The sequence below is a fragment of the Pseudochaenichthys georgianus genome, chromosome 17 (assembly GCF_902827115.2).
Source record: "Pseudochaenichthys georgianus chromosome 17, fPseGeo1.2, whole genome shotgun sequence".
Taxonomy (NCBI): Eukaryota; Metazoa; Chordata; class Actinopteri; order Perciformes; family Channichthyidae; genus Pseudochaenichthys; species Pseudochaenichthys georgianus.
Genome location: NC_047519.1, coordinates 29,132,200 through 29,276,378, shown reverse-complemented (window position 1 = coordinate 29,276,378; position 144,179 = coordinate 29,132,200). Strand labels below are relative to the sequence as shown.

Genomic DNA, 144,179 nt, shown 5'->3' with positions numbered 1-144,179 from the left:
CAATTTTTTAAGACTCTTGATCAGGTTATTTCTGGCTTTTTATGGAATGGAAAGGCACCCAGAATAAGTAAATCTATTCTTCAAAGATGTACAGTAGACTTAACGCTGGACTGTCTCTCCCGAACTTCCAATTATATTATTGGGCTTCACACACAAGATTTCATTTTGGTCAAAATCAGTGCATCCTCCATGGTCTAGATTTGAGGCACAGTCTTGTGGCTCATCCTCCGCTATGGCACTACTTACCTCTTCCATTCCCACCAACCTCTCTGGACATACAAATAATCCTGTTGTGAGTTCTACTCTTAAAATCTGGTACCAATTTAGGAGGCATTTTAAGTTTACTTCTGCATCCACTTTAGCTCCTTTATTGGGAAACCATTTATTCTGACCTGCCTTATCTGACCCCACTTTCTCTGTATGGCATGAGAAGGGCCTGAGGACTTTTAGAGAGCTTTATAAGGATAATACCTTTCGTAGTTTTACTGATATATCAAGGGAATTTGAACTCCCAACATCTCACCTTTTTCGTTATTTCCAAATTAGACACTGTACCAAATCCCTGTTTCCATCCTTTCCATCTCTACCCCCTAATCAAATATGGGATGAGTTTCTTTGTTCCGATCCCCTTCAAAAGTCACTTATTTCAAAAATATATAACAAACTCCTGACCGATGACAGCTCACACACCACTAAAATCAAGGCTGTCTGGGAGGCTGAGCTAGGTGTGAACTTGGGTGATCACTGGTGGGACACTGCTCTTAACAGGATTCATACAAGTTCATCATGTGCTTGTCGCACTCTCATACAGTTCAAGGTGCTGTACAGGGTTCATTTCTCAAAGGCACGATTGTCACAAATATATCCCACTGTTATTGACATCTGTGACAAATGTGAAGCCTCTCCCTGCAACCTATCCCATATGTTCTTCTCCTGCCCATTAGTGTTTTCCTTTTGGCAGAAGTTTTTTGAGGATATCTCAAAAATACTCTCACTCACTGTGAAAGTCTGTCCCCATATTGCCATATTTGGGTGCCCAGGAGATTACAACAGATACAACTCGGGGCAATTAGATATGTTGGCATTTACTTCGTTATTGGCAAGACGACTTCTTCTTCTTCACTGGAAATCCCAAAAAGCTCCTTCCAATGCTACGTGGCGCAGCGATGTCATGTCTTTTCTAAAATTGGAGAAAATTAAGTATTCATTAAGAGGCAGAACCTCTATGTTTTACACTAAGTGGCAACCCTTCTTAACCTTCTTCCAATCTCTCGCATTTTTGGTTACTGATTGATGGACACCCCCCCCCCCCCCCCTTCCTCTTTATTACGTATTTATGTTAATTTTTGTCTTTGTATGGTTTTAGTATTATTATTTCGATTTTATTATTATTATTGCTATTATTATCTTGTTTAGTTCAGTCGGTACACTACTCCCTTATATCTGGTCTGTTTGAGTTATGAATGTGGCATAAATACTGTATGCCTTCAAGAGAAAATTAACCATGTATGGCTTGTCAATTGATGCACAATAGTAGAGACTAAATGGTTACTAGTAACTTTGAACTGTGGTCCCTGTCAATGTACCAAATGTCTTTTTTACGTGTATTCAATAAAAATATATATAAAAAGAATATATATATTCATAGACCTTGATAAACCATTAATGTCTCTAAATTTAAAGTTTATTAACGTGTGCATGACAATAGAAACCCATATTTAACAAATGTACTTTAAAAAATAACTGGATTTTCTTAGTTTTTTGTAGAGAAACAAAAGGTTAAGCATGCATGGTGGAGACATGTTGGTAAGTGATCCTGAACTCACCTGACAGCAGGTTGTAGAGGTTTCAGTAGTTCAGTCCACCATCGAAAAGACTGGTGAATCAAATAGAAGTGGACTGTGCCTGGAAAGGAAGCAAATAAATAAGATTAATACATTTACACTAAGGTTACATGCTGAAAATAATGACTTGATTTTCTAAACATAGCTATATCACTAAGTTATAAGCTTGTGAGCAGATATCTCTTCAAACAATTTCTTATCTTAACCTTTTTCTTTCTCAGTAGATCAGAAGTTCATATCTATGAATGCATTAATAAAAGAAAGCTGGTGCTGCTATTAAAGTCGAAGCACACATTTGAAAAATAAATAAACACAACACCATCAAGCCTGTAGTAATGTGACATATCTGTCAGTAATTGCTGTAAATATATGGTTATTTGCAATAGGTATGCAATGCCCCCTCAATACCTATGTCTTGAGGGGGCAAGTAAAATAGCTACTTTGTTGATAAAATAATTACAGACTAACCAAAGGAATAACATACTTTTGCACATGTTTATCACTGTTTATTCTTATGATGTCTGGCTATATTAAGCTATAATGTTATATTTCAACAACTGAAAAGCCACTAACCACTTATAAACCACTAACCACTTGTAGTTATACACAATTGGACTCATTTTTCTAAATTGAGCATCATTGATACTTACGAACACACGGCAGCCGGTGGTCAGTATGGTGGGGTTCAATGCGAAGGTGATGTTCTCACCCTCGGGGCTGTGGAGTGAAGTATGATTGGCTCTAATGGAGAGAGGGTTGGTGGACAGAAGCTGGAACAGATAACAAAATGTCATTACACACACATTAGAGATTCACATTAACAGGGGAGCAGTTCCTACCCTGTACTGAGGGCTGAAAGCTTGAATCTGTGCAACTACTTTGGTGTTGATTTCATTACAAGGTACTGCAAAGAGCCTGGAAAAGAGAAATGAAACAAAGTTAATTTGAAATCATGTTTTTGACATCCAGACTAAAGCGATCTTGGCTTAACTCGCATTAGAATAAAAAGCAACAATCCTAACTCACCACAGTGTTTTGCAGAAAGCATGGTAAGGAACAGGGATAGGGACGGCAGTGAGAGAGACAGAGTCCTGCAAAGCAGAGTCCTGCAAAGAGAGCAGAGGCCAGCAGCAGAGTCTTCATGTTGATACCATAGACTATATGGTTGATACGGAGCAGGTTTCTTTCTCCTGGACAGCAGTGATTTGTCTGAGAGAGCTGGATGCTGACTGGTCCACTAGCCAGCTAATTTATACTAAAAATCAGGCTTGTCATGAGATAAGGAAAACTGTGCACTGATAATGTCTATAATTCCTGTAATAAAATGCCTCTGATTTTAAATTACACACACACTCAAACACGTAACTTTTTTTATCACCCATAGTGCCTCTGAAATTACATATTAATAAGAACGCAGGATTCCAGTGGAGTGTGGGAAACAGACAAACAACTATGTAAAAGTGAGCTTACTTTCAGAAAAAGCACGAGGTCAGCTCAATTAAGATACAAAAAAAAACATGTTTTTTTACTTATCAGCTATGTAGACATGTAAACAATGTTTATTTTTGTGCAGGTGGTTACATGTCTCATTCACTCATACATTCAACTCGTAGATCTATTCCTGGTAAAACTAACAATTTAAGTTCATCTCATCTTTTACATTTTGCAACCTGTTAAGCCGCGAGACCCCGGTACCGGGGTACTGCCGCAACATCTTGCAGGAAACAGTGTCTGAGGTCATGTTCATTTAATAAACTATGAATGTTTTATATCCATGTAATGGGAAGAAACTCATCTAACTGATCTTTTTTTTTTTTTTTAAACCCCACAATGCTAACGCTGAGCCTCTGAATTAGCAACGAGCGATGCTAACAGATACCGAAATTCACTCACAAAACCTTATTATTTATATTTGCACATCCAACAAGACCGTTTCACATCGTGAGGAGACACAGAATTGAGGGGTACCCTTCATTATCACTCAATTATACGAACTCGCGGAGATAATAACAAGAACAGACATCAAAATATATGGCGCTAGGTAGCTAAAAACGCTAACATGGCTCACCTGTGTCGTAGTCTGGTCAAAAGTGGTCTTCAATGGCATTAAAACGATACAAACGCTGCTGAAATTAATCCATAGGTTAATCCAATGTCCCTTTGACATGATTTCTGATAATCCATGAGCAATAAACCTGCTTTTCGGTTTCCAGATGTCAGAGCTAGAGCTATAGCTCTATAGCTAGCATCACCAGGGTTGCCAACTTTGGGTACCTGGCTGGAGTGAGATTTTGATATCATGGGTTTAACTTTTTACATTTTACATTACACATATGCGCACAAAATGACTGCTATTGTGTCAGCAGCGGGACCTTAGCATATATACAGGATATATATATACAATATATACAAATACACAATACTGGACACAGACTATAAAGGACACACATGTGTCATTCACTATTGAAAGTCAAACACATGTTTGTTTCCACTGTTTTATTGTGTGCCTGTCGCAATAAGCAATTCATTGACTTATCGTACGATAAATAAAAATGAACTCGATAACTTTCGATTTACATGAGGATGTGACTAGCAGTTTGAAAGGATGTACTTGAATTATAATTATATATTATCATTATGTCAGTGCTCTAAAATGATCTAACGGTGCCGACAATAATTTCCGGGAAAATGTATCCGACAAAATTAATTATCGTGAGAGGCCTATACATGCAACACCAACCTGATCTCACCAGGTTGGTGTAGGTCTTTGTTTCTCCGAATCGAAGGGGAAAATTACAAAAGTATTGTACACAACTTAAACCAATCAATGTTGTGTAATCAACAAGGATAATCTGGTGTTTTTTAGTTGATGAGTCGTGCAGATATCACTGTGACATCAATCGACAGTAAGGATAATACTTACTTCCGGGGTACAATTCTCCGTTATCCAATGGGAATGGATGCTCACATTGCTCTCCGTAATACAATAAAGGGGACATGATCAAATTGGAATATAATGTTCTTTTAAAAAACGTTAACTAAAGGGAACAATCTATTGGACACAGCTGAAGCTCTGGCCTTCCTTAAAAACTAATTTAATAAAAATCCCAGTTGTATTACACACAATGCACTGTTTTTTGAGAACAAAAAATCGTAAATAATGCAACATAATACATTCTGACGAAAAATAAAAATTATTATGAATACAAATAAAATAAAAGAAGCCTCCCGCGAGTTACTACAAGCTATAAAGTATATTTTAAAAACGTTTTATAGAATAAAAGCTCCCTGAAGGACGTTGTAGAAATGCGTGTGTGCACCACGACAAAGGAGCCTCATTCACTTTACATTGGGCTTGTTTGCGTGGTGCCGACACGCAAATGTAACAAAGTTCGTGAGTCCACCACGCATTGTGGTGTTAAGGAGTCGTGGTGGAGTCACGCATTCTGGTGAGATCAGGTTGTGCAACACACACACACACACACACACACACACACACACACACACACACACACACACACACACACAAACAAATCTACAGATTTACTCCAAACTGCCAAATATATTAATTAACACGCTCTCACTCTCATATACTCTTTGACTCTATTTTTGGCCTAGTAGAACAATAAGCAGCAGGCTTTTACTTTTTTATAATTTCTACTGGATCTGGATTGTTGGGTAATCTATGGTAGGGCTAACCCATACAGTGGTGGGGCTCAAATCAGTATTTGCAATGTAATTACATACACGCTCCCCTTGACAGTGAAACGCCATGCGTGAGGTTTAGATTATTTCCCTGTCTCAATCCAAATTGAACTGTATGAAATAAAATGGCACATCTGTCTTGTAGTAAATAAAAAGGGCGACCTGGAGCCAATCCTGCAACTTCCCCACAGTGTTGGCATGCTGAAAACCCAACCCCTGCTGGGGGGTCTGGGGGGATTCTCCCCCAGGAGATTTTTTGAAATACTAACATAAAATACACATTCTGGTACTCTCTTGAGAAGAAAAATAAATACATCTATTACTACACGACATATTTAAAAAAATGAATGCCATTTTAATGTTGTGTTACTTTGTTCTGAAAGCTGAACCTGCTGCTCCTCACTGAAGAGAGAAGAGAGGAGGCTGTGTGAATTACTTTACATTGTGGATAAGGGTGGGTAGCCCTCATTGTTCTGTGTGTCAAAATGAAAGACAGCCCACACACCTATCACTCATCAAACCGTGGGGTCTTATTTCATATTCATAATTCTATCAACACGTAATGTTGTATCGATGTATAGAGATGTACTACAGCAAAAGTATTCTCCGTCGGGACTTCCTGCAACAACACCACGCCGTTATCTTGATTCTGATTGGCCAGAAGACATTATCAAAGATGTTCTATTGAGAAGACGATCACTACGTGACAAAAGTTTTCAAAACCGTTTCTAGTCTTCTGTATTCTTGTTTTTGGCGTGAGAGCGTGAGATTGAGAGTTAAAGCGTGCCAGATGCGTGAGAGTTGGCAACCCTGGCTTCACTCTCATGCAAAACTGCGTCCGCGAAGCCCCCACCTTTTTGTTTTACCATGGGTGTGAGTGGGGAGATTCCCCTTCGATTATATTGGCTCTAACGGTCAGAAAGAGATGTCAATCACCAAAATCGACCAATGGGTTCCAGAGAAACGGTAAAACCCCCAAATCACCTCAGAGGTGGAGTTTCTTTTGCTAAACCTCTCTAAAAAGGTCAAATGTCACTTGTTTTACATCAATCTTGATACAGGGTACTTATTATATGTTATACTTTGGATTCCTAAAACTTTTAGTCTACCTTACCATCATCCAAGGGTCGTTTTTTTCACTATAAGTCAAAAAGAATTTTTGGACGGTCACTATAATTTACAGTTTTTTACTATATTCAATCTGAATTTTCTTTATAATAAAAAACTTCTATATTGATTCTGACTCTTCTACATCCAACTCACAGGTTTTTATATCATTACTTTGAGAAAAAAGATTAAAGATATTAATTTAACCCTTTTAGAAGGGAAGATATGGTCATTTGTTCTGGGAATGTCATTTTCGAGCTTGAGACCTGAAAAACAGGCTTAGCCGCAGACATTTCAACTGAAACACCTCTGTCCAAAAACTGGGCCTTTTGTGGTGGACAATCCGGATTATGCTGTTCACAATTTTCAATTTTCATCTGTTTGTTAGAAAATAGATCCAAAATAAATGGTAAATAGACTGTACTTATATAACGCTTTATCCAGTATTTACGACCCCTGAAAGCTACATGTCATTCACCCATTCACACAGAGCAGTGCAGCTTACTCTAGGAACTAACATTCATACACCGTTGGCCATGCCATCGGGAGAAATTTAGGGTTGAGTATCTTGCCCAAGGATACATCGACATGTTGGCTGCATGGGATCGAACCCACAACCCTCTGGTTGAAAGACGACCGCACTTCCTCGCAGCCACAGTCGCCACAATCTGGTCTAAAGAGTAAAGCAAGATACTGTGTTCACGGAAAGAAATATGGCTTTGACATTTTTGAGTGTCAATGCTTTTTTCCTTTGAGCACAACTTGTTTGGCTTGATATCACTAGAGGTAAAGGTGACATTTAAAAAAATGTGATTTCCTGTCTCCTGTTTTATAAATGACTATCAGACATGCTATAATATTAAGTAATAATAATTTATGTATTTATAATTTATAATTACTTCATGCACATCATGTTATTCATGTGGTCGCTGTGACCAAAACGTATATCTAACAAAAGTCTTCTGATCTGTGAATCACTATGATGACATTGTGTGCATACTGCATCCATTTTATAGAACAATCTTGTGATCTAAAGGGTGAAATAAGTGATATAGTTAATCCAATTTAAAATATTAAAATAGTTACAGGGATGGTGCACAATGTTCTGCAATTAACAACATCTTGATAAATAGAAGGGTCTAACATTTTCACATCTGCTACACCAACAACAGTTAAAAAAAATGTTAAAGAGTAGCTGCATTTAATTTAGTCCTATACTTAATTTGAACAATGCTAACATGCACACACTATCAGTATTAGTATACTGTATTTTAGAGGAAGTTCTCTTGCTCACTACCTCAGCTTTACTGCTGCAGCTGCTGCCGTTAGTTTTCCTAATGTGTCTGTTTGTCGTTGACCGTGTTCACGAGGTAGTGTTCTGTTTATTCCTGAAATCCTTGAAATAAAGGTATTTTTCTGTTTATTCTTCATTTGGGTCCTGCCTGCTTCACTCACCCTGACAGAATGAACCGACCAGTAATGGATTCGGCAGTTTCTTTTTTGTTGGCTCAACAGGCGGATAACCTCAACTACGCCCTAGAGTACATTTTTTATACTTGGTTGGCAGCCTCATCCAGACGGGATACAGAGGCTGCTTTGAAGGAGGCACACCAGGAGGTTGCTCGCAAGCCCTGGCTCAGGAGCTCGTTGCCTGAGTGGCTTAAAATGTTTACAAGCAGCCCTGAAAGCTTGTCTCGAGCCTCTGACCCTTTCTTGGGGTCTGGCCTGGTGTTTGGAGGTCCACGGAGCCTCCAAAGGACCTCTAAAAAACGCAAGGTCATGAAGCCAGTTCGTACTCCAGTACCGGCCCACACAGCCATGGATCCATGCTCCAGTACCATCCCACACAGCCATAGTTCCGTGTTCCGGGTTCCGTGTTCCGATTCCTTGCCTAGCAGCCATGGTCCCGGCTCCAGAACCGGCCCCTGTAGCCATGGTCCCGACTCCAGTTTCGGCTCCAGTACTGGCTCTCCGGCCGATGCCAGCTCCCTGTGTCCTGGCGGCGTACCGGTCGACGCCAGCTCCCTGTGTCCTGTCGACGTACCGGCCGACTCCAGCACCTCGTCCCCTGTCAGCGTTCCGGCCGACTCCAGCCCCCCGTGTTCTGTCGGCGTACCGACCCTCTCGAATCTCCTCTCGAGTCCCCTCTCGAGTTCCTTCTCAGGTCCCCTCTCAAGTCTCTTCTTGAGTCACCTCTCAAGTCTCCTCTCGAGTCCCCTCTCAAGTTTCCTCTCGAGTCCCCTCTCGAGTCACCTCTCAAGTCCCCTCTCGAGTTCCTTCTCAAGTTCCCTCTCGAGTTCCTTCTCTGGTCCCCTCTCGAGTTCCCTCTCAAGTCACCTCTCAAGTCTCCCCTCGAGTTCCCTCTCGAGTCTCCTCTCGAGTTCCCTCTCAAGTCCCCTTTCAAGTCACCTCTCGAGTCCCCTCTCAAGTCCCTACCCAATGTTCTGGTCCGTTGGAGGTTCCGCTGGGGGTCCTGCCAACTCCGTGTCCTGTCCCGTTGGAGGCCCCGCCGATTACTCTTCTGCCGGGGGTCCTGCCAACCCTATGTCCTGTGCCGTTGGAGGCTCAGCCGACTACTCTTCTGCCGGGGGTCCTGCCAACCCTATGTCCTGTGCCGTTGGAGGCCCCGCCAACTACTCTTCTGCCGGGGGTCCTGCCAACCCTATGTCAAGTGCCGATGGAGGCCCCGCCGACTACTCTTCTGCCGGGGGTCCTGCCAACCCTATGTCCTGTGCCGTTGGAGGTCCCGCCGACACCTGCTCCACCGGGTTTCTTGACAACCCCATGTCCTGTCCTGTTGGGGGTCCCGCCGACACCTGCTCTGCCGGGTTTCCTGCCAACACCATGTCCTGTCCTGTTTCAGGTCCCATCGACACCAGCCCTTGCTCCATCGTGGGTCCCACTGACACCAGCCCATGTTCCGTCCAGGGTCCCATCTACGCCTGACCCGCCAGGGGTTCCAGCAGCTCCCGCCCGTCCTTGTGCCCGGCATGCCCGGTCCCCTGAGTTCGCCCGCTGTGGCCTTTGCCCCTTTATCAACTCTGCCTTGCCCCCACCCCCTCCACCTACCCTTTTCGAAGTTTGGAATTTGTTTGTGTGTTTAGGGACATCTAGAATCCGTCCCTTGAGGGGGGGTTCTGTCACGATTCTTATGTCATGTCACGGTTTTAGTTTTGTGTCTGGTAATGGGTTTTGTTTTGCTGTTCTTTTCTCCCTGTGTTTTCCTCCCTGTCGTTAGTTTCCCTGGTGTGTCTGTTTGTCGTTGACTGTGTTCACGAGGTAGAGTTCTGTTTATTCCTGAAATCCTTGAAATAAAGGTATTTTTCTGTTTATTCTGCATTTGGGTCCTGCCTGCTTCACTCACTCTTTTCAATTTACACACGGCATCTATTGCACGTCTGTCCGTCCTGGGAGAGGGATCCCTCCTCTGTTGCTCTCCCTGAGGTTTCTCCCATTTTCCCCCTTAAACTGTGGGTTTTCTTCGGAAGTTTTTCCTTGTACGATGTGAGGGTCTAAGGACAGAGGGTATCGTATTGTCATACTGATATTCTGTACAAACTGTGAAGACCACTGAGACAAATGTAACATTTGTGATATTGGGCTATATAAATAAACATTGATTGATTGATTGATTGACTCACCTTAACAGATTACCACCTACATTATAAGGGATAATCAGGGGAAAATAACTGTTAAGCTAATTAAATTGAATAAAAGTAGAAGTTATTTTATTGATGTACCATAACTACTAACAGCAGTGTTTCAGAGAGAATTATGTCATGTTGCCTTATGGGTGTTCAAAACTATTTTCTGTCTGTTTTTACTCGAAAAAGGAGGTGGAATGACTCATGCACCAGGCCACAGGGAGCTCTGCAAAGAGGCGATGTGCCCCTCGAAGCAATCACAAACATGCAACAAATGAAGGACGGCTCCTGCAACAACATCAGGAATTCATCTACGGTTTCCCTCGGATAAAAGCTTCAGCATCATGGATGTGATGTCAAAAAATGAATGTCAGGAGTTGAAAAGAGATTAAGAACATCTTCCAATCACCTTTGTTTTGAAAATTTGGCTGATACCTTGGAACAAATATGTAAATACATTGGTCAATTAATCAAATTATCTGCATTGGTAAATACATTTAGAGGTATTTTTTACTTTGTTTCCTATTTTACCTTTGTAATTTGGTTAAACCAACCCTTTAATAGATGTTTTCTGCTTTTATCTAACAAACACATGCACATTTTTGTGAGAGCATGATACAAGGAGACACTCTTTATGCACTTGTTTTATTTACAACACACAGCATTTTCTTTATCCATGTAATGAATGACTTTAAAAACAAAATCCTCCCAAGCAGACAATATACACTCTTTATGTACATATTATGCAATGTTTACTTCTCATACACTATGCGGTATACAGTATATACTTCATGTATACAAGATTGTGACGGCAATGATTGCAAAATGTCCCCTGTCTCGTCCGTACCCTTGTCTCTCTGATGTATCGACTGCCGTCTAATCAGTCTCATCTACTTCCTTTAACAACACTTTAAATTAGTTGAATGCTATGCAGTGTGTCAAGGCAGACAACAACAATGGGAGGCGTCTGAAGATAAACAGGGACAGGTCAGAGCATTGACACTTCCACCTTGCACTTAATTCACATCTAAAATGTCAAGTTATTCAAGTGATTCAGGTGTTAAAGAGCATTTCGTATATGTAACCTTTTCAAGTTTGTGATTTACCTTTCAAAGATTGGAAAAACCTACGCTGCAGATCATTTGTTGCTTAGGCAGTAACAGAAGGTGGACAATTACATGGGAGTGGTAGAAAAAAAACGTGTCATTTCAAACCCACTTTATTGACAGCTTCTTGTCCTCAGTACAATGCAAGATCTGTGGTGCTGAGCACAGAGGAATAAATACGGCAATAAATACAGTACCGACTCGCATCGGTGGCCGTCTTTAATTCACTCTCGCTGGAGCCATCACGGCCTCACCACAAACACACAAAACTGATAAGACATCACACACAACACTGAGCCGAGGGTTTTTCTTCCGCCTTAAATTACCGTGGGTCGTAGATCAACATGGTGTGATTCGTGCTGCAATTCAGCACTGCTTTAGGAAAGATGTTCCTGCCTGCGTACATTTCCTTTCATCAGTTTGACAATCGACTGAAGATTGGAACAGGGAGGACCGGTTGGAAGCTAGTAATTTCACATTTTGTTTTTTATAAAAGATGACAGTTTGGATGTGTCAACGCATCCAACAGAAACCTGCAGTGCTGCTCAGTCACAATGGAAGAGACTGAACAGAAGAAGAGTGTCTGAATGATCCATGAAAGAATGACATCTTAGTTTTACAACGGCATGCATTGCCCATAGGTTTTAAAGTTTTTATCCCTTACCAACAATGACAAGATAAAACCACATCTAATAAAGGTTCAACCCATCAATCAAGATCCAACCCCTTAACCCTTCTTTAGATAATTCATTGATTATAGACATGTTAAAATCTCTTAATTTCTTCTGAGATATGGCATTAAAATAGCTTTGCCTTGATATTAAAGATTATGTCAGATATCCTGTACAGTTGATGTTCATGACCATTTCAAGTAAAAGAGTAACAAAGCACGAATATTTATAGGAAAACAAAATCACATCATGAATGCTCACTGACATCCGGCAAACTCTGAGAAACGCTACACCACACAACCACATTGTTACATGTATGGCAACAATCAAAGGCAATTGCAGGACAATGTATTTCATTAGGATCCAGGCTGTGTATTGCATTCATCATACAATACATGGGGACGGGGGGAAATCCTTTGCTCCAACTCACGTCAAAGAGGGTCTGCTTTTTAATGTTCTATTATTGGTTCTCATAATCAGCTGATTAAACAGTTTGAAACATATGTCATTTAAAGGCATATTCATAGATCACGATATATATGTAACATATTTGTCATCAGACTTAGTTTTGCTAGTTCTGTTTTTGTTAATTCCAATGTTAGAGTAGTTCTATAAGCATTTATTAGTAATTTGTTAATAGTTATAATAGTAAATGTGTTTACAGTGCATTGAACAACCTGATTCTATTATTGAACTCGACAATGCAGACAATAATTTGCCTAAGTGTCTTTATTTATGCAGATTATATCCTGTTATTGTTTTAGATGTGTGTTTACTTCTTAATGCTTTGTTTACTTTGCATTTTCACAGAAACTATTCGCAATAACTTAGTGAGAAGATGGAGCAATCTGGGCAAAAGCACTGACCATAGATGCAGTGATTAATGAAACGTACTGTGTGTATACGTTCTCTTTCCTCCACTAACTCTCTGCGTGCTCTGTGAAATATAATGTAAACCTTGTACAAAAGTTGAAAGAAAAAGCTCTTTAAAATGCATGGCCTGACACCGTATGGAGTATTAGTGTCCAAACTTGCCAGGAAAAAGGGAAGCAGGATGGTAACTCTACAGTACATTTATAGTGTGGGTAATTACTGTCTGTTTCACACTCACACAACTAGCCTTCGCTTTCTCTCTCATACCCTCAGGTGGGGCAGTAAATGAAAGCTGATGGCCTGCTAGCCATCAGGTATTTAGCACTGCTTAGCACATTTTCAAGAGTAATGAACCCGGTGTGGATCGAAACTGTCCTATACTACTAGTTTTGCAGTTGCATTATGGGCAGCAATGAATGCCTTTATACACTGTTTGTGTTCCTATTGTGTCACTTATTATTCAGCTTCCACACCAGAGAAACAGAGAGAAAGGGAAGGGAGTTTAAGCATTCTGTGATTAAGGCAGTCTCATAAATATTGCAGAGAGGTTTTTGGCCCCCGTTTGGAGATACACTGCCACAACAGTCTTGAGTTCCAAGCTCTTACTAACTGCTGCTTCCCATCGACACAGATTACAGAGCAGACGAGTGGATGTGAATGCCGATGGCTAAAAGAAAATCTGAGTATGATGCAACAATGTTCGATCCATGGAGGAAAAAACATCCCATCAAAAACAACATCGAGCAGTAATCCTCTTTGGAAGAAAAGGTCATATTTGGTTTGTGTATCAGTCCTCCACACAATGAATAATCTTTTATGGGGACGGTAAATGAAAAAAAAGAAAAGCACAGCTCAGAGCGCTTTAATTAAGATTTGAAAGTAAAGTAGAAGCCTATTTCTAATTTGTCCACTGAAGTTAGTGCTAGGGGCTTTTTAAGCGGCGTGCAGAGACGAGGATAGACAAAGGTCCCACTTACAGTAGCTTAACTCTGTCTCACTTAATTTAGTTCATTCCAAGATACAGAAAAAAATTCAAAGCAGATACATACATATTAGTTGGAAACAGGAGATCAGGCTCCTTTAATGTCTTCAGTTGAGTTCTGCTGATCGCTTCACTTCCTTGCAGCTTGTTATGAGTTCAAGCTGCTTTCAAATCTGCCAACATGGCAATCCTTAAGAACTGTACCCTTTACAGTGCTTCCAATTACTGTACTTAGGGCTTCAAGTAGCTAGACCTCGAGCTTCACACCCCCTCTCTATACAGAGTGATAACAGCCCCTCAGACCCACTCCTGCATGGAGCGCTTGCAGTACAGTATGTGGCGCTGTGTGCTCTTCCTCCTGAACTGGAAAACGGTGTAGAGGAGGACCATCATGCACAGCGCCAGGACACAGGGGATGGCGATGGCCACGGCTTTCTCCGTGCCCCCAGCGCTGTCCAATTTGATGACAACGTCCACGTCACCGTTGTCGTAGTGGCGCTCCTCGGCCACCGGGGGGTTCCAGTCCCAGTCGGGGTCTGCAGGTAGCCCGTCGCAGCCCATAAAGTCCCTCAGGATGGACCTCGGGTAGCCGGGCTCCACGCGAAGCAGCTGGTTGTTGAACTTCCAGTAGTCCTTGCCCTTGTAAAAGTAGGTAAAACCTGCAGGGAGGTATTGTGGGACAAAACAAATACACTTTTATACATATACTGTGCAGTTGCATGTACCACTTTGTCATGCAATAGAGAAGCCAAATCAGTGACTATGTGTTATTGTTTAGCTGAATTTCTATATAGATAGCAACAATGAACAACATGGAGTCAAATGCACAGTACTCATACCTGGCCAATTAAGCTGATTCTTATTCTGATGTCTCTCAACAGAATCTGTATGTGAAAGAAAGAGATTAATTACTCGCTGCGTGCTTTAGGTTGCTTAAAAATAAGGCTAATCATTTTGGGTTTCTACAGAGTTGTATTGAAAGTAATGAAAAGTACAGTAACATTGTATTTGTAACAAACAAGATTGGAGAAACAATTGAGAAGAGTCAAAGTTCCTAAAGGAGAAATACTTGGATATGCTGATCTGAATTGCCTGAACTTTTTATTTATGTTCTTTCATTACTATTAACCGTATAGTCTATGAGATAACAAAACAATATAAAAATGACTATCATCCATTACGAAAGCAAGCAGCAAATCATCGTGTAGAACCTCATTAAGTAAACCATTGATAAATTGATATTCAAAATGCATTTTCTATGGATCCACTATTTGTTGCGACTGGTGTTGTGCAGTTGCAGTGTCTGCATTGTGTTCCTTTTTGTTTATCACTCCCTTATGAAAAGTTTATAAGTGCAGATTCTCCCAATTCTGATAAGTGTTTTAAAGCAGAGATTTTACACCGGTTTAAATATATTCACGGAAAATGTATCCAGAAAAAAGACGATGTTCAGTCAACTTCCTTCTGTCATGTTGTTGCATTCAGGACTAAAACGATAAAAGCAAATACCAGACAAACTGGATCTCTGTACAAGAGTTAAGTGCTGCTCTTCATGTTTTATAAATGTCACTCTGTCTTAGAAACAACAGTGCTGCACTGCCAGTGTGTAAATACTCTCAATCCAATCTGACTAGTACACGCCACGGTCATTAAAGCTGACATACCATTGGCCCTATCCACAAAGGCCCCCTGTGGAGAGTCGGGAATGCCCTTCCAGATGGTGATGGGTTTGGGATAACCTGGATCCATGGTCCTCATGTCCTCATTGTACCTCCAGTACCTACAAAAGGACAGACAGAAATAGCGTCAGTGAGTGACATGGGCCTGTTAAACACCTGACCCCCTGATCTGGGTCGTTCGGAGAAAATTACACATTCTTGTAACTATGCACAAATCCACACAGTGAAACACAAATCAGCTCAGTGATGAGAGTTTAATTAATCCGACCGCTGGACACAGTTGCTAAATTCATCAACGCTAAGCAGACACGGCTATTTGTAAATCTCTGGAGTATACAAAGTACTTATTATTATAATATACTAACTTCCTCAGTCTATTCCTGTCCACTATCAAATCATGCCAAGACCCTTGCACAGGAACTCAAACAAGGGCTGAGTTGCCAAAACAGACATGTCAAGCAAATGAGAAAGGCTTTTGGTCTCCCAAATGTAGGCTTTTCAGGTGTCTACGCAGTGAAGCAAAAACACTCACATTTCATAGAAGAAATATACATAACAAAAGAGTAGAAGAAGCTGATTGGATGCAAAAATAATCTATTTGTTAAATAAGAGTAGATGGCTTTGTTACTCCAACGATTTAATTATGCTATTACACAAAATCAAAACTAAATATCAATTATTGATGCTTGTTATGATGTTCTGTGATTATACCGGTGCTTTTAACAGTACATACCCTTTGAGGACGGATTTTTAGCAAGTTGGTTATAAAATCCAGATGAGGGCAGTTATTTTTCATATTGCTCAGATAGAAAAGCCTTCTAAGTTAAGAAGATGTTATTCTCGAACTATATACAGCTTTAAAAAATGGCACTGAACATCTGCACACTGTGTTCACAGCCATATTGTATCTGTAGCTTGCAGCGAGATTTAAAAAAGAACCTAATCTGAACATTTAAAAGATCTGCAACTGGCTTGATTCACATGACCAGAGAAAGTGGTCAATCCATCATCCACACTGTGTTTATCTGCCTGGCAAATGTGTTTCAGGGGTTGTTTTGATTGATCTGCTTCTCATACACTGATGCTCACACACATAAATCTTGCTACGCAGTGACATTTCTTTGAATTAGAACAAACAGCACCCTGTCGCAGAGGGAGGGAGAGAGAGGCACTCGTGTTTGAGACGATGGACAAAACCTCCTGTTTGTCATGATGTGCAGCAGCAGGTTGAGGGATGACAGTATCATGACAAAGCATTTTGACAGCTTTCACCATACACCCACTGACCTCCTAGGATATGATTTATCATGACAGCTGAACAAACATGTGAGTCACACTGCCATCTCTCAAAAGTTAACATCATTGCCACGCACACGGGTTTCGGGGAAAACTCTCAGTAAAAACACTCAAGTATTGAAATCCCCATCACATGTGTTGCTCTTACATTGGGTCTTATTGGGTTGAATGCCAATTAGCAGCATTTTTTTAGCTGTTAAATAGGCAATCAGCATTTTCAGAGCAAAATGTGACAGCTTGCATTGCTTCAAAGATGACAGCTACGGTATCTATGCCAACGTGCACTGAATTAAAAACCTGATAAATAATTAAATATTCCATGGGAAACTGTCCCCAAAATCTTTAAATGTACCAAACACTGACAAAATGGGTTTATAAGGAGCCAAAAAGGGCTGACAAATAAAACACATCTGTAATATCTACTCCTTAAAGGTGGGGTAGGTACGTTTGAGAAACCGGCTCGAGATACACTTTTCGTTATATTCCATGGAGTGCTCTTAACATCCCGATAGCAATGAATATCTTAAGTGCTTTGACAACAAATCCATAACAAAATGTCATCTGTGGAAGCCGTAATACTGTAAAAAGCACGACCAATCGCCGCGATTGATTGCCGCCCTGTCTGTCAGCCTTCCATCTCGTGCACGCAGAAATGTATCTCGTGCCCTCATTGGGCGTGCCGTCATTGGGCGTGCCGTCATTGGGCGTGCCGTCATTGGGCGTGCATTGCAGCAGTACTTCAATGACTCGCCAGCAACAGGCGGCCACTTTCACCAGTCGGCTGACGCCATGTGCGCGTTCATGTGTGTTGGAGGAGGTGCTCTGTAAGGAAGTCTGAAGGAAGGGGCGGATTCTTTTCGGCTGTGTACTTTCAAATTTTAGTGCACTCGAGCCGGTTTCTGAAACTTACCTAGGTAATTTTTGAGAAACCAGCTCGAGTGCGCTACAATTTGAAAATACACAGCCGGAAAAAATCTGCCACTTCCTTACAGAGCCCCTCCTCCAACACACACGAACGCGCACATGACCAATGAGGGCACGAGATAAGTTTGTGCACAGATGGAAGGCTCCAGTTATTTTAGCCGGGCCGGCTAAAATGATTGGTCGTGCTTTTTACAGTACTACGGCTTCCACAGATGACATTTTTGTATGGATTTTTTGTCAAAGCACTTCAGATATTCATTGCTATCGGGATGTTAAGAGCATTCCATGGAATATAACAAAAAGTGTATCTCGAGCCGGTTTCTCAAACTTACCTACCCCACCTTTAACTTACTGGTTGTATACAATTTGGTCACACAGAATCAGTTTATCGGCTTAATCAAAAGATTTTAATTAAGATTTCCGCCTTGATTGATCCTCACAGCACTTTGTCTGCTCTCAGAGACTTCAGAGAGCCAAACATCTTAACTTCACATCAGTGCTGATAACCGTTCGTCACAGACCTGTCTCCTTTGAAGAAGTAGGTCTTGGCGACGTCCTCCCACCAGACGGCTGTCTCGATGCTCTGAGTGGGCATGCCGCTCCCGAACAGCGAGATGTCCTGAGGGTACGAAGGCTGGAGAGTCGTGTCCTTGAAGACCCAGAAACGGTTTCCTAAAATAAACACAACGTATTATGATGCTCTGGGACGAAGACATTATGATGAAGATGACATGACACGCAAAACACTCTCAGCTCAGTCAAGTGTGTGTTCCTGTTCACAAGATTTTAAATGTCAGATGTAACACCTCGTTGACAAAATATCTGCTCAACACAACATTTATGCGGTTTTATCCATAATACAATAAACAGGACGATGATACTATGAACGCCACGCCGCAGAGACTTGTTGTTTTGAGTTTTATTGAAGCTATTGTTGCTTTTAATTGATACAATAATAAATGCATCAGGCAGGGTGAGGAGAGCTGCTGGGGCGGTGAGCTTGCAGTAAGTAGCTCGACACTCACATACACACACATGCAGTTAAGTCCCCTTGAGAGAATTAATAAAGCATGAGGCACTCTGATCCCACTGGGTGACAGATGTCATGTTAATCTGCTGATGGTCCGATGGAATGGACCGGCAAACATTGTGTTTACCGTACAGAATGCAAAGCAACGTCAAAGTCACCCGCTCAGACGCGTTATGATAAAAGATGACTGGATGTTTGAAGAGCAAAAATATCCACATGGACTTGTAGAGGGGGAAACAACAGTGTTCTTGTTTGTCAAAATAACATGTTTTAAAATATCATGGATATTTATTTGTAACTAAGGATAAAGGGTTCTTTGTGTAATGTGTTTTTATTTATTTTGTCAGAACCCTTTTCCTATTTGTGAGGATTACCTTGATTATTTTTACTTTTGTATTTATTTATTTTATGAATGTAAATTAAATCTGGGAAGAAAACGAATAAAGGTGCCAATTTTATTGTACACAGACAAAAAATATGCAAACAAAATCAGTGCTTTCAACAAGTCATTGTGTGTCTGATATATAAGTCGATAGGGACTTGGCTTGGCAACTGTAAGGTCACCAGTTCAAGTCCCGGCAAGACCAAGTGCTACCGAGGTGTCCCTGAGCAAGGCACCGTTCCCCACACTGCTCCCCGGGCGCCGTTCAAAATGGTAGCACACTGCTCCTAACACTAAGATGGGTCAAATGCAGAGAAACAATTTCCCCACGAGGGATTAATAAAAGTCCATCTTAATCTTAATCTTAATATATGTCTTCCACGTATAAAAGCGGTTTGAAAAATGTTAAATAATCCTGTTTTGTTACCATCCATGTTTGCTTGCTTGCTTTGTAGCAAGCAGTTAGCATCTTCCTTGCCTTTCTTGTATTGGCACATTAGCACTAGTTGAACCTTGTGACAGAAACGCGCATCACGTCCCTCTTGTGCTCTCACGTGTTCATGTGCATCTTGGTGCGTTTGCACAATACTAAAAATAGGGTTCCACTTGTAAAAACTTTGCTCCATAGCACTACTTATTCCCAAAAAACTGTATTACCTTTGAAGAAGACGAATTTCCCTTCGCTATTTTCATACACGGCATCAATTTTGGGAGGCAAGCCTTTCCAGAAGTAGTTGATCTGCATGGGGTAACCAGGGACCACCGAGTTGTCCCGTACCCTCCAAAACCACTGGTCCTGTAGAAACACATAAGGTAGAATCATCATCATCATCTTCATTGTTGTAGCCATGTTTACTCAGGCTGATGATCTCCTCTACCTTGAACACAAAGAGCTCCTGCCGCAGGATGGCCAGGGTGTTGAAGCCTCCGTCACAGATGTTGGGTTTGGAGTTGGGGTTGGAGGGCTTGGCCCCCTGTGGAGGGCGATGGGGTCTGGCATGGCGTTCATTCTTACGGGGGTCTGAAGGAGGGTGGAAGCGAGGAGGAGGGACTGTGGGCGGGGGTCTGGTGGGCTGCGGGGCTCTATCTGGTGGACCTAAAACGATAAAAAAAGGTCTATACACTTTGTTGTGTAAGGTTGATACATATATTTCCATATTAAGATGCTAAATATGTTTACTTTCTTTTTTTTACCAATGCACCTTTAATGTTGGAACAGATGATGCGTTCGTTGACTCATGTTGGCTGTCCTCTTTAACAGCTGACAAATGTTGCTTACTGGCAAATTACCCAAAATGACTGAATGTTTCAGCAGCTTTTGTAATAGTGACTAAGTCAGTGCAGGGCCTCTGTTTCTATAACATTTTGTGATATGGCTTCAGGAAAGTAAATGTCACATTGCTCTTAATCTGCTGTCAAACTATTAGAATTGAAAGAAAAAGAAAAATAATTCTGTAAGAAATGTAGCAGAGGGTTACCATAGATTTTCTGGATGCCCTGTAGGTCATCGTGAGGTAGTTTGAAGTTCTCTGTGTCCATGTACTGGTAGAAAGGAGCCATGATAGCGGTCGGGTCATTCGAATGTTCCAGACCGAGGGCGTGGCCCAGCTCGTGCACCGCAACCAAGAACAGGTCGTTACCTGGAGGGGAAAAGAGGGGAAATTATGTTAATGCCAAAAAAAACTCAATCATTTACAGACAGTACTTATGAGGTGGAGGCAAATGCATGTGACTATGTTTGCTGTGATGAAACAGTAGAAAACAGGCAGAGACACACTTAATTAACACGAGAGATAGGTGGTGATAAGCACAGAAACACATCATTAATGATAAAGTGGGCCTTTACGTTTCATCATCTTCCTTGAGATAAATTGACTACCTTAGGGTTTGGGATTATTGGTTGGACACAACTGAGCAATTATTTTACTTATTATAGGAAACCCATTAAACACATAATTGACAAATAACAGGTTGATTAATCAACAATGAATGTAATCATTATTTCCAGTCCTCTGATGCACACTGACTCCCATTGAGCTAATGCGGTGCAATGTAGTGCAGGTAAAGATTTTTGTAAGTAAATTGATTTTGTTGTTGTTGCTCTAGATATAAATATGCCCCATGTGAGCAGAGGGACACACTTATGTTATGTTCAAGTTACCATAAAACAGTGTAAATACAAACATTTATGCAATGCACCTGAACACATTGGCATAGCACAAGGAAAGATTATACACCTATTCCATATCACATTAAAACACACACAGACAAATGAAAGAACAAAAATGCCATGGTCAGTGTCTCTGGTCAGTGCTCAGCTCATGGTGTCAACTTGATTTAGAAAGAACAACACCATTTACGTACAGCTTGCGACTGAAGCTGTCCCCAGGAGATGGTTGCCCTTTAAAACATGATATCCACTCCTGCCAGCAGTGCTGCACAGACCCACCACTGACCCTCAGCCAGCAGCTAAAAGGTTACACCTCCCCTTCCCCCATTTATCTTACACAAGCAGTCTCTTCCACCAAACCAAAACATGTCTACCATAAAGACTTAAGAGACAGGTCAGAGCTACCATTAGCACACATGTCAACATGCAACATTCACAATTACATCGCTGTGAAAGCCCATTAAAGGTTGCACAGCTTCCCAGAGCCATAAGCAGAGAAAGGAGCTTCAGCACTCCACATGGATAACCATGGGACACTGCGCAAGGGTGAACATGAATTTGACTTGGGAGTCTGAGACAATTACCATTGGAGAAGGAGAACAAAAGAGAGGGAGACAAGGAGAGCAGCTGATGGGTGGCAAGCAGTTCCCCAGAACAAACACAGTGTGAGTTGTTACCCTCCTCTTCCACTAATGGGAGGATAAAATGTAAGCGTACAGCACGAGGGTATTAGCAGGAGCAGCAGCCTGGTGGTGCTCTGACAAGCCTGGCGCCCCGTAGGTAGGGTAATTAAAGCCTGTGTGGATGCACGGCTGAGGAAGGCCTCTTCTCTCCTGCACCCTGCCAGCATCCACACAGGCAGGGTGGCTTTCATTACAGGATATGTGGGCCACTGTTACAGTATATCTTCATTTTTCATTTGAGCATAATCAATAATAACCTATCCTAACTTGATCCATCATAACATTATCCAAAACACCATGACATAACAAGATAACAAAGTTAAACCAAACATTACACATAACATAACAATACAAGCCATGCTAACTAATGCGACTTAACCTAATCAATCCATAGTAGCATACCATAGCAAATAATGATTACATCATCAGCACGACATAATGTAACATCATATCACATGAGATAAGATAATGTCAGAACTTAAAATAACCAAACCTAATCTAACTTGTATATTAACATTTTACACTGTAACATAAAATAACATAATAATTTAACCAACAATACCCTAATTTGACTTATAACACCATATAACCCATTATAATCTAACCTCAGTTAATATACCAATAATCACATAATGTTATATAACATAACACACAACACAGTATAAAATCACATACGATTAAACAATATGACATAATCTTACATGATAACCTAATTTATATACCTATAATATCCATAGCTCAACATAACTTATAATTACTTATTACACGGCTTAGGTCAATTTGGACATTTCAGAGGTTGTTAATACTCGTTACCACACCAATGCTAATACAATATACCGATAATAACATAATGGTGTATAACATAACAAAGTAAAGCACAACATGATTCAACCTAATTATAAACTCACCTAACTTTACCTGATATTCCCATTATAGAATAACACAACATAACATCATATCACAATATTTTTGACAGATTGTAATGGTATTCATTTATATATCTCTATTTCTTTATATCACTCTCATACGGAAGAGGATTAGGGCCACATACTTTTTTTTTTGTCAGAATTCTGACTTTTTTCTCAGAACAAAAATAAAATATATTTTTTGGGAGAAAACAAAATATGACTTTAAAATCATGTTCTGAGAAAAAAAAGTCAGAATTCTGAGTTTTTTTCTCAGAACAAAAAAAACCGGTTTTTTTTCAAATCCTCCCGGAAAAAAAAATCATGTGGCCCTAATCCTCTTCCGTACTCTCTTCAAGCACACCACTGAGAAAATTCACTAAAAACAGAATGGCCATAATCATTTACCAGCAAGCAATGTCTTAAAATAGCCGAGCTTCCTGTCATCTAAAGAGCTTATTATGCAGGGGAAAAAACATCAAAATCCTGACAGATGGGGTGACGCATCTTAATAGAGCACAGCCGATCAAAGACATCTCTGCATTCTTTGTTTTTGGTTAAGCATCCCTCATACCATGCCCTGTGATACCATCTCTGTTATTTTGCGCTCCTGCCAAGCCATCTGCATTTTCATCTTTTGCTTCCCATCAGCCCTTATCTGTGTGTCCTGATGACTCTCCTTTCTTCTTTTTCTCAATGTTCCTCACATCTTCAAAACCACTTTACCTGTTTACATGCCTGCCAACAATGCATTTAAAAACCTTACTTACTTCCTTTCCTATGCTTGCTAATACTCTCCAATGAACTTCTCTGTAGTTTTTCCTTACTTTTACTTTTTCAATCCCTTATTTGTATATTCTTGTGAAACCCCCTGACCATCACCACTTAATCTGTCTCTAAAGGTTTAAACACACCTTTTCTTTCACTTACCATCATGGTTTGGGTTCCCTAGGGTCCATGGCTCATCTGAATCAAAGTGTGTGTCACCTCCTATGCCTGGGCCCGGAAAATAGGCGTGGGCGAGAAATCCCCCTTCCCCATCGAAGGGAGAGCTGTCACCATGAAAACCCGAAGCGAAGATGATGGTGATGTCCACGTCACGCCTGCCAGTCTCCAGAGCGCTGTACGGAACGGCCTCAAAGCGTAGGGGAGTCACACCCTGCCACACGTCAAATGCTCGCCGGATGGCATCGTGAGTCTCCCTGGCGCCCACCTTAGGTGTGACATTTTTTATGCTGTGGGAAGAAAGAAAGCAAACTGAATAAAGTATCTGCAACAAGGGAGATGATACAAAGCTGACAAATATAAAAGCTTTTTGGCATCGTTATTAAATTGCCAATGTTAATTAAGTTTGATTGAAAATGAAAATAAACCTCAGTAAATTGCATTCCACATGGAAAATGTTGAGCAGGTTCATATGGTGCATTCACAGTGAAAGATATAGATGTACAGGAGTCGTACAGTATTATGGCGACTATGGGGAACAAAGCAATCAGCAAAAGCCAAAAAAAAGTGTAAACTGCATCAACCCTGCGCCTTGTTATTCCCTTCAATTCAAAGGAAAATGTTTTACTGTTATATGGGGAGAAAAGTTGCACTTGACACAAGTATTTCAAGCCCAGCAGCTTTTACTGAACTTTTAACACTGCAGTCGTTATCAGTCCCTAGCAGGCAGGGAGGAATGGGAAATCTTCTCCCTCTCTCTCCTCTCATTTTGGTGAATAAAGTGCAGTCAGCAGCAGCGTTGGCTCAGCACTGATTGACATTCCATTAGCAGAGGGGGCTCATCAATTCAAATGTGTGCAGGAAGGAAGGATTTGAATAAATTGACAGTGTTATCGTCCATTACTGCTGTAACCTGTCAATTTGCAGTTGTGCCAGAGAACCGTTTATCAGGACCACTCAGAACCTATTAAAAAGCTGCAGCTTATTTAGGCGAGATAAGATGAGAGTTTTAATATTTCCGCTGAGTTTACGTCCAATTTACACTCAGGATTTTAAACAGTTTTTCTATGAGGGAGAGGAAAGCCTAAATCTTTATGCTCCTCACCTACAACTGTTTTGTTTTGTTAAAAGAATACATAGAGAAGGATTACAAAAAAAACCCTGCCTGATTTCATTTTGCATTTTGCCAGCAAGCTATATATAAACCGGAAAGTAAACATAATCATAGCACACAAGGGCGCATCTATTTGTGAATCTGAACGTGTGATGATATTTTGGTGTGTGTGTGTCTGCCACCAGCATGTGTGACGTATTTGCACTGTCTCTATGACAACTCAGAGCGTGAGATCCCAGGTGGTTAAAGAAGAGGAAGTGAGAGACAGAGAAAAATTAACACTGGCAAATCTGAAACCTGCATTACAGGCTAAGCTCAATGGTCACCATGACAACTGTCTGTACTATCTCTCACCTGTAGGTGATGTGTGTACGCTGCCACTTCTGTCCTGTCAGTGCGTATCTCCGCTTCCGTGACCTCGCAGCAATCTTAAACTTGTCCGGTACTCCACAGCGAGGCTTTTGCATCCAACTTAGAGAAGAGGAGAGAGGCGAAGAGAAGGTGATATAAGTTTGCAAAATATAAATTAGGAGGCATCACAAGAAAAACAAAAGTGTACTTAGTAGTTCTCTTGGTGAACATTGAAACAGCAACAACACATAAAGGAAGTGGTGTGCAAAATATATCACTAAAACTACTGCAAACTACAGTCATCAATACAAGTGCAGGATTTCATTCTCAATGAGTGCTGAGAGGAAATCAACTGTCATGTTTTCTCATTCATAACACATGAGATTATCACAAGTACAGAACACACATACTTTGACACATAGGCAAAACATTAATTCTCACCTCAGTGTGATATCACTGCATCATCATGCAAAATGAGAAGAAGGAAAAGTGTTAAAACCTTCGCCTGGGGTTTTGATGGAGGGTGAAATGATCAGCTCTATTTCTGGCCTTCACTAATTCATTAAAATATTGATTCCTTTTGCAAGTTTACATGAATGAGTGGAGCATTTGCATCAATGTGTCATCAATGGCCTGCCCCTCACAGTTTGAACAAGCACGTGTGCATACTCACTCCTTGGTTTTCTCATCCAGTGTCCCTGTGACATTGAGACCATAGACGCGCTGCATGGCAGCGATGGCTGAGTGCAAGGTTTGGGCCGAGCGCAGGACAGACATTCCCGGTTCTGTGCGGGGCAGGTAGCCATACCTCTGTAGCCATCCCTGCAAAAGGTGAGAAGTCAACAATATACATGTAATACTTATTTCAAGACTTACTTTATACCCTTTATAAGATATCTTGGATACAGCAGGAATAATGACATGAACATAGGATGTGATAAGCAATACAATGTGTATTATAAAATAGCATCCTGGATATTATGCATTTGCGTTTTGCAAGTTTATTCAGATAATTAATTAGTTATCAACTACAATGTACATCATATCAACAGAGCTGTTTAAAGTGAAAGGATATCAAATAAGCTGCAGCAACTTTGAGTCCCAGATGTAACTTCTTCAATATATACTCTTTTTCAGAATTCATATTTCACTTGACACTCGAAGGCATTCTGGTTCAAATACAAACCACATATATTCATTGGGGTAGCTAACTCGAGGGCACAGTAGCTGTTTAATGAGGGCAAAGTACTATTTGTTTAGTTACCCTACCGAGTATTTCCCAGTAAGAGGCCAGTCCCATAATAGAAATCAATAAGAAAATAACTGCAGGGCAATTATTCTGCATTTCACAAATGGCTGTGAGAGGACTAACCATTAGTACTTTATTATCGCAAGAAAGCCAACTGCAGTGAGAAGGAGCTTCTGTGGTTAGACTTAATGTCACAGAAGCTTCAACAAGGTGCTTCATATAATTTGCAGGTTCATAATCTATTGTATGTCTTTCCAGCCATGGTTTTAATGTGTCTGTGTATACTTGCTCAGAGGCTCCTTGCACATCATTGCAACTGTTTGCATTTGAATCTCTTTTAGTGACCTCAGTGTTTCTGTCCTGAGGCTGCTCTCTTTTGCCCTGTACTTGATACAGAGAGCTGGAGCCCGGGCGTCATTGCAGGGGTCATTTCTAGATTCAATCCTGATGCTGGGAGGCCACGAGGTGGCCACGCCATGCACAGCTGTCCGCACGCCACCCAGCTGCCTCCACATCACTACAGCCATGAGATATGCTCCAGCTGGCTAATCTGACTAGCTGTCTCCTCTGTCCATCCCTCCCCCTTCTGCCTCTATCCCTCTTTCTGCTGAGCTAAACGCCTTGTTTATCCTTTTCCCCCTCTCTCCGGTGGGCGTGTTTCCTGTGTGTGTTGTGTTCGTTCCAAAGGCACAGATCTCAAATAGATATTGGGCAGATTTCAGTCATCCATAAAATGGAATAATGATGTGTTTGTGTGACTGTTAGCATCAGCATTTTTTCAGAGTAGTGAAAGGGAGTCAGAGGTGAGGAGGAAAATGACATCAATTAATTAGGTACAACAAATCCTATTATGCAGCTTGTGTGTACATATTTGAATATCCTTTTAGCACTGTGATGCTGATAAAGAATGTCTGACTGAAAGCTGGCCTATAACAATATCCAGCAGTGAAAGCATCACCTCTATTAAAATAGACTCTTCTCTGGGTGGCACATTTAGAATCACTGGGCTGAATCAGCTCAGCTCACGGACCGCAGTGGAATAAAATGAGCATCCTTCTGTTTCATTGCACTCTACAAATGAGGAATGCGCGCTATGTTCGCCGTTCAGTGCGTGAGCTGTGCTGATAGGCTTACAATGTATCCATGTTATGCATTATGGTAATTGTTCCCACGGATAGCATTGGGAGCTATGATTGGGAGTCGATGCATAAACACATATGTTTTTCCCGCTGAGGCACATTATGTGGAGGAGAGAGCACGGTCATTTATGATAACCGGGGAGGGAAGGCCATTCATCTTACCTCAACGCTGAACTGATGATGATGATCCTCCTCTCCGGACACAGCACACGAAATCCAAAGCAAAAAATGCAAGCAGAATGCTGCCGCGTAAAAGCAATCCGATGGTTTTCTTTTACTGGAGGATACTAAGGTCATAATGACCTGTTTTTCCCGAGTGTCTATTAGAAGAAGCCGCCCGTCTGCTTTGGCTCCTGTGTCAAATAAAAGGCATCAGGCGAGCTGTCAAGGCAGATTCACATGAAAACGAGAAAAGGCCCCAGCGTTTTGTAAAATCCCGATGGTGGCTTCAAATGTTCCGATGTCAAGCAGAGATAACGAGACATATTATGTCCGCTGCCCTCGCCATTCCTATTTACATCAGGGCTACATCTATACAGCAGCATCAATGGCCATGTACAGTACCCAGTCTGCGCAAGATAGGCTCCCTCCCGACTCCACGCCTGCGCTTTGATTTCTCACACAGCGCAGCGCCGCTTGGCAGCATCATGAGAGCTGCCCTACAGAGTGCAAGAGATGAATTGAATTCCTCAGAACTGCCTGTACGTTTGACTTTCACATTGCCACGACCATGTCTCTGTGCACTTTGAAGCACACATGTGCAGTCGGATGGTTTTATTTTAAATTCCTGATAGTAAACAAAGGGACCGCTGCATCCAGATTATGGACTGATTCCTGTGCTTGTGTCAGTGCACAAAACGATTATTTAGCGGTTTAAAAAAGTATATTTCTGTGCACTGACAGATTTAGGTAGCAAGTCTATAATTAACAACATGTTATGCACCTTGCCTGTAATTGATAGTAATCAATTATCTGATTTTAGTCAGCAGCTTGTATGTGCACATTTTTGACATCAAGAGAAGCTCATTTATCTTGAAACATCTGCCCCACCCCTGTGTTGCGCTCTGGCCTGCAGACCCAGAACAGACAACCACAGCTTCCTAAAACATTTATAGCTCCTACATCTCTTTATAGCCCAGAGATACAACAACGTGCCTGAAGCAAACAAACCACGAGATGGCGATGTTTCCTTGATGAATATGGCCGTCAGCTGTTGAGGGCACAGGACACACCACAACCTGAATGAACCCACATGAACCAATGAGCCGAGAATTTGACATTGATTTGATGTGATTGACAGACAGTCAATGTGGCATGGAGTGAAGAACAAACTATAGACATAATTACACAACAAGTACGTTTTTAACTTACAATAATAAAATCCTTCCAAAAACAAGAAGCCATTTACTCATCGTCATGAGCGATGACTTTAAATCTGGAGTTGCCCTGGAAAGAGGTTGTCTCCCTGCAGATAAATCAACATTTCACCTGATTACATCCATGATCTCATTCCATCAATCACTACAACAGAGAGTTGGAATGAACATCATCTGCCAAGCTGACACATGTGTGGTTTGGCAGGTTTCTTTTGTGTCAAATGCAAATGTGCACTTCTGAAGCCAGTCTGCTACCGGACAATCTTTGTGACTCAGAGTTTCCTGTAGCTATGGACACTTTCTCAACTCAGACTTGAATGGGTTTAAAGGACTGTCTGTGCCAACCTTTACCGGAAAAGTATGGCATCAATCCACACACCCTAAACCAGAATGTGCAGCAAACCGCTTCAGTGGATTCTAGTCAGGGCCGCCCCTGGCCAACTTGGGGCCGCAAGCGACATTGTGAGATGAGCCCCCCCCCCCCCCAACTGACAGGAGCGGGAAAAAAAATTGGAAACAAAGTAAGTTACTTTGCAAATATAATTCCTGTTTATTATTATTATTATCAACAGTTACTTTTTTAAGCAGTGAGGTAAATGGTAAATGTGCATGTATGTCGTTCAGTATGCGTTTACAGGTGAATACGTCTGCATTTGCTGCCAAATACTAGCCTAAAAAAGATTAAAATATAATGAATGCAAATAAACTACTTCTACTAATAATAATAATCATAATCAATTCAATAATATAAATACTATATTATTTCATTATAATATAGTTGTAATCAAGACAAAACATGCTTATGACATGATCAAAAACTGATATTTATTAAATCTGTATTCAAATGTAGTTCCCTCTGTCAGCAATGTATCAACAACTACACACACATTTCTATCAGTATCTCTCTGTGTTGTGGTTGACATGACGATGACTGTTAGGAGTTAAGGGTTAGGCTGAGCATCACCATGAAATATGCAAATTGACATAAAATGAATAAAAGGGGGAAAAATGCTCCATATTTTTTAGGCTGTAAACTAACCCTAACCCTAACTGTTATGTAAGCCAACTAGACAGACAGTTTATCACTCTTCCTCCTGTACATTAGCAGATAAAAGGCATAACATACTTGAATGAATGGTAAATAAATAATGCTGGAAATAACTGCATCTCCATTAGCCTATATGCTATGCAGAGACTGCCTTCTTCATGTCGTGAATTGCAGCTGATGTTTTAATATGGCAATTGGCAATTTGACTTATACAACATTCGCAAGTTGTACATTTGACTCATACAATAACCCACCTTCGAGTGATGCTCTAGTTTCTTCATGTTTTGTTTTTTTTCCCTCTTGCTTGCGCCGGACTGAAACTGTCTTTTCACCGACATCTCTTCACCTGCACTAGTGGCCGTATCAAAGCTGTGATTGGTCAGATGTCGACTCGATTCATTGCAACGGTGTCGGGTTACTGACGTGCTCCCCTTGTCACCTCTCAGTCTCGCATGTCAGCGGGGGGTGCGCGGAGAACTGCGCACAGCAGCTGAGGCCCTGTGCGCTGTGCGCACACGATTCACAAAGGTTGGCCCTTGACGTAATATGCGTCACCATGACCATAGCACCGGAAATAATTAATAGAGTGGCAAAGTCCCTCCCCTTCCGGGGGAGCTCCATGGGACCTTATTTCGGAAAAATTATGTATTGAAGTCAATGGAGAGTGAAAGATTATCTTTCGATCCCGTTTGAATTGTGCCACGAATTACACATATGATGTTTGTCAATTTACAAGATAATTTTGCAAGTCAAACAAATAAAAATGTGTCGTAAAACTGTGAAGTAACACATTTCTTTGTGTGAAACGCTTAATGAACTACATCTCTGGTCTCGCAGACTCTCACAACAACACACGTCACCAAGATGGCCGTCACTACTGTCTTGTCAAATAAGTGATTGACTAGTACTACCCTCACTATCAACACGCAGTGGCGCCTCCAGAAATGTATCATAGGGGTGGCCAAATGGGGCCACTGAAAATCTTGGGGTGGCCCACCAAAACCAAGAATGTAATTGTTGTAAAAGTATAGACTAGATGAAAACAATGGCAAAGAGAATCACCTACTGATATACTTTGGTTTCTTATTTTACATTTTCTGATACTATTCATCTGAAGTGAATATAATACGGATAGTAAACATTTTACTTCAAACAACATTTAAAAGAACCTTGTTTTGTGTTATGTATACATGTATTGGTGATGTATTGTTTTGTTTTTTATATATGCTAGTTGTTCTTTCCTTTTAAAAAGACAAATACAGCTTAATTTAAATAAGTTCCTTTATTGTAAGGCACAAAATGTTCAGAATTCTCAACACATACAATACACAACAGCAACACAACATGTTCTTCAGTTATATTATGTCTCTAGGTTATAAATTGTTTTAGACTGAACAAAGCTGTTTGTGTCACACTGGGATCAAAGATGATTGACGTGACTTTATTAAATCAAGTTTTAAAACATGACTATTTTATTTCAACAGGACCCAAAAACACAAGGGGTATACAATGGTAAATACATACTGTGATTGAACACAAAAACACCATCTGTTATTGACCTTTATAGCAAATCCAAACATTATAAATGATACAAAACGCCACCTTTTAGTATTAGACAGAAAATTCTATTTTTTTAGATTAGGCCACTGTGGTGAGAGTAATACATATAGCTTGTATTCCATTTGTTTTGAAAATGTATATTTATACTTTATAAACAAACTGGTTACCCTTTTTTAAAATTAGCATACAGAACATTATGAAAACAAACTTGACTAATGGTCGGCTCATAACCTCAGAACACAGAAGAGGAAAAACTGCATAGATTCTCGTTTCATTTTGAAGGAGCTACAGACCTAAAGTGTTTAGAAGACTTAAATGATTAAAAAGGTCACAATCACATTAATAAAACTGTATTTAGGTTTTAGTTTCACTTTTACAAAACAGAGTTCCACATGTACTTTCTAGCATGTATGGCCATCTCCTCACTAGCCCTATGCTGCTGCTCCCCTGCCAGCTTTGTCTCTCCTTTACTCATCTTCTTCTTAAAATAAGAAGAGATGTCTGTTGACTCTCTCTTCATTTTCTGCAAATTGACATTACACACAGCAGTGATTAATAGTAGCCTACGCATTACACCAGCCCAGCATACCAACATCAGCTAACGTTAACTTAGCAAGCTTATGGGCATAGATATGTCTCATAATTATTTGTGTGAACATAAAAATAATTTGTGTGTAAATATGTGATGTGTAAATGTAAAACACCATCCACAAATGCATTTAAAAGATTTGCAATGTGCAAGTGTAAAACGGATCTGCAAATGCGCTAAATATTTTCACAAATAAAAAAAAGATCTGTGAATATCTCTTTAACATTTACAACTTTCGATCAGGCATTTGTGAATCCATTTTGTATTTGTCGATCTAAAATGTGCTTGCGGATCTCAAATCTCTGCTCGCGGATCTCACATTTCTGCTTGTGGATCGTCTTTTTACACACACGGAATTTTGCGACATATTTTCCGCAGGTCTCGGCTAAAATCTACTCGTGTCAATCGGTTATTTTCAGAAACCACGTGATGGCCTGCTGATGACGACATTATTGTGACATTATTTTTTAAGATTGACAAACATCATAGTGTAATTCGTGGCAAAATTCAAACGGGATCGAAAGATACGTTTTCTCTCTCCATTGACTTCAATACATAATTTTTCCGAAATAAGGTCCCATGGACCGGAAGTAGATGGGCGTGACTTCGCCACTCTATAGGCCTGGGGTTGCATGAAATATCAAAGCTGTCACTGTTGTCCTGCAAAATATCATTTAAAAAAGGACATTTATAACTGTATATGACTGTTATAATGATTGGTGCATGCATTGGTACGTCCTATTGTTTCTTTTGGTTGGATTTTGTAAACATGTTAAAGGGTGTTTAATCTTTATTTTTAGACATGGCATGCCACCAAAATGCCTTTTTTATATAAATGTTGCTGAAAGATCTTTGAAACATAAACACACAAACCTTCAGGGAATCATTCACATTACTCATAACTGTGAACAAGGTGTTCCATGTTATGAAACAGGATGTGACTAGTTGAAAAGTTGAGAAAGGGATTCCTATTGGATTAAAACAGGTTCATTCATTTACTCTGAGGTGTTTACTGTGTAACCCAATGGGCTGTCATGGAGACCACATGCTCTGGCAAGTGGATATGGCTCTGAGCCAGATACCAGGGGCCTCCACAGGAAACGGTGAAACAGAGCAAAAATATATGAACATGTTTTATCGTTCTTACAAGGAAGATACATCAAAGTGTACATTTGCTCACTATCACATAACAACAATCCACTCATCCATTTATATATTTACCTTCACTATACATTTAGATGAAAGAGCATTTCCTTTAGGGGTGCAGCTGGTGGGATACTCTTACAGGCTCCTCTAATTAAACCTAATTAATTGGTACTTGACAGTTTGTTCTAATCCCCTCAGGGTTTTCTGCAATATTGTTAAACACAATACAGAAAGCTATTATTAAAGCTTTCATGGACTCAGTCACATCTAATCCACATTTTACCTCACATTTTTAGAGATTAAGCAGCCATGATACATGCCTTTTTTCCATTTCATTTCATTATATTTGGCAGCAGTATCACTCCTCTTAACCTACAGTTTTATAGATTTGCATTAATGGTCTGTTATTTTTCCAGGTGTTTTTACATTTTGTATTATTTGGGCCATAATTAAACACTTTTTTAAATGCAATGCATAAACAAAACAAACAACAACACTGAAAAATAAAGCACAATTGTAGCTCCCTCCAGTAAATGACACGAGGCTGAGGTCTTGATTAAATACGGGGTTTATTCTTGTGGGACCTATTCCAACCCGTGAGAACTGGGTTGTAAGACAACAAATATATAAAAGGTAAACAATAAATAAATATGGAATATATGCATGTCATCACTGTTAATGCCGCTAAATAAAACAATAAACGGCACACATATCCCACACAGCATGTAGCACAAGCTAACAATAGCATGTAGCACAAGCTAGCGCATAGCATACATACATATAACTAGAGATGTCCGATCCGATCACGTGATCGGGGATCGGAGCTGATCGCGTGATTTTCAAAAGATCGGAATCGGGAGAAAAAAATCGGGGATCGGGAATTTTTTTTTTTTTTATAAAATATTTTTATTATTTTATTTAATGTTACAAAACAAAAATGACCATGTTCATGTCTTAAAGTCATCATGAGTTTTGGTTTAAAATTACACAACATCATGTATGTGTTGCTTTATTTGGGCTTGTTTTCATAGACCTGGTTGCTTATTTCTCTGAAATCTGGCAACAGAGTGGGCGCAGTGTCTAATAGTAGCAGTAAGCTAACGAGAGGCTACGTTCAGCTGGTGACTCGGGAGTCGGGACAGAGAAAATGTCAGGAGTTTGGAAGTATTATAAAATTGAAAGCGAAGGCAGTGTAACAGCCAGATGCAATGTTTGCAAGGCAGAGGTTCCGCGTGGTGGAAAGAACAGAGCTACGTTCAACACGACCAATCTAATACGCTACCTACAGCGGCCACTCAGGTAACGGCACTGAAACAACCGACACTTTCAGAGACTTTTAAAAGGAAAGAGAAACTGCCCCAGAACAGTGAAAAGGCCAACAAAATAACAGCCAAGATAGCTGAATGCATCGCGTTGGATGACCAGCCGTTATCTGTTTTTCTCTTAATGCATTGCATAAAGATCGGATCGGGAAAAATCGGTATCGGCAGATTGTCACAATCAAATGATCAGAATCGGATCGGGAGCAAAAAAAGGTGATCGGGACATCCCTACATATAACCTGCAGCTCAACCACACACATTTAGACAAACAACCAGCACACACATGTACCTCGTAGGCTGCTAGTCATCTAGAGGGGCTGATATCTTTAACTGCATTTTCCCCTTAGTTTCCTTAGATTTTCTTTACATTCTGCGTTGCTCTGCAGTTGCGACTATCAATTGCGTCGATTAAACAAACAGGTGTAACACAAAACACCGCAGATTAGTTCCGCCCCTATTAATGTTGCACATAAAAGGCAGGAACCAAAAATACAACGTGGAACAACATAAACAACAGAGAGTGAATACAGTTACAACAATCTTTATATTAACATGAGGTATTTGTAGTCTGGTTCATTTTATTACAAAGTTATATTATAGTTTTCTCCTGTGCTTTCTCCTTTGTATTGTTTTGTCCGGACTGTAAAACATTTATGATCAATTGCTGCATGAAAAGAGCCGTATACATATAGATTGTATTGTTAAAACATTTAGTAGAATTTTTTTCTTTTTTTTGCATATTTTATAATTATCTCCTGAAACCCATAGTGTGATGTCTGCTTGGGTTGATGCAGCAGATGGTATGCCTCTGAGTGACAGTAAATCCTATATGATCCCATATGTTTCCAGCTTCTGCAGCTCATCTTTACTGTACAAGACAATCATAAATGAGCATGTTGTTAGTGGGGGTTGGTGCTTCTCCGTGAATGTTTTTCCCAAAAATGTACTTGGATGTTGCTGGTCCATCTGGGCCCTTTCATGCAGATCAGACTTTAGACCTTTAGGACAAGGAGTTGCTCCCCCCACATCACAGTCCCATAACCTTTCTGCCTCACCGCACCACTTAATAAGACTCCTCGTGTAAACATTATCCTCCTATTGTTAAGCATTACCTGTACCTCAAATATGAACTGCATTGATTCACATGTATTTAAAATGTCCCTTCAGGTACATAATACCAGTATATTATGCACATAAGAGATGAAAAATGTGAAAATATTGCAAGGTGGGACATGTATTTACTTTGCCAGCCAGTAGCTGTCATCTCTCCTCTCGTTCTTTCACACACTTTCTTCTTCTCTCACTTCTGTTCATCTTACTCTCTCTCTTTTGAATCCCCAGCGGTCTGGCTATTATTCTGTGTTTGTTTAGTGTTTCTGCAAGGATGACAGACATCTGTGGTGTAAGGCTCTGGATGGATGGTGACATGAAACACCGGATGTCTTTCTTTATAACTGTGGAACATTTCATAATTGAGACGTGGAACAGCGGTGTAGAAATACACCGTAATAGAGAAGCCACGGTGATTTCTTAACCTTTTTTTTCCCGTTTAACAAGTCTCCGTTGTGGCTCAGTACGAGGTGAACCTTGGCTCCAACCCATTTGTTAGATTCAAATATATGAATCTAAAGTAAAGCACACATTTGATTTTCAATAACAATCAAATTGCAATATTTGACCTCTTGTGATCCTCTTTATGAGACTTGGAAAAAGCATAACCCTGTGAAGGGAATAACTTTGTAATTCAATGGAGCTCCTTCAGTTATCATTTCCCCCTGACTTACCAAAATGACAAAGGCCATGGGTTTATTTGTCTGTTTTCCAATGACAGTGCTTGGACCATTTAAACTGGCAGTTGCATCACATCCACATCTCACTGAAAATAGCGTTATGTACCGTCTCCTGTGAAACGTTAGCCTCACATTAAGTAATTTCTCCTCGAGGAAAATGGTCATAATTTCACCCAACACAATAACCCCTTCCTCCAACAGTACAACCAAAGACGATTTACTGAGCCATTAGGCCGCGGTAATGAAATAAACACCAGTGTGAGAAATGATTTCTATCACTCCTGTCCCCATAGAGTCTGATCTGTGTACAACAACAAACACATTTAAGCAGCTTCACATCCAATTAGACTCGACTCTCATCAGACGGACACTCTGTCAACGGTCTAGACATTTGGTCCATTCAACTCCATGACATTAATACTGAGGGCTGTCTTTCATATATGCACATTAACAAATAAAGAAACGTTAAAGGGTTATTTTTAGCGTCTTGAGCTTTGCCTTTATGGGTCAGATTTAATGAAACATCCAGAAGTCAGCTTTGACGTCCAAGATGAGTCATCCTTTTTTAAAATAACTTTCTATAATAAGGTTTTCACCTAAAATAGATTGATTAACACTTACATTAGATTCATTTGTGTATGTACAAATCCAACAAATAGTAAATATGTGTCTGCAAAATGTACTTACATCTCCAGGTCTGTGGATAACACTCAGCATCTGTGTCATTCCTAGTGCTTCATCTCACATCCTCATTTTAGATGTGTTGTTGTTTCTTCAGGCCTTACGGTACATAGACTCGACCATCTTTCATTGTTTGAGAAAGATCAAATAGGTATGCTATGTGATATGTCAACATCACATAGCAGGAAAAGTGGAATTACAATATTAAAAATGACTCCACTCTATTTGCTTCTTCCAGTATCCTGATATTGTACATTCCCACTCAGGCTTAATGACTTTCTGGGACACTTACTGAGCCACCATTAATGTTATTAGTTAAACTCTTGCTTTTCCTGTTATAACAAATCAAATTGTCTGCTGCGAAGGAGGCCTACTGAATTTGTTGTTAGTGCAACATTTCATACATATGCTAAAGAGGCCAAGTCGAATTAAAATATGATTCCCTAAACAAATTGCATGATAGCCTATAGGGTATGTTCTTGTTCTTAAAGCTAGTATTCACTGACTCTGGGTACAATAAGTAGTGTCAAAGTCATAGTACTGTTCAATATGTAAGTATATATGGACGGATAAGAAGTTCCTAACACAGAAATATGATCTCTCCATACATTGTTTGTCCGCGAGAGAGATTTTGTATAATTATCATGCATTTATTTAATTTTAATCGCTCAGTAATTGTCTTGGTCATAATTGTAATGTTTGTGTTTTTATATAAAATAATATATTGGCTGAAAAATCTGATAATCAGAATTGAAAAAAGAACAAAAACAGTGAGAGGTCAGAACAAAAAAATATATAGGTGTATGGTTTTTTTTGGGCTAAAAAGTTGGATAAAGTGTGTTTTTTTTACTGTATGTACGTTGAATATTTTCAAGGAAGTAGACCATTGTATTCACTATACACTCCACAGAATTTGGAAATGACAGCATAATGATTTTTGGCATGTTTGGTCCTCACTTTACCTTTTAATTATGTGTACTTGTAGCAGACTATTCACGAAAGTAGTGATTACACCATACCAGTGTTCACATTTCTAGTTTCTGAAATCATCCACTGTGCCTCTACCTGAGGCGCATCTATCCTCCCTCTTGCTGACGTCAGAGCTGCCAGTAGTTTGTCCTCGCTGCACGAGCCCGGACTGCTGGAGATAATCTGTGAGGAGGAGGAGCTGTCAAAGTTTCCCAGGGAAGGGAAAGTCTTTAATTTAAGGATAAAAAACACCTAAAGATTTTTCACTTTTGATAAAGCGGAATATCGCCTGCTGTTGGCATGGAATGACACCTTGTGACCGGGAGCTTCAGAAACACGATGGCAAGCCGTTTGGTGAAGTGGATCATTCTCACCTCTGTCTGCTTAGGCTGCTGTGCTCTGGCGGAAAGGAAAGGTATGTCGGGGAGCTGTTACAACATTTACGTGGCTGGGTTGTAACGCTAAGCTTTCGTTTTTGTCTTAGCTTTCCATAAATCTCAGCGAAGTCTGCTCCAAAAGCCGCAGACAAACTTGATCCAGCGTAGTAGGAAAAGTTTCTGACCGTCTCGCTGTTCAGCCTGTGACCTGGTAAAAGTTACACGGAGACTCTAAAAAGTGTTCAGTGTCAACGTAGGATGGTTGTTATTGATAAGGAATCAGTCATAGTGGTTTCCAGGAAAGTTGTGTTTTTGTTGGCGAATTAGTGCAAAAGTGCGCAAATACGCATCCCGTGTGAAATGAAGAGATCCAAGTGCGCGAATGTTCACCACAACCATGATGATGATGCTCCAGGGAGGGGATGTGCAATATACTGGTGTAGCCTACTTACTGTTCTAATCCCTTTGTTTCCTCTTTTTTTGTAATATCTTTGATATCACGGTGAGCAGTGGAGTGTGAGCACTTTATGCTGACTTTGGCCTACTTACGGGCAAAAATAGAATACAAATAGAACAATTCTGTCACCTTGAAAAATACACTAATAACTGATTCCTCCTCTATTACACAACCTGTAAATATGTTCTCATATGCTTTCCCCTCTGTAGCCTCATTGGTTCTCAAATGTGTTTTTAATTCCTACATTTTGAGCATGCTCTTAATAAATAACAAATCAAACTGGGGCATGTGCCCAGTTTGCATCTGGTCCTAGAAGGAAATTAGATCAAAATGTGAAGACAGCCACTGTGTCCTAGTTGCAAAGATGATATAAAGCAGAGAGAGTCTGTGCAGTGTGGAGTGAGGCTGCTGAAAGTATGAAAACAAGTGCTGAAGTAGCAGGAACAGGTTCTTGCTACGCTTATATAAGTGCTCTATTTTGGCCTTGAAGTAAAGGTCATACAAATCTTATTATTTTGAATGACATGCCATTGTTTTGACTGCTACTCCAATGCTTTCTTCCTACATTGTCTTTTAGAGCTTACGTTTCAGTTGTGAAATGAACACCTCACTTTAGACCATGGCGAGATTTGTCTGGAAAATTTGAAAAATAATCCTGCATCTCTCGGTGGTAAAATGGAATGTTAAAGTGAGATTCACAACCTAATTTAAGTAAATATATGTATATTCCAGATGTAGTTTGAGCCACTCAGACCCCATGAAGGCCAGATGTCAGTGGAGAAAGTGAGCAGAAGTATCACTTTACCCCCTAATGACTCTAACTTCCTATTCTCATGAATCATCATTGTCCACACTCATTGCACCGTTGTTCCTCCTTATACGCAGATAAGCTCAGAGTGTTTGTTGCCAGCAGCGCACATGCAAGTTGCATCTTTCCTGTCCGCTCCAACAAGTCACAGCCAGCGCTGGTTTTCAGACAACCATAACAAATCAAAAGTGTTTGTGAGCCAAAAAGACAGAGTCCCTAAATATTTCTGGGCCTCTAAACAAACTAAATGGAGCACATTTCACGCTGCAGAAAGTCTCTTACAGTAAATAAGGATTTAAAATCTTTGTTAGACTTGAGAAGATCAGAAATGAGCAGCTGTGGTGATAGTTATGGTATGCAGTACAATTTGGTTGAATTACTTTTCATTTTCGTTTACAGGAAAATGTGAGGTCCGCCATATGGTCTGACAGTTTTAGCTGTTGTTATTGTTGTTGGTTTTTGTTTTTGGCCACGGGCTAACACAGATGTTCTATGCACGCAGTATCTATAATAATCAAAACTTAATGGGAACAAGATGTCAAACTCCTTCTTACCTTCTTTCTGCCAAATGCTTTGATATGTGGAGTTTTTCACATCTTGATAAACACAAGTGACACATGTCTTAATATTTTTATTAATTAAAGAAAGAGCAGCTGGAGGCTTGCACAATGGGTTCATGTTGTTGTGCCATCCAGTTTGCAGTTGGCTTAGCCGTTAACTCAAAATTAAACCCAGTATGTTAGAGTTTCTTTGTGAGAAAGTCTCTTTTCAAAGGATAGACATTTAGATATTAGCTTTTTTTACCAAATGTCAATTATATTTTGAAAGAGCTTTTCTTACAGAACCTGGAAATTCAGATTTAATTTAGTCTCTGTCCATTTAACTGACCATATCTGTTTGCGATTTGTATGCATATCTGTAAAAACACAGTAATATTAGTTAATGAATAACTACTCGGTGTGAAGAAATGTTGCCCTAATGGAGATAAGGCAACTTATACTTTGAAAATCAGATATATTATTTTCCTGTCTGGGAGTATAATAAAGGATTACTCATGCTGAATAAACCTGTCTGTGTGTCAGCTGTAAATCCACCTAGATTACAAATATAAACAACATTTATTTCGTTTTCTTGAAATGTAAAGCAATTAAAATGGTACAGTACATGAGGTGCCATAATATACCATTGCCTTTCAGTCTCCAAAATGTCAAATAAATCTTAAGAAAGAAAAACAGAATTGCTCAAAGCTAAGTGACTGAGATAATCTAAAGTCGTATGAAAGATTTTTTTACTAAGCCTTAAAAGAAGGATAATTTTCTCAGCCCACAAAGGAGTATGTAATCCATCGACTTATCCCAAAATCACCAAACTGGGAGAAACATGGTTTTCAGGGATGGACGACTGTTGTCCTGGATCTTTATTAGAAGAGTGTGCTTGACTTAAGAAGTGTTTGTGTTGCTAGGAATCCGAGAACATCTGGTCAGCTGTTTACACCGAGAAATGGCAAAAGATTGTCAAGTCTAGAAAAACTCAAAATGGATCATGAGTAAAAAAACAAACCCTTGGTGCATTTTGTTCTGCAGATGTTCTCTTGTGTATCTTGAGTGAAATCTGTTGTTGTGTTATCATTGTAGACTGCATGTAAACAGTGTGAGGATGGAAAACTAGACGAGTGTCGCAAGAGTTAGGGGAGGTTTTTGCAGTAATTTATGACAGCTGACTAAGTATTAAAAAGCAGCTGTATCCAATGATATCAAAGATGCCCAAAGGTATCGAATGATAGATTTAAACGATTAAAATGGACAGATTGACCTAATGCAAGGTCATTTAGCCCACCCCTTTTCTCAGTTGTGGGTTAGGGGAGGACATTAAGGCCTTTTGGAAATTGAATTAGAAACTTGCTAATGCACCTGACAGTTGTTCCCACAGGAAGCGCACCTGACCGCCCTCTGCTCAGCGAACCTGTCATGGCCTTGTGGCTTCTGTGGGAGTCAGATAGGACCTGCTGAATAAAAGAAAAGCTGCTCGTCCCGCGCTCAGTTTATTAACTGTCATCTGTGGGGAGGTTGTAAATAATGCCCACGGTTTCACCCTGCAGCCAACCACAAGCAATAACTGCGGTGATTTATTTCCCAGATGAAATGTTAAACGCTCTCGGAATCAATCAAACTCCCCCTGTTTGTGACTGTAGTTGTACCGAAGAGGGGATGATTACATTTTTTACCTTCACTTTTTGTTCTACCTTTCAGTTTTGATTGTTTCTTTTCTAAGCTGCCAAAGTAGAGCCACAGATATGAGGTAAACCTGCCGAGAGCCGCTCTAACTGGGCTATGAGTGAACCTGTGAAAGATCAAACTAATCTCAGGGGCATGTTGACGGCTAAGTCCTTAATCCTTAATGCGAGGCTCCCGGATCGCTTTGGGTACAGGATAAACCTGATTAAATATCAATATGCCTTTTTCTGAGTTAATGGGTTATTCAAGTTCTCCACAAAATGAGATTGAAAGATAATACATGTCGGAAACGTGAAGTCGAGCTCCATCAGTTCTGCATTTAAATGTGCTTGCACACCTGCAAAAGTGGAGCTGAATCATGATAAAATATCACCCCTGCAGTGCATTTCAGCATCCTCCTGAGTAAGTGCTTTTCCCTCTGTGTTGTGTAGGGATCTAACAAGCCAGCGTTTCTCATCAGTCATCATTTCTTTTCCATCACTTTCCAAAAAACATACCGTTCCTTTTCATTACAGCCCACTCTCTGAGATTAGATGGATGTCTGTAGTCGTGAAATATATGTTATGATCCTGTGTAATCCTAGAATCTCTACTCTGCGTTTTAGGGCCCGACTTGCTGCTTCGTCTTTGTTATATTCGTCTGATGACCTTCCCAGACTTCCCTCTGCTGCTCCCATCGTTGGAAATATTGCTTTTTGGTGTCGACCATAGGAGCTGGAGGATCATTTCGTGTCTCCCTCGCTCCTAGCTTTGATAAACTCCACCGTGTCTGAGTAGTAGAGATTTAAGGGAACTTCTAGTGAGGCGTAGTATTCTGGTTTCACTCTGGGACAATAGTGCCTCTGTCCAGGCCGGTTATCTGGCAGAACTGATACTTTTGTAGAGCAGGTGAGATCTGTGCCATACAGCAGACACACCCGAGGCTAGACGTGCATGTCATTGAGAGGAAACAGAAGTGAAGCAGCTTTTGTTCTTCTTCTTACTTTTAACCGTAAAGACACATCTGAATACAGTGAATCTATTGTGTCGCATTAAAAACAGGCAGTTACTGCACCTGTGTAGGCATTAATTATGTGTCTGGTTCCACTATTGTTCAGTCTAAACAAACCACAGACGGTACCGTTTAATGTTTTATTCTAATGTCTGCTACTGTATGAATGTTTAATAAGTTAGGAAATGCTGCCTGCTACTACATCACTGATTTTAATTATTGAAACATAAAAGTAAACGGGGGTTATTATTAGGGATGTCCCGATCACCTTTTTTTGCTCCCGATCCGATTCCGATCATTTGATTTTGACAATCTGCCGATACCGATTTTTCCCGATCCGATCTTTATGCAATGCATTAGGAGAAAAAAAAGGTAACAGATAACGGCTGGTCATCCAACGCGATGAATTCAGCTATCTTGGCTGTTATTGTGTTGGCCTTTTCACTGTTCTGGGGCAGTTTCTCTTTCCTTTTAAAAGTCTCTGAAAGTGTCGGTTGTTTCAGTGCCGTTACCTGAGTGGCCGCTGTTTACTCGTCGTGTTGTTGTTGGTGTTTGTTTCTCAGGTAGCGTATTAGATTGGTCGTGTTGAACGTAGCTCTGTTCTTTCCACCACGCGGAACCTCTGCCTTGCAAAGATTGCATCTGGCTGTTACACTGCCTTCGCTTTCAATTTTATAATACTTCCAAACTCCTGACATTTTCTCTGTCCCGACTCCCGAGTCACCAGCTGAACGTAGCTTCTCGTTAGTGTACTGCTACTATTAGACACTGCGCCCACTCTGTTGCCAGATTTCAGAGAAATAAGCAACCAGGTCTGAAAACAAGCCCAACAGAAGCAACACATACATGATGTTGTGTAATTTTAAACCAAAACTAAGTCCTCAGGATGACTTTAAGACGTGAACATGGTCATTTTTGTTTGTAACATTAAATTAAAAAAAAGATATTTTATAAAAAAAATAAATAAAAAAAAAATTCTCCCGATCCCCGATTTTTGGAAAATCACGTGATCGGCTCCGATCCCCGATCACGTGATCGGATCGGGACATCTCTAGTTATTATGTTGTAGCCACAGCTTTTAAAATCCATTCTGTAGTTTGTATACATCCACTGAGAACTAGCATGGAATAAGTAAGTGAATGTGGTTACTCATTGAACAGATTTTGCGTCATTTGTTTGTACACGGCAACAAAGGGATCCGCTGCATGTATGGCCTTTCCATGATCCACTGGCTGTGCATGGAGTCGGCAGTGGAAAGAGACCCAGGAATTCACATTGGAAAAAAAGGCCTTCTGCTATCTTCCCATCTCATCTGATGAAGTGTCGTGTTAAAAGGGAAATGAGGCCACAGCTCCAAATGAGTTATTATGCCGGTCTATGTCTGAGTGCGACAGGTTTTATAAGTTAGGTGGAGTTGACGAGTATTGAAAGTTCTGTATGATTTCATTCTTTTGGAAAGCATGGAGCGTCTCTAAATGTTACTGTCAAATCGGAAAAGAATAAAACAACATAAGCTCACAGTGAATTGATAACCACCGAAACAGTGTTGGAACAAATGCATAAATGGCTTTTCGCGCAATATAGTTTAAATGTATGTATATACTGTATTTCTGTTTGGTAGATGTTTGCACACCATTTACGTTTATTTATGTTGTAAGTAAATTACTTTATTTTCATGTGTTTGACAAGGCAGTTTTTAAATGTGTCCTGTCAGGCTGCAGCTGCTGAATTAGTGGGGGTAAAGATGGAAAGTGGGCACCAAACATGTTTCCATCCCAGATCCTCTCAGCTTGAATGAAAACCTTCGCTTTAACTTGCTCATGAGAAATGTGCAGCTCAGTGCAGTTTAGACTGTGAACAGGCCCGTTTCCATTAAAGATAAATAAGGCTTTGAACAGTATTCGTATTCAGCACTGAGCTCTATGGGTCTTTGTGTCACCATGCAAATGTGAGAGATGTCAATGAGATGGACAGGGGTGGTGCACAGATTAAAGGAAGAATCACAGCGAGGGGAGAAAAAACAGGAAGTTCGAGGATACACAAACAAACACCAGAAGGACGGGGTGATATCTTTGACTTTTATAGTCGCGCCCTCCCTAAATCACTCATCAAACAGGCCTCAGTCTGGTCTTTCTAGTCGGTGTTGCTTCACTTTAGCAGTTAAATCGGAGATCAGAGTCTCTCAACATTATCCCAAAGAGCTTCTGTAGGTCTTCCCTGATGACCTGAGGGCCTTTCTGGGGAGCAGTGTTTCAAACAGTGCGCGCCCAAAAGAGGAATCCCCTACAGGGAAAGGAACAATAGCTTCACAAACAAATCTCCATCGCAGAATATTTCAGAAGAAAGCATTGGTTTAAGGGTGGGGGCTGAACTCTGAAACGTGCTTCCCTTTAGTATTTAGCTTCTTCCTGTGTGGTCCATTAGCTTAGTAAACTAAATGGAGCATTTTAAACTGTGACTCACTGTTTGTGGCTTGGACTTCTGGCACATTATGGTTAATTTATGCCTTCTTTTTTTTTGTAAATGAATACCTGCGTTTTTTAAAAGCTTTTGGGATGGAGATACAGGATGTTTAATTTGTAATCCCTTTTGCAGTGTAAAGAGAGAGGGGGGCTTCCTGCCTCACATCCTGGATGTTGGAGGTCTTTAACTTGAGGGATTATTTTCCATTAGTTTGTATTGGCTGTGGTCTAGTATATTGCTTTAAGGTTTACCTTTTTTTTCACACTCATACCTGTAAACAATGGAAAACACAGGACTGATTTAAAGATGTTCTGCCTCACTTGACTTTGACTGAGCATTTAGCTCAGGGTTAAGGGTAATTATGTTAACATAAATTAATTTATAGAATACATAATTATGTATGCCTTTCGGTAACCCTAATTAGTCTTCTCTGACAGTTTTCATAGCTCGACTATGAAAAGTATGTTTTCTTTGCCAATGTTATTAAAGGCATTACATGCTTCATTACAAAAGTGTGGTTGAGTGTGAATCAAGACGTACAGTATGTGCATTTACAGTACTGAAAATATATTATTTGTGTTCCTCATATGCTTTATCCTCTGCAAGTAATATAAAAAACAACCTCAGGAATTCTCTAACGTTGTATCTTGCTTCTATCTTGCTTAATGCTAGCCCTTAGATGCTTAGCTTCCGGATTTGATTTGCACTGAAGCACATAGGGAAATCACAGAAAAGACTTTCTCACAAGCAAAGTAAACATCTACAGACATGTTGAATCACTTGTTACCTGATTCCTGTGTTGCCTCCAGGTTTCTTCCAGTCTAGACCCTCTGTCACGTTTTTGAATGGGCCTGGTATTGACAAGTTGCAGAGTGAAAGCTAATACTCAACTTACAGTTTGCCTATTGTCGTATATCTTCCCTAGTTTTCCCAACAAGAGTGTCTTATACAGAATAAAAGTATAAAAGTTAAACTTCGACAAAGTGCATGGTGGGTAGGTGGCCAAATTGGTTGAAAAGACAACAGGCATGACTGACAAACTGAAACACATTTCCTAAAGAAAAAGGAAAGTGAGTGAGACTAATTAATTCTCATACAGCTCCTGTGGCTCACATTTAGACCAAACTTGAATGGATGTCTCTTTCTTAGCAAAAACCCAAAGTCTATGGACAAAAGGTTCTTTATTCGGGTCTTTGTTGTCTCCTTTGACAGAGGCTTATCTGTCTTCCATGACCTTAACTTGCCGTGTAGACATGACTTTACAGGCCTGTGTCAACAATGAGGAGAAAGGCATCCCTGTATGCTAAGCAATACGAAGGCTGCTAGCGTAGAATAATCTGTTTAGCTGTTTAGGAGCGTTACATTGGATCAAGGCATATAATCCTAGACACAAAAAAACAAACATTGAAATGATATTATGACTAAGACATCTGCAGCCATGCGTATGGCTGCACTTAGACAACCTAATTCTTTCAAATAAAAACATCAACAATCTCAATGATAATACCAACATGCTAGCAGGAATAATGTTTACCATGCTAATCTTAGTTTAGCCTTTTAGCACATACACATTTGATTATAGACACAAAACACATACAGCTGAGGCTGATGGGACTTTTGTTATTTTGTAGGCATTTGGTCACAAAAAGTATTTGACATATGGCCTGAATTTAAAACATATAGATTCCCAAAGGTATTACAAGTCATCATTCAGGGAAACATGAATATCACCGTAACATTTAATAGCTTTTGAGAAATTTCAGTCGGGATCAACATTTTGGACAAACCATGACATTACCATCTTCACAGCTATGCTCCTCTAAAAAGCCTTAATCAGGTATTTTGATATGCCTACATGTTTGTCTCAAAGCTACAAGAAGTCATTAACAAAGGGGACTCAAACAAGTTATCACATAGACCACTTGAGTACACCGACAAGCAAATACCAGACGTCCCTCCTCGTGACATAGCTGTCTGTATTACGACGACGATGATGATGATGATGATAGGGCTGCTGGCAGACATTGTGGTGGGGTGTGTTAGAAAAACAAAAGAAGATGTCAGCCCTTCTCTCACCATGGTTCAAGCATTTTACAAGCCGACATCACCTCTCAGGGATTTCATCAGCATTGTAAAACATATTTCATCTTAGCCATTTAACGATGAGATGATAGGGTAATACTTTAGTGGTGGCAAGGCTCAGCTACAGAGTCGAAGTGATTTGATTTAACTCCCGGAGCTCTAAAACATAATATGCTTTAGTCACAACACAGCATCTTCTGTACCACCTTTTCTAATTGCCTATGTTTCAACAACACCAATGCTTCATTGAGCTCAGAATTAATTTCCTGTTGGGACTTTGAGCGGAACATCTTCATTACCACACGTTTTCATAATTGAAGCCAGAGGCCTGTAAAAAGGAGGAACTCGGCTTGCTTCACTTGCAATGTTTACCTCCATAACAAAAAGGTGGAACTGACCTTGTTATTGCAAGATTAACCACTAAACAATTATTGAAGGCCATATATTATAAGTATATTCCCATGCACTGCATCATATTTCAGCCCCATGACACTTAAAGCACCGCTGATAAATGATCAATATCTGCTACTCTTCTTTCCTTTACATAACACACCACTTCAGCCTGATAGCCGTGTAGCATGGTGGCGAATGGGTTCCCTGGTAGAAATACCCTGGAGTGTATAGTTGGACTCATGCCAGGCAATAAGGATTAGCCCCCGCCCCCCCCTCAGCCCTGCAGTGTGTCCACTACATCAACAACCTCTTCCTGAGCTGATTAGAAGGCTGTCTGAGATATTTTTAAAATGAATGCACTTGTTTAGATTTGATCCGACTATTATTTTGATAATCAGGCACCCATATGATTTACAAGAGATTAAACATACTAAAAATGTAATTGGGTTTTTGGGTCAAAGGTCATGTAAACAACCCAATGAACTGGATTTTGTTAAGCAGTCAAGAAGGCAGTATTTGAAATATGCACGTTAGACTGGCAGGTGATATTTTCTATTTTATTCTGTACAGTATTCTGGCTTGGTAAGTCAGCATTTTGTATACTTTTTGTGTTCTGATATCTTGTGCTTCCCAGTAATAAAGTCATCTGAACTGCCCGAGATGTATTCTAGGTTATAAATACTTGGCACCTGATGGTGAAAACCATCATAAATGAAATCCGGGATTTGTGACTGGAAACACCGTTACATCTGTTTAGCTCTTTGCACATGATAAAAAAACATCCCAGCACATGGTCCATTTAGGAGCTTTTCTGGAGCGGTTGATCGTCTTCCTCAGCACACATAGTTTTCCCAGTTAACATGGAATACATCCTTAAAAGTTCCAAGGAAAAGGGAAATGTAAACCCATATCCCTTTTGCTGGGAACTTTGGGACTTTTTTGTTGATGTTGGCTTTAGAGTAGAGATGGAGATTTCAATCGTATAACATAACCTCTTTAGGCGATAGAGTGTGCCAAATGGCAGTTCGAAGACTCAGGACTTTTACCTTAAAAGTATTGAAAGTATATTTTTGACATTGGAAACTGTAGTTGACAAAGCAATCTTACAGCAGTGATAGGGAGATTGTGTGAAATGATCTGAAGTGCCAGAACAGCTCAATGGATCTTGTGATGGCATTTTTGCCAACATAATTGTTTAGGTTGCACATGTGTAACAGGTTTCACCAAATATAGGATATATATCGCATTAAAGAGGGAAGTATTTGATGATACTATTTACTTGGAAGCTGACCGATTCTCAAATCCTTCTCGGACATTGGATTACTGTAATGCTGGAAAGGTTTTGTATCTTGGCCCGAACACCGATTGTCCACTCTCTGGAGTAGCCATTAGAGTTCATAGACAGTGATTCTGAGTAGGGATGCGAGCGATTATTCGAATATTCGCTACAGTCTCCATAATCGAATATTATTTTTAAAAATCGATTTTATTTATATATATTTACATTTTTTTATTTATGTATTTTTTTTTTTTTCTGGCTTAGTTTCAACCAAAATATATATAAATATATATATGCTAATAATAGTAATAGTATTAATAATTGTCGGTCGAATAATCGATTATTATTCGCCAGGGCTGCCGAATAATCGATTTTGATCATAGTCAGTATCTGGCAACCCTAATTCTGAGCCAGGGTTCTTGTGTTTAACAGTGTAGCTGATAGCGAGAAAAGTGTCTGCCAAGTCTGATGCCTTTGATGACTGATGCAAAGCAGTCAGGCCTTACGTGCAAAAGACCCTCTGTGTCTCTGCAGTGAGGGGGCGGCCTTGAAACAACCGCCCTCCTCAGTCATAATCATCTTAAACAAGCTAACGCATTGTTTCTGGGCTTTGTTAACCCTGTGCGATGTGCTATTTTTTGTCAGGAACAGGATAACGCCCCGCACGTTCACAATGGATGAAATGTGAGCCGTGGGCTTGTGGGAGAGGTGTTTGATGAAAAACTGCGACCATTTTCTGTCAGTTGTTGCTGCTCACACTATGTCAGTGAAGATTTTGGAAATGCTGTGAAGATTGTATCGGAGCACTGTTGCGCCCCAAGCACTTGGCAGAAGCACCACATTGCATTTCAAGCATTGTAGTTTGATGTGTCACCAGGAAGATGCAGCTTAATTCGTAGGAGCTTTCCTGGGCAAATTCAATTGGTCATGCTTTTGGCGAGTACAACGTAACATGTAACAAAATATCCTTTCAGAGTGTTGACAATCATGAGCACTCCTCTGCTGTCCAAAGCAATTCCCCAGGCTCTGTTTGTCCCTGACTCTTGCCCTCTGAGGAAGAAACCACTCATCAGTGGATTTAGGGGCCTGCTGATGTGTCAACCAGAGGTTGAAATGGTGAGTAAGGCCTGAGCAACAGAGTTACGCTTACTAATACAAACCCCAGGGCTTTTGTAGAATATTCCTTTTATGGCTTCTCTCTCTGTGAACACTCCAGCGGCGCAGCGTTGCTGGAGACGTGACTAAGGCAGTAACAGAGTTGTTGGCAGGCAACGCTGCGAAACAGCGGTTAGATCCACACAGAAATGAGCCTGTCAGCCATGGGGCTAAAATAAGAAACCCTTAAGAAGAAAGGGTGTTTCAAGGAGTCTCTATCTCTTTCTGTTTAGACGGATGAGGAGTCCAGTGAGTGAGAGTTATCTGTCCACTCTGTCGATGAGCTCCAATGCAGATCTGCTGCTATGAACTGGGGATGATTAAACTAACAGGGGATTCCCGAATCACAGCTGCTTGCTCCTGCTGGAATGATGTGTGAAATGTGTGGGTTCTTTAGCTTGTGGTTGTTGTTTTTCTTTCTCTCTTCCTGCGCTCTTCTTTTCCAGGCATGGCTTAGTGCCGGTCGGTCGACGGGGAGGGGGAGGCGGGGGGGGGGGCATTGAGCACTGAGTTAGCAGCAGTGTGCTGGACGCCCACCCCTTCTCCCGTGCTTCCTGTGGGATTGAAGAGGAGTATGGTTTTAACAGGGAAGGAGAAAGAGGAAAGAAATGTGTGGAGGGGGGTTGTCTTGGATAGAACGGGTTTCAATAGGGAGAATGTCTGGATTTTAAAAGAGGAAGTGGGTTGAATGTTGGAGCGTTTCAGGAGAATGGTGGGTTCATTATTGGAATTTAAATGGGGCTAGGAGAGGTTGTGTGAGTTTCGGGTAACAGGAGTGGGCTTGTTTGGTGCCTTTATGGAGACTAATGGACTTTCCAACAGGGCATGTGGGAGAATTGCCTTACTAATGATTTGTATTGCTTAACTATTTGGGCCATCATATTGGGCCCCTCATCTGTCTGTAACAGCTGGGGAGTAAAAGGAATGCAGCTGTGTATAACTAACTCCAATAAATCAACTTGGTGCCCAGTAGTTTATCCCCTTTTCAATGCATATAAGATCATTTATGGTTTGTGTATCTCTTCGGTCATGGATATGACCAATGGGTAGTGCATTCATCAGCTCTTGAGATGAATGTGCTGCGTGTTGATTATTCACAGCATAGCTCAAATGATCACCAGCATGAATACAATGAAATACCGTCTGGTAAATCAGTTACTTCTTAATAAATGAATGTTTTTCTAAATTAAAGGGTTGGCTCATTGAAATGACAAAAACATGTCCCTGCTGGTGTGTAGCCATGCAAGCAGTGTTGCTTTTAGGGTTTCATTTGTTTCTGAGATCTGATCTGCCTTCAACCAAATACAATTTAAGGTGAATGGAATAATGGTGTGAGGCTGCCAATTTAAAAAAGAAAAGCTGCAAACACGAAATTGATATATAATTATCATATTATTTATTACATCAATTTTTATATGATGTTGTGTTTCAGGAAAACTGGCCAATATAGCAGTCTCTTTTCAACTGTTTATTATTACCTTTATGTTTCTGTCTTTGTTAGCATATATGCAGGGAGCATAATTGGTTTGTCAGAACTTCTATGCTAAAAACAACTGCCTCCTGCAGGTAGAAAAAACCCAGATGAGCATTGATAGTGACCCAAAGCAGAAAACGTGTTGGCCAGAAAACCAACATAGTGAGCTGAAAGACACAAAAAGGGCTTTGAAACAATCTGAAAGATAGTCAAAAGTGCTATAAATTACCCTAAGAGGACTGTTTTGTGTTTTTGCTATGTTGGTGTGTAACCACAAACTACCTTTTCTCCTTACGCATAGTCATCTGACTTTAATTTTTGTAATTTTTTTTCTTTTTTCTTTTTACGGAATACTTTTTTCCAATGAAATGGTTTGCCTTTAACAGAAAGGTCTGTTTATTTTTCAAGTAACAGGGACACACATTCAAAAATACGGTTTAGTTACATTTTAAGAATGTCCTTTTAATGCTGTAAGCAGCACACACTCTATATTATCAGCCTCCTTTGTACTGCGGCTGCACTTATTATTTGAGTGACTGTGGACTTTTAATCCCATGTCGACCATGCTCTATATTAATATAAAACTAAGAATTTAAGAGAAAAACTGATATAAAAGTAAACCCTGGATCTGGCTCTTGAAAGAGGCATTAATGGACTGATTTGTGTTCCTCATGGTCTAAGAAATGCTGATCGCAGTTTGCAGGAGTGTGATTATACATGGATGTATTCCTGTGTTTGTGCAGAACCTAAATCCACAGTTTCCTCATGCTGAGTCGGAGTAAACATCGTGATGGGCCCAGCCACAGGTATCTGGAGTGTCTCACTGACTGTCGGAGAGTGCTCTTCAGGAGCAGAGAGTAAACATTAGCCTTTTTGGTCTTTATTTGGTCACTTTGTTGAGGTTTTAAAAGACCTAACTTCAGTGACTGTGCTCAGACTCAGGCAGGCCCAGTGAGCATCATCGCAGAAGCTGAACTGTTTACAGGACATGTGGCATATTCTCTGGGATGCTTCGTTTGCTTGTGTTCTACAGCTGGCCGCCCCGGTGTTTTGTCCCCTTTGTGAGGGAAAAGGTCAGTGACGTTCATACATCAAGTGTGAAGCTTTAACACCCCCTTACCACAGTTTGACCAACAGACGGACCCTGTTCCCACATCTACATCTCATTTAGTAAAACCACAAACCACTCCATACTCTCCTTTTCCCTTTCCTCCCAACACTTCCTTTGTATCAGTTATTCTTCTTAAATTGTACATGAAGTTGGATTTAGACTGTCCTCCTCCCGTGGAGACGACAATCAGCTGCCATCTGGTTCAGCATCGCGGGGTAGCCGTCTGAAACTGACCCTTTGCAAAGACCAACTTCCTGTGAGGTCAAAGGGACTTGTGTTGATGCATTCACTGAGGATAGGGAGGGAAATGGGGACGGGGGGGGGGGTATCCTCTGTTTCTTACTGGCCCCTTTTTTCTTTTTTCTGAGGCCCCGAGATGTTTTCTCTAAGGGATTGATGCATCTCCCACGCAAAGGAAGATAGCGTTTCCCCTGTACAGAGAGCAGGATATCAGGGAATTTGATGTCAAACTACAAAGTGTGTTTAAGTACATACCAGCAAATACTGCACATACTGTCTATTCCTGCTGCTGGTTTTCCCTTTATATGACATTTGATTCCTCATCTCCTCCTGAGCCGTTGCCAGAAAATCTAAGAGTTCGAGCTGAATGCACAGCAAGAATCCAGGGAGTGGATTGTGTTCCCTCTTCATTCCCACATAGTGAGCTTTGAGAGATTTATGCCTCCCTGAAATCTGGAGTTCTGGACATTTGAGCAACTCCAAGAGCACCCCAAATTCAAACTGAGGCCAATAAAAGCAGAATTTGTATACCCCCCCCTCTTATCAGCATCCTCGAACCATAAATACAGAGAGGATATGAGGGGGTTAACCATAAATTACCTTCTAAATAAGGGAATTAATCTTGGCATCAATTTGTTAGCGGAGGAACACTGCAGATTGAGTTACATAAGAGACTTTGCCGTAATGCTGTTGGCTTGGAGAGAGAAAGAAACAAGTCATGTCAGTTAGCATTGTAACTTCCCTTTAATTATGTATAAGTTTCCAGATAATGTAATTATCAGACTCTGGACACAGCGTAACTGAATTGCAGGTAGTAAATGAGAGGAAGTGAACGTGGCAGAACCATCTGTCTGTAAAAGGTTATAAAGCATGATGGTTTACAAGTATAGTCTGAGTGTACGAAAGGAAACCATTAGATGTGTTGGAGAAGATTTTGCCGTATCCCTAGAAAGTTTGGTTTGCATTTGTGGCCGATCAGTATTTTCTGAAAACTACGAAGCATCATCCAAACATGTATGAGACTCCACATTTTGTATTCATATTTATATTACCATAGGTTGGTTTTCGTATTGATATCGTACATCTGATCTTACCATATTTAGTTAACGTGTCTCAAATATTTACTTTTGCCGTCTGTTCGCTTCACTTGCTTTTCCCTTTTCTCTGTCTTATATGTTTTTTATAGCATCAAAGTCGAAAGACAATACGTTTTTACATTTAAAAGTGGGGTAGGTAAGTTTGAGAAACCGGCTCGAGATACACTTTTTGTTATATTCCATGGAATGCTCTTAACATCCCGATAGCAATGAATATCTGAAGTGCTTTGACAAAAAATCCATACAAAAATATCATCTGTGGAAGCCGTGGTACTGTAACAAGCACGACCAATTATTTTAGCCGGCCCGGCTAAAATAACTGGATGGCCTACCTGCCTGTCAGCCTTCCATCGGGGCACAAAGTTATCTCGTGCCCTCATTGGTCATGTGCGCGTTCGTGTGTGTTGGAGGAGGGGCTCTATAAGGAAGTGGCAGATTTTCTCCGGTTGTGTATTTTCAAATTCTAGCGATCTCGAGCCGGTTTCTCAAACTTACCTACCCCACCTTTAAAGATTGGTGCCAACATTGCCTACATGGTTATAATAATACTGTTACTATTATGTTCACCAAAAGTAAAGGTTAACAGCATTAAACATTATTCTGTAAGATTCGAGTAGGATAATTACTCCTTAGCTTCCAGTTCCTGGAAAAAAAAACTGATTTGACTTGCAATCAGTAGCATGTGAATTCTCAATTTCAGTGTGGTATTTGAGTGTAAAGCTAAATAATTAGCACATTTTCTCACATTAATGGCTTAGCAAGTCTCTTTTTCTGTAGTTGTGTAGATCATATAGCCTCAAGAAACAAATATCTACCCACACACCCTTGACTTCCAACACTAGTCCCCATGTAAACATGAAAATAGTGATATGCGACCGACCGCACATTTCAACAAGCTTAGATGACTAATCATCTGGTTCATCGAGTCTTGTGTTTCGCTCTGACTGGCGGCTGATCAGCGCAGTGTAATCCAGAGAATATTTTGTTCTCCTCAGAGAGTTGCACACATGCCTTTACACACAGCCACACACACTTATGCCTACAGCACTAAAGAAGAGATATAACAGACCTGCCACTCCTTGCTCCTAAAGTAACCTCCTGGACATTTTGTGGCGAAAATACAGCTGGAGGAAGTGAAGCAATCCCCAATTAGTCTTTGTCACAGTATCAGTTGCGTCACTGCAGGCCCTACCCTTTGCATGTAAGCACATTGTCAACAGTAAGCTTAGCTGTGTTTCTGTGAGTCAAAGTTGAATCAGGTGTTATGGAAAAAACATTTACAGTTACTTCCATTCAGCACATTATTTTAATCACAGGTGTCTCTTTGCGAAAGGTGCTTTGCAAGTTATGCAACCTTTTATGACACATATATCTCTGATACTTTATATGAGAGTCGATTAAAGGAAGTGTTGTTAAAAGAAAATTAAAGTCCATCTCGAACCATGAAGCCATCTTTAGGTAATAACTTCCATGTAGCTTCTCCCTGACCTTGTTTCGTTCTCATGGGTTTGCAGTAGCGCTGCTCGATTATGGCAAAAATCATAATCTCGATTATTTGGGTCAATAATTGATATCACGATTATTAAAAAATGATTATCCATTTACTTTTTATTTCGATTATGTTTTTTTCATATTCATTGCAAGCCAAAATCGTAATTGCGATTAAAATACGATTTAATTGAGCAGCCCTAGTTGGCAGCCTGATGAGGAAGTAAGTTTGTGGTCATTTACCACCTGCAACCAAGTAATGCAATCAGAGTGGACAGAGGAGAATGTTTACTGTGGCTTTATACTGCGCCTTGCTTGAGCAATCCACTGTTATTTTGTCTTCCTTGTGCACCACACAAGTCTGAACCTCTGCTGGAGGAAGTTTGTTGAACCTTTACTCACCTGCAGCTTTTATGGCTCTTCATAAATATTAACAGAACAGATCAGCTTGGAAGATGTCCATAGATACTGATGTATATGGTGATACAACGCACTTATTTACCATTATCAGCATCCCTATTAGCAGACTGTCCAAATCAGGTTGATCCATGTTCACAGCTTCACACTCATGACAACCTTTTTGTTTATTACAGTATGTTTTCTCGGTCTGTGTAATAATTAGGGTGCTAATTACATCCCACATTGCTCCTCGAATTAAAACGGTCAGCGTGCCTTTGCTAGTCTGCCTCGGTTGCCGTGGCGTTCGGCTGCTGGACTGCAGAGTTCCTGCCAGGGAGATCCCTCAGGGACAAGCTAATGAGGAGGAGGAGGAGGAGGAGGAGGAGGAGGAGGAGGAGGAGGAGGAGGAGGAGGAGGAGGAGGAGGAGGAGGAGGAGGAGGAGGAAGAAGAGGCAGGGCGGGAGACAGATGCTTGTTTTTTCATGTTCACTGATTAAGTGCAACATTGATGTTGTTTTGTGTGAATTCAAAACAACAACATGAGAAACATGCACCTTGGAAGAGGAGAAGCCAAGAAATAGTCTTTGACTGAGCTAAAAGATGATGTTATATCGTTTTTTTTTCAATTGGCAAATCAGAAAACACATCAGTGCATCTAAGCTAAGTGTTATGTACAGTTTGGTAAGGTGCGTTTCACAGTTTGGAGCACCTTTCTTTGCAGTCAAGAGCAGACACGTTGTGGAATGTGACCCGAGAGAAATTACTCCAGCGCCACTATTTCTAATAAACAGAAGGACAAATATTTTCCTATTTCCCACCTATTGCTTCACCCATAATACTTACAAATAAAAAAAGCAATTATATGCCTATTATGTGTGTGTTTGCATGTATGAGTGCATGTGTTTATTGGAGGGGTGTCACCCAGCTGACTTTTTGTTTTACACCAGTCAGAACCTGTCTGACCAGCTCAGACTACTGAACAGAGGAAGACGAGTTTCTGTCTTAATACATGCATTTATCCTTCTAAAGACTGCATGAGGAAAAGAAGCGTCTTGTGTGTGTCCTGCACTTATCAGATATACTGTCTTCCTTATCCAAACACTTTATTGCATAAGGCCAGATAGGCCGCATTATCAGCCTACAATTATTGTAGTCCTGTGAATATCTGTATGGCTTTGTTGTTATTGGCACTGCAAGTTTAAGAAGGTGCATGGATCAGCCTTTGTTTTAAGCCTTACATTGTTATAGAGTCATGTATAGGACTTGCCCTAAAATCAGATATGCAAAAAACACGGCTGAAGTTATAGAGGCCGTTATCAATTATGGGATTTAGAGAGCTAGAATTCCCCAACTCACATTTCATGGAATCTGTGACACACCAAATAATTTCTCCGAAATGACACAATAGGCCTGGAGATGCTGGTCGCAGAGGTTGTTTTAACTAGCCACATAGAAGTGGAAATCTCCCGTCCTTTGCCAGTATAAATACAGCCAACTCACTTTGACTCATGAGCCAGAACTGGCTTTGTTCGTGAGATTTGATTCCTATTGTAGATGAAACCCAGAACGGTTATTTTCACATGAAAGTTGGCCAAGTTCTGACTGTGCAGACCAAACACACACACAGAGACACACACTGAGACAGTCATACATTGAGCCAGGGTGTTACATAAGCAGTGAATGTTACCGACACTGTGGGCTTTGAATAATGCTTGTGTGACTTTGTGGATGATTTACAACCATTTTGTATCTGTTTCAAGAATAATTTGAATAAATCTAACTTGTTTTTGTCTTTTCCTGCAGTATGCCAAGGCATCACAAATCGTTTAAACCTCCTGGGTTCCAAAGAGGACCACTACCTGAACATGGTGAAGACTTACAGCAACTGCACTGTCGTCTTGGAAAACCTGGAGGTCACCTACATGGAGGGTCACCGTGACCTGTCCTTTCTCACGGTAAAGCCTGTACTCTGTTAGCAGTGGAGGCCAAACAGGCACATAACAGATGGGAGAAGTGTCCTATCATCTCTTTGGTGGTCTTAATCCAGTTTGCCAGACAATTTATCCTGTATCTTTGCAGGCTGCTCACTGCTCTCATCGCTTCAGTAAAGATAATTAAAATCAGTGGAGAGTAAGTCTGCAGTGACAGATGATTCCGTTTGTTCATGACGCTGTGAACACTGTACTGGCAAGGGACAAGCACACTCACATGCAAGCTTACACACGCAAAGCTTACAGTCAGCAGATATCATGCAGTAGTCCCAATGGTCCCTAGTACTAGGGAAGGGGCTTCCTGCTCACTTTTTTAAATCCTATTTTTGTCCACCCTTTTTTTTCTTTGATACATTTCTCAGATCAGAGAAGCTTTGAATCAATAACATGCTGATTTGCTGATAGTCACATCAATTTCCTTTACACTGCAATACGTGTTAGTAAAATGGACTTATTTCCTGGCACTCTTTGCCCTAGGTTTTGACTATTAAGCTACATACTGCTTTAAACTGCTCATCGATTCAATAAAACTAAATATAGTTTCATGCGTACACTTGTAATAAATAATCAGAAATTGACATGCATTTCAACATGTTTTCTCCATTATTTTGGATGACCAATTGCTCCATATTCTTTTGTAAGGTTGATAAGAATGATCAGATATTTTATTTAAGTGTATTTGAAGTGTACTAAGTGTTATTTCGTAACCTGAATTTAAATCAGGCTTTGTAATTATTTGAGTGACCGAGATCATGTAAGTGTATTTCAAGTGTACTATGTATTAATTTATTGAGCTATACTTAAATCAGGTTTTAAAATTGTTTGACTGATAGAGATCATGCAATGTTATTGTTTGTTTATTGATTGTGATGAACCTGTCTGAGGACCACAGATGGAAATTAGCTATTAGCTATAATCTGGCATATTGCATCTCTTCTCTTTGCTGAGATTAATGTTTTTGTATGCATGGTCCTTCTATAAATAAATAAATAAAAATAAATGCAGGAAATAGCATTCACCAAGGTTCAGTTTTTAACTTTTATTTTCATTCTATGCTTGGGGAACCCTTGACTTTGCAATTTAGCTACTTCAGTTTTCAACAAGGTTCCCATTTGTATTTCTCCACAGTCAATTGAAGAAGTGGGCGGCTATGTGCTGATAGCCCTCAACACAGTGGAGGAGATTCCTCTGCAGAATCTGCGCATCATTCGAGGTCATTCCCTCTTCGATGGATTTTTTGGCCTCGCTGTTCTGTCCAATTATGACAAGAAAACCGGTAACGCCACCAAGACACTTCTTCTCACCAGCCTCACAGGTCAGTACACCTCTCCATTGCTTTAATAATAATAATAATAATAATTCCTTACATTTATTATAGCGCTTTTCCAGATGCTCAAAGCGCTTTTACAAATACACATTACACATATCATACATGCAATGGTCACCACTGTGGACAATACCCACAGGGAAGGGTGGAGCAGTGGTCTGTGCATCTGATCATCAGATCAAGGGGGGTGCTGGGGAACTCCAGTTCGAAACCCGCTCCTTCCGCCACTGCGTCAGGCCGTTGTGTCCTTGGGCAAGACACTTCACCCGGATTTGCTCCTGTGGGTATTGTCCACAGTACATGTATGATACTAATGTGTAAAAGCGCCTCGATGACTTTGAGGTGTGAGGTGTGAAGATGGACGGTGTGGCGCAGTGCGCTGTGCAATGAACAAGGGGTGAAACCCTTTAGTCCTCTTAAACAGAATTACTGTAAAAATATCAATCAAATCAATTCTGTATTTTTATCAAATTAACGTGGCATTTTCTTTTGCAGAAATTCTTAAAGGAGGTGTACATTTTGTGAATAACCAGCCCTGCAATGTGGAAACGATCCAGTGGTATGACATTGTCAACGGTGATAACAAACCCAAAATGGTGCTGCCATCGGACATCAGCCCTTCGCATTGTAGTAAGTAAAACATTAACAGCGCAGGGCAAAAGACTGCACAGAAATGTGTTATATACAATTATTTGTATATTGTTAAACAAGTTGAAGGATGTGAGGTTCACATTTTAAACACTTTCTTGTGGTTTGCTTTTATAAAGGCAAACAAATATGTGACTCAAGTTGCTTTAATGGCTCATGCTGGGCACCCGGTCATCAAAACTGTCAGACGTGTGAGTATCATTTTGTGATTTATTTACATGTTTGGTGAGGTGGAACACTACAAACTGTTTTGCATGTTTCTATACTGTACTTTTGAGAAACACTGAGTCTTAATGATTTATATTACTTGGTCATCTATTAAACTGTTTCCTGCAAACCAACAACACCAAGTAGGAACATGTTAGCTAACTTTCTCTATTGTTTTAGCCATAACTTGTACATGCAGAATGTCAACATCAAACATAAATAGAAGAACACTTGCTACAGGTCATTCCAATGACTGTGTCCTGTTTTGTTTCCAGTCACAAAGCTGAACTGTGCAGAGCAGTGCTCTAAGAGATGCAAAGGACCTTCCCCCGGAGACTGCTGTAATGAGCATTGTGCTGCGGGCTGCACAGGGCCGCGGCCCAACGACTGTCTGGTGAGAGAAAGACACCTTCACATGGGGCACAAGCGTAATGATATCATAAAGGACATTGGGAAGATACAAACTTAAACAACAAAATAGTGTCTTTAATACCTCTGCAATTAATCTGGAAGAGAGACGTTCAACCAAACAAAGCCCTCACTCATCTGTTTATATGATCACACATATTGTTATTGGTTCCAATAATAATGAGACACATAACTGCTGATTAAATCTTTCATTTGGCAGTGCCTCGAGTCTGCTCTCTCTCTGTGTGCAGCCCTGAGGATTAAGCTGTGGCTGTGGAGGAATGCAGTGTTATCATTGGAGAGAGGCTCTGTTATGGTCCCTGTGTACTGGATGACTCTTGTTTGTGCTGCAGGCCTGTCGGGACTTCCAGGACGATGGGGTGTGTAAAGACTCCTGCCCAGGCCTCATGCGCTACGACCCCAACCTGCACCAGCTGGTACCCAACCCACATGGGAAGTACAACTTTGGGGCCACCTGCGTCAAGAGCTGCCCACGTAAGATTGGATAAACAGAGAAAATACATTACATCAATGCACAACAACAATGTTTTGTATTACTGCCGATTTTTATTCCATATTTTATTCCTTCTTCATAGGGTTCATAGAGAGAAAAAATAATAAAACGAGGCCACGTTTTATTAATTTGCACGCACAAGATATACTTTCTTATGGTAAAACACATCGGTGTGTGTGTGTGTGTGTGTGTGTGTGTGTGGTTCCGGTGCACTCCGGCAGGACTATAGCACTACATTAAGATTAAACTAATTTCTTTCACTTTGGAATACACATATAACGATGGAGAACCAGATGTGTGTAAATTACTGTTCATGGTCATTTGAAAACAAATGCCGGTTACAACCCGGGCTCCTGGGCTGCAACATAAAGCGGGGAGGCGAGGGGTATGATAAATAATGTTCATTTATTCCAAAACAAACAACAAGAACCGGCAACAGGTCCCTGACGCTGCACAGGACAAGTGCCCAGAGAAGACAGAGCGACTTAACGGCTGGGCTCCTCCTATATCCTCTTCCTTTCCAGGTGTCACTCATCCGGCAGGTGCAGCTGGAACCTGCAATCACACACAAAACCAGACGGCACCCATGTGGTGTGGAGGGGTCGTCACACTCCCCCCCCCCCATAAGAAAGGAGTTCCCCTAAGAACACCGTTAAGTACCCGAATAGCTAGGAGCTCTTCTCCGATATTCCGGCGTGGACAGAAAACGACTCTGGCCAGTCCCCTGACTCTGCACCGGGAAGAACCCGGAATGTCCCTCCAGAACCCGCAACCTAGACCCTGGCAACAAACCCAAGACCTGACCCCCAGGACGCTGCCGAACTGCCCCACCCGTCCGACATGCGTGACATGACCCAACATGCAGAGACACATCTCTCCTCAACCCAGGCCAAAAGACATACCGCAACAGGTAACCACATGTTTTACGGACACCCAGATATCCCGACTGCCCATGCGCTTTTCTGAGGACCTCCTCACGAAATCTGACAGGAACCACAATCTGATATACTGGCTCACCCATGAAGCCTTTCCCACGTGACCAGCACTTTCTGACCAGCAATCCCCCTTGCAGCTGACAAGCCCTGGTGACACCATTTCCATCCCCGGTGGAGAGAACCGCCTCAAAAAACGGACTCAGGGAGACATCCGCTTTCTGCTCCCTCACCAACTCACTGCGGGATACCGACAACAACCAGTCAGGAATAACCACTGAATCTGTCGCACTGACCTCTTCACCCTGCTCAGATCCCTCCTGTGCACGGCTCACAGCCCGGGTCACAGAACAAGCCACGAAACACTGCAGGAGAGCACTTGACATTTTCCCCTGCCTTAACAGTCACAGTGGGTGAAGATGACTGCATGGTAGGCGGTGGACCCTCAGCCCATACACGGCTGCCAGCCAGGCCGTTACCCAGGATAACATCCACACCACCAATTGGCATTACAGGACGGACCCCCATGGCGACCTCACCCTGCACCAGACCTGAGTTAAGCACCACTGAATGCAGAGGAACAGGCACAACATTCATTCCCATACCTCGCATCCGGACAAACTCCCCAGTTCCAGATTCCTCCGAAAACGGTAACACAGAGTCATACGATGCCGTGTCTCTCAAAATCTTTACCGGCACGCTGATATCACTTCCCACCAATGACACGTATCCGGTTGACACAAATGCCGAAAACACTGGGTCCTTCCACCCGCATGGCTCATTAATCTGCTGACAGGGAGAGATGACAGGTAACGGCACCACAGACACAGCACAAGCAGCAGAGTTAAACTGGCCTACACAGTTCCCCCTGCTAGCCTTAGCTTTTGGACAGGCAGCCTTCCAGTGCCCTCTCTCCCTGCAGTAATGACAGATCTCCGAATCTCCCAGTGGCGGACCTCGCATCTCACGCTCACCCCCGTGCGGATTAGCTTTCTCTTCCCATCTCCCTGCACGATACATACCACCTTCATCTTGGACCCTGAAGTTGCGACCGCCCCTGTGCGTTAGCACATAGTCATCTGCTAGAGCAGCAGCCTCTGCAGCAGTCTTCACTTTGCGCTCGCTGATGTAAACCGCAATGTGGCTGGGCACAGAATTTTTAAATTGCTCCAACACCATCAACTCACACAATGCGACATACGTATCCACTTTCAAGGAGTTACACCACCTACCGAAAGAGGTAACCAGATCCCTGGCAAACTCAACATGTGTCTGCTTGTCAGACATCTCCCAGGACCGAAACCTCTGCCGATAAGCCTCAGGGACCAACTCGTAAGCCTTCAACACAGCACTTTTAACCATCAGATACACTTTGCTGTCCGCCATCGTTAAAGCAGAATAAGCTTCCTGTGCCCTACCTGTTAGCACACACTGCAGCAATAAGGTGCTATTAGCCTCTGACCACTCTCTGCTCTCAGCAACACGCTCAAACAAGGAGAAAAACGTATCTGGATCTCGTTCATTAAATTGAGGCACAACCCGCAGATTACCGGAAACGTCAAATGGAGTAGCTCTATCAGGGAAATTAGATGCCTGACTTGCAGCCCCAGCAAGTAAACCCAACCTCCGCTCCTCTAACTCAAGCCTTTTAATTTCTAGCTGCAACAGCAACAGCTCCTTTCTCTGCTCAAAAGTCAGGTCTGTATCACGGCAGCCAGACGTACTGCCACTGTCTCCGCCAGGATCACCAGTATATTTTCCCTTTGAAAACACCTAACTCGAACAGATTTGCTCTAACAATCCCTCTTATGTTTTCCTTCATCCTCTTATCCCCAACATCCAAGTGGAAATGTTCAGCAACACTGATCAGCTGCTCACGTGAGAAACCCTCCAGTAGCTCCTCTGTAGGCGCTCTCACAAATGCGGCTTTCACACCAGCGCTTTTCAGTTTCTAGCTCCGAGCGGGAGCTTTTCTGGTTCAGCTCCGGTTTCCCTTTTCAGCTCCCGCTCTGTCCACACCGCCCACTGGCGCCCCAGAGCTGCCCCTGCTGCGTCATGACGTCACCGTTTACATCGCTGATTTGCTCCCCAACGGAAGCCATTACGGCGCTCACAACAACAACTGCGTCGGGTCGATGATCGTGTTGCTTTTAATCACACGAAGCCAGAATAAATTGAATAACGACTTCTCCAACCTTATACTTTGCTCCAGAGTGCCGTAGTTCATTGTTTAGTAATGTGTTTCTGCAGCATTTACCGACCGCTGCAGTGCTGCTCTTCCACAGGAGTGTATTCTCCCGTTAGGTCCCGGTTAGCTCACACTGCAGCGGCCGCTCTAAAGTATTCACTGTCCGACTCACACAAGCAGCTGATGCATATCCCCAGTTCCCCTTAGCCTAAGTGAATGTGTGTCAGTCTGAATTGACACTGTTTGGTATCACAACGCTGTTATGAAAGTTTCTCTGGTATAAAACGGGTGATGTTAGCATAGCAACCGAAGCTAAACTGACTACTTGCATCCGATAGCTGCAATAATACAAAACAACACGTCTGCCTCTCTCCACAATGATCAATAACAGTGAACGGATGGTCAAAGTAAGGTACAAATAAACAGAATCACACGAAGCCTGGTTAGTGTTGCCTGACTTTATAAAGTGTGTTTATAAGCACACTGCTTGTAGGCAGGCATAACAGTCGACCCATGTTCAGGGGAGGTGGGTTTAGTTTCCTGCACGCCTCGACATAAGAGAGACGTAAGCGACGTCGCCTCTTAGCTCCAAAGCTCTTGCCTCTGGACCGACAATTTTTTGGAGCTGGAAATGAAGCGGATTCCGGAGCTAAAAGCCGGCGCCGCTGCGGTGTGAACAGGAAAACCCGGCGCTTTTCAGGCTCTAGCTCCGAGCCGGAGCTGAAAAGGCGCTGGTGTGAAAGGGGCAAAAGTCCTCCACACTCTCCATCATGCAAACACGGAGTGCACGTTCACGCTACCACATAACCTACACGCTACCGTGGCCCGTCCCTCTAACTGCCTTCAGAAACTAGCTAAACTCCCCGCTAGTCTTCAGGTGCTAGTTATGGCGGGTACTTATGCACTTTTCTACCGTAAGCTCGGCGAGGCGACCAGCAAACCGGCAACTCCACCTGCAGCCTCGGCGTGCTCCCGAGCTAATAACTCTAACCACAGAGCGACGTAACGGCTGGGCTCCTCCTATATCCTCTTCCTTTCCAGGTGTAACTCATCCGGCAGGTGCGCCTCATCAGACAGCTGCAGCTGGAACCTGCAATCACACACAAAACCACACACACAACCAGACGGCACCCCACGTGGTGTGGAGGGGTCGTCACAGTCGGACACACACAAACACACAAAACACACACACACACACACACACACACACACACATCATGCGCCCTGGTGACCGGACATAAAACGAGTAATAGGGGGATTAATCGGGCAGTTCGATGTGTGTAGAAGTGTGTGTGGTTAAACGTAGCAGCCTCGATCTCTATTCAGCGGTTCTAATGAAGGGAAACGCAGTGAAGTAAACAGTAAAAGGCACCTCTTCGCAGCTGGTGCTGCTCTTCTCAGATTCTGCTGAGTTACATGTTACTGCCTCCAGTGCCCTGTACGACGAAGCCAGTTCAACAGACCCTGGATATGTTTGAGTTACCCGGCTTAACTAACCCTAACAAACGCGATGTCGCTAAGCGGTCCTACGAAGCTGGTTATCAACTCAGCAAATCAACCAGGGTTTCTCTGTCCGGCTGAGAGCGCGTTCACGTGAAAGGGACGGGGTTACCAACATTTGACCAATCACAAACATGGTGACGCGTGCTGACAGCGCAGCGTCATACTTCATGAATGAATAGTAAATAGCAAATCCTGCTTCATAGTACAGGCCACTGGTGCCGCAGAGATTTCATAAAGTGAAGGAGGTTTTCCTTCTATAAAACAGCTGTGGGCAGCAGATACTGTAAATCACGAACATGAATTCATAGATCAAAGCAGACTGGTTTACAGACTCTTCTGTTTTGCTAATCCAGTGCTTAAACAAATAGCTCTAAACCCCTCGCCAAAATGTCCCTAAATGAAGTCCGAGTTTGAAATATATCTCAAATAATGTATGCACTGCCATTTCTCCACATAAACATAACCGTCTGCAATGAAACGGTTGTCTCCTCTGTGCTCCACTTCCTACTTGGCGCACCGGTAACAAAATACTTTCTCGTGCGCACAAGATACTTTTTTTTCTCTCCATGAACCTTTTGGGGCTCCGTATGATTATGAAACTTATTATTTTTGTTTTGTATTTTTATCCACGATTGCTAATACATTACTTAAACCTACTATACAGTGATATAACATCATTGCTATAGATGTTTGCTTGACAGTCATTCAATCAAAGTAAAACTAGTAGACTTCACTAGGCAGTATGAAACACATCATGCATGATTATGAGCTCTTCCACATTGAGGTATGCTGGACAAGGGCCCAGGTTGTCCTTCAGGGTTACACTTTGTCCAAGTTTAATTATAAACTTTAGAAACACGAAAAAGAAAATGATTAAGTTGCAGGGCGTGTTAATGCAACAACTGTTCTTTCTCAGTTTAACTCACAGGTCTGTCCTAGTGTTACTCAGTGTTTACTTAAGGCCCAGCATGATTATGTACCTATAGTTGTGCTTTTAATACAAACTTGTGCGAGAGAGGATTGGTTTTGATGTCATTCATACTATAAACATTAAACATAAAATGATTATGAAGTCAACAGCTTGTGTTTTGGAATGATTCCAGATAACTATGTTGTAACGGATCATGGATCGTGTGTCCGGACGTGCAGTGCTAACACATACGAGGTGGACGACGGAGGAATCAGGAGGTGCGCCAAATGTGATGGACTGTGCCCAAAAGGTGGGGGCTCAAACTATCACTCTGCAACCTGGGGACATCTTTGAGGCACCAACTACAATATGATAATGAAACTTTCATATTACTGAAACACTAGCTATGATCCAATACATACTTATATAAAACTGTAAGAAACACACTGCTGCTATAATGAATGGATTTTTAGTTGTGATACTTTACAATTTGCTTTCAATAATTGGTACTTTTACTTTATAATATCATTATATTGATTCTTGTAGTGAAGTTAAGGTTCTGAAATCTACTAGTTTTTCCAACACAGTTTGTCTAAAATGCCATGCTCAGTTTGGTTTAACCTAATACCAAAATGAGAGTAAAGTCAAGCACTCTTAAAAAGTGTCTTAACTGATGTTGTTTTGTTATTGTTTACAGTGTGTAATGGACTTGGAATAGGAGACCTGACTCACATCATTTCTATCAATGCCACCAACATTGACTCATTTAAAAACTGCACGAAAATCAATGGCAACATTGCTATCATCCACACATCAATTTATGGGTAAGTTAAGGACAGTAAACGGTGTTACAGCCTGTATGCCTGTGTATGCCAACTTTATTAACTGCAATAAATGACCTTTTACCTTTAACAATGATGGAAAACATGTCATTATTTGTAGGGATCCATTTACCAAAACACCAAAGATGGAGCTTTCCCAGCTTGAAGTGTTTAAGACGGTTAAGGAAATAACTGGTAAGACTACATAAGGAATGAGTAATGCATCACAACTTAAATACACATGAAACAGTTTAACAATTAACGATCCATGTGTTGCTTCAGGATACTTGTTGATCCAAACGTGGCCAGATAGCATGAGCTCACTCAGTCCTTTTGAGAATTTGGAGATCGTTCGAGGAAGAACTAAACGGTATGTTCCTTGTAAAGATCCCCCATGTAGATTCACATCCTTGAGATCACCAGAAATGAATCAAGCGTTGAGGATTATTCAAGGCTGTCATAAAATCTTTCCTTTTTTTTCTTCTCCTCTTCTCCTCTTCCTGCTCCACTATTTTATCCTTGGTAGTGGTAGCCGTAGTTTGATGATAGCTCAGCTCACTATCAACCACTTGGGCCTTCGTTCCCTCAAAGAAATCAGCGATGGAGACGTGGTCATCGTTAAGAACCACAACCTGTGCTACACCAACAAAAGCCACTGGAACAGGCTCTTCAAATCAGAAAGCCAGACTGTCATCATAGACGAAGATGCGGATGCTGCCACATGTGGTACATTGAAATTGGTTTCCCACAACACATTCAGCCAGATCCTCTTTGTTGATGTGTAACGTCTGATTACGCAATGCACCAACCAGATTCAATTAAGGAAGTCTAATCACAACATTGGGTAATCATACGGAGATTGTTTGTTTGTTTGTTTTCAGCCCTGTTGAACAACACTTGCGACAGGAAGTGTACCGCGGACGGCTGCTGGGGTCCCGGCCCTGACATGTGTTTCGCCTGTCGAGATTACAACCGAGCTGGGAGCTGTGTTGACTCCTGCAACATCCTGGAGGGGTAAGGGAGATAATGCCTTTTAAGCTCTGAAATGCAGTTTCTTACGTTAGATAAACAAACCGTCTGAACATCAGATCCGTGTACTTTACAGTTAACTCCTTCAAAGTCCATTTTCATACCACAAGCATTTCCAGACTAGACACTGGGGATTTGTTATTGAATCAATTTCAAAGAGCAAATACGATCCAAGGTATTTAAAATTAAACCTCCAGAAGACAGAAGACAAACACTGTAGCTGAAAAGGCACATTTACTCAAATCTGTTGATTTTTGCAGATCTCTGTCAAACATTTAATCTTGACATGCTTACAATTTAACCTCAAAAAAGGGATTACATGTAACTTGTAACTTAAAACTAGGCGTGCCAGTGGTGAGAGTGTGTCAGCTTTGTTTTTGTTTTTGCAGAGAGCTGCGAGAGACTGCGGTGAATACAACCTGCATCGAGTGTCACCCTGAGTGTCATCGCATGAATGGGAGTGCGACCTGCAGTACTCCGGTACGTTTGACACAACTGAACACAAACATTATGCAGAAACTTTACTGTAGAAAAGTTTGGCGAACATTATCTATTCATCTCAAATGTCCTCAGTAAATGTCAGTCGCCCAGATTCAAAGAGAACCACAAATGAACAATTACGTAGCATGAATTCCATGGCAGAATGTTTCTCCATCAACAGCAGCTTTATTGGACCATAATGCAGTGCAGCCACAAGACGTGTTGTGTTTGGGATGAGGGGTGTGGCTGTGATCTAGCTGGAGCACAGTCTACTTCTGGATGCCCATAATCTCGTCTTTGACTGAAAACAAGTTCCAACCCCTTTTTGGGTTGGTTGAAAATAACTGTAGGGAATGTAGGGTTTTATTATTGACAAGAGAAGTAGACCGTTTGAAAGAAAAGTATTGCTTTGCTGCAACAATGTTGTGCTTGCATAAAGTAAGTCCACACATTCTGGGTGGATTTTTATTGTCAAACATTTCATCTTTATGAGGAAGATGTGCGCATCTAGCTTTGAGAAATTATTATTATGAGACAGGGCAGTTTACATAATATGTACTTCTCTCCTCAAGGGAATTGTAAACATCTCAAGGTTTCTCTTTGTCTTTCAGGAATCTGGAAACTGTACTAAGTGTGCCAACTACCAGGATGGCCTGTTCTGTGTTCCTCGGTGTCCACAAGGCGTGCCAGGGGAGGACGACATGCTGGTGTGGAAATACGCAGACGAGATGAAAGTGTGCAAGCTCTGCCACAAAAACTGCACTCAGGGGTAACGACTTCCTGCAGCCCAGATGAGAACTGGCACTGCATTTCTCTGTGTTGCACACATTCGTCTGTCGTAATGTTGATGCAGTAACTTAATCCGATCCAGAAGGGTCAGCTGTGGTGCTGCTGGCACAAATTGTAGAGAAATTGGCTCCTAATATCAAGACATTTTTGCTGAGATTAGTGATGAAATTGACAATTTAGGAGGGGAAGTTAATGAAGCTTATAGTACATTTTCTAGTTTTCCCATTTACTTAACATTTTACACATCATTACATGTATTACTTAAGCTCTTTTTCTAAAGCATATCATAATTGTATAGCTTTCTAGATGCTCGTTGGTTTCCATTTGTTTGCAATGGATCTCAGAGGTCTGCACTGCACCATATAACCGAACAAAACTAACTTTTACAGAACTGAAAGCAGATGTTATGTTCACTGACTATCAACTTTCAGCCATGGTGGTGTGTGGTTAATGGTTGTCTTGGATATTGTTTCAACCAAACCTGTGTTGATTGGCTTATGTAACCATATTGTGCAACCTTTTATCAAGTAAAATATGACGAACATTTCCACAACTTGTGTTTTTACTAGTGTAGTGTTTTATAAATACAAAATTGCACTACATGTAACCCTTAGATGCACGAGTGACTGGACCCTACTAGGGTCGCAAAGGGGCGAAACATTTCCGGTACATTTCCGGAAAGTTTCCATGGGAAGTTAAGCTGGGGATTTTGGAGATATTCGATGCAAAATTAAACAAAAAACATGACATTTCAACAGAAGTAGAACAGAACAAGTTTTAATTATTTGATTGAGCAATTATTTGTTTCATTGAAGAACGAAGACAGGAATGTTGAGTTAAATATTACTCATCCCCCCCAACCCCACTCATTAAAATATGAACAAAAATGCACCCCCCATCCAAAAATCCCCACAAAGTCCCATTCAAAATGTTAAATGAAAAGAGCCCTTCTCCCTCCAAAAAGTTCCATCAAACAAAAGCAAATCTTCCTTCAAGCGATCCTCTGCATTTTGGCTAAACCCTTTCAGTCAACGGGCTCTTCCTGGGCCTCATCAACATCCAACTCTGAGTCTTCCTCTGCAGTGTCACTGTCCAGCCTTGTTGAGGATGGCTCTGTGTCCGGCTCAGAGAGCCTTAGGTTTGCCCGAATGCCAACCAGTTTGTGTGGTCTCAATAGCCATGCAGTAAGCAGTGTGCTATGGCATGGATATTCAAGTGTACTTGAATGGCATCTATTTGTTTTAGTCAAGATTATGCTAAAATATACTTTCCCCAACTGTATTTAAGTTCCCTATGAAGAGCCAACCTTCAATTTAGAAAATTCCCAGTTTATTCCCGTTTATTCCCGTGGAAATTTTGCAACCCTAGACCCTACACTCTTCCATAAGTGGGTCTAAAAGGACCCGTATTAGAATAATGTGTTTTTATGCCATTTTTGTCATTTTGGTTAAGAGAAATCACTTGTATAATATTTAGTATTATATTTTGGTTCACATTAGAAATATCTTATATTACATTTTTCACAATTTATAATTTTAGAATTTTTTTTTACATTTTCAAAAAAACGTTTTTAAACATATTGTCCCAAAGATCTCCACTATTCTGAGACCCTCACAGTATTCTGACAGGTATCAGATCTTGCTGTGTAAAATAATCTTCCTGAGAGGTGTCACTTGTGATGTAGTCTGTGTGGTCTACAGTGAATGTATTCCTGACAGACACAGGTGATAAGAATCAAAGGTTCCCATAGGATGCCATAGAAAATGCATGTGGGTCATTTTTGACCCACTTATGGAAGCTTGGGGTAGTAATACAAAAACTACATTTTCTTAAAATGTACATTTAAAATGTGAATGGCATAATATCCAAACCATGTTTTTTGAGGAATAGCTGGAATATGAAATGATAACATTTTTTAATTACAAAGATACTTCAAGAAAACCACCTCACCCCTAAGGGTTGGAAACTGACCTCAATGGACCCCAGTTATTGATGCATTATTGGTATTTAGTCTTGTAGGAAATTGCAGAGAGCTTGGAGGCAGAAGTCGTCTTTTTTGCACACAATCGATTAAATGTGTTAGGAACAGTGTTGGGTGTAACGCGTTACAAAAGTAAGGGAGTTACAGTAATATATTACTTTTTGCTGTAACGAAGTAATGTACTGTAAGGCATTACTAATGAAATGTGGGTAATATATTACCCGTTACAATGCTCACATTTTAACCCGAAATTAAATGGTGTTTTTTTTTTAAGAATGTACTAACATAGCGAGACATTTCCGACACCAGAGACAAATTGTGCGGGTAGATTAGTAAACCTGGTGTTTACCCTTCAGGCTTCGCATCGGGATCTTCGGGGGTGCATAGGCATGCATTGCACCCCCAGTTAAATGTTATCCACCCTCTATCAAAAAACAGAGCGGAGCGAAAAATACTAACAACAAATTGTGTCAGGTGCGCGTGACCTGCTCCGCTGCGCGTGCATCATTTCCAAAGTGCTTCCACAGCAGTGACACACATCTGTGGATAATTATTTATACGAAAATGGTTAAAGCAATCATCACAAAACGCCAGCGACACTCCATCTACTGCAGACAGTAGCAACAGGTCGGATGGGGACTTCACGTTACCCTCCGTTGTGGACACTAGCTTACTCCCGCCAGACTCGCCTGACTCGCCCCCGGAGCAGCAGTCTTCGTCGCCCGAAACTACTCCGCCCCTCTGCGGCCCGCAGGTGCCAGGATACCACGGCAAAACAGAGCCTGCCCAGGTATATATCTAAACAAGTACCCGCCTGTACAGTGGGGTTAGGCGGTCATTTTGCAGCTCGTGGTATAAAAATAGACAATGGCTTGAATATTAATGTGAAAATAGATTCATATTCTGCCATGCCTGTAGAAATGTTGGGTCAAAAATAATGCATACAATAGCACAGATGCCTTCACCACGAATGGCTACAAAAAGATCTCATATCCCAAGCTTATCAACGAGCTAATGTTGCAGCTGGAATGTTCTCCAGGTCACAAAGTCAACCTCACATGATGATGATGTGATCCAGTTTTCAAGCACAGTAAATATTCTCTTCCCAGAGTATATGATGGGACCAAAGTGATGATGTACATGGTTTTAATAATACTTTTGCTTTTCAATGTTTGCCATTTCAAACCATGAGCTGGTTCAAATAATATTTGCCTTGCTTTACAATATGTTCTCATTTGTTTTATCAGTGCAGCTTTGAAGCTTTTGTGCTTTTGTGCTTTTCCTTGCCATAGTCCACTTTGGACTATATGAGATATTTCAGGATTGCACATTTTAACTCACTTGAAATGTTCTCACTTGCTTGGTTTTAAAACATAACAAATGGCATAATCTGTTCATTGGGTCCATCAATGCTATTTTGCATTGCTGTTGCCGGCCACTATTGCTCATGTAACCCTATTACTGCTGCGCCCCCTGTAACCTCAGAGGCACCCCGAGTCATTTTGTTCTGGAACCGGGCCTGCACACGGCCATATACTAAACACACTACAGAGCCCGTTCCGTGTCCTGTTATTATTCACTTCCTGTCTGCCTTCTTCTGGTGATTTATCTGACGTCCAGCGCTCCGTATTTTAACCTCTTTTCCTTTCTCTTTCTTGATCCTCCTTAGCAACCTTCATTATAGTCCTTGACAGCGGTCTGTACTACTGTATTAACAAAGTGTCACATGTTAAGAATTTACAATCAGAATCGAGTATTCAACTAAGCAGTGTAATACAAGTTGTTAGTAGCCTTAAGGGCCTACACAGTTGTTATGCTATACCACATCGCCCTTCATTGGATGTAGAATGAGCTGCACTAAACTACATTTCAGCATTTCAATTGCCTAGCCATTCTTTTGCGGTTATTTTGGTGAAAGTAACTCAAAAGTAATATAAAAGTAGTGTAACTCATTACATTTCAGAGACCGTAATATTGTAATGTAACTTATTACTTTCAAAAGACAGTAATAAGTCATATGTAATATATTACATTTTGGAAGTAACTTGCCCAACACTAGTTAAGAAAAAGAATTTGGCTGGCAGGTATACAAAAAAATGTGAGGAGACTGATTGCAAAGCCTTTCAAGGATTGTTTTAGCATCATATGTAAACAATGGACTCATAATGACCCGGTGATTCTGCAGTGTGAAATAGAAACGATAGTATCTATTCAAACTTGTTTGCATTGATTTCTTTACAGTTGCAGTGGGCCTGGTCTTCAAGGCTGCCAGAATAAAAGGTGAGTAAATATAGTAACACTGCTGCTGAAGGATAAACTAAGTTAGGCATTCTCATCTCTCCTTCTCTCCTTCTCTCCTTCTCTCCTTCTCTCCTTCTCTCCTTGTTTATTGAATTTGTAAATGTGCTCTGTTTTCCCTGCGTTGTTAAATGAGCTCCCACCTGTCTCTCGGCAGCTCTGGCCTCTCCATGATCGCGGCTGGTGTTGTCGGTGGGCTGCTGGCTGTTCTTATTGCAGGCCTGTCTGTGTTTGTGTTGATGCGCCGACGCCACATCAAGAGGAAGAGAACGACGCGCAGACTTCTGCAAGAGAGAGAGGTGAGATGAGGGGACTGAGTCACCACTCTTGTTCAGGCATCAAGCTGTCGAGAGGAGCAGATTTGATCATTTATAGTCAAACAAGCCTGATTTACGCTGAGACGGTTATTTTTACCCATCGTCTTTTGCTTGTAAGGGCAAGTGCAGGCATCTGTTTCAAATGATATATACAGTATGGGACTTTTCTCAATGTTTACATTTTTTTAAAGATATAATATATCCAATCCTTCTTTTCCAGTTGGTTGAACCCCTAACTCCGAGTGGAGAAGCACCAAACCAGGCTCTGTTGCGAATCCTGAAGGAACCCGAATTCAAGAAGCTCAAAGTGCTGGGCTCAGGAGCCTTTGGTACAGTTTACAAGGTAATCACACGTTTCATGCTGGTTTTTGTCTCCAATCACCTTTTTGTCAAAATTCGGCTCCAGCGTCAAGCTTTATTAGAGCTGGAGCTGAGCAGTTCTGCATGTGCCAAGTTTACATAACCAACACCCGTCACTGTTTTCGCTCATCTACATCTGTGGTCAATTTTTCAATTAAAAGACACATTTCTAACTTGCCAGATCATGCTTGAGTGACTCCACTCAGTGTACATATACTTAGTATTAATCTCATCAGGATATGTGTTTACACCGTGACATTGTGGGGACTAACTTGTCACACAGAGACAAAAGACTGATCTCTACTAAGTTTTCTTTTAGGGTTGATTTAAGGTTCATTTTTGGGTAAATCTGCAGGGGGAACATTGAAATAAACCCAATATTAGTACAAAAAGTGAGTGCGTGAGCTTTTTAATGATTAAGAGCCATTTCAGTTTTAGACCTTGAGGGACATTTTGTAAAGTAAGGACATTCAAATGGCTATTTGAGTGTTAAGATTTGGTTATAGGAAAAAGGTTGGAATAAGGACTAGGCATTTAGTTAAAGATAGTCAGTGTTGGAAGAAGTCAAACTGTTGAATATTACGTATGATTGTATTACTTTATTTAGGTCAACTACATGAAGTGGAGTCAAAAGTATTATAGTACACTCTGAAATGAAAGATGAAAATAGCATAAATAGAAGTACCTTAAAGTAAAGCTCAGTTATTGAGTACATGTGCTTTTCCCACTCCTGGCAGGGTTTGATTTGAGCAATACATGAGCGTCACTGTTTGTGCATTTTACTGTACATTTGCATGTTTGCATGTTTGCACTTGTTGATGATTCAAGTGTAATAAAGCCTGCACAATAACAAAATGTGTCCATACAGGGCCTGTGGGTTCCAGAGGGAGAGGATGTGAAGATCCCTGTGGCCATCAAGGTTTTGAGAGAGGCTACTTCACCAAAGGCAAACAAAGAGATCTTGGACGTAGGTTTACTGATTCATGTGGTACATTTTGTAACTCCACGCTTACTGTAATACTGAGAACCAAAACAGCCATTCATTTAAAAATACATTTCCAAGAATACTACAGTGTGTGCTACCGGTAGGAGAAGAAATGTTAAGTCAAAAAGTCTGTGCACATTATCACAATATAATAAAATATAATGCTCAGAAGTCGGAAGTAGTTGATTAATATGAGAATAATTGCTTCCAGATGTCAAATGAATAGAAGGGCCTCCTGTAATACATAGCACATGCAACTTTAATTTAAATGTAAGACTTCCTATTTTCTTTGTATTAGAGAACGTGTCAAGTTTCTACAAAGTGACCTGTTACTGGCCTGTAAGGAAATGAGATGAATTCATTGGAGGACTGTGGTGGGCGTTGCTTTGTACCCCAAGGTGTTCTGCAAAGGAATGTAGATCTGTAGCCGCACTGAGAGAGCAGCCGGCATTATGATAACTGATGAATGTGCATCTTAAATACTGTGATTTTGCGATCATGTTTCTCAGTCACCGTACATCTGGAAGTTGAATCAGACAAACGCGTCCTCTGAACCTTTTGCCTTGGGGGCAGAGGCGTGTTTTTTTAAATTACAGGGCTCCTAATAATAAAGTGGCTATGTACTGAACAATGTGCATACTGTAAGAGTCCTGTGGATAATGTTTGGGGTACATTTAATGTACTCACGGCAGGAGTTCTCCTTAATAAAGCTACGTTTAAGTGCTGTTCGCATGGTTTGGAGGAAGCCTGTTGATGGTAGCCTGCGAGGATTATCCCCATGGTTCTTTCTTTAATTCGCTTTTCTGTTATGGTGACTGAGAGTTTCCACTTGCAGCTGAGCTACATAAAATATGCTTGGCTGGTTATGACTGCTGCTAAGACACTTATCACCAAACACAATGTCATGTTTCTTATGCCATCGGTTTTTTCATTGAAGATGGAAACGGCTGTGCGAAGTATTTCTGAAACAGACAATTTATTCGTCGCAATTTTAAAATAATATGAATTGTCTCCTTTTTAGATCTAGATAAGGGGGTTATTTTTGTTGTTAGTTTCACCTGACTGCTTCCAATTTATATAATGCATTAAATGAAAAAGATCTAACTGTGCCCCACAGGAGGCTTATGTGATGGCCAGTGTGGAGCACCCCCACGTGTGTCGTCTGCTCGGCATCTGCCTGACCTCCACAGTGCAGCTCGTCACTCAGCTGATGCCGTACGGCTGCCTGCTGGACTATGTCAAAGAGAACAAGGACAATATCGGCTCTCAGTACCTACTCAACTGGTGTGTGCAGATAGCCAAGGTGAGAGAACAGCTTGTAAAGGCATCAACTTACATAGGGGGGGGGGGGGGGGTCTGTCAAAAAGCTACATTGAGCTTTACTTGCAAACACAAAACAGTTTATCACGTCTCTATGTCTACCATATCTGATAAAAACTAAATAAGTGGGTTTTTTTGGAGGGCAAGTTTTGTTTTGGCAACTGGTAGAAAGAAATACTGTTGACTGCTATGATGTATTTGTTTATGATGACAGGTTAATCAAGAGAGCACTTTTATATCTTGGATCACGTCTGATCAAGCAATGTTTACATGCCATATCAGACAGCTTTTGAAAAAGAGAACTGCACTTATGTAACAACTCTATCGTTTGTTTGACTAAAGGGTATGAACTACCTGGAGGAGCGCCGCTTAGTACACCGTGACTTGGCAGCGAGAAATGTTTTGGTGAAGACTCCTCAACATGTCAAGATCACCGACTTTGGTCTGGCCAAACTCCTCAACGCAGACGAGAAAGAGTACCATGCAGATGGGGGAAAGGTCGGTGTCTGTCTGCCATAATAATTTCCAATTTTTTTTAATACATCCACAAAAAGGAGTGTTGTGAAAAATGGTATATTACACATTTGTAGTTTTGCTCTAGATTGTAGCTATTGTAAAAGCTCTGTCACAGAGAAGAGACATGACAACAGAAATGTTCCTTCTCTTATAGATGTTTCTTTGTGAGACTGAAAGCAATATTTTCCACAAAGAAAATATGTAGTGTGTGTTGGCTTGTAAATACAGGGGGACCTACATTATAGACATTCTGTAGCGCCCAATAATGTAATGGTTTCACAATATTATCATACATCCCAAATATTAAAATAATTTTTCTGTATTTTGTGACACATCTATTATGTCCAGATAAAAAGGGGATTTTTGTATGTTAGACTATTGCAATTCACCACCACTAGGTGACAGTGTAGTTACTTGTAGTATGTGTTATAGACAGTGATTGATTTCAGTTCAACAACAATTCCTTCTACTAATGAATTGATGGCATTAATCTTGCCAGCAAAAATAATCTGATGCTGCACCGTGCTGTATTCATAACATAACATTTTTATATTATTATAGCCTTTTTGGAAGGTGGCAGATGAAAAATATAACGTCACTTCGTTTTGTTCTGCAGGTACCAATAAAATGGATGGCTCTTGAATCTATCCAGAACCGAACATACACACACCAGAGTGACGTATGGAGTTATGGTGAGTCTTTACGTGGAGAACACATGCTCTGCCTCTAACCCAGTGAGGCATTAACAATGCTTGTGATGCAGACTGAGCTCGGGTCGTTGTGAAACTTCAGATGTGTAAAACAGCTGTGCTTCTATACTCCTGAGTTTTGGTGACAGTCTCACTGGAGAAATATGTATTCATTGCCAAATAAAGAGCTTAAACAGCAAAGGCAGTATTGAAGCTAGGATGTTGTTTTTGGATCCGTCAACATGTCAAAACAGAAATTGAGAACATCTTGATAGCATCTGTGAGTTTTAGGACGCAGGTAACACACCTACACAGCAGCAGTCTCAAATGGACAATAACAGAACAGAAGGGATTGTTGCCACAACCCACGTTAGTATTTCTTCCAGCACCAGCAGCACAGGTGCCAACACACTGAACAGCTTTCTTGCATTGGTCAGCCTCCAAATCGTCTTTCCCCGAGGGTTTTGATGATGCCTTCCGCTCAATATGGCGAAAGCATCAACAGATCCTGGCAGAAGTGACAAGCTTCCTTTCCTCCTTTCCCCCCTTCCTCAGTTCCTCCAACACAGATATGCATCCTGCTAACTCCCACTCCTGCAAGCAGAGCCAATTTGTCAACATAGTTATTTTGATTCTGTGTGATATTTGGGAAGCTTGCATCCTGTCATTCTCATGTCCTCTCTTTTATACACTGACATATACCAACTGTCCTCCTCTCTGTAGGCGTAACAGTTTGGGAGCTGATGACATTTGGGAGCAAACCGTATGATGGAATTCCAGCCAGTGATATAGCCGGGGTCCTGGAGAAAGGGGAGCGACTGCCTCAACCTCCAATCTGTACCATCGACGTCTACATGATCATGGTGAAATGTAAGTGTAATGGGCTATGTTTAAAACCATTGTTTAATAGTGTATTCACATGATATATACCTTTTTGAATCAGATTCTACCGTTTTATATTATTTCCTTGTCTAATGAGGATATTTGCTGATGCGTGTGTACAGGTTGGATGATTGACGCGGACAGCCGACCACGTTTCCGGGAACTTATAGCTGAGTTTACAAAAATGGCACGGGATCCTTCTCGATATCTGGTCATTCAGGTAGGATTTCACATCGCATCTTTAGTCACAGTTTATTTGTCTTTGGATAAAACCATTGTACACCAAGCTAACTAGCTACATGTTATTTTCTATCCCAGGGCGATGATCGCATGCACCTACCGAGTCCTTCAGACAATAAATTGTACCGCAGCCTGATCAGCGGAGATGGCATGGAGGACGCTGTGGACGCTGACGAGTACTTGGTGCCACAACATGGCTTCTTCAGCAGCCCGAGCACCTCCATCACCCCGCTGCTTCACTCCACAGTAAGCTACTTCCTATTAAAAAGTACCAATCAAAGGTTGTGGAAAAGGTGTGCCTATGTGTATCTATCTCTCAGGCTCAGGTGTCATTAGTTGAACTTTGGCACAGATGTTGGCAATAGCTGAGAAAATTATGCATCCTGGCACAAACAAAACTAAGATGGGATTTATTCAATGCCACTGCTGATATATCTGAAAAATCTTTCAGAGTTGAATCCTTTCTGCTTTGTGGTCGGGTATTTTAAAAGCAAAACGAATAGTATAATGTAGACATTTCTCACTTTATAAAGCCTCTAAAAACCTTACAAATCTAAAGCTGCTGAAACCACTGGTCCAATTCAAATAATGCACTTTCAGGCCAGAAGAGTATTTTTTTTTGTTGGTAAAAGTATTTTAGGCAAACAAACATGTACTGGCCAGAAAAATAGTTATTACGCAAATGGCCTCTGAGTCACTCATGGTGAAGACTGACTACTGCATGTGTATGTGAAAGGTGGGGTAGTTTTACTGAAATGCATACATTGTGAAAATACACAGATTTGAAAATACTAAGCTACAATTAGTTGCATTAAGCTATTATATATGTTACCTGATCCACCACATTTACTTCTACTCATATAATGGTTTTACATATATTTGAGATCCAGAATATTATCACAATATTGTCCTGAGTAAGTTTTCAGTCAATACAGAGTTAACTGTAAAAAAAAGAAAAAAAGTAAATGTAATGATACGCAGATACCTTTACATACACACACATCGAGTCACTCACATTGACCTTTTTTCCTATTGAAACAGTGGAAGAAGAGTAGCTTGCCAGATGCTACGGGGGAATGATTACATTTCTCAGAAAAACAGCAGCAATAATTCTTGATTAAGAAATTGCACCACATGCACCAGCAGTGCACATTTTACCGACATGCAGTCAACTGTTTGACATTTTAATTGTGCTATTTTAGCAGTGTTTTGGGAAATGGGGTTTCTGCATAAATCATTACCCTGAGAGACGGAGTGGAAATAAACTCAGTACATTTTTCAGCTTGTTGGAAGTAATTAGCTTTCACATGAAACAGAACACTGACAGTTAAACTGAATCCAGGTGATCGAACAGCAACAGTCAAACTGATTGACCTTAAGTTGAATTCAAGCAGGTAGTTGAACCCTGCTCCTATTCTGTTTAACTGTGACCAGAGGGACTATTTCTCCACTTCCTGACCCCTACCCACTCATCCTCATCATCTTCCCCTCTCCCACATTTCGTCCCTGCTGCCCTTTGATTGATGAGAACTGAAAAGGAGAACTCTTCTACCTTAGGTTCAGTGAAGGCCATGCGTAGGTCTGGCTCTCACACCTGGGAACATTGCCCGCACTGACAGCCTGGTTAGCCGATACAAACTTTAAAGTGTGATTACCTTTCCAGGCACCTTTTAAAAAATCTGCGTCCAATAAAAGCTCAGCCGAGGCCTGCTTTTGTAATATCACATGGTCCACTGCGGTCAAGTTTTTTTACAGATGGTTGCTCCTTCGACGTGTTTAATTTCCTTTTCTTGTTGAAAGTAATTGCATCGCCACAGCTGTCACTTTGTTCTCTGTATTCGCCCGGTTTCCATGGTTTTAACACCATTCACAGTCCTTTCACTGGAGGATATGACGGACACAACAAAGCTGGTGAGATTGCCTGAATGAATATGAATCGGCTTGGCGGACGTTTATTTAGATCCTCATCAGCGTGTACAGCGATGACAGCTGTGGTTTCTCTGGTACCATAAAAACACATTATTATCACTTTTCAAAGGGAAGTAAACGTCCTGGGAGGCTTTCAAATAAACCACAGTGACCGAAAGTAAATATTTGCTTAATTTAAAATGAGCACTATCTTTGGAGTATGCATTGAGCTGATAATGCCTGTCCATTTAAATGGTAAACCTTTCTTCACGTAAAGTCTACTTTATGGTGCACAGATGCTTATTAAAATGTGTGATGGATGTATTAAAAAAATGTCTTGCTCTGCATTTAAAGTGGTGTCATCATGAGATAGTAATCAATGTCTATGTTCATTTACAGAGCCTCAACAGTAGCATTGGAAGGTGCCACGGCAGAAATGGCATATTGGTAAGACGAAATCAATGATTTTGAACTTAGAGCAAATTGATTTCCTCTTTGTATTATTTCCTTTTTGAGTTTTACAGCCCTAAAAATGTCCTTCATTTGTTGTAGAATGGATTCCCGAGCAGAGATGGCAGCATGGTCCTCCGATATATTCCTGACCCCACAGACAAACTTTTAGATGACGCCTTCCTACCATCTCCAGGCAAGTATCCTCTCACTTCAAAACGCTTCAGTGGCACCACTATTTTATGTATGTAAAGTGAATCTCAGTGAGAAAGTGGGCCATCTAGTGGACAAAGTGCTGTACTTATTGCACCGCAAACTTCTTTAGTATTGGTGGATGCAGTTGAGGGATGAAATTAATAGTGGCAGAATTAAGGCTGTACTCTTGACCACAACAACATATATTATCATCTATGTATTAGCAACAGTACCACCTTATTTATATTTTTCATAATTCCATACAGATTGTTTTTTTTACTTGTTGAGAGCACTAGCACTAGTCGGCAACCTTTTAGTACACACAAGCTTTGCAATTCTCATTGTTCTTTTGATGTCATAAGAATGTACTTCTTAGATAAACATCGCTCATAAATGCAATGCTTTTCGAGAGCACTAAACTTCCTTGAGTGAACCATTAGGGAGACTTTTCAGAACCTATGCTCCTCAAAAATGTAATATAAGTAAAGCAAATATACTGCTCACTGTGATAAGCTGGTTGCCTATAGCATGTTTAAAGTATTTTGTAAACCTGGTGCTCAAATGTTTTTAGTATTGCCCTTCAATTGCAAGAGCCATATTTCTAAGAGATTGTTCAAAATCAATCCAGACAAGAGGCATAGACATCCCTATTTAATAGTTATAGCCCTTGTAATAATGAAGCTTCACAATCACTTGATGCTGCATTTCCCATAACGTGTCTTAATAGGCATTCACTTGTTTTAAAAGTCATGCCCATATATTACATTTATACATTATATAAATGTTTTGACAGTTTCTGTCTGAAAGTTTGGAAATCAATCTGCAAACTTTTTGGTTTGACAATGATCCGCCGTGATTTAATGACTTGCAGTTAATGGTCTGAAACATACCACCATTATGTTCTGATCATTTAATAAATGACCTGCTATTTTCTATATAAGCTGTGTGTACACTTAATGAGAACCTATCAAGTGTGGTTGCTAATGTCACTGACTTTCTTACAGAATACATGAACCAGAACGGAGTCTCTGATGTGATGAATCCCATCTACCAGCACCCGGGTCCTCCTCGCACCATGCTGCCCACCATCTCCTCAGACGACACAGAGTCAGAGTACTTGAACTGCTTTAAAGACGAGGCAACTGGACCCGAGTATCTGAACGAAATCCCGCTCCAAGCCACCCACCCACTCCACTCGAATGGCACGGTCCACAGCGTTCAGAAATACCAGCCACAGAATAGCATGGACAACCCGGATTATCAATACGATTTCACTCCCGCCTTCAAGACCCACGCCAACGGACACATCCCAGCGGCGGAGAACGCAGAGTATCTGGGCCCAGACTGAGGTCTTATTGGATACAGACAATACGTTTCCTGTTCCATTAAGGAAAGGCATTGATGTCTTGGATGGGAAAACATAGCTAAGTGGTACCATCAATTATCATTTATGTTAAGTGACACTTGGCTGAGCTTTCCGTGTTGTTTGCATGCAGCCACACAAAGCCCCTCTCGTTCCAACGAGTTGTTCTTACTACAAATGACTTTTTCTTGATGAAAATGGCACTCGTACAGGACTCAGTTAACCTGACGGTACGTCCACACAGCAGCTTCAGAAGAAACTTCCATCGCTTCCAACGCTTCTCTGCCCATTGACTTTGAATGGGGATAACGTCACTTTGCCTCGCTTTTCGCCAAACTGCATTGTGGGGGAGCGAAGCGAAGATTTCCAGGATGTCCAGGATTTCCAGGATTCCAAAGTTGAGCACTGTTCAACTTTTGAAGCTGAGCTGGAAGCGCCAGCCAATCAAACACGTTTATGCAAATCTGACAGTAGAAGCGCTAGCCAATCAAACCGCGTGTAAGCAGGGAGAACCAGACCGCAGTTCATTATCTCATATTCCAAACGAGAAATTACGGTAGCAAATCACCCGGTTCTTTACGACCAGAACTATTAACGGGATACAAACCGGAGGAACCAGGCATGGAGGGAGGTGGCAGAGACAGTGGGTGAAACTGGAAGGTTTTCGCCTGTTTGGGGAGTTTATATATATATATATATTGCTCGCATAAAATCCCCGGGGTTTTTTGCCTTGTATGTCGGGGGCGGGAGATTCATGTGATTGGTTGTTGGTCGCATTGCTCGCAAAAAATCCCCAAGCTGTCAGACACGCCCAGCTCCAAGATTTTCAAGATTTTTGAAAAGCTGCTGTGTGGACGTACCGTCAGTTGCTGGAAGAAAAGCGCTTCGTTCATCTGTTGTAACCCCTGTCAGAAAGTAAAAATCGCGTTTGAATGTTATGCACCAAATGCTGCAAGTGATCCTAATGTGTCAGTGGGGCAGAAGCTCTACTGCAAACAGCAGCAACTGGCAGCAACTGGCAGCTCAACCCCAACAAAAACCTAAGGTACATGTGTTGCAGAAACATTGGTTATATACGCAAGGGACACAGTGGTGCGCTCACTTGACACTGAAGTGAAGGCTTAGAGCGTTTCTCTGGGGCGACGGTAAAACGATTAAAGGGTTTTAAGAGTAAAATGCTGGCTGGACTGTTGGGGACCTCGGAGGCCTGACGACATCCTGAGGGATGAGTCAACGAGGAAACAAAATGTTGCAATGTACAGAATGTATATTCAGTTTAAATGGGAAACTGGTGAAAAGTTTAAATATGTTACTTTTATGGTCTAAGACAGTTCTGTATGAACTTAAAATGGGTTGCTTCCTCATTTAGATGGAAACAAAAGAGTGTGTGATATCACGCAAACTATAAAAATAATGTAACGGTAAATAGCAATTGCTATTGTTGTATTTACACATCTGTGTGTACAGTAGCTGTTGGAAACTAGCAGGACCTCTGTGGCATGGGCCATATTTATGTGAACCCAAAAAATGATAATCTGAGCTTTTTATCAGTATCGCACTTTAGTGTGTGTGCTTGTAAAATGTTTTACTTGGGAAGCTACAGTAAAAAGTAAAGGGAATAAAACCACCTCTGTTCAAATGCATATCAATAGTTGTACTTTGTGTATGTTATATTTGTCCACTTGTTTGAAAAATGCTGTTAGAACTGTCTTAGGTCATGTCAGTAATGTGTTTACATTTTAGATTAGAAGTGTTTCCCTGTAAACGTGAGTTGTTTTACAGACTATGAATAGTTTCATGTCTGGTCAGAAACAAATATTTGTTCTGATGTATCTATTTTATTACCTGGAGACTTGTCTTTGTTTGAATTTCTTTTTTTAACAAAAGTGTATACAGTTGTTTCACGCCAGGTGTTGACACCATATCTATGAATTTGCTTTTAAGTCTTGTAGTCTTGCAAGAGCATTACATGTGCAAATATTCTTCCTAGTTTTAAAGGAAAATATGATTGTAGCAACATGAAAGCCTACTTTTGCAGATTTTACACAGGTACATGTACAGAAAACAGAGATTATACTGTAATATACCCCAAAATAGTCACCTATAATTTATACACAGGGTTGTCACATCATACGTGAATATGCACTTATTCCTGAATTGTGATCATATCATTCAAAGGTGAACATGAATAAATCTTTTTTCTATGGAAATACCATTTGTCTGTTTTCTTTTCCCATAGCTTTAAAAAGTATAGGGCGTGACACAGGAAGAAGGACTGGTGATCCCAGTGATTCACTTATCTACTCAGTCTTTTTCTAGTAGCAATTTGATGAAACACTCTTAGCAGATGATAAGCATCTTTTTCCAATAAACAGATTGAAGGTGGTGTTTGCATTGATGTTGTTTATTCTCCTAAAAGATGGTAATGCCTGCAGTGTTTAAGACTTAAGAAACTACAATAAATTAAAAATGTTGACCTGAGTGGGAATTAGTAGATGAATCACTTTGATTCATTTATTATAATGAGTTAAGAGCTCAGGATTTCTAAAAAATGTTTTAACTGTAGAGTCAAAGATGATCAAATCAAGTACGGGGTTAGAAATTGGCGCTTTAAGTTTATATTTTAGTTTTGCAAGTTTTAGAGATGTTTGAGTTGGTTTCAAATCCTAAGTATTTCTTAACAACATCTATTGTGTTTGATTAAATAAGCACACATCAAAGTGAGGGGGGAAATGATTCATAGTTAATCATTAATTAGCCTTATTGAATCCAACAAAAATAAATGTCTAAATGTTTTAAATGCAATTGACCTGCTTCATCAGGACTGATGGCTGTGCTTTGATCAAATTTGACAATTTCCACCACACTTTATGCAGACAAACAGAACAAGGAAGGTGTGTTCACAGTAAAAAGAGCGCATATCAAACTTGTTGTTTTATGTATTTTTTCATATTAAGATTTGGATATAATGTTTTTTTTTGTATTATTATTATCAGTAATTAAGCAAAAACAGATTTTTCTTACTTTTATTTTTACATGGAAGTGCTCTGTAATGTTCATTCATGCAGTGACATAAATTGCCTTATTTAATTAAGGAGAAGTCTATCATGCAATACTACTTCAGGATGAAGATCCCTAATTGACTCATTTGTTTTAATTTTTGTACTTTGAAGTTTGCATGTAAACATTGTCTTCAACAATTGTTCGTTCAATGACAAAGTATGATTTTAGTGTATCTCAGAATGTAAACTTTAATATCAATTGTACACTTCTAATAATCTTTTTATTGCTAATTGGTCTTGACATTTTGAGAGTTATGTAATTTGTATTTATTTATATTTGTTCTGATTCGAAATATGTTAGATATCCAATTTGTTATCTTCATAAACCATGTCCATACTTTGTGGTTTCTCCTGCACAGTGTTCAAACATGTTGTACTTGTTATATACTACACCCAAGTAAATGATAATACAATAAAATACAATCTTGTGAAATAAAATAAAATAAAATTGAATAAAATAAATGTGTAATAACAATTTAAATACATAAAATTAAATACAAATAAATGAACAGTTGTAGTGCGTACCAGGCATCGCTAGGTGGCAGCACTGAGTCAACAGTTTGTCTCCGCCCGGAACAAATAATCCGAAGTAGAAGAAACATCAACAAGAAATGCGAAACTTCATGCGGACTGTCACTTCGAATCGGTCGTCTCAGTAAGAGGGATGGGAGTCCTACCAGGGAGAAGCCTTCTATCTTTACTTTTCTTCATTATTCTCTTGTTGGAGGGACATTTTCGATGGGTAAGTGAAACCTAACGCCCGATTTCTTGTGACTAAAAACATGACTCAGCTCGGTCGTTGCTACGCTGTTGTTTATCTGAGGCGGCTAACGAAACTAGGACGTTTAGCTGTTTAAGATTTATACTCTTGTTTTTATCCCAGGGCAAAAATAGCGTTAGTCACTCGTTGGCTTAACAGTAAACAAAACATAATGGCTACCAACATTGCTAGTTGCAAACTGCACAGCACGACAAAATGATCACATAACATGTTAGCTTTGACATGTCTCACAGAAGGGTACAGGTTGTATCTTTGACTGAGCCGGTGTCGAAATAAGTTTCCTGCTCACCATCATGCCTTAACAGATTTAAAATACCCCCTAATTTGCACAACTATTCAAACAAAGCTTAGGTTAGTGTGTTCATGACGGTTAATGTTGTAATTACCCAAAAATGTTAATGTTAATAATACCTCACAAAACAAGTCATTCAGCATGTAGACCTTAGGTGGCTTGAATGCTAGGTGCAGCTAGCTACATTCATTTAAATATCCATGTTTGGATATATAATATCTTTGTTATGTAATAAATAGGAGTTCAGATAATGCAATCATAGTGACAAGACATAGGAAACTTGAGTGTTTGTTTGTTTGAGCAGCAGTGTTTAAGGGTAATATTAATTACTAAGAGAGTAAGAATACATACAAGGCTAAATGAGCAAGTAGTACATGGACATTACAAAAGGAAAGACAGCAAACATTTTAAACAGATTATTGATATGGTGTAATAAACAAAGTCCACTGTTCCAGATGCCCTGCTGTAGTTTAATGATGAGTACTCTTTTTTTACACAGATACCATCAATTATATATCAAGTCGATTTAGTGTATTTTTGGATAAGATGTTATTTCACAACAAACGAGACAGAAGCGGATCTATTCCTCTGATTTGATTGAATCAGATGTAGATACTCACTCATCAATACTGTCTCCCTTGCATTGTTAGCATTTCTTTTCATGTGGTAATTTGGTCAGCCCACTACAAAGCATAACCACTTCGACACTGTACTAAAACAATACATCAGAATCTGATTTATCATTGCTGTTTCAGTGTAAATGTCTGCATCCTCCTGGTTAAAGAAGTAGGATGTGGTACGACTGTTAAACTATTAAAAACTATTGTAAAACTATTGACTGTTGGGAGATTGCAGATAAGGGAAAGGGATATATTTAAAATGTGTGTGTGCTTGCTCCTTGGGTTGGGTTGGGGTAGGGGGTGGTACATAATATGTATGTGCACTTTAAACAAATATTGCAGTTTCTGATCCTTGCCCAATACATTCACCTTTCTTTAATTAGTTCTAAGCAAATTGACTTTGGACAAAATGTTATTATTGTACTGGCTTAGTCTGCATCTTTTTGAAACACTAGCTGAAGCAATAATGACACTCAAAAGCTGTCCTTGAACTATTCTCACAAGAAGCAGTAGGACGGTGGGTAAGACTGTGCTTACTCATAGCAAAGTTTGTAGAGTAAGTGAATTAACTTCCCCTCCCAACAAAGAACACGTGAGAGCCCTCATGCTGAATAAACACACAACGGACAACTTTGACTGCAAAAGCTATATTGCTTTATACATTTACTTTTTGTTGTAGACAGCAGCTGTTATGTTGCAGGTATCTTTATATGCTTGAAACATTTTTGCAGAAGTGAAATGACTATTTTCAGACATTCAAAGCACGAGATATTAGAAATAAAGGAAATGAGACATGCCTAGAGGTTTGATGTGGTTATATATATAAAACCTCAAACCTTTAACATGAGATCAGAGTTGTCTTTTTTAGCATCCAAATCCATGTCACATGTCACATGGCCTTTTGTGGCATTTTAGAGGAGCTATTGGTCTGTTTGGACTCTCTGTTTTCATTTGTAGGCATGACCTTGTACTTGTCCTTAATATATACGAATAGAAACAGGATCCTATCAACGACATCATTTTTAACAGACTCTGGGAAAAAAAGAAGAATATTGATTGGATGCGAATAGACTAATATGTTTTTGCTCTAACACAACTCATCACTGTTTCTTTTGTTGTCTTTCTGTCAGGTTGAGGCCCAGCACTGTGTGTGGTATGGCGAGTGTGGGGAGTCCGAAAAGGTGCCCGGAAAGAAATACAACTGCAACGACACTGGTCCTCCCAAACCACTGGAGCACGAGGGTTACGAACTTCTCACGGTAAATACAGTGATGCTGTTATTGATCACAATTGATGTTCAAAGTGCTCTTGTGTGACATTATTTTTCACTGTGTAAAAACGATGTGCATCAAAGTGACCTCATTCCTTTTGTGCTTACTTACAGGAGCTTTGTCCTGGATATGACTATGGCAACCGAAGCCTCTGCTGTGATGTGAACCAGCTGAACACTCTCAAAGGAAGTCTCCAGCTGCCCCTTCAGTTCCTGTCTCGGTATGTGCTGCGCTTATAACATTAACTAATGATGCACATGACATTCGTGGAAGGGCAGTATCATTCCCTTCCTGAAAACAAAGAGTCGGAGCATCTGCTCTTTTGACGCCATGTGCAGCTTAAATGGCATATACTGTTATTCGAACATGCAAGCCTTTGCTCTCCATGTTTCAAATAATGGGTTTAAGACAGACTGGCTCCCAGGCCAAATGAATATGATTTGACTAGGTTGGCATACCTATCTTTGTCAGCTTTAATTACTTCACTGTATTGCCTTGTTTTTGCCATGAAACTATTTTATTATTCTTAATGTCCTGCACATACTCCTTTTCTTCATTTGGTTTCCTTCTTCCTCTCACACTCATGTTGTCTTTGTGCAGTTGTCCCGCCTGTTTCTTCAACCTGATGAACCTCTTCTGTGAGCTGACATGCAGCCCTCACCAGAGTCAGTTCATGAACGCCACCAAGATCGACAAAGGCAACGTGATGGAAGTGCAGTACTACATTGGACAGACATTTGCTAATTGTGAGTTCACAGCCACATGTTGATGTGGATATGAAAAGCAGCTTCACCTTCATTATTTCCATGGCATGTCACATCTGCCGAGTGTACTTTTTACAGTTCCCTACTTAAACATACAGTCATGGTAATGTAATACAGGAGGTGACTAACCGTCGTAATGAGTCATTTTGGTCAAATAAAATGGGGTTGACCATTTAACCTTTGGAAAATCTTGAGCCTCGCCCTAAAATGATCAAATTGAACTTTTTCAGCCATGTACAATGCCTGTAAGGACGTCCAGGCACCATCCAGCAACGTGAAGGCCTTATCACTGCTGTGTGGGAAGGACGCAAAGGACTGCAATGCTACCAACTGGATCCAGTATATGTTTGATATCGACAATGGACAGACTCCCTTTCCTATCCTCCCAATATTCACAGGTAAGTCATTAATGTGTGTTTCTTTTACAGTGCTTTTTATAGTTCATGATCCCGCTGTAGAAAAATACACCGACTGTTTCTTTTCAGCAAGTTAAAAAGATGTTTACCTGATGCTTTTTCTACGATTGTCTTTTGCTCTAGACGCCCCTGTGTCTGGTTATACTCCCATGACCAACAAGACGTTCACCTGCACAGAGGGCCTGGATGACGGGTCGGGCCCCTGCTCCTGTCAGGACTGCACAAACGCGTGCGGGCCCAGACCTGTTCCTCCCACCCTCCCCCCTCCCTGGCTGATCCTTGGTATGGACCCTATGACCGTCATCATGTGGAGCTCATACATGGCCTTCCTGCTTATCTTTATCGGAGCTGTCATAGGAGCCTGGTGTTACCGGTAAAGGACATTGTTTTGTTTTGGCTTTCAGATTCATGCATCATACCTGCAAAGTTGCAAACCCTTATCCGCTGTGAAAAGAACATGTTGTTTTGTATGCTTGCTTTCGAAGCTTGTATCAAATTGGCTTATGTTTTTTTTTCATGCAGGAAAAGGACTGTCCTTTCTGAATATGGCCCCATATTGGACAGCAATAACCCTTTGTCTCTCAACGGGGACAATCCTGAACAAGGTATTGTGATGCTTCAAACAAGTGAACAGTTTTGTATTCTTTCTGATTGTTGTGCCACTAAAGTTCCCCTTATTGTATTCCTCTTTAGGTGTAATGCATGTAATCACATTGTTAAAGGGGCTCTATTATGCTCATTTTCAGGTTCATATTGGTTTTTTATTCCTCAACTCTGCTTTAATATTCAAACTGGTCTTTATTTGTCTCATACTGCCTGTGCTGCAGCACCTCTTTTCACCCTCTGTCTGAAACCAGAGCCAAGTCTGCTCTGATTGGTTAACTGGCTGGCTCTGTTGTGATTGATCAACTGCTTAGAGATGACCCGCCCCTTAACCTTAAATCATGTACAATGTGTTGGACTGCTAGCCAATAGGAGGGCAAGTGTTACATATTGATCTATGTTACAGAAGTACACAAAGGAGTCCAATGGAGGCATTTCAGACAGGGGGGGGGGGGTGTGTGGGAGAAGATCCCTCTGGGGGGAACTTTAGGATTTTAGCCTTTTCAGAACATTTACATACACAACAAAAGCTGTATAACTCACTACAGCGAAGGGAAAACCCTAACACGCAAAGTAGGGCCTCTTTAAATAACACATTTCTCTGTCTCCTCTCCTCGTAGTAAATGCATCATGCTGTGAGACCTTGGGTGAACGCTTCGAGAACTCTCTGCGGATCCTCTTCACCTCCTGGGGCTCCTTCTGCGTGCGGTACCCCTCTGTGGTCATTCTGGGGACCCTGATACTAGTGGTGGCCTCCTCTGGGGGCCTGATCTACATGCGCATCACCACAGACCCTGTGGAGCTGTGGTCGTCTCCGAGCAGCCAGGCCCGGCAGGAGAAGGACTACTTTGACAGCCACTTCGGACCCTTTTTCAGAACAGCGCAGCTCATCATAACCACTCCAATCGAGGACACTTTTCTCTACTCTCCGTACTTTGGAGGATCTGATGTCCCATTCGGAGCCATCCTGCGTAAAGACATCCTGCACCAGGTCGGTTTGTTTGTGTGAGAAATTATTTAAAAAGAGGAAATTAGCAATATCTGGTTATTTAAGCCGCTGTGTTTTTGTATAAAGAAGCATTGTTCCTGTCACCAGGTTATAGTTACTTTGCAGGAGAAGAGCAGCTGCACTTCTGAAACTGCGGTTCATTTAATTCTCTTTTTTTGACTTCTTTATTTTTTCCAGGTGCTGGATCTGCAGCTCCAGATAGAAGACATCATAGCCACATACGAGGGCCAAGACGTCACTTTAAAGGACATCTGCTTGGCTCCGCTGGCTCCGTACAATAACAACTGCACCATCTTGAGTGTCCTCAACTACTTCCAGAACAGCCATGATGTGCTGGACCACCTCAAAGGAGACGACTTCTATGTCTATGCTGACTTTCACAGCCACTTCCTCTACTGTGTCAGGTGATTTATTTTTGCTGGTTCACTTTTTCTTTTTCAATATTTTCCAGATGAGCTGGCACTTGTGTTAAATGAGTCTTATTTTCCAGCAGAGATCTGTAGACGTTAAGGAAACGTTGATCTCGTAGAAAGGTTATTTGGAACCTCTTTGTTGAAGCTGAACACCTGCAGCTCACAAACCAATGTTCCAGACTCTTGCATCTGCATTGTCTAAGAACTGTCGTGTGTGTTTTCTTGAAATAGTCCAATCAGACTTCCTCATTGTTTGTCACACTGCTGTTCCTTATCTGTCTTAAATGCACAGAAATAAGATGAGGTAACGGCACATGTTCCAGTTTCTTAACTCTGTTCCTCTTTTCCTCCTCAGTGCACCAGCATCCCTCAACGACACCACTCTCCTCCACGACCCGTGTTTAGGAACCTACGGCGGGCCCATCTTCCCTTGGCTGGCCCTTGGGGGTTACGATGGTGAGCTAGACTAACACTGTTAGTGGGCGGAAAAAGAAGAAAACGGAAGCCATTTTACAACTACAGTAGTAGATCGTTATATTGCACTAAGAAAAAAAAATCTGTGCACGTTGTGTCACTAACTTTGGTGTGAATCCCAAATGTTATCCGTAACACATGATATTGTGCTCTTTGGAAATGGTGCAGTGTTGCCATTATTTGCAGCCCAAATGTTATTGCTGTTAGCTTAGTATTTATAATAAGCCCTACACAGTTACCACATTATAAGGAGTTTCTGCAGCAGACGGGTGACATGCAAGATGTTTGCAATAGTAGTATAAATGTAATCAAGAACAAATATAATTTCCACTTCCTCCAACTATCATGAGAGCTGCCAAAAACCTTTATTTGTTATTTCTATTTTATCTGGGCTATTGTTGTCTTGTTACCAAAAGGAATGCTTAACTTTAACTGCCAATTCAATACACTTTACACATTTGGTTGACAACTAAGGATTTTTAAAGTGACGTTACAACGAATGTCTTTTTCCCTGCTTAACAGAAACCAACTACAACAACGCCACTGCTCTCGTGATCACCTTGCCCCTCAACAACTACCTGAATGACACAGTGCGGACGGGCAAAGCTCGGGCATGGGAGAAAGAGTGAGACAACTACTTATAAAACTCCATTTCTTCCCATGTTCATGTTGTTCCTTGCAACGCATTTACTCAATGTAATTATTGTGCGTGTGCTTTTCAGGTTCATCGATCTCATGAAGAACTTTAAAAATCCCAACCTCACCATAGCCTTCAGTGCTGAGAGGAGTATTGAAGACGAGATAAACAGAGAGAGCAACAGTGACATCAGAACCATAGTAGTCAGCTATGCCATTATGTTCATCTACATCTCCCTGGCCCTGGGGCACATCCACAGCATTAGTCGAGTGATGGTAAGCGCCCAAACTCACACCTGACTACAATGAATCATCGCCGTAGTAAAACATGTGTCATGCATTTGTGACGCAAGAACTTTGATTGAACAGAACTAGTCAAACGCGCTTGACGACTTCCTGCTACTCTAGCCTAAAGGGGAGCAGCTAGAGAGAGTAACCTAATAACCTAATCCTCCATCTTTTCCCCTGCTCAGGTGGACTCTAAGATTTCCCTGGGTATCTCTGGGATCCTGATTGTGCTCAGCTCTGTGTCCTCCTCACTGGGGCTCTTCAGCTATTTTGGCATCCCCCTCACCCTCATTGTGATCGAGGTCATTCCTTTCCTGGTGCTGGCTGTTGGAGTGGACAACATCTTTATTATAGTGCAGACATATCAGGTAACCACCTCCCACCCAGATCCAGTCAAATGTTACACAATGACCCGGTGACCGAGAGTGTTGCTTATGCTCATCTTATGCAAGTCATCCCTTAAAGGTCACCTATTATGCAAAATCCACTGTTTCATGTCTGTCATACATCAACACGTGTCCCCTCTGTGAAGGGAGTCTGAAAGGTTCAGGGAAAAAGATTCGCTCACTTTTTGTCCTGATCCATTTATAATAAAACCTGTCTGGAAAAATTAGCTATTTTTCTTTTTGTATTTACTTTTTAATATTTACTGACACTATATTTTTCTGTTTTTCTGTATTATTGTGTTGCACTGTTGGAGAAGCCTGTGACCTAAGATTTGCATCGACATAACTACTCTGTAGATATGTTCGTATGGCAAATAAAGAACCTTGAACCTTGAGCTGATCAGATCTTGGCCACTTTATGATGTCATAACGATTTGTTTGGCTTGTGTAACCATTAGCCAATCACCAACCAAGGTAACCCCCCCCCCCCCATCTTATCACCTGAATCTCATCCTAGAGCACCATTGTGTTCTTTTTAACCAAATATCTTGCAGAAGGGGCGTGGGGAGGGGCTCCTTATTTTCATCTAAAGTAACAGACAGAGAATCAGCACTTTTGAAACAGGGCTGAAACAGAGGGGTTTATGGGTAATGCTACAATGATCTGTTTGGTATTTCGAGCCAAACACTTCAGAGACGTGTTTGAATATATCTGAGTCCTATAATATGTTGATGAAAAACAATATAATAGGGGACCTTTTTAAAAAAAAAAATATATATATATATATATATATATATATATATATATAATATTTATTTGGCAATAGAACCTGTTGAACCTTCTAAAAGTGATTTGTATTTCTAAACAGAGGGATGAGCGGATGCCTCATGAGGAACTCCACCAGCAGATCGGTCGTATCCTTGGAGACGTAGCCCCCAGCATGCTCCTCTCCTCTTTCTCAGAGACAGTGGCCTTTTTCTTGGGTAAAATATACTTTTAAATACACTCTATAGTACACACACAATTTTTATCAAAAGCATTCTAAATGATAATGTGCAACAGGAAATCGAAAGAAAATAGTGACGCAGTACTGTAAGTGTAATATGCGCCACAGTTTCCTGTTGAGTCACATGCTGATTAAACTGTTGACTTTCTTCTTCTGCAGGCGCCCTGTCCAACATGCCCGCAGTGAGGACTTTCTCCATGTTTGCTGGCTTGGCTGTTTTTATTGATTTCCTGTTGCAGATCAGCTGCTTCGTCAGCTTGCTGGGCCTGGACGCCAGGAGACAGGAGGTGAGTCTGGAGGAAGTGGTTCTAGAGGAGGGGTCACACATGCAGAGTGGAAAGTTTACCAGAGAGGGATTTCCTGCTGATTAATAGCTCTTATTTAATATACAATGCTAATGCCAGCAAATACAATGGCGGCCCGAGTTTTACGGGGCGTGGTTTGCAATTCGCCCAGCCAATCAGAAATTGGAACTTTTTTCCCCCCAGGAAAGTACCACCTCTCTAGCAGGCACTAAAAATGGGGTAAAAGTTCTCATGAACTAAGTTCTCTTTTTGGTGTGAACGCAAAATCCCAGGAACTATCGGAACTAAACGGTAAATGTACTCCGGTGTAAAAGCGCCTAATGTATGACTACGTTTTCATCAGTGGTGGAAATTAATAGTACATTTACTAAAGTATTTTATTACAATTTTGAGGTACTTTATTTGAGTTTTACGCTACTTTAAACTTCCACGTCACTGCATTTTAGTAGCCAATATTGCACTTTTTACTCCACTATAATTATTTGAAAATGTTACTCGTTAGTTTATATATTCAGATTATTAGCTAATACAAAATAAAAATCAAGTAATACAAAAAAAACGGACATGTATTTATAGCTAATAAAATATCATATCATTATAGGTTAAGTTATATAATAACCAGCGGCAGTATACAAAGTAATTAAGATTAGCTAAATCTTAAAAAGCTGTGATGAGCACACATCAATAACATAACAACATGTCATAGATATATTTCTGCACATAGGCCCTTACGCATAACAGGTATTTTTACTTTTGGTACTCATACGTTTATTTTGATGCCAATAAAAGTGTACTTTTACTTAAAGGTGGGGTAGGTAAGTTTGAGAAACCGGCTCGAGATACACTTTTTGTTATATTCCATCGAATGCTCTTAACATCCCGATAGCAATGAATATCTTAAGTGCTTTGACAAAAAATCCATACAAAATTCATTTCATCTGTGGAAGCCGTAGTACTGTAAAAAGCACGACCAATCATCTGAGCCGGCCCGGCTAAAATAACTGGATGGCCTACCTGCCTGTCAGCCTTCCATCTGGGCACAAACTTACCTCGTGCCCTCATTGGTCATGTGCGCGTTCGTGTGTGTTGGAGGAGGTGCTCTGTAAGGAAGTGGCAGATTTGTTCCGGCTGTGTATTTTCAAATTCTAGCGCACTCGAGCTGGTTTCTCCAAAATGACCTCGCCTTTGAAGCTATTTCATGGTCATAAGTTTTGATCATTCAAAAAAATACAATTTATTTGAAAGTTCAAGTTTTTATCCTGAACTTTGAAAAATACAATGATGTATTCAAAATAAAAATAAGTATTTTAAATCATTTTTCAGGTTGAATATTATTTTTGATTCAGTTCAGCAATTTTTTTGAATAAAATATTTATTTTCAGATTTCACTTTTATACATATTTTGATATTTGAATCTTTATTTTTTTCAGTTGCAGATTTTTCGTTTTCAGATTCAAAAAAATTACTTTTTCAGTTTCAAATCTTGTTTTTTCAGGTTTCACATTGCTTTACACTTTCAGATCATTTTTCACATTCAGATCCTTTTTTTACGCTTTCAGATCTTTTTTTTCGCTTTCAGATTTTTGGCCCTGATGTTGCTTGAGGGGGCGGGGCTTAGCAAAGAGTAGTTTGGCTTTCTGAGTGACAGGCCTCCCTCTGTCATGTTGCCTTCATGGATGTTAGGTAGCGCGAGAAATATAACTCAATACTTTCTGTTATAGCCAGTATTTTGATTTGATAAGAAAGGCCACCTAATTGTGACGTCTGTAGTCAACGCACTATAAAGGACTACAATTCCCACGGTGCCTGTGCTAACGCCACAGTGATGGGCAACCTGTTGAGAGACGCCGTCGAGGAACAGTTTTTAACCGTTTAATCGTACTCGTAACTGTAAATACAAACCGTTCAAGTACCCTTTAAGTTGTGAAGTTATCAAGAAAGAAAGAATACCTAAGTTGTGTTGTTTATTTGAGTTTTGCCTATTTCTTTTGAATATTGTAAAGGCCTATTTTTCTTTGTTGCATGTGCAAAAGTTTGTTATTTTATTTTGAGCAAATACATCGCAACATCTTCTTATAGTCTGTGTTGTTTTGTGCGGGGTCTAAAGGTATTCTGATTCTGATCGCAAAAACCAAGCCAATACTATGCTGCGTTCATGGAGCTGCGTGGAAGTGGGGAAGGACAATGCTTGATTGCGGATACGTAATTTCACATTCTGGCACAGTTTATTGCTCTTATACCTTGATTGTTGCCAACTACGATGCTCAACAGCTCGCTTAACGGAACTTTGACGCTGGTATCAGTTTCCCACTAATCACGGGAGTATTGTGTATAGAAAGTATTGAGTTATATTTCTCGCGTTACCTAACATCCATGAAGGCAACATGACAGAGGGAGGCCTGCCACTCAGGATGCCAAACTACTCTTTGCTAAGCCCCCCCCCCCTCAACATCAGGGTCAAAAGTCTGAAAGCGAAAAAAAAATATCTGAAAGTGAAAAACGATCTGAAGGTGAAAAGCAATGGGTAACCTGAAAAAACCAATATTTGAAACTGAAAAAATAATTGTTTTGAATCTGAAAACAAAAAATCTGCAACTGAAAAAATAAGGATTCAAATATCAAAATATGAAATCTGAAAATAAATATTTTATTCAAAAAAATTGCTGAACTGAATCAAAATAATATTCAACCTGAAAAATGATTTCAAATACTTTTTTATTATGTATGTATTTCTTCCTTCATACCTCTCTCCGCAGTAGCTAACTTATCTGATGACTCTTCTTATCTGTAGCATTGTCATTAATCAGTGAAACATCCAAACTGATTCAACACACTATTGAACCTTTAAATTAGTTAGAGTTAGTGGCACTTATTAAACGCTGTGCTGTCTTTTTTTTAAAGGCGAATCGACTCGACATCTTTTGCTGTGTGAAGCTGCCGGAGGGACAGCAAGCAAAGACGGACAGCTACCTCTTCAGATTCTTCAAGAAAATCTTTGCCCCATTCATCCTCAAAGAGTGGGTGCGCCCGATCATAGTAAGTGACACTTAATAATATTCTAACATGTAACTGTTGTTTAGTTTGATTCATTATCTATTTGTTGATTTTATGTTGCTAATAAAATGTGTTTCTTTGTTTTAGGTGGCAGTGTTTGTGGGAATGCTCTCCTTCAGTGTTGCTGTGGTGAATAAAGTAGAGCTCGGACTGGACCAGAAGCTCTCCATGCCTGACGTAAGTGTGACGGAAATATGTTCAGTGATTGCTCGGGCACATTACTTGAATTATTTTTTCTTTATAGATGTCGTGGATAAAGTAGAATGGTTTTACTTTGAAGTGTATAAACTGTTTCCTGTCCTGTCAGTCATCCACAAAGCTAGAGTAGCAACACATTGTTACCACAGTCTTCCCCATACAACATGAATACAAGTCTTGGTTTGCAGTCCTGTACTTGTGGAGGTTTATTCTCATTATCTATCTGTCCATATAGGACTCTTATGTGATGGACTACTTCAAGAACCTCAGCATGTATCTGCACACGGGAGCTCCGGTTTACTTCGTGGTAGAGGACGGTCTCAACTACAGCAGTCGAGAGGGGCAGAACGCCGTGTGTGGGGGGGTCGGCTGCAGAAACGACTCTCTCGTCCAGCAGGTCTACTCCGCCTCGCTCATCAGCAACTAGTAAGTCCGAGCTATTACATCAAAGACACGAGACGCAAAGGATATTTCAGATAAAATGAGGAAATGTTGGAGAACCTGTTTCACAAGATGTAATCACATGAAATGTCTTCAAGGCACCAGAACCTACAAACCTGTGAGTTCAGATGAGGTGAAGGTCATGAAAGGACTACAGTCAGCCTGTGATTATAAGCTCTATTCAGTTTCAATTTTCCTTTTGCTTCCAGCACAACCATTGCCTTCACTCCGTCCTCTTGGCTCGATGATTACTTCGACTGGGTGAAGCCGCAGTCCACCTGCTGTCGATTCTACAACTCCAGCGGGGATTTCTGCAATGCCTCTGGTACATTTTTATTCAATGCCATCATGCCTAACAACTGTCTCGTGATGTGTCGTTTTGATACAAGTAAAAGTTTTTCATCCATAACATGCAGCAAAAGAAATATTTTTTAGGATAATGCATTAAGCAGAAACTAACACATGCTGTATTGTTAAAACTCTATGTGTAACTTTACATGTAATTCAAAGTAAAATATGGATATAGATTAAAATGCAGTAGATACTCGTAAGTAACAACAGCTGTAGTTTTTCAGCATTCAACCCGACATCTATAACCTATAATTCCCATTTACTGCTGATTCTAAGACTCAGTATTCAAAGTGGTTTTTGTTTATTTTTTGTCAAACCTTAACATGCAACTGTAGTTTACTACTTTGTTTTCAGTTCATGCCTTTGTCTCAACACACATTTATACATTCTCCATTGCTGTTGGTTAGATGTATAAATATATTCCTGCTTGTTGTGTTCCAGTGGTTAACCCCTCGTGTGTTCACTGCCGGCCCATGACTCCCGACGGAAAGCAGAGGCCAGAAGGAGAGGACTTCATGCAGTTTCTACCCATGTTTCTGTCAGACAATCCAAACATCAAGTGTGGAAAAGGGTAATTTCATAGCTCAGCTGGATTCATTTCTTGGAATTGTTTTATTGAAAACACATGTAATTGGATACTTTCAAATGAACTTTGGTTTCCACACAGTATAACAGTTTCAGTGTGGTTGCTAATGTTCCCCTCTTCTATCTCTCACAATGTGTCAATGCTCGTCCAGAGGCCATGCAGCCTACTCCTCAGCAGTGGACCTGTACCCCGACCACACCGGGGTGGGGGCCAATTACTTCATGACGTACCACACCATCCTGAAGGAATCCCCAGACTACATAGAAGCTTTAAAAATGGCCCGAATACTGGCTGCTAACATCAGTCAAGCCATAGACCACAAAGTGTTTGCCTACAGGTAAATCTTGTTGTACTAGATGTAGTGCTCTCACCTTTACTGTTAAATAATAGCATTAATTATATAATAATAATAATGTTTTTTCTGACCAATATAGTTTTTTTTCAGTTTGAGCCACTGTTCTAGTGTTTTATGTTTAAGTTTTCGATGATGAAATACTTGTAGCTGCACGTTTGCTTGTTTTGAAGTCAATGTTCAAGGGTAGTTGAGTGGGGGGGCGGGGGGGCAGTTGTTAGGTAGGTCATAGATAAGCAAACAGCAAGAAAACATAATAAATGGCCATATAGCTCAATGTTTACCTTGAATTTATCTTCCTTCTGAACTTCGGATATGGAGTTTGAACCGATATTCCAAGAAACTAGTGTATTGTTTTGTTGTCTATCAAATTGTTAAAATTAGTTGGCTTTAAAGTCTCTTTTGCAATGAATGCCAGGAAAATTGATTCAATGAACATAACAATAAGAATAGAAAATGATTCCAATAGCTATTACAGACTTGCCACATGCTGTTTTTTCAAAAGGCAAAAGGTGTTCTTTAAGGGGCTGTACACTAAGATTATATTTTCTTCTTTTGCAGCATCTTCTACGTGTTTTACGAGCAGTACCTCACCATTGCGCATGACACCGCTCTGAACCTGGGCGTGTCGCTGGCGTCCATCTTTGTGGTGAGCACGGTGTTGCTGGGCTTTGAGCTGTGGTCGGCGGTGATCGTCTGCATCACCATCGCCATGATCCTGGTCAACATGTTCGGGGTCATGTGGCTGTGGGGCATCAGCCTCAACGCAATATCCCTGGTGAACCTGGTCATGGTGAGAAGCAACAGGAAACTCTTCACATTTACACTTATACAACACCTGAATAATATCAATAACAATACAACATTTGTTTTGAAGCAAGAACTACTACAACGTATACATTGCAACAGAATTACTTTTTGTAGTTTTATCCATTATTTCTGTCAGGTATAACACCATTTTACTTGTCACTGTACGTGTTTGTTCTGGTACACGGCAGCATCACTAACATATTTTAGCATGCTACCAAAACCAATTATTGAAATGTGAAAAAAAAAAGGTTAATGTTACCGTTATGTTAATTATGTTTTGCTAATAAACTTAAATTAGCTGTATTATTATAGTCTTGTATGCACTTTATTAGACAATTTCTGTTTTATTAAAACATATTCCATTAAAAGAAGTTAATTATGAAATCTTTAAAGGCAAGATGAATCTGTTTTAATAACTACAAAGTTTATTAAGCAATAGATATTTAAAGATTGTAGCTTTCTTAACTCCCCATAATTAAAAGGTAACTGCTTTTTCACAATCATGACTGATATATAAAACACCAATCACCACGCTTGGCATATTGTTACATCTGTGTATTAGAAGACTAGCTGATCAGTGTAAGTGACAGCTGGTGCCTGGCTGTGTTTCGAATGGTGGTCATCACAGACTGCTCCTCTAAACTGCTGACGATCTGTCTGCTCCTCTGACCCCTCGGTTCACCCTGAGGGAACTTGTTCTAGTAATGTCCCCGCGTCCCCAGATATCACCACTTATGTTGGCAAACATGCTGTCATAACATCAGAAGGCTTTTTTCTCTCTTACTGTTAACCCATTCATACACTTAAGAATATTCATTTCTTGCTGTTTTTCATTGCCGAGTTGTTTCCTGTTCTCTGTTGCAGTGCTGTGGGATCTCGGTGGAGTTCTGCAGTCATATCGTGCGAGCGTTCTCCATCAGTGTGAAGAAGAGCAGAGTGGAGCGGGCCGAGGAGGCGCTGGCTCACATGGGCAGCTCGGTAAGTCTCACTTTGACTCTTAAAACCCATGAGAGGAAACTTTTTCAACATTTAATAAGAGTGAATGTGGATGTAAAAGGATTTCTGCACGCTAGTAGAGTGGATATCCTCCATGTGTTCTGAGGAAAACCTTATTTATATACAGCACATTTTATTTTCGTATTTTTTTTCAGCTGTAAATAATGTTGGATCTCTGTATTATTACTGATTTCGGTCATCATCAAATGGTGTGACATTAAATGATATGTTTCCTTTTTGCAGGTCTTCAGTGGGATCACATTAACAAAGTTTGGAGGAATCCTAATCCTGGCTCTTTCAAAGTCGCAGATCTTCCAGGTCTTCTACTTCAGGATGTACTTGGCCATCGTGTTGCTAGGGGCGACGCACGGCCTAATCTTCCTCCCTGTACTGCTCAGTTATATCGGTCAGTAATCCACACATTGAAATTTAAAAAATTGTATAAAAATAAGACTTCATTTTGAATTAAATGTTGTGATTTGTTTCCACAGGTCCTTCAGTGAACAAAGCCAAGGTGTTAGCTGCTAACAGCCGCTACGCTGGAACAGAAAGGGAGCGCCTCCTCAACTACTAACAGGCCGTTTGGGACAATGAACAATGAACTGTTTGACTGTGTGGGTGTGAGCGTGAGGCGTTTCTGAGATAACTGACACACTCATTATCGTTGCCACTACTATGCACGGACTGAACTCAGGAATATTCTTGGGGATAGGAATGCCAGAGGCATCGTCCACATGTATTGATTTTCCTCAGAAGACTTTGAACCCCCCCCCCCCCCCCCCATTCCCTCTCCTCACACTACAGGACAAGCCCGGCTTCAGCATTTTGAAGCACGAGCGACATACCACTGAGCGAAGAAAACACCACTTTGACAACGTGGACGTAGGAGACCCCCCCCCCCCAACATCAGTTATAAACCAACCCTCATTCACCCCCATATGCTATGAGCTTCATTTGGAAATAAGCTCTAAAGGGTGAAACTGGACAGTTTTTTTTATGTTTTTAACCAGAAATTTGTGTTTTTAGGATATCATTTTTAAAAGTTTACTTATGGGGAACTATTTAATGCTAGGAACCATACACTGAATCGATCCATGCACACAGTGGAGCCAACAAATAACAATGGTTATATCACAGGCCCTTATAATACCTGGCATTTACATCATATACTGTGTCTACATACTGTATTATAAAGCAGGCCAGCTTGTTTTAACATTTCATCTAGCAATAATCCGGTTCATTTATACCAAAACACTGGATTTAAAAGGAAATCTGAAGTTAAAGAGCTGACTTTTAGCTGAAAGGACTTTTGGGGGTGTTTACATCCCTGTTGGGAGAGCAGTGAAGGAATTGTAGCCCCCTCTTACCTTTGGGAGGATATAAAACATAAAAAGGCTAAAGCTCAACATGGATGTGGATGCTAACATCTTCAAAATTAAAACCTCAAAGTAGTTGTTTCATTTTAAGTCAGTGTCAAGATCCTGGTATGCAGAGCCAACACGAATCAGTCCAAGTATGTGTTGCTCTCCAAACTGCATCCTGCCTGTACTTTTAATTCCACATTGGAAGGTATTTTCATGAACCGGTGCAACATTTCATTTTAAAAGTGTTTGCATGACTAGAAGACCCATTTACAGAAACCCCTGTGTGACATCAGTCATAATTCATGTTGATGTTAGCTAACAAGGGCAATTCATGGTTTGACATTTACATTTAAAATACTCATTTTGAAGTTACTGAACAAACATGTGTTTCATTAAGAGTTAAACTGTAAATATCTTACACAGGACTAATTCAAAGGCATTCATTGTCATCTCGTTAATACAGAATTAAGTAGAATAACTGGATAATGGTACAGTCCTGACTTTTTCATTCCAACATATAAGTAGTTATTTTATTTTGTTAACTTTTAATTTGTTGTTATTATGCTAAGTTGTCTTGTACCCCTTCCACGGACCTTTGACCTCTTTGTTTTTAAGGGAAATAAAACTATAACATCCCAGAACCAGAATCTGAGATTTAGCTCGTCGAGATTAACTCTCTTCATGGAGAATAGTGTTGTAAACATTTGGATGAGGATGATAGCATTTTATATAGAAGGTGTAAAAGATGTGCGGGGATTTTAAAGGAACAGCATCATTCCTTGTTTTAATTTTTTTTCTGCCGTTTGTTTTATATGATGCAGTGTTTTTTGGAATGTAAGCAAGTGGATTCAATTTGTGAGCAACCGACTGAGAACGTTTTAACATGAATAACGAATAATTATGCTTGTTAACAGTGCTGTGCATTGAAAAATCTTTTTTTGGAATACTTTAGTTTTTAACAGTTTTAACACATAATAAATAGTTCTCAGAAAAGCGTGTGGTGGAGTCTTTAAAACTGTTGTACGTTGTAATGATATATGTTATGAAACATGTCATGGAAAAAATCATGGTGTAGTATGTTAGGAAAAACGTTTTTAAAAAAGCAGTTCGGTATAAATAATGTGATAGAAAAACTATTGTATAGTACGTCTGTTTAACTATTTAATTAATTTAGTATATTATGACAACATTATCAGAAAATAAATTCTAATCATAGTAGGCCTGTCATATTTTAAAGTTGTAGTACATTAAGCCATTTAAAAAAAAAAAAAAGTTTTAACAACATGTTTATTTATTGACTTTTCATTCCTGTATAATCATTTTGCGCAAAGATGGCACTGTTTGTCAGAGCACTTCATCCTTCTGGGATTTCATGAAGAACAGCTCCAACGCCTGTGTGTATGGGAACGCCTCTGGTGCTGGTCCATTAACTGCCAGTGTTTCCCACAGATCTGTTTCCCATCTGAAATATACTTGGAGGGGTGGTGGTAGCGGGCGGGGGGGGGTGAGGTGACGTGCAACAACATTAACCTTTCTGTTGGTCGCTTGTTAGCAGACCCTTCACGCGATGGCAGAGCGAACAGGTACAGGCAGGGCCCATAATGATAGCCCAATAGTTTAAATCTACTACCCACACATGAACATATGGAAATGGTTACTATTTAAAAAAATAAATGTATTTAGGAACCTATCCATGTGATTTTTAGTGGGGGTCGACCTCAAATCCTCTAGGATCCTTATCTTGCCTCAAAACGATGCAGAGAAACTAGTCCATGTATTTGTTACTTCTAGGCTGGATTATTGTAACTCTTTATTATCAGGGAGTACCAAGAAGTCAATCAAGTCGCTTCAGCTGATTCAAAATGCTGCGGCTCGTGTACTAACCAGAGTTAGGAAAAGCGACCACATTACTCCTGTTCTGGCTGCCTTACACTGGCTCCCTATAGAACACAGGATAGAATTTAAAATTCTTCTTCTCGCCTACAAAGCCCTTAATGGGCAGGCGCCATCTTACCTTAAAGAACTCATTATACCCTACTGTCCTACTAGGGCATTGCGTTCCAAGAATGCAGGGTTGTTGGTTGTTCCTAGAATCTTTAAAAGTACAATGGGAGCCAGAGCCTTTTCTTATCAAGCTCCACATTTGTGGAATCAGCTTCCAGTTTGTGTTCGGGCGGCAGACACCCTATCCGTTTTTAAGAGTGCGCTTAAGACCTTCCTTTTTGATAAAGCTTATAGTTAGGGCTGATTAGATTCAGCCCCTAGTTTTGCTGATATAGGCTTAGTTTGTCGGGGGACATCTTACTTCTTCCTTCTCTCTGTCTATACCCGTGTACACTCATGTTCCGATTAACCCAGCTTCCCCAAATGTCTTTCTTTTTGGTGTCTATATACGCTGGGATCCGGAGTCATGGATGATCCTGCGGTCCTGTGTCCTGGATCTTGAGTCGTGGCTGTGGTCCTGGATCATAGGTCCTGGATGGATATCCTCGTGGATTCATCTTCCTATTATACACACATGCATTTCCAAACATTTGGACTACCTATGTTGCAAATGTATTATCTTTTCAATTTACACACGGCATCTATTACACGTCTGTCCGTCCTGGGAGAGTGATCCCTCCTCTGTTGCTCTCCCTGAGGTTTCTCCCATTTTTCCCTTTAAACTGGGTTTTCTTTGGAAGTTTTTCCTTGTACGATGTGAGGGTCTAAGGACAGAGGGTGTCGTATTGTCATACTGATATTCTGTACACACTGTGAAGACCACTGAGACAAATGTAACATTTGTGATATTGGGCTATATAAATAAACATTGATTGATTGATTGATAGGGGGTCCAGGGGCATGCCCCCCCGGTAAGATTTTATTTTTTATTTTGGAGTTAAATGCATCAATCTGGTGCATTTTGAGGGGAAAATAAAGAGACTAGATCTATGGAAACACCTATATTAAACAGAACTGTATACATTTCATACATCATGGCCATAACCAATAACATACCATTTCCAATATGAAAAAAACACTGAAACTTGTTTATTAATTTATTTTTGGTTCATTTATAGTTGGAACTTGTGAGTGTGTCTGTGCTCCTGAATCAGCCTCTCCTGTCTCCCTCCTCTCCCCCCTGCTCCTCTTTGAGGCAGCAGCAAAGACTAGTTTTCTCTCAACAAGTTTTAAAAGTGTATCTTACCTTTTTTCACCCAGTTAACTTTTTATTTATTTATTCATGCATATTTTACTAATCACATTACATTTAATTTAGCTGACACTTTTATCCAAAGCCACTTATAATGACCGATTACAGGGACATTCTCCCTGGAGTAATTAAGGGCTAAATGCCTTACTCAAGGGCACACTAGTGGTGGTGTTCCTGGCGGGATTTGAACTCACTATCCATTAGTCACAAATGGAAATATGTGTTTACATAAATGGTGACCACACCGTTTGAGACCCACTGAGAATTTAGACTAAGTTAACTATCTAAACACTCAGAGAGTCCTTTACCTCACCTGAGCTGAGCTTATCCCGAGCTTGAATGACACACAGAGACCAATCAAGGGCTTTGATTTATAATCTGTATGACAGTGGCCATGTCGGCAGGCCACATCATGTGGACAGCCAGTCACCCTGTGTGAGGCAGGTCACTTAACAGGCCAGAAGGAGGCAAGATCAGTGCAAGGGAGCGAGGGATCATTGTCCACAAGTTAATCGATCGCAGATGGCGTCGTGGTCACGGACGAATAGAAAAAAAGAATTCAATTATTTTTTTTTTTTAATTAAAAAAAAAAGAAAACCTAAATGGGTCGCGAAATATACTTGGGCGGCCGTTAATATGCCTGGGCGGCCCGCCCAAGTATAGTCTATGTGTGGGAAACCCTGATCTCAATTAATTTTATATAAAACAATACATTTTTGAGTGGGCTGTATCTGTCGAAAACTGCTAGCAACTGTCTGCTGTACGCACCTCCCTTACGAAATGAACTATAGTATTACTATAGTATACTATAAGAGTTGTATAGTGTCCTATAGTAAGTTTGTAGTGTTCTGTAGTATTTTTATAGTTTTTTCTGTAGTGCCATTTTATTAGTTATAGTAGCCCTATAATATTTCAATAGTAATACTATGTATCTAGATCTTTGTAGTATTCCTATATTATTTTAAATAGTATAACTATAATATATAGTGCTTCTGTAGTTGTTTTTTGAACACACTATAGAACACTCCTATAGTAATAGTATGATATTGTCATAATGAATGCATATTATTACTATAGTGTTTGTAAAAGTATTACACTCCTAGAATTAATGTGTCATTTTTTTATATCAAATTAATTGATAATATATATATATATATATATATATATATTGGCTGTATACTTTACGAATATAATAGTTTTTTATGAACAACTTTAATCAATCAATCAATGTTTATTTATATAGCCCAATATCACAAATGTTACATTTGTCTCAGTGGTCTTCACAGTGTGTCCAGAATATCAGTATGACAATACGACACCCTCTGTCCTTAGACCCTCACATCGTACAAGTTTAAAGGGAAAAATGGGAGAAACCTCAGGGAGAGCAACAGAGGAGGGATCCCTCTCCCAGGACGGACAGACATGCAATAGATGCCGTGTGTAAATTGAAAAGATAATACATTTGCAACATTCAATTCATCCATTCAATCTCATCCAACTGATCTTGCTGCTCCTCGGCTCTTGGTAGTTCAGGCATTTATCAAACCTGGCAACTCCAGGTTTCCTGGCAGCTGTCAATCAAAGTCCAGTGGCTCCGCCCCAAAGTGTCAGAAACTTTTCACGCGCGCAGACAGACTCCGCCGAGTGAGGCTAACCCCCTGATCCCACCGGAAGCGTCTGCGCTGCGTCTGCGCTGCGTCTGCGCTGCGTCTGCGCTGCGTCTGCGCTGCGCTGCGACCTCCTCCTGCGTCATAACCATAACCCACCAGGCACGTTTCAAAACGTTGCGGAAGCGGAGCGTTGTGTGTGCAGCCTTGCAGTTGTTGTTGATTTAAACACGAGTTTATTTGGGGGATGGGCCTGGGCCGGATGAACGTTCCACTTCCTGCCTGCGCTGCGTCAAAAATAGGATTCATCCTATATTTTCGAAATTCCTTGCAGCGAGGAGCTTCTGGGCCGCAGCGCAGCGCAGCCGCAGCGCAGCGCAGACGCAGCGCAGACGCAGCGCAGACGCAGCGCAGACGCAGCGCAGACGCAGACGCAGCGCAGACGCAGACGCAGCGCAGACGCTCCTGGTGGGATTAAGGGGTGACTCCCGCGAGCGAGCAAGGGTGCTGTCTCTCTCTCTTTTTACAGCAGATTCCTGTGTAGATTCAGATCTGAGTTGTCTTATTAGTAAGCCTAATTTATACTTTTGTAGCAACACTATTTTTATATAATTGCAAAGAAAGGGTTCAGAGTCTTTTCTTTTTTTCCTGTTTCATATGTGGCAGCACTGTTCAATGTTTCTTGAAAACATTGCCCACTGTGACGTGTGAAGAATACACCCCAACTCTGTATCAACAACACTGTTGTGTAACTTCAGCTAAATACTTGTATGTGTGATTAGAGGTAAGATAAAGGATCTGCAGTATTTTATGAAGTATTAATCGTACAAAGGTCAGTTGTATACAAGTAGAAGTGTGTATTTACCTGGTAGTAGGCTGGCAGTAATGGCTACGCCTCTCTGGACTGGTAGATCTCGACAGACTGGCAACTTTAAAAGTAGCTCTCGGTTCAAAAATGGTTAGGCACCCCACAACATCAGAAAAATAAAGTGTATGCTATCACATGAAAAGTCATAGTATAGTATGATGTAGAAAGAAAGTCTGTAAAATACCATGTCATAAAAAGTAAAAAAAGTAACAAGTAATGTAGTAGTAAATAAAGTTGTATAGCAGGTCACACAAATTCGATAAAGTAATACAATAGTATATTTGAAAGCAATCTGTTATTGACATTAAAGGGTCATTCTTTAAGAAAAAGAATCATAGTAGGCCTACCTACATCATGAAAAGTATCCGGAAAATAAATACTCTTAAACAATATATGTAATACCCAAATTAGAGTTAAGTACTAGTTCATCTTTAAAAGCGACTTAAAGTGGTCCTCCTTAGTCGGTTGTTGTTTGTTCAGCGTCTGCTTAACAACCTCTTAAGCCCCACGGACCCGGGGCCGAAATCGCTTCCGTATAAGGAACCTTAATATTTAATAAACTATGAATATTTGATATCCATATAATAGGAAAAAACTAATTTAACTGATCTTTTTCATTTTTTTTTTCAAAAAAAACACACAATGCTATCAGTGAGCCTCTGAATTAGCCCCGAGCGAAAAATGCTAACCTATTACTGCACCGAAAATCACTCCTACTGTAGCCAGGGTTGCCAGAAACTGACCATGATCAAAATCGATTATTCGCCAGCCCTGCGGTGTGTAGCGTGCTGCAGCAGCAGTCTGCATGCACGCAGGCTTCCTCCAAGTTTACAGTAAAACAAACTGGTGGTGTGACCAATGGCCATTTACAATTATTAATACTATTACTATTATTAGCATTAGTCTATATTTTGGTTGAAACTAAGCCAGAAAAAACAAACAAAAACATAAATAATAATACAAATATATATAAATAAAATCGATTTTTAAAAATAATATTCGATTATGGAGACTGTAACGAATATTCGAATAATCGAATAATCACTGGCATCCCTACTCCTAGCTCCCTTATTACTTATCCTAGCTGCACATCCAACACATCGTTTATGATCGTAAAGATGCAGAATCTAACGGTGCCCACCTCAACACTGAAAGATACAAACTCGCGACGTTATCAACAAAAACGTACATCAAAACAAGTGGCGCTAGGTAGCCTACAACGCTAACATGGCTTACCTTGGTTTTGTCTGGTCAAAACTGATCTTCAATGGCATTAAAACGATAACAACGATGCTGTAGTTAATCCATAGATTAATATCCAATGTTTCTGTGTCCAGGGCCGGACTGGGACAATAAGTCAGGCCGGGAATTATACACCCAGCCAGGCCACTACCAGTTTTTTGTGCCATTTTGCTGGATTTATTTGTCAATTTTTACAGCGTTGCTGCCCGTAGTTACTATTTAAAAAAATTTGTAAATCTATTTAGGAATCTATGTGAACATATTTTAAGTGGGGGTAGACCTCAAATCCTATAGGGGGGTCCGGGGGGAAGCCCCCCCGGTAAGATTTATTTTTTTAAATGTTGGACTTAAATGCATCAATCTGGTGCATTTTGAGGGGGAAATAAAGAGACTACACCCATATGAAACATAACTGTATACATTTAAATAATCATAAAATCATAAAAACATGGCCATAACCAATAACATACCATATCCAATATGAAAAAACATTGAAACTTGTTTATTTATTTGTTTTTGGTTCATTTATAGTTGTGAGTGTGTGTGCTCCTGAACCAGCCTCACCTGTCTCCCTCCTCTGCCCCTGCTCCTCTTTGAGGCAGAAGCAAAGACTAGTTTTAGCTCTCCACAAGTTTTAATAGTTTATCTTGCCTTTTTTCACCTAGTTAACGTTTTTTTTTTTATTATTCATGCATATTTTACTAATCACTCAACCCCCTCAAATGGAAATATGTGTTTACTTAATGGTGACCAAACCGTTTGAGACCCACAGAGATAACTTAGACTAAGTTAACTATCTAAACACTCAGAGAGTCCTTTACCTCACCTGAGCTGTAGTCTCTCAGTCTGACTGGAGAGGACTCTCCAACCACCTTGTTGTTGAAAAAGCTCCTGATATCCGTTAGCGCAGCTAGCTAGCACCAGATGCTAACAACAACAATACATGTAACCGGTGCACGCGCTTTATCTCACTCGCTCGCGCCACACATACACTAACGCACACCCTCCCGAGCTTGAATGACACAAAGAGACCAATCAAGGGCATTAGTATGATCTGTATGAAATTGGTCATGTCGGCAGGCCACATCATGTAGACAGCCAGTCACCCTCTGTGAGGCAGAGTCAGACCCACATTTGCGCAGCGTTGCGTTCACAATATATACATTAAAAAAAAAACTCAGGCCAGCAGGCCACTTAACAGGCCAGGCCATCGGGAAACCTCCCGGTCCTCCCGATGGCCAGTCCGGGCCTGCTGTGTCCCCTTTGAAATGTTCTGATAATCTATAAGCAATAAAACTGCAATTCCGTTTTAAAATATCAGAGCAGGCCATTCCTACGCTCTGTAGCAAGATTGAATGCACAAAGACGCACCTTTTTTTTTAACATGAGTGTGTGCGGGACGATTGCTCTTCGATTCTATTGGCTCTAACGGTCAGAAAGAGATGTCACATGTCAAAATCGAAGAAGGGGGGCCAGAGATAAGGAAAATCCACCCAAATGGCCCCAGAAGAGGTTTTTTTTGTTAAATCTATCTAAAAAGGTCAAATATCACTTGTTTTGCATCAATCTTGATACAGGGTACTTATTATATGTTGTAATTTGGATTCCTAAAGCTTTTAGTCTACTAACCCATCATCCAAGGTTAGTACAAAATGTTTTTTGGACGGACACTATAATCTACAGTTTTTTACCATGTTCAATCTGAATTTTCTTTAAAATAAAAAACATCTATATTGTTTCTGACTTTTCTACATCCAACTCACAGGTTTATCATTACTTTGAGAAAAAAGATTATTAATTTAACCCTTTTAGAAGGGAAGATATGGTCATTTGTTCTGGGAATGTCATTTTCGAGCCTGAAACCTGAAAAACAGGCCTGGGGCTTAAAGAAAACTACGATCATTTTAGGGTTGACTGCAGATGCTTCTGTATAAATAAAGCACAAACAGTGGTAGTTGCCCACACTGACCACTGTGTGGCGCCTAAATCAGTCCATGAGCTGGGACTGCATCATGCTCTCAGCTATGTAGTGGGAGTGACCCAATTGTATGTCAGCAGTTTGCCATGTTTTTACATCCTCAGTGAATTACATTTCTGCAGGGTGCAAGAAAACAAAAACCTAGTCTGCAGAGCCATTCAGCTAATGCATCTGAATGGAGCTGCTTATTTAGCATCCACTGTAAACCTGCAGCTTTTGGATATTAACACAGAACTTTACAGCCCATTTTTAAGTGGCTCCCAATCTCCCGAGCTTTACTTCCTCCCAGCATGTGTTTTTGTGTCTGTCTGTCCGCCCTGGTGTCACACAAACCTGCAGCTCATGACTTATTTATCCTCTGCCCTCTAAGAGCGGGGACTGTTCTTTGAATCTGGCTGAGAGATTAAAATATTAATTTCCTCTGCAGGTCTGCTGTGCTGTCTGCAGGGGGGGGGGCACTATTATGTAATATATGCAAGGCTCGTCTCTCACCAGAATCTGACCCGTCCCCCTCTTTCACACAGGAACAAAGAGCACAAAATAAACCTAAATCGAAATTGCAGTTTTTGCTGACAAATGAAACTGATTCAATTAAGCTCGCATAGCCCTGCTTATTTGAGTATAGTGCAACATTTCCAAATGTGTGATAGGAATATTTAGCTAAGATTTTGATACCTTGATGTTGCTCAGTTTACTGTGGCATCCAGCTTTTGCATCACCACATATCTACACTATGTATGAAGTAATCTCCAGCATAAAAACACTTGATTTATTATGGAATAACTCCCACTGAATGAAAGAGAACTTGGACTTTAAATCCCTCGAATAGACCATTTTTTCTTAGATAAAAGGATTAATAGAAAATAATCTGATAACTATTAAAGCTCAGGAGTTCTAATTACAGCAATACGTTTCTTCAATTTAAAGTTATTTGTGAGAAAAATTAGTTTTTTAGATCTATTCATAAAAGTAGTTATTCAAGTGTAATCCCTCCCCAACTGACTACTGTTAACTGTTATATAAAGGTGCAGGAGGAATCACAAAGTGACATATTATTTAGTCCCATTTTTAGAATGAACTTCTTAAATTATTGAGAGTTTTTCACTCTTCTTTTGGAAAAGAGAAGGTCATTTTAAAGTAAAATTCAGCATCATACTCATTGCCCTTTTCTAGGCAGGTGTCCCATTCACATACATACAATCATACACCCATGCTCGCTCGCTCACACGCACGCAAACGGCAGTGTCCAAATCTACTGCTATCAATGTGCAACAGCCCTTCCCTGTGCTCTCCTAAAGTTGTCCTTGAACTCACATTGAGGCCTCTTCACATGTACCTAAACCTATAAAGTTGATCTGTATGTTTTTTGAAGATCCATCAATAAGTTAGTGCATGAAGCGTTTCAGGTCCTGCTCTGCGTCACTGGTTTTCTGTTACAGCGGGTTCAGCTGTCTCTGAATAGACTCTTGGGGTGGAACAAAAGAGATTAGGTAGCCTTGTTAAACACGGACAGAGGATCAGATTTTCAGGTCACCTGCAGTGCTTTCCCCTCCTGACCATGAACCAGTGGAAAGATAACAGCAGGAAGCAAACGGAAAAAAGATTGTGGATGATCCCATAAAGACTGGCCTGTTTTAAGCCTGTACTTTATGTCAAGAAAATTAACATGTACAACGACTGGACATTAATGATATCAAACACAGTGTCATCCCACCATTTGAGTATTTACTATTCCTCTGTGTTCACTACTTTCTTGTTTACAAACTACTGTACATGCTGGAAAAGCCCTGAGTCACAGTGTTATGACAGGAAGGGGGCAAAATGCAGTTTCAGCCAAATGTTGTTATTTTAAAGGGAATAGCAATAGACGGCAGCTTGTCCCAAACGATGGTACATATATTTTCACAATGAGGGTCACTTGTGTGTGAACAGGGCTCAGGAAGGGCTGTCAATAGACCCCTTTATGAGGCAGTGCGGGGGGGACTTAGGTCATCAATGGTGAGGATTAAGCCACATATGCCGTGTGTCCAAACTCAGCTCTGGCCAGTTTGTTTTGATGGCAGCGAGACTGGCCTGACTGCAGCCTTGTGTACGTTGGATGAGAGTGAAGCAGGAGAGTTCCCACTGGATGAGAAACTGACCTCTCGGGTTGCATCAGAGCCAGAGGTGCATCCAGTCAAAACCTCCTGAGTCACACCTCATTCACTGTTTTCAAATAAAAGTCATGACAGTTTGAAAATCGGAGTTATGCATATGACACCTGTTTGTCTTAGCATGGCTAAAAGAAACAGGGCTTATTGTGCAAAGCCTGTCTCAAAAAGTCACTTTAAGAACTGCTTCTTCATACATATTTCTTGATGTATGTTTTTTTTTTAATAGTGACATTAAACAAATGATGAAAATGCTAATTACATACAGCAATGAGTAAACGTTAATTATTAGCTTTGTTATAATTGCAGGGCATCCAAAAGGTGTTTTGAAAATGTGCACGCACACTTTAGACGTAAAAGAAAAGAAGACATGAGCTCATATTTAAAGAATGCCATCAGTGCAGCCCATGTCAAAATGTGATAAATGTAACATGTATGCAATTTGACTTCGACATGCTCTGTAAAATGGGCTCAAGTTCACAGAGCAGCAGTTAGAGAAAACTTCAGGGAGGCACTCGAGAGTCTCAGTCTGGCAGATTTATTGTAACGATGGTTCAGCCGCAAGGGAAGCTGCAAAACGCTTAAAAACTAGCCTGAACAGGGGAGTCTGGGAGGAAATGTTCCCACAGTAACCAAGGATATAATTATGTAACCAACCTTTGTGAAAATAAGCCCAATTATCTTAGGTAAGTCTGTCTTCACTGTAAATCTTATCAGCCCACACGTTCATTGCATAATGGATTTTGGAAATATATTAGAAGGTCCTCCAACATTTCTTTCTCAATCAGGCCCTTTCTATGGGTGTTGGTTTCACAACAATAACTTCTCTGCCAAAAAAGTGTTACTTTACGAGAATTGTCTGTATCTAGGATTTTGGCTGAGGATCTTTTCAAAGAAGTGAAGTGGGCGGGCCTTGACTGTAAAGTATTACATCACATATTGGTTGCACCAATCAGAGTTTAGAAACATTATATTCAAAATCGGATGACAGTTGCAAGACTTATGTCACAACGACCTCGAAGAAACAAAACCACACCCACAGGTGAATTCCAGGACCTCTGACATGTTGGGTGTGGTCACAGGTACAACAAACCACATTTTTAATAACGCAGCACAACATGCTTTTTACCTGTTAAGTGCTTCACTTGACATTAAAGAGAAACAAGATTCAAAGTAGGGTTTCCACAGGCTTGAACGGTGAATTTAAGGGGCTGTATAAAGAGTTAAAGGAACTAGACCTGGGGAAGGGGCAATGGCGCAAAAAGTGCAATTTCTGTTCAAGTAAAACATGCCAGAGTCTTTTTTTGATTGAACAAGCAAAGCAATTTATTTACAAACATACACAGGAAATAAGAGTTGCCCACCAGTCTTTCCTCACAGAGTCTTCAGTGTGCATCTCATAGCGAACTCTTTGGGCTGGCAAACAGAAATAAGCTCAGCATTTCTTTACCTTTAATCACCATGCTTTTCTCATTACAATTTGTTTTGATATTGTGATCATTTTAACTCATAATACTTGGAGCAGCATGAAATACCTTTTTCCTCAATACTCTGTGGTATTTTGTTAAACTATTTTAAGGTAATATAAAGAAGCTGAAATCAACTTGAGATACATGCCGAATGAATGTAACTATACTATAATTAGTTAGATTATTTGTTGTTTCTAAAACGTTATTTCCAAATCAACAAACTGATTCGAGTGATATGAAAATGTTGGATCCCTCATAGATTCCAGTCAGGATCTGACTTAGAGATCAGGAATCAGGACAAATAAAGTGTCCTTGAAGCCTGAAGTACACTTCAGCAGGACGGAGGATTACTTGCACAGGGTTTCCGTCCAGGTAAAGTAATTTACTCTCAATACCAGAGCACCATGTGGCCAATCTGCTGCTAATCCTGATCACTGTTTAATGGCATTTTTGCACTCATGAACACCTCTTCAAACCTGCCTTCCTGACCCCGTTATAGCACTGTAAATGTGCTAGCAATATACTCTAACATAGAGCACAGGAAACTCAACACTGATAAAAGTGGGTCTTGTCTCATGGAATGGTAGAAAATGAAAGGAATGGTAGAAAATCAATGGAATACTTCAGTGAAAATAGGAAGTCCCATCTTGTCTGCAAGGACCTGTATGCAAACAATCAATACTTTTCGTGCAGATAGAAAATGGTGAACAATCCATAAGAGATAAATAATCCAAAACATTATTTCAAATGACTTGTGAGTGGTGTTTATGAACACAGCTTATTTTCCAGGGTTAGTTCAAGCTCATTAAAACTGTCTCTCTTCCCTCTATGTCTCGCGATATTAAAAAAGTGCACTTGATGATGATGATTACTTGCGAAAAACACGAGTCACTCGGAGGAAGTCCAGCCAAAACCAGCCGCTTAAAAAGGCTTTTGTTTAGATGTTATGCAAGTCAAGAGGCAACCAATCATACCGGAGTTTACATGGAGAAGATTAATGAAAAGAGATGATCAAATGTTACAATCATTGGTTGCTTTAACTGTCAAAAATGTCCCCATCAGATTCAAACAAAAGGCTCTCTTAATCAACAAGAGAGCTTTGAAATATACTAAGTGAATATGAAGACGTTAAAACATGCAAATAACCTGTTTGCAGACGGTTGAACCATTTCTGTCAGAAGTCTGTGTGGTGAAGATGAATAAAGTCAAACAAGGGAGGAACGTTTTAGAACATGTGTCCCTTTGGCTGATTTCAGATCTCTTGAGAGGGAGGAGAGTTGTCGGCTGCAGGTGAGTGACAGCCGGCTGAACCTCGGAGCCGTCAGACGTGGCAAAGAGAGAGGATGGGGGATGGGGGATGGATACCGTGGGAAGCAGAGGATCAGAAGGAGCTGGGCGTCCTCCTGATGGTTCACTAATGCTAGGAGGTCTGCAGCAGGCGTCTGTAGTGAGGCATGATCTCGTTTTCTGGCAGCTGCAGGTTGAACTCCAACGCCACCAGCACCGGGAACTCGAAGGCTATCAGCTCTCTGCGGTTCACTCTGAACCTCTCTTCCAGTTTCTGACAGAGAAAAAGAGAGTTAAATAATAGATATACAATGCTGCATTTCTAATAGCGTCAATATACTACACCCATTTCATGACTACAGTTTCAGACTACAGTTGAAATAAATAGACAATACAAAGCTGGTTGTGTTGGCCATTGTAAAGCACTGACTTAAAGGGGAACACATCTGCCACTATAAAAGCTTTCTTCAAAATAAGGGATTTTACAGATGAAACACTGTTTACAATTCATAAGAAGTACTACTCGGCCTGTGGGAAAAAAACTATTTTTCATGTCTTTTGATGTTATGAAAGGAGCTTTCGAGATTCAAAATAACTCGGTGTTTCAAGGTTAGCTCAGGTGCTCCCTGAGACTTGAGAAAAACTGTGATTTAAACTAGAGGTAGCCTAAAGGGAATTTCAGTTTTAACTTTTTTAAGATTAGAGACACTTTAGTTTTTTCTTAGATGCAGGCCTGCTGTGGATTCTGGTTCACTGATTGGTTCAGCTACATTTCTGAGTAGATTCTCCGTTAAAGATAGGGATAGGGATTTTTTTAGAGAGGATGACGGTAGAGCAATAACAGAACAAAGGTTTCAGATCCAGCGAGTCTCGAGACAAAAAAGGCAGCCCTCCAATTATGGGATTTGAAAGACACCCTATTAGCAACATCAGAACAAGCGTTTACGTAAAAACAGGACCAAACTCTGAAGGTCAGCTTTGATGGTATTAAAAGGTTATGTTAACACTTAATCCTCTTATTTCTGACTGAGACTGCAATACTTATTTTCGCCTGACTGTACATTTTTTCTCATCATTTTAATGCATTATGGCTTAACTTTGTCCCATCTACTTGTCCTATCAACAAATAAAAAACCGTGTGACCTCTATAACAGTTTTTTGTGATCTGGAAGCAATTTCTTCAGTCTTATATTTGAGTGTTGAAACCTGACAATTAAAAAGTCAGTCTCCGGTAATCTTCACATATCCCTTGTGGTATCTAGTCCATGTTTTTGATTAATCAGCTGTTGAAACGTCTGCCACCAGTGGAAAAATCAATTTCCACTGCAGACAATTTTCACCCTTTTTGACCTGTGATTTTGAAAATGAGAATTTGAGTGATGTGAATATTAAATCTGGTGCAACATGAGGAAAAATAAACATTACAAAAATGATGAGAGTTAGCAAAGGAACTTACGTCTATCAGGTGCTTGACCTCGTGTTTCTTGAGATCGCCGCCAATCTTGGCCGCCAGTAGGACACAAGCTCCAGCGCACAGTTTACGATTCTGCTTGTTCAGTTTGCCGTGAAGCACCAGTTTCTCAAAGTAGACAAAAGCCATGGCCACCGTTGGTTCCTCATAACCACATTCATCCTGGGCCAACTTTTTTATCTCCCTTTTCAAGCTGCAGGAAGGAGATAAAAGGTGGAGATGGAGAAACAAAGAGAAGCCAATCAATAAGTTGATACAGAAAGCGTAATTAGACAGTATGAAGTTGACTTTTGATTGTGTTCTGGTTTTATGTTTCAGTATTTGTAAGCAACTGTGACTGAAAGAATATTGATTTTATTTAACTTTTTTATGGTTATTTCATTTTTTTTTTTTTAAAAGGGGCAGGTAAAATAAGATGTTTTTCTCCCTGCTCCTTTCCACCATGCACTATAAATAATGTTTAAAAAACAGTATAAGTGTACATGTTTTTGCTGTAGGTGCCATAATGCTACTTAGCCCAAGTTCATTATTTGTATTACTATTATTTGTTTACATCACTTTTATTTGTTTGTTGAGCACTTCCAGTAATTGTCACATGGCTGTGGTTTGTCTATATAAGTCACCTGTTTCATGTCGAGTGCGGATAACAGAGGGTGAGCTTGTGCTGTCATTTTTCCTGTTGACCGTTTTGTCCATAGTTACTGTGTTTTGATTTTGTTTATTAAATATCCTAAAACTAACTTGCTTCAGTATGGACTTTCTCTTCGAAAACGCGTCACAGTTTATAGCCAAGCTTAGCCTCTCGGCGACTCAAACTGAACTGGAAATTGAGCCGCCACAACTGCCATGTGTGGAATAAACAAATAAATAAAAAATAAATATAAAAGGAAAGGAAAAATAACAGGGCATTGTAGAGTTAAACACTTAATATGACACATGTTATGCATTTCTGTAGGTTTTTACCTCCTAATCTTGCTGAGGGAAAGTCTTATGTGGGGGAACTTCTCCTTGAAGGTTTCGTTCATGTCCTTCTTGAGGTCAGAGGGTTTGACGTATTCAATGACCGTAGTCTGAAAAGAAAAACCAGAGGTGGTGTCACGATGACCACGCGTTCAGCACTGGGCAGAGTGACTGGATCCTCACACACTAGTGTTGGATTCCACGGTCTCACAATAAGAGCTGGTGTTACCCGTGTCACTTTAAAGATACGTCTGCTGATACTTTATATCTTTCTTCACAAATCCAGTGAAAAGACCCGAGCCAACAACGAACCGATCCCACTAACACACATCCCGCTGTGTGAATCCAAAAGCCTGATGTATCACGTCTTCTTCTGTGACAGAGCGCCATTGTTGTCCAAACACACCAATAAAACACACTGTTGCCGTGGGTGACATAATCCTTCATTACAATGAACATGGGCACAGTGGTGGATTTGCCGTAAATACTACATGCGCTATCATGCTGCTGTAAACACTCATTAGCACACCAAATATGTATCAATCCGCCGTTGAAAACAGTCCTCAGCTAAATAATAATTCACTTCAGTGTCTCGGTGTAATAACAGAGTTTTATGTGCGTCAAACTGAATGACGTTTGGATCTGTTCAAAGGATGTGCAGAGGATAAGAATAACACAGATTATCGCCTGCCTCTTCCTGTGGGCACAAGACATGCTTGATTGCTGACCAAAGCTTTCCATGCCTTCATCAGATTTCCAATAAACAAGCTTTGGTGCATGTTATAACATAAGTAGAAGGAGGGTGAGTCACATTTAAAGGAGTAGTTTGGATATTTTAAGTGGATCTTAAGTGGTACAGTACTACAGTATATTCCCTACAGTAGATAGCGGGTGGTAGGGCCACAGTGAGCGTATCAGAAAACTTATTTTGGCCAAAAAAGACAACCTAAACAAATCAATCACTTGAAGTGTACGCTTTATTTAGAATTGTTTCACCACTTTACCTTTGAGACAACTCTTTTAGACACTGAATTATATATGCACTCTTTTCATAGCCACCAGACTACATTGAAATGGTAATTTTACATCGAAAGAACACTGGATTCGCTGGTAGAGATAGTTTGTAACATCCAAATGATCCCCTTAAGACAGTAAAATGAGGGGCTGAGAGTTTATCTGCAACTTAAATTAAAGATGTTCTCGAGGGGGAAAAGCAAGAAGCCTAACTGCTAGATGTGCAGGATAATGCTGATTGATTATGACATGGGTCTTATTTCTGTCAACTAGGCCATCAATCGTCTTGGTAATAACAACAATCACCAATTTCATTCCTAAGATCTAGGAACATTATCTAAACCACTTCATTTGGCTTGTTTTATTTATGTATTTACTTACCCTCACACATACATGCATACTGAAAGCCATTTGTTCACATGCCATTACAAGTATTACTGCAATAACATTTAACTGTATTGCACTTATGTTTTGTAGATTTATATCATCTTTAAAACTCAAGTTTAAAAACTAAATATTGGATTGTTCGTATGTGTTTCTTTAATGGCCAAACTTTGCTGTAGCAATGTCACTGAGTTTCCAGACTGAATAAAAATGTTTAAGACATTGCTTGCTTTCCTCGTCACATATACAAAGGTGCTAATAACATAAAGATGACACTCAATATGTAGGCCCCATATGAAGTGTGAAGAATCCACCCTGAACACCACGCTACTGATCACGAACCGTGATGGAGAACAAATGCCGATTGATGTTTGAAGCCGCGAGAAATGAAGCAAAGCTAAACACTGACTTTGCGTGACAGAAATAGTCCACTATGACCATGTTTTACACTTATGTCAACACATATAATTATTCCATGTTTTTACCCTGAGGATACTTTTACACTACACATATTACAAAGCGACAACAATGTTTTAAACACATTTCAAAGTGAGGCTTTCCTTGCTTTCTAATAATATTCCAGGTGATACACATTTCCTGAATTGAACACAGAGCCTAAAAACTATTGTTATGCATAGTTTGAAAGTGCAGTTAGAGAGTCATGCTCCAAGTAGCCTGTGCTCAACTAGCAGAATACTGATGTAATGGTTCGGTTCCTTTAGTAAACACAAAAGCCATTGTTTGAGACGCTTGGTTTTGGAGTTGGAGGAAAAGGAGAAGAAAAAACACATAGCCTGGCCTTGACTTAACATTTCAACTGTGTCAGTCCCCGTTGTGTACTCTGCCAGTGTGCGTAACAAAAACAGAGCCGAGGAAAGAATGAGGTGGGAGTCTAGTCAGGTTTGTTTCCCTGTTCCCCATCCACAATAAAACATCCGTTCTTTTCCAGAAAAGAGCGAGAGTGATTAGGGCTCAGATACAATCGCTACACTCACTGTTGCTCCAGTGGCTACTTAATATCTGCTGCTCACTATAGTAGAGGATAAAGCATTTCCATTCATTCAGGACCCTGGAGGTGGGAGAGAGTTTGGCCCAGTGACCTTGCTGATTAAAACTGAAATGTTCTCCTGGCTTCTTCTCAAAAACAGCTGATATAATTGAGGTTTTTTGACAAACTGTTGAGGCAGACACATATTTCCGGTGTGTTATCTTTCCTGTTAGTGGTGGGAAAACTGAGCACAAACTGTCCTTAATGACACAAATAACCATTGAAAAAAAACATTAACTTTGGGATGTCCCGGGACATTTCACCAAAAACAGAGGTGGGTCTATTTCAGGGAATTATGTCCTGAACAAAAATAACCTTTCCATTCTGGTCTCAAGAGGAAACGTTGCTGTAGTATTTGTTGTTCCTGGTGCTGGTGATGTGTTCTTAGACACAGAAGAGTGTTTCTCACCATGTATGAGGGGAAGATGAGGACCCTCTTGTGTTTTCCACAAGGCCACTGCGGGTCATCTAGCAGGTTGGGATCGTACTCACGAAATTCCCCCAAATCATTCCCTGATACAGGCACAAACACAACAACAAAGGTAGAGGCAGATGTCAGTCAAATACACACTGGATAATGGAGAAAAAAACAACAGTGTGTGAGTCATACGCCACATTCATAATGGATGAGTCGAGTACTTGTTGGACTGACCTGTGTCGACGCTGCTCTGGTTGCTGTTGGCTCGGCCCAAACTGAGGCTTCTATGGCTGGCGTTACGAGACGCAGAGAAGGACGAGGTGGAGTCGATGGTGTTTCTCCGACCACCCAGCGCATTAGTGGGATACAGGAACTGGGTGTAGGACACAGTCTGCAGACACAGGGGAAGTTATTATTTCCAAAGGCCTAAACATTATATGCCCTTATTGTCCTCTTTTAATCTGTGTTTTTCACAGCAGCATTTTGTCAAAGCAGGAGAAGCACAGGTTGTAAACATAATATTAAAGGTTGGCTGGACTGGAACACACTAGGGCAGGGGTGTTAAACTCAAATACACAGTGGGCCAACATTTAAAAAATCGGTACTAGTCGAGGGCCGGACTGGTTCAATGTTTATTGAATGAACTTATTTCACATATTAAACCTGGAACTAACAAAGCTTAAATTATTGCCTATAAAAACAACATTAAATAATCAGTTGCATTAATTTCTTATGGCTCTATCTGCAGCTTTTCCGGAGTCATTTCTTATGATTACATTTTTTTACAACATGCCCTGCTGTCGCAATAAAAAAAGTGCAGAAGGAAACATCCATTGAAACTCAGTTTGCTGTGATGCTAGTTTACTCATCTTAAGTGCAAGGTCATCAATGTTTGGGCTCAGGCTCTGAGCGGAGGAAATCCTCAGCATTGAGTGAAGGAGTGCGTGCAATATACCGGCGGACCAGATCTAACAGTCATTAGAAATTATCCAACAGGCCGAAATTAAATCCACCAAGGGCCTGATTTGGCCCCCGGGCCTTGAGTTTGACACATGTGCACTAGGGGATTCAGGCTAAGAAATGTCCAAATGCTGCTTTAAAAAAAGCCTAGTTCAAGAATGCTAAGAACTCTGTTGAGGTTCTTTTAAATATGAATCACAAATAAATATTCTTGGTTTGAAAGGCAATACTTGAAACAAACAGCTGTGTATTAAAAATGCAAATAATGTGGCTGAATACATTGCCTAGTATCATTCTAGGCTATATTTATAATGATTACAATTGGCCCTTTTTGATGTTTTTATTCCTTATGCGGATGTGCACAATATTCTCCTTTTAATAACATGTAGTGATTAATGATTATGTGTTTTCCATAAAGGAGCTAAAAAGCTATTTAGCTTTTCCATCACCTCTCAGTGCTGGCTCAGTTTAACTTTGTTTTTATCTAAAAAACTGAATGTGAGTACATCAAAACTGATGCTACTAATTATACTCTGAATTACATGCAATAGTACTTGCAGTAGAACATTAAACACCAGTAGAACATTAAACACCTAAACAATATGTTTTTTTACGGTGAATCAGATTTTCCTAAATGGTTACAGTAAGTTCAGCATATTTCAGCTCACCTTTCCATCCGCTCCTAGCTCCACTCCCTCCAGTCCGATCAGCATCTCCTTGGCGCCTCCTGACGGGTGCCGCTGACGCCCTCCTCCTTCCAGCTTCACATCCCTAATGAGCACAAGACCTTTAGATCTTTCACTGAACAAATAAACCTCACAGCTTCGTTTAACTCTCTTTCTCCACTTTCCTTAACCTTCTTACTGATGCCTGTTCTAGCCTACCTCCACATCTGTACCTCACAGATAGATCTGCGCTCATCAGCTGAACTAGGTTTTATTATTATGTCGTTTGGTGCATTTGTTTCTAGGCAGGCCAATGTCTTCAGAGTCAGCTGCTGCCTCATTAATGCTTAATATGCAGTACTGCTGTAAGACATCTGCAGGAGGTTAAAGTGTGTCAGTGGAGCTAACAGTGGAGAGCCCACAACTGCACACATTTTATATGAGCTGAATATTTATTTGCATTTAATGTCTGCTGCTGAGACTGGGGTGAACTTGCAAAATTAAAACCATGGGGAAATAATAGTAAAATATACTAATTAAAGTAGACATTGGTTATCGACATGATTTAACATGCTATAATATAACTTCACTTGATGATCACTTAAATTGTTTTCAAACTATATGGGCCTAAAAAGTCTCTTGGACTTGCTTTCACGTCAAAGCGAAAAGACAAGTGCGGACAAATATTACCTTGCATTTCTGTAATATTAACTTAAGCCTTTTTATAACCTCTTTCATGACATTTCAGAATGTGAGCAGACAGCAAATATTAAATTGTAACAGTCTTGTTTTTCTACTCCTCCCTTATCATGCTCAGTCATGCTGTCGGTTAAAATTGTGTGCCCAGATAAATAGAAGAAATTACAGAGAGGGACTTCACATGACTCCCCCAGTGTTTTGATGACATGCGGGGCAAATCTGTTATAAATGAAAACAGTGTTATTTGGCAGACATGCACGTCAGGACACAATGTTGACAGATGCATCATAGACACAAAGATCCCCAGGCAGCAGACGTCTGACAGAAGAGTGGAGATTAAATAAAAAGGGGGAAACATACGAGACAGAAAGCTTTCTAGGAGAAGAGCTTTTCTAAGAGGCGATCCAGAAAATAATTTGTTTGCGCTTTAGTCTGCTGAAAGTAAGAAGAAATTACAAGGAAATTACAAGAAAAGCCGACATTCATGGATAGGAATCACTGGCAAATACCTGAATGTTAGTAGTGTTATAATATATGCAAATTGTTCATAATGCCCTACAAAATTATTCTAAATCTAGGATAAAGCAAATTAAGCATTCATATTAACAATACTGAAAGTATCTTGACCCTTGCTGGCCACTTTACTACTGAATGCTTTACAACTCAAATAAACAGTTTAACATTGGCTTGTAATAATATTCCACGGCAGTCTTGCCCAAGTTTCACACATAGCACTACTTTAAATGAGCATCAGTAGGTTATACTTTATTAATCCCTGTGAGGAATGTAGTCCTCTGCCTTTACCCAGTAAGCCAACTTTTCTACAATTCAATGCCAGGAGCATTACCTAACATGCATGGATTTTAGGGTCAGATAAACTGAAAAATATGAGGAAGCCCATGCCAGCACTGGGGGAACATGCAGAGTCAGAAAAGCCACTTTGGACTCTAGTGGGGTTTGAACCCAGAACCTTATGGGTGTCAGGAGACAGTAACGCCCCATAAACAGACGACCAATCAAACAGTCTTAGTCTGCTAAGTTTCATGTTTTTCTTTCTTTAATGGAATAGTTCGAGATCTTGGAAAAGCATACCGATTTGCTTTCTTACTGACAATTGGATTAAAAGATTAATACTCACAAATCTCATAGCCATAGCCTAAGCATGTTAAATGCTAATATCTGTTATTAGACTTAAAACAGGGGGAAAACAGCTAGCCTGGCTTTTTTGATAAGAGCAGTAACTTAACTTAATCATTGTGAAAGAAGTCACTTCGACAGTCCATAATAATCCTCCATTTACTTCCCCAAACAAAACCAAAGCTAAGCTAGTTATTGCCCCCTGCTTCCAGTATGCATGTTAAACTCAGCAAGCCATATCCTGGCAGTAGTCTCATATTTAACAGACAGACACAAGAATGTTAATCTTTTCCTCTAACCTTTGGCAAGAAAGCAAATGAGGGTTTCCCGAAATGTCATTCCTCTGTATTCAATTATTTAATGTTGGAACTGTAGGATAATTGTCTCCATGTTACATCCCCAAAAGTAGGGCTGAACTGCAAAATTGGCAATGTTGTACATGAGGCAGAAGTTAAAGACACAGAGACAGAAGGAAACAACTACATGCGATCAGCAACTTTGGGCCCAGTCGTCTCATAAAAGGTTGTTTTGCAGTTACAACACTTTAACTGAGGCAGCAAAAGCCTAACTGTTAACTGTCGATTAACAGCAATGAGCAGCCAGGTGTGTATATTGGATAGCCCTGGAGGTTAATTAACCCCCGACCTGGCACTGATTGGCTGGCTTTAGGTGGGTAGAGCTTTCTGTGCTCTTCACTTAGCACCGGTGTGGAGCTTTTCTTTCTGCGCATTGTTTTCACTGGTGTTTATATCTCCGATGTCACTTTCACTTCCTCCCAAACACACCGTTTCATGTGAACTGGAGGTCTAGGAGCCAAGGTCATACCAGAGCTATCCCCATGCAAGCCAGCCATAAAACACCTACAGTTAAGCGTATACGTTTTCTGGGTCAGCACTAATAAACAAGGCAAAATGTGTTAATTAAAAATCAAGCAGCACTGGCAGCAGCAACTGCATCTGCCAGCAAAACGGTAATAAGACCAACGAACACATGAAACACGTTTAAGAGCTATAGTTTCTAAATATAAGAAGAACAGTAACCTGCAAAAGGTGAGTCTAAAGAGCAAAGCCAGCAGCGGTTTTAACAGACACAAATGGGTTGATTGAACAAAAAAGGGAAGAATGGCTTAACGCCACCAGAGCCATTATGGGAAAAAGCAATACAAGCATTAAGCACAGGGCAACAACATAGTCTAGATATAAAGGAAATTACGCCTTTGAAGCCCATTTCAGCCCACTGTTTATTTATTTATCAGACGTTAATGGCAAAATGCATCCACCAAAACCAACCCTTAGCCATGTATGCACCATCCAGAGGAGAGTACATCCACAGAAAAAGCGATGGGAGAAAAAAGAAAGGGAAAGAGGCGGCACAGGCCGGAGGAGGTTACAAAGTTCGGCATGCTGTAGGATACATACCCTGCTTGGCTACAATCTCGATATGGCAGGACAGAAAAAACACTATAGAAGGATCTTCTGCCACTGATTAGGACTATCCTATAAAAACAAAAATGTTAAAAAAAGCTGATCAATATCTATCTGACAAGATCCACAGATTAAAGTTGGAGCGAGTGTGCAGTAAAAATTTGAATGAAGAGAATGAGCTGCAAACTTCAGAGTGAGTGTGTGTTGGTTTGTAGAAATGTGGGACATGTAGCATGTAGTCAGTGGTCGAGGCAAACATGATGCATTTTTGTGTAAGATACCTTTAGTTAGCATATGCTATTATTTTATATTAAACTGTGTTCTACTAGTGGAAACATTTATAAAGTATCGAGACAGATAATTTCAAGTAAGATAATGTAAATTATTTCTTTTAATATCTGCAACTCACAGACACTATATGAATCTTACAACTGGATATAAATAACATGCGTGTATATATCTCAGTTAATAAACAAATAAGTTCTTCTTAAAAGTTTGGAAAATACTGCACAAAATTACTCTACATCCGATCATTTCAACGGGAGGAACTTAGAAATATACACTGTTTTCTAAACAAGAGATACTGTTGTTAAAACTATCTACACTACAAAAAAACAACAACGCGCTAGAACTACACTCACAAAACACCCTGAAAAAAAGCTAACCGAATTAGATTTAAAATCCAAAGAATGTGACAATGATGACATTGACCACAGCTGTAAACACTTTCCGTGTCTCCTGGCCTTGATTAAACAACCATTTTTCCTTGGGTTACTATAAGCAAACCCAGTAACACACCTATGCCATTTCATTTAGATTCAGAGATGTGCTGCAAGCTAATGTATCCTGCTGTGACACCATGATATGTGATTTATCTTGTGATTTCACAATCTTAACAGTGAATAAATGAAGTTTCAAATCTGAATATACTGTGTGAATGGACAGGTTCCTCAATCGACTGCCTTTTATTTATGAGTCAGAATGACATGAAGCGAATGGAGATGGCCTGCTTGCCTACGATGTGGCTGTAATGTGAGAAACATCCAAACTGCAGTTCATTGACTGGGGCAGCCTGCCATTATCCACTGAGGACTTGTATTGACTAAACGGATAGCGTTGTTTGCCTTCATACCTTCCATTGCGCATATCATGTTGCCTCATGTTCTTTATGAAGTGGATCTTCTTAAAGCTCTTTGGTCGGGGTGAACCCGATAGGGTCCGGCATCTAAAATGTTAAACAAACACAAAACATCAGCACCTCAAAACACAGAGACACTGTGCCAGTGACTGGGATATATTGCAGTGAGCAGCAGTGGAAAAGGTAATGGTATTTATGTGCAGTTTATTACCTGCGAAGAGGAGCGTTCTCCTCAATGTCCTCTAGCGTTTCAAGCGAAGAGCGTTGAGAGATGAGTCTTCGTCTGGAAACAGACAGACAAAGGGAAGGTTTAAAGTCAGGGGGATATGAAGAAACAGCATCACACCAAACACAGGACCAATTGTTCGAATGCAAAAAAACAGCTTTTAGAAAAAGATACATTTGGCAAAGATAATGTTGATAAAACCTTATTGTGATCTTTTTTGACAGGCAAATGGACACTTGGCCCATTGGAAAGCAATTTCATGAGAAGGCACAACATTTATCAAATTACTTTCCACAGCAAAGCAATAACAAAAAATGCAAGAAGAGATCTCGAAAATCAATTCAATTTTTCTTACACAATAAATTCAGCCTAGCTTTTAGAATAAAACAGGGTATTAGCAAACACAAACACTCTAGGGAGCTTAAACCCAAATCTCCTTTTTACCGTTTTGTGTAAAGCAATGGAAAGTGGAAAAAGCCATCGTCCGGCACATTACACAAAAAGTGAAAATGTGATATGACGCACTTTTTGAGTTAAAAGGTTACAGCCACATTTCGGTTAGCATTCAATCATGGTTGAGGTTCTTCACAAGGACATGGAAAACTAAATATGTGTGGTCACGGAGGGCCTTTGAGCAAAAGGTCAAACAAAGTAGTTCAATTATGATCTGCCTCCGTCTGTTCTGTTATTATTTTACAAAAGCCAGTCTTGGACGGTTTAGTTGGGACCATCCATCGACAGCACTGTGTGGTCAATCATCACTCCTGAATCTTACGTTCATCACAGAGGTTTTTCCAGTGTCAGAGCTGCTAAGAGGATAAGGCTCGGCCAGCACTTTGTGTAACATGTTGTCACACATGGCCTTTATTTCACACTAGTTTCATGACTCAATAGGCTTATTCTGCAGAAACACTTTTATATGATCTGTTGCCAAAAACAAACCCACATGTGACAGCTAAGTATGCCTGAGCTGTCCCAAAATTAGGTTGTAATTGTATATTCAGCCCCAGAATAACAACATAATCCAACCCATTAATCAGCTTACAAAGTGTCCACATTTAAAGGCAATGGAAATTAACAAATTAGTGGTCAAATAACTCAATCGTGACATAATTTCCCAACGGGAGATCTGTCAATAATAAATACATTTGCAGCAGGGTTGGAAAAGCCAAGTAAGAGTCTAAAGATATGTCTGTTCACAACATGCATACTGTAGATCATCTTTGTGTACGCAATCCTTTTCATAATTTACAAGTGTTGTAATGCTATGGCCATGAACGATAACAGAAGCTGATGACTTGCCTTCCTCTTTAAACAGCATCTCAGCCAAAGGAGGAGAAAGACAGCGGAGTGTTAAGCAGAGTGGCCGGTTAATAAACAACAGATCATGAGGACAGATTAACAAAAGATGACTCCAGCCTTGAGGATCTCCCAGGGTTTAAACCAACACAAGCTAAGTGAACAGTGTATGCTGGAGGAGAGGGGCTGAGATAAGTGTTTACATGACGAAACACACCGAGCAGACGAGTAGCCGGGAGCCATTATACTGGCTAACCTTCTGCACCGTATATTATGACCCCTATAAATCATAAACTGGAAGGGGCAACATTAAGCTCTGATAAAAGGCATGGACAGAACATGTTATAGTCCACTTGAATATAATGAAGGGGTTGTGACCTTTGCTTAAAAGTGCTTTCATGTGATTTATGGTCTTAGATCTCCCTTCTGATGGAGCAGATAGCTTGGCTGGATAAAGATCTGACGACACAGATAGTCTAATGGCGCATTTCCACTACAGGGCCTCACTCGGCATGGCTAGGCCTCGTTAGGCCTTGTTAGGACTGGCTCACTTTATGCTGCGTTTCCATTACAGTTTAGTAGCTGGGGCAGTAACTATAGTAACGCAGTGTAGGTGGAGCCGTGACGTCATCTTCAATGAGAACCACAGAAAAACAACATCAGCCGTTAGCTGTTAGCCCTCAGAGCTCACAGCTCCTCATATCTGTTCAGAAACTAGACAAAAGTTAAACAAGTACAAACCACAGACTGCCTGTGTCATGGCGAAGACAGTCGCTGGTTTATTTATGTCTGTATAGGCCGTTGTTGTGAGTGTGGACAGTCGGAGCATATACAACGTTAGCTTAGCAGATCTCCATTTAGAAAACACGCATTTTAAAAAGGGGTTTTCGCCTGCCGTCTGTCTGCAGACTTGTCAAAGCATTAATTCATGGTTTTTACTAACCGCCGGTATCGGCATTATTTTGAAACGTGTACAGTGTGCGAAAAAGCACACGTCCCACCGTCCGGGACGTGTTATCTACGATATCGGACAAGTAGATCTTTCAATTGACTTGTCCGGCGGACAAGTGACGTTTTTCGCCCTCATTTATTGACAAATTATTGATAAATTAAGTTTACAAAAGGCAGAAGTCATTCGCAAATTGTCCGTGTCCGCCATTGTTCGTTTAGAAATGTTAGTTTCGGTTCTGCTTGTCGATTCCTAAGGAAATGCATCTCGCTGCTTTCTGTACTGTTAGACGGGGGCGGGGCGGGACCATGGATGTATAATAAGAACGACGTGTAGCACAGTGGCAGGGTTGGGAAGCAAAACTCGGTTCCGAGTAAGAACAAATAACAATTGTCCGGTACCGGGATTAATAAGAGTTGTGAGGACAGGAGGCGAGGCCGAGCCCTGCGGACCGCAGCTCTCTCTCTCTATGCTCCGTATCAGCTGATCGCTGCACGGCAGCTCAGCGTCTCTCTCTCTCTCTTTCTAGTACACACAGCGGATCCGCTGCCCGTTTAACAGCCTCATCGTTGTCAAACTTTCTTATGTTCTTTCTCTAACACGTAATGAAGGTTATTAAGCGTTTTAGCTCCTGTGTTGTTAATATTGACCGCCATTTCCTTTATGAAGTAAAGCAGCCTCCCTGTCTGTGTCCTCGTGCTGTCCGCACAGACTCGGAGGAGCACAGGGATGTCAGTATTGTTTAGGAAGCAGGGTATAGAAAGTACATTATTGAAATGAAAATACTATTTATTTACTTTTACAAACAGTGAGCAGCTGCAGCATGTGTATTGCAGGACGTGTAAGCGTGCAAGCGTCTTTGAGTTGTAGAAAAGCGCTAGGCTATAAATATAATGTATTATTATTAATAGGCCTATGTGTTGGACATGTGTGGTTGGTCTCACAGGCAGGTTGCAGTGTAACATCAGAGGAGACTGGGCCAATTGTACATTCTCAAACTGCACCACTTAGAACTAACTAAATAATGCAGAGATTATTCTTATATAATTGTATTCAATAACCGTAAGAAATTCAACAGTATGAAGTGATTTGTAAATAGGAATACAGATTTGACTTAATGTTTTCATAAATATATTTTTCTCCCAGTTTGTCACGGGACTTATTTTTACCCTCTCAAAGAACTGGAATCGAGAACCGAAAATAACCGGAATCGAAAAGCAGAACCGGAATCGTTAAAATCCAAACGATACCCAACCCTATGTGTGATGCAGTAAAATCTTACCGCTCACTTACGTTAGCGGTGTCGTAAAAAACGTGGGAAAATGTAAAATACGATGGCGAAGAAGATTCCAGTGGCCCCAATTTTTGTCCTTTCTGGACAAGTGAAAAATGTATTGGGACAAGTAAATTGCCAAACTCACTTGTCCATGGACAAGGACTCTCTAAAAACTTTTTCTCACACTGGTGTATTACAATTAAATCACGGTAAAATATGTTCATTTTGTTGTAGTTGCCAGCGATTCTCTCGCTAGTTTAGCATACTCAGCCCGACTCAGCCTGGTTGTTGGCCCGGAAAGAACCTCGATTTTATGGGGCCAGAAGAACTGTGAAATAGTACCCGCTAGCCGGAACTACGCCAAGTGGAAACGCAACAAAAAACGGCTTAAAGCGAGCTCTGCGCTGTAGTGGAAATGCACCATAAGAGGACTTGACTTCTAGGTTCCTCGTGACGGCGTGACACTTCAACCCTGAAACTTCTGGAACAATTCAAGTCATAGGAAAATAGTTATGTCATGTTTCTGTATATTGATATGTTTAAAACCAAAACCTTGGGGTGAAACATGATACTTTTAATATCTTACTCATACACTTACTCAAAAAATAGTTTTGTAACCTGTAATCATTCCTTTTGTTCATACATTCCATACAAGCCTTAAAGCGATCACTCCTAAGTGGGAATAGAGAATAGGACAGAAACTACAGTTCTTGTTCTGCATCTTAAATAACGCTGTTGGCAGTATAAGACATTAGAGGTCTGATTTAGACAAATTAAGTTAGTTATGACCTTTCATAGTGCTTTGAAAGTGCTTGATTTCTCTAACTTTGACTGCTGAAGCCACACTCAACTTAGCAAAGAAGGAATGTACACTGGATTTCTCCCATCTCTTACGGTGATAACTTAACACCTTGTCAATCCTAAAGAAATTACTAAAGCGGCTAATATCTCTGAACCTTCATACAGGCATGAGTATTGCATTAAGATTGACAGAAACAGAAAAATCCAAACCTGTCATTTAACTCGGCAAAGAGTTTTACACTGTGTGCCCAAGAATAAATGACCTCTTATTGAAGCCATCTGTTTCCATTCTGTGTGACGTTTTGTCATTTCTTTCCAAGCCAATTTTTTGTGAATTGTTACTGATCTTCAAAAAAATCATTCATCAGTTAGCCAAGGGGCATGTTTCCAGTTCAGGAGGACACAGCTGAACCATGAGGACTCTGATCCAGGCATCCACTGTGGCTCAACAGCAGCATTGGGACGTGTTTTTCATGCAAAATATGTTTTCCAGGCCTCTACAAATCCTGGAAACAATAACACTGGCCAGGCCACTCATTCACCTCAGATCCAACTCCTACAAACTATGGTTAGAACAGCCTGTTTCTACCCGGTTTGACATTAACGAGGCCTGGTCAGAAGCTTCAAAGAAACCTCAGTATAAACCAGTAGCAATGGAGCAGCAAGCACACCATACTGTAGCATCTCAAACAATCCCTGCTATTGAAGCCTCAAGCGATTAAACTTAAGCATGTTTCATAAATGCAATCAATGCACTCCAACACAATGAAATCCTCCTGCAATGAGAGTGCTTCAAAAAGCCATTGATAATCCTACCCAGCAGTGCCATGCAATGAGCTATACAACTCAAGTGGACTATTTAGATGTGGAGATTACACAGTGTTACACGTACACCCTGTTGGCAGCTTGCCACAGGATATAGTCTTCCATTTGCCGGAGAGTCGCTGAGTGGAATTAAATGTAATGTTCTGGCCTTCTTCACACAAATACTGCCCGGGCAAACGGAAATGTGATTATTCTCATAAAGAAAAGCACAGCCGTTGAGCCTGTCTGACCTGCAAACACACCAGGAGTAGAAAAGATGCATGGGCTAAAAGGAAGTTAAAGAAATGGGAACACAGGGTGAGAAACAAGCAATATTATGGACATCTTTCCTCAGGGGTTTTACTTTAAACTGCAAGACGAAAACATATGCTTGTTACTCAAGCATGTGTTACACGTCAAGTGGGTTTTTCAGTCAAGACATAAGGGGTTGTCTGAGTGTTTGTTGACAGCACACACTAGAAAATTAAGCATTCTTTTATAATCCTGCCAACCATGACCTCAGCGAACAACAATCAACCTCCTAACCAAAAGTATGTGACCCAGTGGCACAAAACTCCACAGGACCATTAGAATGGGTTACACTGCTTGTTTTCCAGCCACAGTCTCTGGAGTCTCATGAAAAAATAATCTCGGCACTTCCTAACGGTTAACTAAAAGAGGCATGAGAAGACCTGGATGTGTCTTAAGGGGGAAAGAATGAAATGAGAATTGCTTAACACCTAAGGCAGACAAGACCAGATGGTAATAGAATGCTATATTTAAAATCTGCAGCGCTAAGCGTGCTAATTCATGATGGATGAAAGCTGAGGAGTGGAAGGAAAGCTGAATATGAAATCATCCATCATTTGCATGCGTTAGATTTTGATGAGGAAATGGGCAAAAGCACTTTTGGCCTCAGAAAGTCTATTTTGGCAGCACATCAAAGGCTCTTCGACTTCCTGAATGGGAGCAGGACTGAGGGCCAAACGTCTGAGGGGAGAGTGTGTTTCTGAAGCCCCTGGGAGAGGAAGTAGAGGACAGAAAATACAGAGCGGAGAGCCAGGCTGCTTCTCAGAAAGCCTGGGCATCCTGCCTCTCCCAGCTAGGGACCTCTGGACACATTTCCACCAGCTGCCCTCAACAAAAAAAAACAGGCACTGTGCAGAGCGCTCGTCTGGTGGAATATGGCCACGTTCCATCAACAGGTTGCTTACATTGCAACATTAGAGGACATTTTGTTTGTATATCCTCCAATTCATGTATTAACGGACTGAGCAATACAATGGCTGTGTAGAGACAATATGCAACACTTTGCTTAGGGCTAGGTGTTAAACCTAAATGCTCAGTTTGGTACCAACTGAAATATTGAAAATGATGCAGTATTGTAGTACTGAAAGCTTATAGGCATAGAATGTAAAGGTTTATGAGTAAATCCATAATTTCGCCAGATTTTGACTGTACACCATTGAGGCACAGCTGCTTGCGTTTAACATTTTTAAGTTTGGCTTCTTTTGTTGCACAAAACACTTTTTCAATTTATCATAAAACATAACTAAAAACTTTAAAGGCACTCGGACAATGCAGACGTCTGCTGAGGCCAAGAAGCCTTAAAAGGAAGGTAAATAAATATTATTCTGTGTGTCTGTCCTGTAATGTGGAGCCTCTCCAAAATTGAAAAGGCACTTCAATGTCCACCACGTTTCATTAAAAACAGGATGATAGTTCTTATGTGATTCTGCTTAGAATATATTTATAATGCTATTTGAAACCATTCATACCTATTTGAACCAAAAGTGAATTATTTACCTTAGAAAACAGAACTTGACAGAGCAATCTCACAAAAAGGTCAATTTAGCATTTGTTCTGGAGCATTTTATCTTATCACATGATCTTTCTCAGCAGATGAAGTGTGCACAGCTGTCATAGAATTGTAGATCTTCACATTTCTATTGTTCTGAGCACTCGAGGATCTTGACTTTTACGCCAACATTAACAGCAGGTCCTTTAAGAGCTCTGGAAAATGGAAATTGAAACATATTTAACTCCATGACAACTGGGCAAACACCATCTGCTGAGGAAGATGATCCAAAACAAAACAAAAACAGCAACTAAATTGTGGTGAAGCTACATAATAATGGATATATGGATATAACGGATTGTGCATTGGGAGGTATTTTAAACTGCAAATGTAAATGGTGTCGTTAGTGTAATATAACCTAATTAGTGCACTTCTTTCAGTATGAAAAAGTACAAATTAATAGATTCGGAAGCTGTTAGTTTGGCAGGGCAATTTCCATGAGGTTAGGAAGGGGAACTAAATGCTTGTTGAGTGTTTCACCACGAAAAAGATCTTCCTGAGAAAGTCTGCCAGAGACACCAGAGGAAGGAGAGGATTTGGGTAAGAGAGGGGCTCTGAATATTCTGACTGCGAGAGAACCATGAGACGACTGTTACTGACAGCTGTCCTGCTGTGAGGTGAGACCCTCAAAAACTCTCCATGTGCCTACAGTGTTACAACAAATGAGATGGACAGGGCAAATAAAAGAAATCCACATGGAGCAGCAAGCCCTTGTTGTTTATGGAGATGAAGGGGTGTAGAATTACAGGATGTCAACATCACGCTGAGGAGATGAAGGTAGCAGGTGTGCTATTGGTTTTTGAAATTACATTCACTTATAATAATGTAAGGACTTTTAGAGCATTGGAGCAGGTTTGCAATAGGAAAACAAGAAACTGCTGAGTTCCCTCTCTTGGGAAACCAGGTTACTGCTCCACAGCTGTTGGACCTTTGATCACACTGCACATATCTGTCTTTCTTTATCCACACCTGGATGCAGTAAATAAACAAACAGCTGGTCGTTGTATTACTGTATCCAGGCAGACTGCGTTGCTGAGAACCAACACTATCTTTCCAAAACCTAAAAGAAAAACAATTGCCCCAGTTCATTCATTCAGGGCCCTGGTAATGTGGTTGTGTGGAAACAAAACACAAACACTTACACTGGAAGTTCAAAATAAGTTTTGCATTATGTGTTTAATCTGAAGATCTACTAAAATGTAACATATGAAACAACAATAGTCTATAGATGTAAACACAAATAAACTCCATTGGGTTTATCAGTGGTATCTTGTTGGAGCTAATAATCGACCTATGCAACATGATTGTGAAAACAAATGAAATGTGTCTGCACTGCAGGACTAAGTGAGTTCAACAATCGTGCATGGGGACTGATTGCTCCTATTCATTTATCATGATTCCTTTAGTGACATGGTTAGGTTTGTGTTTGCTTGCTATGATGACATCAATGCACAGCCCGACTGTGCAGATCCTGCAGACAAGCTCCCACCTTTGACATCCCTGTACTAAATGTTCTCAAACACCAGACATGGTTACCTTGATCTCTGCAGCTCTATCGCAGAGTTGGCTATCTGTCCGCCCTCCAGGTTGTAGTTCTGGGGGTTTTGCCTGGAGTATGGGGCAGGTAGGATTCCCTGAGTGTACGTCTGCAGCCTCCCTCTAGTCGACACTGGCACCGCGGAGAACGGCGAGCTGAAAGTGGAGGGCAGGAAAGCGTCGCCCTCCGAGTCTGCACCCACCGGGGCAGCTGCGGGACCCGTCCCGAAACTACCCCGGCTGTTAGCTAACAGAGCCTGGTTTACAAAAGCAAGCGCCTCGGCGGCCGTGGAGGCAGCCGCCGCCGCCGCAGCAGCCGCAGCCCCGTACGCCGTGCGCTCCGGAGAAACCAGGCTCTGACTAGTCCTAGCGTCAAGATAGTCCTCCTCCTCGTTCTGATTGTCTGCATCGTCTTGCACGGGTCGTCCATCCAGGGAAATGTTGCTGAGAAAGGACAACGCCGCTTGCCTCCTCCTCGGGTCTATGCGTTTCCGCGTATGCTCGATACTGGGGTGCTTGATCTGCAGCGTGGCTGTGGATGTGTTGCTGCTCGTGGCAGCCGCCATGGTCCGCTCCCAGTGGTCCGAGTCCCCGCAGCGAGCGATTTTACCAGGCCGACATTAATAAAGTGTTAATCGTGCTTGTGTTGGTGAATGGTAGTGGCCTGTCTTTTAAGTACATGCGCTTAACTGGGTGAAAACAGGGAGGTCACGTGTGTGCAGTATTGTGGCAGCACAGGAAAGATTTGGACCAATGGGCGGTCAGGAATACATGTGTTTTTTTCTCTACCTTTTCCTGACTGCTGAAAGATCCACTGACTCGTCTGACAGGGTATGCCAACATTACGCAAACATAAACTTACGGTGTATGTAAACCGGCGTCTGACCTGCATTATATTCATGCTTACTTTTCACGTTTTTGATCAATTTGGAAAACCTCCTACTGTACAAAATAAACTTTCAAGCTTTTCTCATTTCAAATTTGACAGCATGCTGCATGGTGAATATAAATTGCTTGTTGGTGTGTCAGTCCGCAGAACAAGGAGCAGTGGTTTGCACATTGATCACTGGGTGCTGACAGAACAGGGCCTGGCTGCCTCAGTTTGTTTTGGGAAAATAGATCATTTTCTGAACCGTACAAGTCAGCATCTCTGCAGCAATTGCGCCATCTTTCTGCTTGACATGCAATACGTGTGCTGTTTTTTCCCAATAACGCCATTAAATATGCCATCTAGAGGTTTTTGGGTGACACAACCACAATAACTTATGCAAGGGTGCATTTAACTGGTTCGTACAACGTCCTGTGAACGTTGAGACCCCTCAGCCAAACCTGAAGTGCAAGACACCACAGCATTTCACAAAACACCACAGCATTTCACAAAACACAACAGCATTTCACAAAAATACCGCAGCATTTCACAAAACGCCAAGGCATTGCAGAAAACGCCACAGCGTTTCAGAAAACACTACAGCATTTCACAAAACGCTACAGCATTTCACAAAACGCCACAGCATTTCAGAAAACACAACAGCTTTTCACAAAACACCACAGCATTTCAGAAAACACTACAGCATTTCAGAAAACACCACAGTATTTCACATTGGACGGAAAGGGTATTGCTTTAGGCCCGCATTGGTTTTCAAACTGTCGGGTGCGATCCCTGGTGGGTCGCAGAGGTACTGCAGGGGGGTCGCGGGAAGATTTTTAAATGTTATTATTTTCTCCTTTTAGCTTTATGAAGCACCTTGAGATGACGTTGTTTTTAAAGTGCACCTATATAAATCAAATGTATTGTTATTATTATTATTCAATTGTAAACAAACACTGCTCGAAAATATCTCATTGGTTAGAGAGCTGTGGGCTAATGCTGCCTTTTGCAACATCCTACTTGTGTGAGATAGGCTTTTTCTGCTGTTGCTGCCATCAAAACGAAATACAGATCAAAGCTGAACATTGAGAATGAACAGAGTGGCAGTCTCAAAACAACAGCCCCGGTTTGAGAAGATCTGCAAGGGAAAGCAAGCACACACAAGTAATTGATAAGCTAGTGTGGAATAGGAATGGTAAAGTGATGTGATCGTTTGCAACCTGCAGTAGAAATAGTAGTTTAAATTCAAAGAAATTTGAATTTAAAAATCTACTACTCAGGGAAGAAGGCCAACCAGTTTTAATTAGGCCAAATTAATTCACAGTATCTATTACAAGCACTTTTGTTCATGTGTAATCCATAATAAAATATAAAATTATAGTTGGATCTTTGTATCTTCTTATTATTAGCAGAGAAAATGTAATGTTTTTACAACAATATACAATTAATCCTACCAATATAGATGGGAACCGGGTTGGGGGGTCCCGAAAATATTTCCAATACCCAAGGGGGTCCCGACTGAAAAAGTTTGGGAACCACTGCTTTAGGGAGAACACTTGTTGTTTATGATTGGACAGAGCCAGCCAGAGAAGCACTGCTGTGATTGGTTGTTTTTGCTGCCAGTCAAGAAATGACGCTGCGTGATTGGTCAGCACTCGACAGCGCAACATGTCCTAACCTATGGTCCCAACACTGTATATGGTCCCAACACATCAGCCGTTAGCTGTTAGCACACAGTCAGAGCTCACAGCTCCTCATATCTGTTCAGAAACTGGACCAAAGTTAAACATGTACAAAACACAGACTGTCTATGTCATGGTGAATACAGTCGCTGCTTTATTTATGTCTGTATGACGTTGTTGTGAGTGTGGACTGGACGGGGCAGCTACAGGTTAGTTTAGCCTGATCGATCCGATCTCCATTCAGAAAAGACGCATTTTAAAAGGTTTTTCGCCTGCCGTCTTGTCTGCACACTTGTCAAAGCATTAATTCATGGTTTTTATTAACCGGTATCAGTATGTAGTTACTTCGGCATCATTTTTTAATCGTGTTGTTACGCCCCACCCTTAAAATGGCCCTATGGGGCTAACACAATTCCACCACTGACCCAAATAGAACACGAAAGACACCTTTAAAATCATCAAATCCATAGGATTTATTATAACCAACACATCAAATGTTTAACTATCCATCCTAGGATGAGAGGCAGAACCACAGCAGTCCCCACACCAGAGGCCTCTCTCTTCTGCTGCTGCACTGGAGCTTTTAAGCACTTCCTTCTCCAGGTGCACCTCGTCTGAACCTCGTTACAGCAACGCAGCACACCTGGGTAGAGGAACCAAAGGGAAAAAGAAACAGGGAATACATACAGCCGTAACACGCGTATTACAATGAAATCACGGTAAAATATGTTCATTTTGTTGTAGTTGGTATCTACCATAGGATTTGCATGGAAATACGCCCCGCCCCCTCTCCAGCGTGTCTTGTTTGAATGACAGGAGGAAACTGCAGCTGACAGCAGGGGCGGATCTAGACAAATATTCATGAGGTGGCAAGAGAATTTCAGGGGTTGCATCCCCTGGCAGAAGTATATGCTGATTTAATCGCAGTCATATCAATTAATGTTAACTTGGAAAGCCACAATATTTATTTTAACTCAATAACATAGGTGACATTATTGTGGCACATCAGTAAAGCCTTACATATTATAAATATATAAGGTGGCAGACATAATTTAATGAATTTTAACTGAACGATAACTGAATGAGTTTGTCTCACTCTTAGACCAGCAGGGGTACCAAATCTATGCAGACTGCTGCAATAAGTACATTAATTAACTGTCTCGTCGATGTTTGTCTAAATTAATATGATACTATTAACAATCATATTATTCCTATCAGCTGTCAATCACTGTTATGATTCAAATATTCAGTGTTATTATTAAATAAACTATATTTTTGGAGGAGTTAATGATGAATGTTCGGCAAGATGCTTGCTCATCCTCCTTCAAATTTGAAAGACAAGTAATTACTATCATATCAAAAGAACAGTTCAGCACCCACAACTTCATTGCAAACAGTTACAAAGTTGACTTTACATCAGAAAGAACAAACATTAAAGAAGTGACTAACTGCATCAGTTAGGGTTAAAAAACGTGTATTCAGCTAAAACATGTACATCGCTGCGCTGCAGTTATTATCCAGTGGAAAGTCCTTACCTACTGGCCTTAAATCAAAGTGGTTACTTGTTTTTGGCTGCAGTGTAGTTTTACACACCGTCTTATTTGACTTCAAACTGTTTTTTGGGGGCAGACCCCCACAAAGAAAAAATATATTTACATACGTAAGGTCATCGTCTTAACAGTTTATTATGCTCATCGACTCATCCGTGAGCAGAGCATCAAGTTGGCATGCCTATAACAGCTGAATGTGGCGATTACCATCTTGATCAGCAAAACGCCTCACAAACTTATTAAGATGTAAAGCTATGGTGCATTTTGATTCAATGCTGAGTACAGCCTGAAGAACATTTCAAGGATTAAAAAACTAATGTCACAACAGGACTTAGTAGACTCACTCGACTACTGCAATAGTGTATTCACAGGGCTGACAAAAATAAACTTGCCTTGCCTTGCCACCAAACTTGACAGGCTCTTCTCTGTCATTGTAGACTGCAAATACCTCATTCTTTCCGTCTACTTGGATCCGAAATGCTTCTCGTTTTGAGCTGTCCCCCTGTTCAAATGAAATCGCCACCAATCATATTTCCAGGCTCGCGCCAGGGCCGGGGGAGGGGTTACAAGCAGGTTACAAGCTATGGTTACAAGGCGTGTCTTGTGCTGCATTCACTTGCACTCGGACATTAGAGATTTTCTGTCATAAATGTCCGAGGAGCCACAACTTTTCTTTCAAAACAATGCTGCCAACTGGGGTGGCAGCTTTGCCAACTGGGGTGGCACCCCGTAGAACCGCCACTGGCTGACAGCCGCGGTGAAACTCGAGCGATTAGAGCGATGCGAATATTGGATAGTCTACCATAGTATTTACATGGAGATAAGCTTCTTAAAAACCATGAATTAATGAAGTGTGCAGACAAGACAGCAGTCGAAAAACCTTTTAAAATGCGTGTTTTCTGAATGGAGATCGGATCGATAAGGCTAAACTAACCTGTAGCTGCCCCATCCACACTCACAACAACGTCATACAGACATAAATAAAGCAGTGACTGTATTCACCATGACATAGACCAGTGTTTCTCAAACTTTTTCATACCAAGGACCACTTAACCAATACAAAAATACTCACGGACCACCTAACTCCACAAATATCCAAAAACACATCGTTTTTTACAAATCGCCTGAGAATGGTACAAACAAGTGGCCACATGTGTGATGAAGGTGTTGTGCTGGGCTAAATCATGCAATCGAAAGTTAAACTTAAGCTCGCTCCATTGCGGAGATATTCCCGCGAGAGTGCGGAAAACTGTCAAAGGTGACATTTTACCAATATACTCACGGACCACTAGGGGGCGCTCACGGACCACGAGTGGTCCGCGGACCACACTTTGAGAAGCACTGACATAGCTTTTGTCAAGTTTCTGAACAGATATGAGGAGCTGTGAGTTCAGAGTGTGTGCTAACGGCTGATGTGTTGGGACATGTTGTGCTGTCGGGTGCTGACCAATCACAAAGCGTCATTTCTTGACTGGCAGCAAAAACAACCAATCACAGCAGTGCTTCTCTGGCTGGCTCTGTCCAATCACAAACAAGAAGTGTTCTCCCTAAAGCAGTGGTTCTCAAAGTGGGGGGCGCAGAGGCATGCCAGGGGCGAGACCAGGGAGAGACCAGGAGGAAAAATGGATATATTAAAAAAAAAAGAAAAGAAAAAAAATCATAATTTGAAAAATTATTGATTCGAAAATAATATGATGCAGCACAGTACTACGTCTGGGTCTCTGTGTTTCACTAAAGCTCGGCTGTGTGTGTGTGTGTGTGTGTGTGTGTGTGTGTGTGTGTGTGTGTGTGTGTGTGTGTGTGTGTGTGTGTGTGTGTGTGTGTGTGTGTGTGTGTGTGTGTGTGTGTGTGTGTGTGTGGAACGAGCCATTTTGTGTGCGCGAGAGAGAGAGAGAGAGAAAGAGAGAGCGCACCGGTACCGGAGATCATTGTTGTTAGCTTCTGGTTATAAGGACTTTTTTCAACAACAAAGTGGAGGAGAGTCCTCTCCTGTCAGACTGAGAGACTCAGTGAACTAAAGGACTCTCTCAGTGTTATCTCAGTGGGTCTCAAACGTTTTGGTCACCATTAATGTAAACAATTATTTCCGAGCCACACATGTATATGATCATTATAGTTATACAAAAATAAGAGAATAAATGAAAAACAGGTATGAAATA

General features: G+C 40.7%; 4 protein-coding genes across 6 annotated transcripts; 2 read left to right on the top strand and 2 right to left on the bottom strand.

Moving 5' to 3' along the window:
* Window positions 1-10,945: 10,945 nt before the first annotated feature.
* On the bottom strand, window positions 10,946-28,400 carry mmp16b (matrix metallopeptidase 16b (membrane-inserted)). 2 transcript variants are annotated; one of them, XM_034105397.1, is made up of 12 exons: window positions 27,962-28,400; window positions 26,085-26,233; window positions 25,853-25,867; window positions 25,415-25,531; window positions 23,932-24,236; window positions 20,722-20,883; window positions 20,122-20,339; window positions 19,901-20,039; window positions 18,353-18,503; window positions 15,597-15,712; window positions 14,772-14,816; window positions 10,946-14,591 (listed from the first exon to the last, which is right to left on the bottom strand). In XM_034105397.1, the coding sequence occupies exons 1-12, from the start codon at window positions 28,094-28,096 to the stop codon at window positions 14,230-14,232; spliced, it is 1,914 nt and encodes a 637-aa protein (XP_033961288.1). In that variant the 5' UTR covers window positions 28,097-28,400; the 3' UTR covers window positions 10,946-14,229. The 2 variants fall into 2 exon arrangements, with proteins under 2 accessions (XP_033961288.1, XP_033961289.1); XM_034105398.1 differs by lacking the exon at window positions 25,853-25,867.
* A 10,045-nt stretch (window positions 28,401-38,445) lies between these two features.
* On the top strand, window positions 38,446-85,793 carry egfra (epidermal growth factor receptor a (erythroblastic leukemia viral (v-erb-b) oncogene homolog, avian)). The gene is made up of 28 exons (XM_034104349.2): window positions 38,446-38,695; window positions 58,131-58,282; window positions 59,447-59,633; window positions 60,141-60,275; window positions 60,413-60,484; window positions 60,776-60,894; window positions 61,262-61,403; window positions 67,149-67,265; window positions 67,653-67,779; window positions 67,898-67,971; window positions 68,059-68,146; window positions 68,303-68,502; window positions 68,658-68,790; window positions 69,195-69,285; window positions 69,897-70,054; window positions 74,297-74,335; window positions 74,511-74,652; window positions 74,891-75,013; window positions 75,899-75,997; window positions 77,133-77,318; window positions 77,678-77,833; window positions 78,468-78,543; window positions 79,264-79,410; window positions 79,545-79,642; window positions 79,741-79,908; window positions 81,970-82,017; window positions 82,123-82,216; window positions 83,220-85,793. Exons 1-28 carry the CDS (start codon window positions 38,620-38,622, stop codon window positions 83,561-83,563), a joined length of 3,591 nt encoding a protein of 1,196 aa, XP_033960240.1. The 5' UTR covers window positions 38,446-38,619; the 3' UTR covers window positions 83,564-85,793.
* A 1,421-nt stretch (window positions 85,794-87,214) lies between these two features.
* Window positions 87,215-105,049, top strand: npc1 (Niemann-Pick disease, type C1). Its single transcript, XM_034104222.1, has 25 exons — window positions 87,215-87,382; window positions 89,464-89,592; window positions 89,718-89,824; window positions 90,205-90,350; window positions 90,599-90,766; window positions 90,908-91,157; window positions 91,307-91,389; window positions 92,008-92,378; window positions 92,574-92,800; window positions 93,165-93,265; window positions 93,806-93,908; window positions 94,006-94,195; window positions 94,393-94,575; window positions 95,462-95,576; window positions 95,759-95,886; window positions 98,806-98,940; window positions 99,046-99,135; window positions 99,392-99,582; window positions 99,807-99,922; window positions 100,390-100,519; window positions 100,686-100,871; window positions 101,448-101,679; window positions 102,561-102,674; window positions 102,936-103,098; window positions 103,184-105,049. Exons 1-25 carry the CDS (start codon window positions 87,305-87,307, stop codon window positions 103,264-103,266), a joined length of 3,819 nt encoding a protein of 1,272 aa, XP_033960113.1. The 5' UTR covers window positions 87,215-87,304; the 3' UTR covers window positions 103,267-105,049.
* An 11,316-nt stretch (window positions 105,050-116,365) lies between these two features.
* cables1 (Cdk5 and Abl enzyme substrate 1) lies at window positions 116,366-138,626 on the bottom strand. Of its 2 annotated transcripts, XM_034104504.2 has the most exons (10): window positions 137,921-138,626; window positions 129,383-129,454; window positions 129,166-129,258; window positions 128,028-128,105; window positions 124,777-124,879; window positions 123,383-123,539; window positions 123,140-123,243; window positions 120,288-120,394; window positions 119,310-119,517; window positions 116,366-118,127 (listed from the first exon to the last, which is right to left on the bottom strand). In XM_034104504.2, the coding sequence occupies exons 1-10, from the start codon at window positions 138,484-138,486 to the stop codon at window positions 117,987-117,989; spliced, it is 1,629 nt and encodes a 542-aa protein (XP_033960395.1). In that variant the 5' UTR covers window positions 138,487-138,626; the 3' UTR covers window positions 116,366-117,986. The 2 variants fall into 2 exon arrangements, with proteins under 2 accessions (XP_033960395.1, XP_033960396.1); XM_034104505.2 differs by lacking the exon at window positions 128,028-128,105 and having other exon boundaries at window positions 116,367-118,127; window positions 137,921-138,625.
* Between the last annotated feature and the right edge of the window lie 5,553 nt (window positions 138,627-144,179).

Bases quoted from the DNA above. Each gene is read 5' to 3' on its own strand.
- cables1 (XM_034104504.2), bottom strand. From the start codon at position 138,486: ATGGCGGCTGCCACGAGCAGCAACACATCCACAGCCACGCTGCAGATC. The intron at 129,455-137,920 runs GTAACCATGTCT...GTCTGTTTCCAG, and splicing joins ATAGAGCTGCAGAGATCAAG to ACGAAGACTCATCTCTCAAC. The intron at 120,395-123,139 runs GTGAGAAACACT...TTTTCTTTTCAG, and splicing joins TCATCTTCCCCTCATACATG to ACTACGGTCATTGAATACGT.
- mmp16b (XM_034105397.1), bottom strand. From the start codon at position 28,096: ATGACCTTAGTATCCTCCAGTAAAAGAAAACCATCGGATTGCTTTTAC. The intron at 26,234-27,961 runs GTAAGATGAATG...CACCTTTTGCAG, and splicing joins ATCATCAGTTCAGCGTTGAG to GGATGGCTACAGAGGTATGG. The intron at 14,817-15,596 runs GTATGTCAGCTT...TTTCACATACAG, and splicing joins CTTTGTGGATAGGGCCAATG to ATTCTGTTGAGAGACATCAG.
- egfra (XM_034104349.2), top strand. From the start codon at position 38,620: ATGGCAAGCCGTTTGGTGAAGTGGATCATTCTCACCTCTGTCTGCTTA. The intron at 67,266-67,652 runs GTGGGGGCTCAA...TATTGTTTACAG, and splicing joins TGATGGACTGTGCCCAAAAG to TGTGTAATGGACTTGGAATA. The intron at 68,791-69,194 runs GTAAGGGAGATA...TTGTTTTTGCAG, and splicing joins TCCTGCAACATCCTGGAGGG to AGAGCTGCGAGAGACTGCGG.
- npc1 (XM_034104222.1), top strand. From the start codon at position 87,305: ATGGGAGTCCTACCAGGGAGAAGCCTTCTATCTTTACTTTTCTTCATT. The intron at 92,379-92,573 runs GTCGGTTTGTTT...TATTTTTTCCAG, and splicing joins GTAAAGACATCCTGCACCAG to GTGCTGGATCTGCAGCTCCA. The intron at 103,099-103,183 runs GTCAGTAATCCA...TTGTTTCCACAG, and splicing joins TGTACTGCTCAGTTATATCG to GTCCTTCAGTGAACAAAGCC.